This window comes from Drosophila albomicans, chromosome 2R (genome assembly GCF_009650485.2).
Source record: "Drosophila albomicans strain 15112-1751.03 chromosome 2R, ASM965048v2, whole genome shotgun sequence".
NCBI classification, from domain to species: domain Eukaryota; kingdom Metazoa; phylum Arthropoda; class Insecta; order Diptera; family Drosophilidae; genus Drosophila; species Drosophila albomicans.
Window position 1 is genome coordinate 23,722,360 of NC_047631.2, and position 121,896 is coordinate 23,844,255.

The 121,896-nt window shown below is 37.2% G+C and overlaps 5 protein-coding genes, 3 long non-coding RNA genes and 4 other non-coding genes across 13 annotated transcripts in view; 10 read left to right on the forward strand and 2 right to left on the reverse strand.

Annotated features, from left to right (window-relative positions):
* Window positions 1-5,513, reverse strand: part of LOC127566157 (uncharacterized) — a 10,264-nt gene extending 4,751 nt beyond the window's left edge. The window contains exon 1 of the long non-coding RNA XR_007955437.1: window positions 5,432-5,513. This is a non-coding gene — a long non-coding RNA (uncharacterized LOC127566157). The remainder of the gene's footprint in view (window positions 1-5,431) is intronic.
* Window positions 5,514-13,705: 8,192 nt separating this feature from the next.
* On the reverse strand, window positions 13,706-16,783 carry LOC117576892 (uncharacterized). The gene is made up of 3 exons (XR_004572984.2): window positions 16,573-16,783; window positions 13,952-14,120; window positions 13,706-13,889 (listed from the first exon to the last, which is right to left on the reverse strand). It is a non-coding gene; the product is annotated as an uncharacterized LOC117576892 (long non-coding RNA).
* Window positions 16,784-35,529: 18,746 nt separating this feature from the next.
* LOC117576890 (segmentation protein fushi tarazu) lies at window positions 35,530-37,467 on the forward strand. Its single transcript, XM_034262027.2, has 3 exons — window positions 35,530-35,742; window positions 35,806-36,373; window positions 36,478-37,467. The coding sequence occupies exons 1-3, from the start codon at window positions 35,530-35,532 to the stop codon at window positions 37,029-37,031; spliced, it is 1,335 nt and encodes a 444-aa protein (XP_034117918.1). The 3' UTR covers window positions 37,032-37,467.
* A 13,813-nt stretch (window positions 37,468-51,280) lies between these two features.
* LOC117576891 (homeotic protein Sex combs reduced) lies at window positions 51,281-82,038 on the forward strand. 2 transcript variants are annotated; one of them, XM_052007859.1, is made up of 3 exons: window positions 51,281-51,350; window positions 61,176-62,172; window positions 81,731-82,038. In XM_052007859.1, exons 2-3 carry the CDS (start codon window positions 61,191-61,193, stop codon window positions 82,036-82,038), a joined length of 1,290 nt encoding a protein of 429 aa, XP_051863819.1. In that variant the 5' UTR covers window positions 51,281-51,350; window positions 61,176-61,190. The 2 variants fall into 2 exon arrangements, with proteins under 2 accessions (XP_051863819.1, XP_034117919.2); XM_034262028.2 differs by lacking the exon at window positions 51,281-51,350 and adding an exon at window positions 52,337-53,182.
* Trnam-cau (transfer RNA methionine (anticodon CAU)) lies at window positions 71,947-72,018 on the forward strand. Its single transcript has one exon. It is a non-coding gene; the product is annotated as a tRNA-Met (tRNA).
* A 2,461-nt stretch (window positions 82,039-84,499) lies between the features above and the next one.
* Trnak-uuu (transfer RNA lysine (anticodon UUU)) lies at window positions 84,500-84,572 on the forward strand. Its single transcript has one exon. It is a non-coding gene; the product is annotated as a tRNA-Lys (tRNA).
* Window positions 84,573-86,451: 1,879 nt separating this feature from the next.
* LOC127566156 (uncharacterized) lies at window positions 86,452-87,176 on the forward strand. The gene is made up of 3 exons (XR_007955435.1): window positions 86,452-86,501; window positions 86,563-86,727; window positions 86,785-87,176. It is a non-coding gene; the product is annotated as an uncharacterized LOC127566156 (long non-coding RNA).
* Window positions 87,177-87,584: 408 nt separating this feature from the next.
* On the forward strand, window positions 87,585-95,804 carry LOC117574372 (uncharacterized). The gene is made up of 20 exons (XM_052006886.1): window positions 87,585-88,064; window positions 88,129-88,267; window positions 88,331-88,534; window positions 88,595-88,837; window positions 88,905-89,073; window positions 89,135-89,305; window positions 89,365-89,425; window positions 92,026-92,161; window positions 92,223-92,429; window positions 92,482-92,724; window positions 92,782-92,950; window positions 93,014-93,205; window positions 93,508-93,582; window positions 94,263-94,332; window positions 94,388-94,526; window positions 94,592-94,792; window positions 94,848-95,096; window positions 95,154-95,322; window positions 95,382-95,570; window positions 95,622-95,804. Exons 1-20 carry the CDS (start codon window positions 87,603-87,605, stop codon window positions 95,665-95,667), a joined length of 3,534 nt encoding a protein of 1,177 aa, XP_051862846.1. The 5' UTR covers window positions 87,585-87,602; the 3' UTR covers window positions 95,668-95,804.
* Window positions 95,805-95,952: 148 nt separating this feature from the next.
* Window positions 95,953-97,898, forward strand: LOC117576894 (probable G-protein coupled receptor Mth-like 11). Its single transcript, XM_034262037.2, has 7 exons — window positions 95,953-96,466; window positions 96,526-96,661; window positions 96,726-96,926; window positions 96,987-97,229; window positions 97,287-97,419; window positions 97,486-97,689; window positions 97,754-97,898. Exons 1-7 carry the CDS (start codon window positions 96,020-96,022, stop codon window positions 97,830-97,832), a joined length of 1,443 nt encoding a protein of 480 aa, XP_034117928.2. The 5' UTR covers window positions 95,953-96,019; the 3' UTR covers window positions 97,833-97,898.
* A 562-nt stretch (window positions 97,899-98,460) lies between these two features.
* Trnak-uuu (transfer RNA lysine (anticodon UUU)) lies at window positions 98,461-98,533 on the forward strand. Its single transcript has one exon. It is a non-coding gene; the product is annotated as a tRNA-Lys (tRNA).
* Window positions 98,534-100,443: 1,910 nt separating this feature from the next.
* Window positions 100,444-101,412, forward strand: LOC117576900 (probable G-protein coupled receptor Mth-like 11). The gene is made up of 4 exons (XM_052007865.1): window positions 100,444-100,572; window positions 100,633-100,801; window positions 100,863-101,033; window positions 101,093-101,412. Exons 1-4 carry the CDS (start codon window positions 100,494-100,496, stop codon window positions 101,157-101,159), a joined length of 486 nt encoding a protein of 161 aa, XP_051863825.1. The 5' UTR covers window positions 100,444-100,493; the 3' UTR covers window positions 101,160-101,412.
* Window positions 101,413-102,559: 1,147 nt separating this feature from the next.
* Window positions 102,560-102,632, forward strand: Trnak-uuu (transfer RNA lysine (anticodon UUU)). The gene has a single exon. It is a non-coding gene; the product is annotated as a tRNA-Lys (tRNA).
* The last annotated feature ends 19,264 nt before the right edge of the window (window positions 102,633-121,896 follow it).

Sequence of the window (121,896 nt, forward strand, 5' to 3'; positions counted from 1 at the left end):
GCTCCGCCAAGTTACTTTTGGCTGCGTAGGAGACATCAACAACGACGTCGACAATGGCGGAACCAGAAGGAGCCCAAAATACAAAAAAAAAAAGAAAAACTAAGAAAAACACCCAGTAGAAACAACAGGCGGGGCTGGAGCTGTCCTGAAAGGATTCAGCCATTATATTTGAAAGCATCAGGGTGAACAGGGGGGAATTGGGAGAGAGCTTGTCGCCAACGTGTGACACATTTCTGCTTTTAAGGAGGATTGCATTTGTTACGCGTGCGTTGCTCCGTTACGGTTCAACGGCAATCGATCAAGGGTAAACATTTCGGTTGCCAGTGAAAGGGCTCGAAATTTAGTCAGTTTGAGTGAGTGCACTCATATATTACGAGTAGCTGTCGCTGTCGCTGTGTCGCTGCGACGCTGTCTCTTGTCACTGCTGCTATTCGCTTTTTGCATTTGCTGCCGTGCCACATGCGTGAATGCGGCAGCACACGCATTCCAGCCTGTGTGAATGCAAATGGAGCGATCTCCAGCGGTGCCACGCAATGTTGCATGAAATTTGCCGAGTGACCCAGGCACACGCTTTCACTTTCACTTTTGTTTTCCCAGAAGCTGCCCTGTTTGGGTTTAGGTAGCTACCTCTGTTGCTGCTGCCGCTGTGGCATTAGGCTAATGTTATTAGGTCGACTCTGTTACGAGGCCATGCCTCATTTTGTTGCAGATGTGCTGACAGGCAGAGTTGTTCGCCTTTTGCGTGTATGCAACCGGAATATTACGTGTCGCACTTCAAATTTCCTTGCATCCTTTTAGCAAACGTTGAATTTGTAATGTACCATTTGCCTCTAACTCCGTCGTGTTCTCGTATCCTGGCCTCCTTGTTGTCCTTTTGCCTTTTGCCGAGCTGCTGTTGACACACAACACACATGCTAAACAGTGCCACACGCCCACACATGGATGCTGCTGCTGTTGCTGCCACAGTTACCACTTCTTCCTTGCACTCACAACATTTCAAATGACTTTGGCATGGCTCACCGCTCTCTGTGCATCGAAAGCGACGCGACGCCAAGCTAAAGCAAAAGCTAAGCTGAAGCTGGAGCTGAGCAACAGCTCAGGAAATTAAAAGCCATAAATCTTGGTCCCTCATAAGTTTACTACTGTGTCCTCGGGGTGCGCAACCGGCCGCGAGCTTTTTTTTTACACTCAGACGGAATTGAATCTCAGCTGGCGCAACAACAGCAAAAATAACGTCGTTTGCTTTTTAATATCATAAGTGAGTCGCTGGCATGCAACATGTGGTTAACTCCAGGTGAGATGGGAAATAAGTTTAAGTTACAGGAAATAGAAAAGTTCTCTATTTTGTTGTATTGGACATTCCCCTTTAATGGAGAGCTTTCTTTCCTAATGCATTAATAAAAAAGATACATTTCAAATTATAGAGAAATATCGGAAATAAGTTTAAGTCACATATAGAATAAGTTCCTTTTTATTCTATAATGGTGAGCTTACCATCTTAATTCTACAATGAAAAGATACATTATAAAAAAAGTATTTTTATGAGTTTCAAAATATTTTCTAAAAGATCTTTTAGAATTATGTTGCTTTATTTTTTACTTAACTAATTAATTAATTGATTTTAGAAATTCGTCTTTAAATGCGAGCTTGATTTTTAAATGTATTAAGCACAATATACATTAGAAAATATAAAGTAGTATATCTTTAAGTTTTAGAAATTACTCCAAATATTTTTTTTTTTCGTTTTTCTGATTTTTATTTAAGGTACAGTATTTAGTAAAGATTAATTTTATTTCAAATTAAATAAGTTTTTAAAGTTAATCTCACTTTCTAAACTTTTAAATTAAAAAATACGAGGATATCGAAATATATTTACTAGTTTGAAAATATTTTTATAAATGTAAAATTTTTTTTTAAATATGATTTATCTGAATTCCTTTTTCATTGTGTGTTTCTTCCTTTTTGTCTGCACTTAATTTACTCTCCTATATTATTTGCAATTTATCAACTCAATATTGAAATAATGTTCTTTATAATGTAACATCTCACTACTCAAAAATTCTAGTAGTTCGCTTTAATTAAATGACATTTATGCTAGCTTTACGTTTGTAACCTTGGGCAAAAACATTTTTAATAATGAATACTTACATTTTTACCCATATTTTATACCACTAAAATCGTATCTAATAACGCTATCTTTTAATTTTGCATTTGACCCCCTGCCACAGCAAGATTAAAGAAGAAGACACACAGCGGCAGCGGCAGAAGAGTTTGATGGAGTCCGCAATGGTGCCAGCAATTTGGTGCCAGCGGCCATCATCATCATTAGAAACTGCGAAAAATCCTCCAAATACGACAAACTCAAACTCTGCGTGGCCATCGGTGGCCTTAAGTCGTTTTTGATGTACGCTAGCAAAACGCCACGCAAAGGCAAAACTCTAAACGTCAGGCAAGGGGCAGAGGTGAGGGAAGACACGGGGAAGAAGACAGAGACTGAGGCAATCAACGAAACGCGCTGCGATCTACCGCATAAGGGGAGACGGGTTTATAGCGAAATCGAGAAAAGCAACAACATTTATTATACACGCACTTTTCCGGCATCATTCGATGATCTGCAGGTGCCGATTAAGGCACCGACTCCGACTTCGACTTGGACTCCGACACAAAGTTTTGTGGCAACGGCTGCGGCAGGTAATGCAACTTTAATTGTTGATCAGTCGTTAATTGTGGCAAATTACTTGTACGGGTGAAATTGCAAAACAGACACCAAACTGACCAAAAAAGGAATTCTTTAATTGGGGTAATTAATGGCGACGCTTTTGTGGCCTACACTTGAAAGATTTGCACTAATCTATCTGACAATCTGCTACAAACTGCAAAAGGGAAAAATATGTGCACACAAGGTATAGACTTAAAATTTATTAAGTATAAGATTGATCCTTTATGTTTCAGTCTTCAAAATTTTGCTGGTTTTTAAAACATACATTTATAATTGACACATCTATCTTGAAATGCAAATGTACAATAGAATTAAATGTTACTTAATGAGGCGTATGCAAAATAAGATGAAAATTTGCCAGCGAGTTTTTTAGTATCTGCAAGAGAGTAAACAATATTTCTGTTAAAACAAAATACAGCTCTTTTACAATTATTAAATTGAACGTTAAACTTTTAGCTTAATTCCAAATATACCTAAAATTGTGGTAATTGTTAAAGCTCTTCAGATGAAATTAGAAGTCTCATTATCTATAATTAAATTCAAGTAAAAATCCATGTGTGCTTGGCAAAATTGCAAAGACAATATTTAAAATTGTCAATAATTGCATTAATTGACATAACTATTGCACCTGTTTCTAAGAGATACTGTTAAAAACAAGTGTTTGCAAGATAGAAGCATCTCAGATGCTGCGGAGACTTCTGACAATATTTTTCTCAAGCGTCGATTAAAGTGAAATGCAGAAAGCGTTAAAATCGCAGCTATTTTTCGCCAATATCCTGGATCACAAAATATCGAAAATGCTATACAATTTACGAAAAACAATTTCATTTTATGTTGGGTTATCAAATTAATTCGCTTTTAGCATTAAATTATATGAGTGGCGAATCGTTTGACAGGCCATGTCCACTAGCCATATCAAAGCCATGCAAAAAGTGAGCGTATTCGTGACCATGCAACAACATGTTGCAAGTTGCCACAGAGGCACGGAGTCACTGTGCCATTCTGCCTTGCGCCACGGAACCTCAATTATGGATGCTCTCCAGGAGGAGTCAAGTTAAGTCGAGCTCCTTGCAACTGGGCGTTTGTCCGGCACTCTGAATTTTAAAAGCTCATTAATATTTCAACGCATATTTAGATGAGAGGCTACTGCACAGGTGTGTGTGCGTGTTAGTGTGTGTAAGTGTGTGTGTGTGTGATTAACAAGAATGGTTGCAATTACAGGAAATTGCTTCCTTGCGCCTTCCTTCCGCTTAAGTGTGTGCGAGTAAGTTTATTATGCGGCTGCACTTTTTATTTAATCACAAATTTGATGCATGCAAAATGAAGATATTGCTTGCCTCAATCAACGGCCCCTCTTACACCCCCCACCCCACCACTCTTCAGCACTCTCTGACTTTACAGGTGGGGGAAACTGCTGCTCATTTTGCAATCACTTTAAAAGCCATAATAAGGGTGAAATTTTAATGACTTCATTGCGAGCTGCCCAGCGCCCGAAGTATAGACAGCCGACGGCAACAAAGTTATACATATATGTAATATAATATACTCTATATATATATATATATTGTGGCTGTTGACATTGCCCCATTACTCTTCGATGGGCAGTGTCCCGGAGTCCATTTAGTGCGTGTTGCGCTTAATTCGCATGGAGTCGCGCTTGTTTTACAGTATAATTAAAAGAATTTTATTTTAAGTGGCTTACAATTTTCGTTGGCACAGAGCAACTGGTCAAGTGGCAGTTTGTGGCAGAGTGCTTCAGTTCACAGCGCCATCTTGTCATTCAACCAACAGACAACACACACACATCCAGAATGCTGTCGCACAATCAAAGAAAGAAATGCCTGCGCTTATCTTGGATGCCATTAAGGTAGCCTCATCTATTGACAGGTAGAAAATTTATCGACTGCATTCACGTTCGGCACCCATTGCAGAGCGGGACAGAGGTCAAAACTGGTTCTCAGCTGATCGCCCACTGTGAGGTCAATGGCTGACTTTTTACATTTTGTGATTTGGGTTTCGTTGTTTTGGTTTTTGTTCGAGTTTAATTACAAGCGCTTAGCAAGAATGTGCATCTGCATGATTTGAATAAAAGGTTTGCTTAATTTGTGTAACCTTCCGAAAAGGGAATTATTTAAATCAAAAGAACGTAATAGGTTGCTCATGTTCGAAACTAAATCAACATAAATGTTTTTTTAATTACAGAAATAATATAATTTAAAAATATATTTAAAAGTTTATAATATTAATAAATAAGAAGAAAATAAAATGAAAAATAAATTCAACGTCAACATAATAATAAGATAACAATCTCAAATGATGAGCTTTTAATACTTCAAAGAGTATCGTTCGATCATCAGTTATTCTCGTAATATTTCATACTTCTTCCTCTCACTAATTAATTAATTTCTATTATTATTTTTATTATATTATTTCCCACTCAATAAAAATAAATGTAAAACACTGAATCATCTAATGGAGCGCAGTTGCGTTTAATAAAATGTTCCCGAACTAATTGAGAGTAATTATTATCACCATAATTAAAAGCGAATTAAATTTAAGCACAAGACTCACACTAATGCATATTTATTGATAATTACAATAATTATGCAAATGTGCAACATTTTCACGCAACACATTGCCAGCTTTCAGCTTTCAGCTTCTCTCCATTCCCATTCCCCAAAAACCCCTTTTTATTTAACGATATATATTTACCTTTACACAAAGTGAATGCACTTGACGAACTGACTGACTGATTGACGAACTGAACGGGCTGACTGCTCATTGTGAGTTCCTCAGTCAAACTGTAGAAATTAGCAGAGGCAAAAGCAAAAGTCAAACTGCAAATTGGTTGGAAAGGGCATGCAAATTAAATTGTTCAATAACGAACCTTACAGACCTTGAGTTCATTTGCATAGAAATAAATAAAAATGTTGCTAGCTCGACGGTGAAAATACCCTGTAAATAAAATTATTAGAAATTCATCAAATTATTTAAAATACCTTATGAAAACAGTTAAAATTGCCTCCAAAGAATATAGGTTTATATTTTCTACGATAACTTATAATTAAATGACTTTAAATTCAAAAGATAGAGTTATTGATGGTATTATGACTATATTAATATTCGTGTATTTCGTTAGTGGAAATACATATTTCTAGATTTTTCTAGGCAAACTTTCAATTTAATAAATGTATTTTATATATATGAAAATTTTAGTTATATAATCAGAATACAATTACTATTATTCCCTGAAGTTCCAGCTCACCTTCTTTGCTCTACACTTTAGTACAGGGTATTTTAAAGCGTAAAATAAACGAGTTTAATTCGCAACAAGCTCTTACCTAAGACATATTGAGTCTCCAGGTAGTTAACTTTCTATACGAGAGTCCACAGTTAATCCAGTGAAGCGTAAACAACACGCAACATGTGCTTTAAACTCAATACTTTTGAGAAAAATATACTCTCTCTCTCTATCGTCTACTGCTCGTCCTTGACATTTTCCGGATGTGTTACGCGTATGCAAATATTTGCGCTACAATTGTTCGGCAATCCTTTGTAATCCTTGCCATGCCATCGTCCAGGGCAAGTCAATTGTCATCGATGACCGTCATAAAACTTCTCCGACCCCTCCCGAATGCACGGGGTGTCTGTTTGTTTTGTGTTTTGACTCCCGACTCTCTGACTTCCTGACTTTCTGACTTTTGAGCGTTTATCCTTTTTGCCGATTCTCGTTGCTCTTGATTTATGACATCCGACTTTGGCGGCCGGTTAACTCCGTTGGCCATGTGTATTGCATTTGCTGAACAAACAGTTTCAGTTTCGATTTCCATCTTGACACAATCAGTTCATCAACTGAAATGTGCTGCTGTCGAGTGAGTAAATATTTTTTAAGAACTTTGCGTAGTATTAGTTATTTTAGAAATAATATTTCTGTATTCATTCATATGATGAATGAGAACGCAGAGTAATTTGTCTGTGCGTGTGTGTGTTCATGGTAATCGATTTCAATTTCATTATAATACTCTTCAAATTGAATATGTGAGGTCAAAACAATCATCTGGCCACAAGTACGATTACAACTACACAACAACGGCCATTTAATTATTTTTCATAACCATAAACGAATTCTGCTAATGGAAGTTTCGTTCATTTTAATCGACTTTGAGTAGCGCGTGACGATGATCGATTTTCAGCGGCAGGAGCAGCCGAAGCAGCAGCAGAAAAGAAGAAACCACTGACAGGATGATCGTTTTGCCAATCGAGTTGGCCACTGCAAAAGTCCCCCTCTTCTCCACACTCCTCTATCTCTCCCCTATCTTGTGCAGCGTTCGACACACCTGTTTGCTCCACAAAAGCCGTAACTGCCCCATCGTTTCAATGGATTATTAATGATTGCCAATCGATCGTGCAGCGATCGCGCGAATGCGCCTATAAAAATAGCCACATACCATTTTGTCTGGTAGCCACCGTTCCGACCTCGTTCTCTGCACCTCCTCCCTCTCCTTCTCCACCTCCATCGCCTCGATCTCCGATCCACAATCTGACGGAGAGACGGCACGAGACGTTTAGCGTTAACGTTAACTCAATCGACCTGTCATTTGCGTTTCAGTTGGCTCCTCGCATAATTGCCACCGTCACTTGAAGCTGTTCCCTGGCACATCATTTATCAAACGTAGCAACCCAGCAGCCAAAATGCCGCGTTCTGGCTATTTTTAGTTAGACTTCTTAAATAGTTGAAGTTTGAAACTCCATCGCCTTAGTTCTAGTCCAAATTGTGCACTTAGAAAAAATTCGAAGCGTTTAGTCTGAATGTTTAGACAAAAAATGGATTTGAATTTTGTTGTATTTTATTAATATTGATTTACATTAGTACATTTAGTACATTACATAGTATATTACTATATTTTATAAATATTGAGCTTAAAAAATTTTTAGTCTTAAAAAAAAATTTCTGAAGCTAGACTTTTAGAGTGAAGAATTTCTCAATTAAGATCTCGATAATTTTTTAATTTGGAAATCATTTTAGAAGAACTTTCGGAAATGCCATATTATTTATTTATTTATTATATTAAATCTAGTATTTAATACTACATTTAAATAGAAAAGAGAGTATTGGCTGCTGGGGCCTTCGACTCGAAAAAAAAACTGTCGGTGTCATATTATTATTAGCTATACTTTGTCTAATTTAATATTCAACAAATATTTTCTTAAACTAAATTTTAATTTTCAAAAGCCTTTTCATTTTCTGTTTTAATTTTCAATTCGAATTATTTCTTGTCTTTAAATTGTAAGCAATCTAACTCAATTTAGAAAATATTATTAATTTGTTTTACCTTTCTAATACCTACAAACTTTTACCATAACCTTTTCAACGATTATTTTTGCGAGTGTGTTAACTGAATTTGCATTGACTGTTGTATTCGAAACCATTTATCAACATTTACTAGAAATTAATTACCACTCGTTCGGTTCTGTCTTTAATTCGATTTGTATGCGATATCTTTGGGTGTGAAACCACGTTTCGAGACGATTAATCATGTGCGCAGGCAGCACCATCGAAATCGAAATCGATCAAACAATCGCAACGTATTCTTCGTTTTAGTGCTGGGTATTAGTAATCGACTCACTCGGCTTGTCGACATGAAGTCTAGTAAAGCGCAGTGCTGGAAGGATGCGTGTTGTCTCTGGCATTGCAGACACGGCGGTTCCAACTACAACTCCAACTCCAACGCCCTCTTTTGGTTAGCCAAATGGGTGGCCTCTGCCCACGCCTCTGTCCCCTCTTCTGGTCCAATTCTTTGTGGCTCTGTCGTCGGCACACTTTTCAATTGTTTATGTTTTGGTTTTTTCGGGTTTGTTGTTTTTAATTTTCGGCCATGCGTTTCAAAAACAGAAACAGAACTTCATTAATTTCCCCTAACATGTTGGCCAGTTACCCAAACTTCGGACACAGTCCTCGAGCCTGGGCTGGACGCACGTTTAGCACATCTTTTCAAGGCATTCATAAGGCATTCATTAATTCAATTCCAGCAATTCCGTCTCTTCGCATTCTGTTATTAATGATGTTCAACAAAACGGCTCCTTGTTGTTTTTGTTTTGGTTAATTTTCTTTGCTGGATGGTTCCTTTTGGGCCCTGTGCCCATCGATGACACTCGCTGCCCGCGCTGTTGATTTGCGGTTGATTCCTGTTTATTTCACAGTTGTAATACATGCTCATTGGGCTCAGATACTTTCCTTTTTGCCTCCTGCTCTGTTATTTTCCAATTCAACCTCAGTTAATGCTGTCTTATCATTACGGAATGTTGAATGATGTCGAGTGTTTGTTTTGACATCGAATGTTCTTAGGTGCTTGTTATTATTAAACATTTAAGCAAGTGATTAATGATTTTCCAACTTCACTGCACCGCCCTCTCAACTGTATATTGACCTGTATAGTGTTTTGATGGGGAGTCTTAGGGATAATGGTATTTTTAAAGAGCGTAAACTGCACTTAAACAGTTTAGATTAATATAGAAATTAATGCAGAACGGTGTGCAGGGAGAATTGTACATTTATTTTCTATAGATTGAAAAATATGTTTTTTATTTAAAGCACTTCCAATATTAGCATATTGAGAAAAGCGTGCACACATTGCTCAGTCAGCTAATCAACTAAAGCCCAGCCAATAAACGCACCCCCCAAAAAAACAATGGAGGCGCTTGACATGAATGCAAATATGTTTGTGAATCGAAAACACTTAACGCAAACACATTTAGTGATTCCCTTCAACTCGATTCGCATATATGCGGGCGAGCTTGAGGGGAGCGCGAGAGCAAGTTCCCTTAGGGAAACGCCAGCCAGAAGCCAATTCTAATTCCGAGAAAATGCTTTTCATAAAAAAATGAGGGAAACAACGAAAATATTTGACATCAAATTCGTCAAACTCATGCGTTCTCAGCCGCCTTCCGTGTGTTGTGTGGGAGCTGTGGGCGTTGTAGTAGGCGAGGGCTGACTTTGCTGGCAAGTGACTTTAAGCATAGCCCACAGAAAAAAAAAAACAAGAAACAGAACAGAAACGCAGCCAGGACTTTCTTGTCCTTGCCTTGGCAAAGACAGGCAGACTGTCGGCTGGACGGATGGTCGGACAGGCGGCACACTCGCTCCTGCCATTTGAGGCTGAAATGGAAAACGAAAATGTCTGACATTGACAAATGTCATCCGTCATTGCGAACACAAGATTGATATAGATTGGAATGTGACACAAAAATACGCACAACTTCCACCACCACCATCGCTATCACCACCACCACCATCGTCATCGCCATGAGCCACCAGCCCCTGTAGCAAGCAAAGACACAATGGCGGCTTCCCATAGCCCCTGCGCTGCCTTGCCTTGCCCTTGCCGTTTCCCTTTGCCTTTCCTCTGTGATCCCATACGACGCACAATTGTGCGTAGCTGGCGATGGCACAAGATGACGACCGCTGATGAAAAACGTCGTCGACGTCGTCGTTGCCGTCGTCATCGTCGACGTCTGTCCGTCAAGTCACCCTTGTTTCACTTTCTGCCAAAAAAAAACAACACAAAAACCAACAATGGATTCCTTTTCAGGGATGAAAGCTGCATTTTTTCACGCTTTGTTTTTTGGGTTGCTTCAAGAGTTTCTTATTATCTTAACTACTGGGAATTTCTCATGAGCACGTAAAAAAAATAGTTTGAAGATCGGTAAATTAATAAAGAAATGTATTTGAAGAATGCAAAGTTGATTAACGTAAAGATAGTTCATAGAATATATAACATTGAAGCATTTAATTTGTGTGAAGCACCTGTTTTTTTTGGAATTTAAGAGCCTTGAAGCAATAACTGTGAAAGCAAAAGCGAAATACGGAATAAACTATAAAATAAACAAATATGAAATAAATAGAATTAAAAAAAGGCATCATGGAATAAAACTGGTTTCCAAAATAAAATAAATTCAAGAAATAATAGTATTATAGATTGTATTAGAGATGGAATAAAATAATATTTTTTATATATTAGTTTATTTATTTATTATAATTTAGGTATTCCATGTAATAGTCGAGAATATTACAAGGCTCTAATTAGTGTGCTGAGGAGTAATTGATTGAGGAGTAAATTTAATTATAGACAAAATATGGAATAATTTAAATATGAAATCGCAGCATGCAACAAAAAGTAAAATAAACACATTGTGACATTAAAAGTAAGTTAAATTTTAATAAAAAATTAGTTTTCAATTTAATAATAAATAATACCCAAATCACTTGCTCGCTTTAGATCAAATGCAGATCGATCCTTTCACAACTTTTCGAGCTTCCCCTCGATGAGAATAGCGGTTTTTGTGTGTGTGTTCGCGGGCGTGTGTGTGTGTGTGTGTGTGCGAGTATTTCCTTTTGTAGCTCAAAGTTTTATGTGCGTGGCACATAATAATGGTGGATTTTCTTTGTTTGACGTTAATTTTTTATTCTTGTTGCTTTTGTCTCAGCTTCTTGTGCTGTGTTGTTGCCCTGCTCGCGAGCTGCACTTAAGTTTATTAGAAAGAACAAAGCAAAGCTCTATAGGTGGGGATGATGGCAGGATGGGGTAGGAGGAGGGATAGGAGGCAAATGGAGGCATCCCGCTAAGAACGTTAAAATTTGATAAATTAATGCTTGCATTAATCTTGTGCTGCAACAATTTTTACAATTTGCATTCTGCTGCTGATGCTGATGCTGACAACGCGTAAGCATAAAAGTGGGGAAAAGGACAAAATCTACTTTTCCAGATTGCAACCGAAAATAGTTTGGGCAAATGAAAGCAATGTCTCCCTCGTTGCAAGTTACGAGTTCGTACTCGTATAGCAAAAGTTTGAATCAACTTTTTCGTCCGTGCTGAGCGCTCCCCGAATAATAATCAAGTGTTAATTATTTTATGGTTCTCAAAAGTTAAAGTTTCATCAAGCTCGCACCGCAAATCATCATTCGAGATACGCATCGATTTGCTGTTGTTGCTCTTCTCGTCTCTTTTCGTTGCTCTGTGTTGGCTGGCTGACTTGAAGCGTGGGAGCAACTGCTCATTTCCTTTTGGCAACTGTAATGAAACTTCCGCAACTCCTTGCCTCCACCGCTTGGCAACATGGCAGAGTCCAGGCAGCTGGAAAACTAATGCGCTGCCATCAGTTGACGATGGCATTCAGATTAAGCTGCTGGCAATGAATGAACTCGATGCGGTGATAAAAACATTTATCAAACAAAAAGACGAATAATCATTCGTGCCAAGCCACGCGGCACGATTGCTGCTACAGGCATTACCCTTTCCTATTCCTCAAGATGGAGCTTCGAACACGAGTAAGGGAGGAGAAATATCTTGGACTGGGTTCGAGGTAGAGTCTCAGAGACTGTGTCAATGACTTAAGCGCACGTGATTAAATAATTTGTATGCCACTTAAAAATCAATTACATTGCTATTTTAAGGATCGCATTAAGCATAGCAAAATAAATAAATAACAAAGAGAGCAAATGAAATTCTAATCGCCATATGTTCGAAATTAATAATAAATATTTTACTAGACTTAAACTAAATTAAATATATATTGAAAGTTACGTCAGTTCGATTATTAAATTGCACTTAAGGAATCGTAAACTAAGCGCTCCATAAAACAATTCCGAAAAGAAGACATTATTTTAAATATTATTAATGCTTTGTCTAGAGGATTATACGCCTCATGTTAACAAATCGTGTTGTCTCCAAACATGGATTACTCACGAACACATCGACATACCTAGCGTTAAGCAAAAACAACAATAAGAACGACTCACAATCAGACACATCCGAAACCGAAACCGAGACCTTTCACGAACAAGACAAAATACATAATTCGGAACAAGATCTTCGCTTTAGCTTGTCATTAGAGACGGCGAACGGGAACGGGAACGGGAACAGGAATGTTGGGGTCTTGAGAATGCGAGAGTCGAATATATATGCTGGGCTCCACTGACAATGGTTATTAATCAGTTTCCGATAATGCAGCTGAGCGAGACAAGAGTTTTGAATAAAAACACTCGCAGACTACTTGCCGCGCCCCCGCCACAACAAGAGCATCGCCTTCTTCACTGAGTGTCGTCTCGCCATTGCCGATGATCTCAGAGAATCAGACACGACGTCGAAGTATACGTAATACACATAAATGAGTGTGAGTACCGAGTATGAACGAGATGTGTCGCAGTCACACTTTTGTTGTTAATTAAACGTGGCGACTGCACGCCTGTGCCTCATGCCTCATACCTCATGCCCCACATCTATGTGGAGGTAAATGCTTAGGTAGTTGTTGCTGCAATCTTCCTTTAATGCCGGATTCATGATAAGTGGCATGCGGTATGTGTGAGAGACCGAGACCGTCGAACTATTCATAGAACGGCTGCCATTGGACCTTGCCATCGTTGCCGGCTCTTCCGGCAACTGATTAATTGCACCCAGCGACGCACTTTTGACGCCTAAGTGGCAAGAACTTGAACGATCTGGTTGCAAGTTGCAGCAGGTCCGAGAATCGAACTGAACACCAAACAACGTTCTAAAGACAATTCAATTGAATTCCTAAATAATACAGACAATTGATAGTTAACTCACTTCCTTAAATCTATCATAAAGTTTTAAAATAGAAATAAGGTTTGAAACTACTCATAAAAACAATAAAAATGTACTAATAAGATTATTTATTAATTACAAAAATTGTATACAAAGCTTATACTATTCGAAGATATTTCAAAATTCTTAAGTTTAAGATAGGAATCTTTAAACATTATTAGCATCACACAATTGTAGAAATAAGCAACGTATAACAAAGGTTAATTCATATTTTATAATACATTTAATTGGTCTCAGTCATTTCAGTAACTTCAGATCCACGAATTAATGTCTTTTTTCTTTGAAAGCTAAGAAAATATTTATTTTATATAATATTATTATTTATAATGAAATGAACATTTGCTCTTTACCTTAAACGAATAGATTTGATCACTTCTTTTCTCAAGATAGTTATAACAAATAGAAGCACTCCCTGTAGAGAAAGTATTGGCTCAGCACAGTATAAAGTTGTGTTATTAAAAATTCCGGTAATTATAAATATGGTAAACAATTTGTCGAGAATAGAAGAAGCACCTGTAAAAATAAATAATCGGAAGAAAAAGAGGAAGCTGAAAGAAGAAATGAGAGTATACTATTTGCAGAAAAAATAACACGTTATTAACATAATTACTTGGCTTTATTCCTTATCTGATCTTTAATATCGGTCCTATTGAATTCACGAGCATTCCGAGCATTTTCCAAATAAATATGTCTTCCCGTCATAATCGCTAGTATTACATTAATCAATATTAAAATTATTGCTGGCCCATGCACGAATATAATTGCACTCCAGTCATATGCTAGAGATAAAAACAAATCATTAGATATTGGTACAGATCGAAAGTATTAATACTTACTAATTAAATAGCAACTTAACAAATTGGTTTTTGTTTGCGATTGATTTGATCGACCAATTGAAAAAAGTCCATCAACTGTAAACGATATTATTACTAAGCCACTCGTAAATAACCAGACAAACTTATTGAGTTTCGGAAAGCCTGTATTCCACGTTCCATATGTACTAAGCAATTTCCATATGTTATAGTTTATGGTCAGGAGCCATACATACGTGGCAAGAACATAAAAGTAACTGAAGAAAACTAAGAAAAATGATTAAGTCGAGTAATTACTTTACTACAGATTAAGCATACATATTAAAACACATAAAAGTTCCGGTGGAATTATTCCTAAATGCAAATACAATACATCAATCGATCGCAATGTGAATGTGATTGTTTTACAAATCATATAACGACTGCAGCATTTGTTGTGAACCGAATCATTTCGTGGCAAGTACGAGAATAAATATATACCAACACTGAGCATCATAAAGAAAACCGATATACTCCGTGCTATGAGAAAATATATTTTTTATGTATATTAAATAATAGTGTAGTTAATAAAATACTTACTATAAACATTAACCACATTTGTCGATACTCCACAAATCTGAGGTTCAATGACATAATGTGACACATTCTTAACTCTCGTCAACTTAAGGCAGTAATCCGACTTATTCATAGTTACTCCTGGCACTAATATTACAAGCTCTTCATTCTATACAATTTTCCAATTAATAATTCTATTACATACAATAAAAGACTTAATAGTTATTCGCACTTACTTCCACTCCCCATTGAAAGGAATACACTGCATCTTTAAAGCTAAAATATCTTTCACAATGAGTTTCAAAGTTTTCTTTTATCACAAAATCAAAGTCCAAGTAATTATTTCTTTCATTTTCATCAATCATATTTATCACTGCAACAAACGTGGTATTGTTATCATTGCACATTTTCTCATTCACAGCTAATAACTTTTCTGGATTGAAGCAAATATCGTCAAGAGATAATCTTTCAAATTTACTTTTATTGATGGTATAAAAATATTCACAATCATCTTTGTTCGCAGCAAACGTAGTTCCAAAAATGTTAAGTATAATAAAAGCACAATTTAATTTTCTCATTTTTATATTAATGAAAAATAAATATGAAAAAAGTGTATCTTGACTTTCGCACGACAAATTAATCTTATTGTTCCGTGTTCTTTGAATATCCAACGAGAACTGAGAAGTCGAAGTTGAATAAAATTTGCAAGCATATACGAAACATATGTGTACAATAAGTTCTTATCAATTAAACTATAAGAGCTAATTATTAATAAAACTACTGCGGAAACTAAACCACAAACAAGTTGCATTGGTATTGTAATGCCCATTGGACCTTGCCATCGTTGCCGGCTCTTCCGGCAACTGATTAATTGCACCCAGCGACGCACTTTTGACGCCTAAGTGGCAAGAACTTGAACGATCTGGTTGCAAGTTGCAGCAGGTCCGAGAATCGAACTGAACACCAAACATCGTTTTAAAGACAATTCAATTGAATTTCTAAATAATACAGACAATTGATAGTTAACGGACTTCCTTAAATCTATCATAAAGATACTGAATAGAATCAAGGTTTTAAATTACTCATAAAAAGAATAAAAAAGTTATAGGAAATATGTATTTATTTAATATTAGTAAATACTTATACAAAGTTTACATGGGTATAAAATAGGATCTTTAAATATTATTAGCATCACACAATTGTAGAAATAAGCAACGTATAACAAAGGTTAATTCATATTTTATAATACATTTAATTGGTCTCAGTCATTTCAGAAACTTCAGATCCAGGAATTAATGTCTTTTTTCTTTGAAAGCTAAGAAAATATTTATTTTATATAATATTATTATTTATAATGAAATAGACATATGCACTTTACCTTAAACGAATAGATTTGATCACTTCTTTTCTCAAGATAGTTATAACAAATAGAAGCACACCCTGTAGAGAAAGTATTGGCTCAGCACAGTATAAAGTTGAGTTATTAAAAATTCCGGTAATTATAAAAATGGTAAACAATTTGTCGAGAATAGAAGAAGCACCTGTAAAAATAAATAATCGGAAGAAAAAGAGGAAGCTGAAAGAAGAAATGAGAGTTTACTATTTGCCGAAATCATAACACTTTATTAACATAGTTACTTGGCTTTATTCTTTATCTGATCTTTAATATCAGTCCTATTGAATTCACGAGCATTCCGAGCATTTTCCAAATAAATATGTCTTCCGGTCATAATCGCAAGTATTACATTAATTAATATTAAAAGTATTGTTGGCCCATGCACGTATATAATTGCAGTCCAGTCATATGCTTTAGATAAAATCAAATTATTAGATATTGGTACAGATCGAGAGTATTAATACTTACTAATTAAATAGCAACTTAGCAAATTGGTTTTTGTTTGCCATTGATTTGATCGACCAATTGAAAAAAGTCCATCAACTGTAAATGAAATTATTATTAAGCCACTCGTAAATAACCAGACAAACTTATTGAGTTTCGGAAAGCCTGCCTTCCACGTTCCGTATGTACTAAGCAATTTCCATATGTTATAGTTTATGGTCAGGAGCCATACATACGTGGCAAGAACAAAAAAGTAACTAAAGAAAACTAAGAAAAATGATTAAGTCGAGTAATTACTTTACTACTGATTTAACATACATATTAAAACACATAAAAGTTCCGGTGGAATTATTCCTAAATGCAAATACAATACATCAATCGATCGCAATGTGAATGTGATTGTTTTACAAATCATATAACGACTGCAGCATTTGTTGTGGACCGAATCATTTCGTGGCAAGTACGAGAATAAATATATACCAACACTTAGCAGCATAAAGAAAACCGATATACCCCGTGCTATAAAAATTATATAATTTAATTATAATAAATAATTGTGTAGTTAAAATAATACTTACTATAAACATTAACCACATTTGTCGATACTCCACAAATATGAGGTTCAATGACATAATGTGGCACATTCTCAACTCTCGTCAACTTAAGGCAGTAATCCGACTTGTTCATAGTTACTCCTGGTACTAATATTACAAGCTCTTCATTCTATAAAAAAAAAATACAATTCATAATTTAATTACCTACTAAAAAAAGACTTAATAATTATTTGCACTTACCTCCACTCTCCATTGAAAGGAACTCAATGTACCTTTAAAGCTAAAATATCTTTCACAATGAGTTTCAAAATTATCTTTTATTACAAAATCAGACTTCAAGTAATTATTTCTCTCATTTTCATCAATCATATTTATCACTGCAACAAACTTGTTATTGTTATCAATGCACATTTTCTCATTCACAAGTAATAACTTTTCTGGGTTGAAGCAAATATCGTCAAGAGATAATCTTTCAAATTGATTTTTATCGATGGTATAAAAATATTCACAATCATCTTTGCTCGCAGCAAACGTAGTTCCGAGAATGTGAAGTATAATAAAAGCACAATTTAATTTTCTCATTTTTACATTTATGGAAAATAAATATGATTAAAATTATATTTTGATCTTCGCAAGTAAAATTAATTTAAATGTTCCGTGTACTTTGAATATCCAATGAGAACTGAGAAGTCGAAGTTGAATAAAGTTTGCAAGCATATACGAAACATATGTGTACAATAAATTCTTATCAATTAAACTAATTATTAGAAACTAAACCACAACTAAGTGTCGTTGCTATTGTAATGAACGTTTAGCAACGATTGTTTATATTGTTTTACAACTTTTATTGTAATATGAAATAGAAAATATAAATACGGGTAAGTTGTATATTTAATTTCATGAATAACTTTAATATAATGAATAACTTTAATATAATTCATACAGAAATAGTTATAATTTTAACATTCTGATTAAGAGGTATAACAAAAAGCAACAAACTGAATCTACAAATAAATGTTCTAACGTACAGGGTAACAATAAAATGAAAATAAGAAGAAAAAAAAGAGATTCACAAAAATGTTCGCTCACTGGCGGCTTCTACAGAATTTTCGGTTGCTCGTCATGTCCATCGAGTGATTTGATGAATTGCTGTCATTAATCTATGACGTACGCAACTACCAAAGGAAATGCCATCATCATCAAAAGCAGCCCAGGCAGCATCAGCATCACCAGCATCAGCAGCCGGGCTCGAGCTCGGACTCAGTCTCCGGCTGAGATCCGGGCGCAAGCAGCAGAGGCCCGCAGGGAGCCAGAACCAGATCCAGGGTAAACAGAGAAAGGCAGTCGAGAGGTGGTTGGGGTCGCATAGCATTGGGAAAACAATGCGCAACCCAATCCGAGCGAGCGAGGCGCAGTTTTGGGGTGGTGGGTGAAATGTAACATTTGGGAATTTCAGATGGTTTCGCTTTCATTTTGCAATTTAAAGCTGTGGCCTCTGCTGAATACAATCCGAGAAAAAAAATGGTATAAATTGGAACGAGCTTCAAGCGAAAGCAAGCATTATAGATATGTTAAGGGAGTTCAAATTAAATTAAATAGTATCGCCAGAAACTTAACTTCGATTAACAAATGCTTGAAATACCTTTTGTTTTTATTGAAATACAATAAAATTGTATAAAAGAAAATTGTAAATATTCAATTCAATAAAAGTAAAGCAAATTCTTAAAAACTATTTATCATTTCAATAATTTATACAACTCTGTCACGCCCTCGGCATCAATTTGTTGATGCCACTTTTACCAGCGTGCGTGGGGGAGGAGGCGGAGGAGGAGGCGTCTACTATATGTGTTATGCATATATTTTTACATTTCTACATAAATGCATTTCATGTTTACATTTTACCAGTGACAAGTGTCTGAATCACGCTGCAACGGGATGACATATTGAGGCAGAGGAAGCCAGCGACACTCAGCCGACAATCGATTAATCAGCGAAAAATAATAAGAAACATCTTCCACTGGCAAAGAGATGCGGCACCAAGGCACCAAAAAGCCATCGGGAACTGGCTTCGACTGTGTCTCCGTCTCTGGATCTGAATCTGAATCTGAATGCGAGAGGATGAGAAGATGGAGATGCTGAACTAACTCTGCTCGAATGCGGAACTGGTGCTGGATACAAAAAATGAGCGACTTCAACGTTTTGGCAGCCAAATAAATACGAAACATCAGAGGACACACGACGACGACAAGACAGACAGAATTTCATATGCTTAGATGTGGGACCAAATGACAAAATTCTAAAATCGCGATCGTTTTGCTTCTCTCTCTCACTCTTCTTCTGTTATTTTCATTTACATAGATTCTCATTTTGATAATTAACACAATTCGACTGACTGAACGCCCAAGAGTGTATGGGAAAAGAACTAAAAGCGGAGAGGGAAAAGCTAAAAGATACCCTGCAAATGAGAATCCATTTATATAACAATTTAAATTTAAATAAAATAAAGTATAAACACAATTATTAACGATGCAAAATAAAATAAATAATTCATTTATATATAAATGTGTAAAGTGTTTAATCATGCCCCACTTTGCCCTCCATCGATTATACAGAGTATTCGAAATAAGCGTATATCAAAATGATTTGAAATGTCGCGCGGAATAAAGACAACAATGAAATGTCAAAGCCAAATGACTGACCAAACTCATTACAACGAAACTTCAAATTGCCCAATTAATCTAATTTTCAGTTTATTGTTGTTAATGTTGTTGCTGCTGTTGTTATTGTTATTGCTTGCTTGTTCTTTTTTCCATTTTTGTTTTTGTTTTGTTTTTTTTGTATTTCAATGTCAATGAGTTGAGCGCGTCGTCATCAGTTGTTTCATTCAAATCATTTCTTTCGTTTTTTTTTTTTTTTTGGATTTCGATGTTTCTCGTTGTGTTATTTCTCACACAATTCTCACATAATAGAAAATTGTGTACGTCATTTGTTAGCCTTTTCCTTTCATTCGGCTGAACAGCAAATGAAAATGTCAGAAATGCCTCAACTTGAGGCAATTCGTTAAAATCTAAGTTTTGGGATGGGCCATAGCATAAATATTAATTTCAAGAATGTTGATTTAAGTGGGAGAAATTAGTTAATTTACTTTGATTAACTTAAGATTTAAGTAGAAACCAAATATATTTAATACATTTATTTATAATAGATTGTCTAGTTAATTTTCTGTTTGATTTCTTCAAACATCAAAATCAAAATGGTTGCAGATGTTGCGCCATTGCCATTGCTGAGATGTCATTCAAAGCAGTAAATGGCAAAACGCAGCCACTGCTTCTTGGGTCTGCCTTTGATCTCAGCAACTGAATCTGCACACTGGGAGCACTTGTGTATCTGTATCTGTATCTGCAACTGTATCTGTATCTCTGTGTGTGTAGCTGTGCATTTGTATCTACGTCGCGTCGTCGGCATTATTAATTTGCGCCTGTTTGCGTTGCATTCAACATGGGGAGCTGTTTGGAATGAATTTTTATACGCCTTTGGCTGGCGCATGTGTTGCGGTTGCAACTGCTGCACCTCGTTCCCCGCGGTGATCTTCCACCCATGACGTTTCATTTCATTTTCATATACCCGGCAACCAAAGAGGAAGAGGGTATTACAAAGTAAGGGCAGGCAAAAATGTTTGTCAAATGTAAAAGATAACAGGGTTGAGTTTTTTACCTTACTTATTTTAACAACACTATTTTTAAGTTTATTCCTTCGCAGTGTACTTCGGGTATTTCATAGTCGGGTACACTCCTTCGTTGCGACTGCTGCTGTTTCATATATTTGACATATTGCCGACATTGATAGCAAGAGACGTTGCAATGAAATTTGTTGTGCTCGTCAACGAGAGCCGCGGCCATCACTCAAAAGCCCAGCCACTGCTTACGTGTGTGTTTGTTTGTTGCATGCTTTAAGATTACATTCAGACGTTGCCACCCTAAAACGTATGAGACTCCCCCATTCTGCCATTGCTGATTATCACGAGAAGTTAAGTGATCACGCCAACATTTATTGTATCTGAAGACTTCGTAATTGGCATCCAAACTAATGTGTGGGTTGAGTTGTGTCACATGAAGTCAAACTATATGATCCGGATATTAGTTGATTAAAATGTCAGTATAGTATAGAAACTGTTTAAATGAATATTATTCCTATAATGTCATATTTTTGGTAACATTTTATGACGATTTTTTTTTAATTTTTATACCCATATCGTAAAAGGGTTTTATAGGGTTGTACTACATCAATACACCAAATATAGCCTTTGGTACATTATAGTATTTTTGTGGTATATTAATTTAGTATAATTTAAAATTAAACAGCAATGTTTTGCTTATCTTCCTCGAACACACTCGACTGTAGCTTTTTTACTTGTTTTAATTTGCTGTGTATATTAGCTATATTATAGTATATATAGTATAAAAGAATTAGCTTAAAGACTATTACGATTTTAGTATCAATATTTTTGTTGTAAATAATATAAAACATATATATTTTATCGACCTCTACTTTTAGCTACTACTTCCTAAAAATTTGTTATATATTATGCCTTTTGCCAATCGACTTTCACTTCAAGGACCAACAAAACTTCTATGCTTGGCAGTCATTCTGTTAGATGTGAGGACTGGCTGTAATTACGTGTATTTTGGGCAAAGTCAAAGTCGGCATTTTCACTTTTCGATTACACAAATAACTAAGTAATTTCCTCGTTGAGGCAGCCACGCATAAAATGCAATTTTTCACTTTCCCTTTTTACACAGCGGCAACTTCAAACCATTCCAACAATTGACCAAAGGTTTCGCAACAACAGCGACTAAGGGAGTAAGGAAAGAGAGAGAGAGAGAGTTGGAGGTGGTGGCCCATCGAACACTAATTACAAAGCAACATCAAAATAATTATGGCCACTTCGGGCATAATAACTAAAGAATTTATACCTGCCAGTGACCGGTAGTTTGACGAGAGATTTGCTCAAATTGCTTTCACATTAAAAACACTCGCACACAAAACATTTCACCCACCATCGTCACCGTCACCGCCACCGCCACCGCCACCACCAACAGCAACAGCAACCTGTCTGGCCAGTGGTGATATGGTTCTATTCCCAAAGTCATCCGAGATCAGCCTACCTGGCTGCCGGCGTTTGCAATTAATACCTTTCACTCTGGCACGTTTGATGTGGCCCTGTCAGCCTACGAGAGCTCAGACTAAAGTCGATGGGCAACAGTGGCTGACCGGCGGTCATTTGTTTATGTCAACGCTCGGACGCTTTGATGCTGCACGGATTAGAAAGTAATCAGTGCCGATAAGAAGCGTCGAGTGTCTCTGGAGACTGCGTTGGTGCGACTGTGTCTCTCCATCATTGCAGCCATTCCTGCCCAGTCCAGAGGCTGTTCAGAGCTGGGCATTGGGCATTTTGCAGTTCGGTTACAAATGTCCATTGGGACTTTGCTAATCTGTCATTCGCCATGATGTGCTCCTGAAGGCGGCCTTTCGTTTTTGGGGGTTGTACACAGCCCAGCTGCCCACTGTTGCCCCGTCACACACATGTGCACACACACAGTGGCATAGAGTAGACACACCCAACAACACCCACACACCCTCCCCGCCCTGGCTTGCCGAGAGAGAGATACACCAACTGGCAATGAAAAAGGACGAGTGTTCATATAAATGACCAAAATGCCACGCATTGACCCACACAGTGCCCAAAAAACCTCATCCGACCCTTCCCCTTTTGTCGCTCCCCTTCGCCTTCGCGCCCCCTGGCATCGACGACATGCCAGATAAAATGTTTCAATGTCCAATCGAGCTATTTGTCAAAATACTCGCTTCGCACCGGATGGACATTGGCATCGCCATCGCCATCGACATGGACTTGGACTTGGACATGGACATGCACATTTTGTTTTTACCACCAGGATGAAATGTGTTGGACTTTGGCTCATTGTTGTTATCGGTTTGAGGCATGAAATTTGTGCAGATCCGATCGCAAGACTCGCATTAAATGAGTGAGAATAAGCAGCGGATAGTTTTGTTCACAAATGACATACTTTCTAGACTTTTAAAATTTAAAATAATATCTTAGAACTTATAAACAAATAAATAGAAAATTTTTAATTTTGTTGTCTTCTTTATTTTATTTTGTTATTTTTATTTAATATATGTATGAGAAATATAATTATGTAAATGTACTTTTGTGCTAAAATTGTTTCTATATTTCATGTAACATTTAATTCTATTGTAGCCGCCATTTAGCTGACCATGAAGTACATGAGAATTTTTGAGTAAAAACCCAGAGATACATGGCGTAATTTTCTATTGTCGAAATGTTGGGCAATTTAATATATGAATACATTTTAATTACACGCTTCGCTTGATAGGCTAGGCAAATTGTGGTGGCATTTTAGATTTGTTCCACGCATCGCTTCGTGAATAAAATATAATGAAAATTTCAACGCCAATGATGGCCAACGTCGCTCTGAAAGCACTGACGGAATGCTGTCTGTCAGACTGACTGACAATCCGACTATCCGACAGTCGAAATAGTCAGGGGGACAGGGCGTAAAGATGGCGGGATGGTAGAGAGGAGAAGAGAAGAGTGGAAGAGCAACTGACACAAGGCGCAGCCGGCTGTCAGGCAGTTGAACAGTTCGTCTGTTTCGTCTGTTGGTCTGGCTGCCTGCAGCGTGCACACTCCGAGTATCCTTTTCGCCTTGTTTCAGTGCCTCCCTTATGGGCGTACATGATAAATGGCGACAAATTCGTCAATGTCAAAATCAGACTGTTACAAACAGCGCTGCGACGGCAGCAGCGATGCGATGCCAGCGCCACTGCGCAATGTTGCGTAGAGGTATACGAGTCGAGAGAGAGAGCCCTGAAACTGGCTCCAGGACGCATCACAAGTTGTTTCACAATAATAACAGTTATAGCCAAAAAGAATACGCACAACACAAGCTCGACGAATTTCCATAAAAATTGCGCAAGCATTAATGCAAATTTCTAGCTCGACTTTTTCACAGTTTTCACTTATGCTAATTCGCATATTTAGTGTATTAATTTATACAAATGTATCGCACACCCATTGGCTTTATGGGAAATTATTGAGTGGAAATTATGTTGACTAATTGCTCGCCATTAATTAGTTTGGCCAGAAGAATACGCATAAGGTATGTTCAGCTACTGGCCAGAATTGAATTTGTTATGGTTCATTGCCACCTTTTCTATCACCAAATAATGAAACAAATTTTTGTATTTATCGGGAAATCGGATCGCAAAGAAAATAATACATGTTTCATTGGAAAATATTATAAACATATTTAAATTTCAAACATTTCGAACATCAGTTATTAAACTAAAATCAATATGCCTATTGAAAATGGAATTCTTCACGAGTTTTTTTTCCTGGAACTGAGCAACCTGTAAAACCAGTTAATTCTTAGGGACTTTCTTATGGGTTACATGCAAACGAGCCAAATATTAATTGTCTTGTCAACTTTAATTTTTCCCTTTCATTTTGTGGAGACTTACATTTAACAGCTCAATTAATTTGGGGCCAGTCGCGCTCTTCGGACGGCCTCATGTGAGCCCAGAGATCGAGCCCAGAGACTCTGATTTGAGTTATGCGATCCATTGACATTATCTGCGGCGCGCTCGCATGTGACAAGCGGCAACTGATTCATTTCACGATCCCAACCTGGCTGGGCACCGACTCTGCCATTGGGCCCAAAGTCGAGTGAGTGTAAGGAGAAGACTATCGGTTTTCGGTGCTGATAAAGATCTCAAAAGGATCTTGCTGACTGTTTTGGTTCGTTGTTTCGAATGGTTGGCAACAAATGGCCACCATTACAGGCCGACAACTTTTAGTTGTGGTGAAAACGACTTTAAGTCAGTTTTAAATTGAATAATATTAATTCGCCTGATACAGCGTGTGATCGCGGTCATAAATCAATTAATTAGTTTAGCTCTTGTATTAAATGCGATATCTCTCTGTGTGTGTTGTCGCCATTGCAATAAACGTCTGCCATACCTTGATTCGATTGCCAGACAGAGATGGATGGAGAGAGACAGAGAGAGACAACGAGTGCGACAAGTCGTCTAACAGAATTATAATTGTCTAAGGAAGGGCGTAGACATAAAATGCAAACACAAACAGCAAAACAACAGTAATTAATGATATAAAAAAGGCAGGAAACGTTGCTTTGCGGCACTTTTATTACATTTGTATACCCAGCAAAGCAACTTCAATCAAAACGGGTATGATGTACGCAATCGAAATCAAAAAATTATTAAATCTGCGCAGAAAATATGAATGCGGAGTTTAGTGTTTGAATCAAGGGTATATCCAAGCCTCATACTCTATGTTGTTTTGTACCTTTTTGTTGTGTTTTGTTTTTTTTAATGGCCAGAGAACAAATAAAAGAAAAATGTCGTTCTGATTGACGAATTGCGTGCGTATAATTGTATCTTCCAGATACTTTGTTTACTTGCGCCATATTCGTTCGCTCAAAGTGTGGCTTTCGTTTGGTTTCCTCCGCTGCCTCAAGCTTTAATTGAGCCACAACTGTAGATACGCGCACACAAGTTTTGTGGCTCACGCGAACCCAAACAAAATGTCGGATATCTTTGAAGCTATTCACAATGATAAACACAATGTTCATCATATTTGTATCTCTGTAAGTATACATTTCTGTGTGTATAGTGAGCAGAGCGTGTAGCTGAGAAAACTCATTCATGTGTTGTAATTGGGAGCAAACCCCAGAGAACTGATTGTTTGAAGACCATTGAATCATTCATTTCAATGGTTTCCTATATGTATGAATTGTATTTTTGTAGCAGTACCAAAAATATCTTGTGGCTTTTCCATAACTAAACATCAATAATTAAACTAGTTATTAAAAAACTGCTTTATATTAAGCTTCTGAAATTTATTTCCTTACACACATTTGGATAACATTCCAACATTTGAGAATATTTTAGATACATACGTTTATTTTAATATTTGAAAATCATTATTTAAAATATATTTTAAATCACTCACTTAACGACTATGTACATATTCCTGTTAAAGCAGTGCACAGCACTAGCAAGCAGTTGCCGAGAAGTTGAACTGCTTGCTGCTAAAAATGTTCTCTGCATTTCCTGTGGTTCTTGTCTTCGCTGAAATGGGAATATGCTTGTAAAAGTGGAAAAACAGTGAAAGCGGAAAATGTGTATTCCAACGGGAATCTGAAATCCAACTTGCAAATATTTTGCAAATTAGAATAAAAATTGTTTTCAATCTTTTCCGCTAGATGGCGTGCTTACGACACAATTTGAGTCTAAATCCAAAAAAGAAATGTCAAAAAAAGAAAACAGAATCAACAAAGAGTCGATGTGCTACTCAAAGTGGTCGGCACATGTTTTCGGCGGTCTCTTTGACGAGTTGCGGCATAAAGACTGCTACTGCTGCTGCTGTTGCCAGTGGATGGTGCTCCACTCTTGGTTCTGCCTCTGCCCTTAAATCATTTTATGCTGCGCTGATTTTAGGTACATATGTTTGATTAAAAATTAAAATTATCATTTACGGCCCATTTAAACTAAACCGACCAGAGATTTTTCGCATGTCGTTCTCATTTTCGAAATAACAAAATTTTTTGCAGTCACAGCTGTGTTTTTAATTAAATGCCGCTAGCGGGACCAAATCGCCCACTGTGCACAGCAACAAAATTCAAATATATATGTGACATTCTGTTGTTGAGCTACCTATTGTATAAATAATGTGTGTTGATGTGCACTTGTTTGTGGTTTTATTTATTTTTACATTTCGCAAACTAATTTTAATACTTTCATTTAATGAGAAAAAATCTGCGGAACGTGAATGAGTTTGTGTGTAAAGTGTTGCTCTGTTTCCGACATGTTTCATTTATAAATAATTTATATACATTTAAAGTAAAAAAAAACGAAACAATTTTTTTTTTAGAACTTCAACTACTTCTAATCATTTTTCCATTTCCATCCTCGACTGCCTTTGTTTCCTAATTTTCAAGTTATCCTCGCCGCTGGACCTCGTATCCTATTTCTTTTCGCAGAACCAGCGAAAAGTTTCACAAAAAAAGAAAAACACTGAGACAGTTTTCAAACTACATTCCATGGTCCAGACCTTGACTACCATAAAGTCAGTTTTCTACAAAAATCGTAGCAGCCCAAAAATATGAAACAAAAAAGAGCATACAAAAAAATGTTTCAGTTCTAGTTTAATTTTGAGAAAACCTCTGTGAGAGAAAGAAAAAAATGGTAATAGTGTAGCAGCAAATATGCGCACAATAAAAAATATATTCAAAAAAAAAAGAGAAAGAAAAAAATATGTATTTTAAAACGAATTTGCTTTGTGTCGCGCATTTTTGCTATTGTTAAAAAATCGAGCATTTTTTTCACTGGCGACTTAATTTTTTTTCCTCTGATTTTCCATTTAAAATGCACGGAAAACAAAAGTTTTTACGGATTTATGAGTTTATCGTTTTACGACCGTCTCAGTCCCAATAAAACTTTATTGAGCTGCCTGACGGTCGGCGACGTGCTCGAGTTTCCGACCGTCGACCTTATTTAGTAGCCGTGGAAACTGTAGCAGAGCACCCAGAGCGATGCATCTCGCGATCCTTGAGTATCCTTGGCACTGAACTCGGTGCAGATCTGCGAATCGTTGAGCTCAAGGACGTGCCCGGTTATGCAAGTCTATGCAACGGCTTGCATAATAAATGCAAATATTACGCTTAAGCCGCCCGCCGAACCCAAAATGCTCTAGTTCTCCATTGTTCCATTGTTATCGTCATATATTGTTGTAGTTCAACCAGCAACGCCCACAAGCCGAGTCAATAGATCGGCACTCGCAGGTCACTTCACTCTTCTTACACAATATTCGACAATATGCGCTCAAATCCGGGGATTAGCTCGAGTTAGCTCGAGTCTTCCGCTAAACAATTATGCCTGTCGCCGTTGCTCTAATTTAAATTGCCGGAGTGCGCGTTCGTCCCATTGGCTGCTTAAACATTTCCTAAAAACTTACCCAGTTTTTGCCACAAACTCCATTGTTTACATTTATATTGTTTATGACAGTGCAGAAAGTTCTGCGAATTTTTATTACCACTCATTTTGCTCTATATATTTAAATAGTTCTCATTTACTTTTACGAAATGTCAGTACGGGGTGTTCTGAAAAATAACCAAAAAGTGTGCAAGACTCTTGTGAGAAAATCATATTCTTGGAAAAAGAAAAAGGCTGAGATAATACAGTTAAATTTAGTGAAACTCAGCGAAGAAACAGTTTAACTTAATCTTTAACTTTATATTTTTATAATTATTTAAAGATCTGATGTGTCAAAAGTCTTTTGTATAAATATAATATAAATATTTACTGAGAAACATAAAAAAGACTAAGAGAATTAAGAGAAATTTGAAAAGATTTAGGAATGTAAATTTTAAGTATTGAAATAATATTATTTTGTATAAAAAAAAAAACGAAATATTTTGTCTATAAAACAAAAAAAAAGAGTTTTTTTATTATAAAAAACATAAATACTTGCCTTTAAAATACACTACTTCATTTTGTTTTTAAAGTTTTCATTAACAAAAAAACTAAACGACTACATTTTTTTATTTCGATTGTTATTCAAGAAATTAATATTTTAATATCTGTTAACGAATTTTACAAAAGTTTAATCTGAACAGTAAAAAGACATATACAAATGCTTAAAAAATGAATATTATGGAATAATGTGGGGTCAACGAAATTTGCATTAATTGCAAACTTTTTGTAATAATAATAATTAAAAATAAAAACAATATACATATATCTAATTTTTAATCATTTATATTTAAAGTAATATATATTTAAAGTAAATTTCTAAGCTGCATTAAATGATCAATTTATTGTGCTTAAATCTAAATTGTAATCCTTAAACAGAATGATTGGAACTTACTCCCTCAACTCGGAGGTGAGGCGGGAGCGGGCGTAAAATTTGTTTAGAGTAAACACAGAATCCCTTTCGCTGCCATCGACTGGTGAATCAAGGACTACCTGAAAGTGGCAAAGCGACGCGTGTGTCTCGCATTAAAATGATGTCTTGTTGACGGACTCTGAAGGACACAACTCGCGCGACTCGACTCGACTGTTTATGGAATGTAAATGCACCGTGTCATGGGTCCTTAAACGTCTTAATTGCGCACGTATCCTTCGCTAGAGACAAGCAATTGGTTTCCAAGGCGGAAATATTATTGCCACGTCATAAAACTATAAAACTGTCCGCAGGGGTCGCGACGCTATATATCGCCGTATTCTCAGCCTGAACTTCACTGAACTGAACTGAACTGTGTGCCGAGTAGAGTTCTGTAGGACATGGAATCTGCAAGGAGACTGAAACTTTCAATCGGCATCAACGAATTCGCTGAATTCCATCTTGCGCACGACTTCGATTCCCGGGCGCACGACTCCTTAAAGAAATAGCATTGAGAATTTACAGCGAACTCTTCGGTGGCCTATAGTTTCATCCTTCCATTGTTTGCGCGAACAATCCTTATTAGCTGTTGATAGAGAACCATTTAAGATACCCATAATGAGCAGCTATGGAAAGTCCCAGAGATGGAAAATTTTTAATGACATACATCAAGTATCAAACTCTACGTAATCGGAATCGTAATCCCAAGAAATGTAAAATATCTTCTATAATAAAACAACTCATTTTACTAATACTTTTTTTTTATAAATTTAAAAGAACACACACACTTACTATCAGTAATAATTCTAACCGAAAGCCACCTCATACATCAACATAATTTAACTTATAATGCAACTATTTATTTAATCTACAAATGTTACTTCAAGTAAAATTTGCATACATCAGCTCATTTTATGCTGCAAATTAAAGTAAAGTTTTATGACAAGAAATAAATTCAGTTCTTGAAAAATTTTTACGGAGGTAAAAACATAAATATTTAAATTTTAAATTGTTGGCATTTCCAAAACGAATGTATGATTTAAAAGTATATCTTTAATAAACATTTTATTACATTACTATTTTAAGAAATAATCATAATTATTTAAGGATTTATTTCATCAATATTTAAAGTAAAAGCATAAATATTTAATACTAGTGAGAAATTATATATTAAGATTATTAAATATATGATTTTAAACATATCCTTATATTACAGTTTAAATTAAATACCCATAATAAATTATTTACGAATTTATTTAATCAATATTTAAAGTAAAATGTTAGAAATTTCCTATCTAATAAAAGTTGAATTTAGTTTTTAAATATGGGTATCAAAAAATTTGTGATGAACGTTAAATTATAATTTTGTTAAATATAGTTTAACAACATTTTTGAAAAATAATAATATTTATAAAGTTACCAATCTTTTATATTCATTCAACCTAATTTTCGAACCTTAAAGTTTAAGATCATAGAGCTACCGCCCGAAGGTGTTAACGTCTTTGATCGTTTGTAGCATTATTAGCGCACTAGCTGTAAATGTATGATCATAATTCTCAATGCAATGACTTCAAAAAGGACCTCATTATGAAGAATGCGAAACAATGCGAATAAGTGTGACAGAAGCAATTAATGCGCTAAGGAAATGTCAACACGAGAACAAACACACACACACACACAACACTCGGGAGGTTGCAGGCAGGATGACATTGAGCAACGATGTCCTAACGACAGCCAAAGAATGAGAACAGAAGCCGACAAACGGCGACGACGACAACATTGATGGCCCAAGGACGAAGGCGACGCGTGACGCATTGAGATTTGTTTGTACACATCGTGAAAAGGAGCACAGCGAGTCGCTCAGAATTGCCTTGACTTCGATTGGTCCATGGTGTAGGATTATCCAAGGACATCCAGCTCACCCACGCTGGCTTCTCCTCCGACTGATCATTGAAATTCGATGTGACCTCGAGAAGACTTTTTGCAGCCAGCGCTACTACAATCAAGGACAGTGAAATTGGACTCTCTGCGAATGAGGCATGCCAAATGCGAAGTACAGCGACAAAGTCAGTCCAAGGCAAACGAGTAGCCAATGCAGCAAATTGCTTCATCTGAGCATGGAGCGTCTTGCCAAGTGGCAATTGCTAACACCTGGAGTGCCTGGATGCGAAGAGAGATTAATAATATCAGCAGCAAGGCAGCAAATGTCTTACTAAAGACGTCTGTGTTTTAATTGTTGAATCAAACAAATTTTGAATAATTGAGCACGATATTGTAGAGTGGAAGCAATGGAGAGTGTTCTCAATTCGTGGCACGATATGTAACAGATGAAGTATTATATTTTAAATGTAATTTAGAAATTGAAGTTTAAAATAGTTCAGAAATATATATATATATCTTACTCAAGTGAAGTATATTTTCAGAATAATTGAGAGAGCTGCTCACCAACAACTTCCATGTTTTCATCTACAGGGTATTTGAAGGTCGAGTCGACTACTCTTGGGATTGCCTCTTTTGTTTTTCCATTCATTTTGGCATTTTTCACAAATTAACCGTCGATTGAGGCCATCAATTTGATTGTATTTTATCGGGCTAGGATTGTTACAAGATTCGACTTCTCCAATCTCGCGTCTTCGCTATAGACTCATGCTGTGCCCGATGGGCTGTTCGTGTTAGACCTGCTGACGCTTCTGCTAGATACTATATATAAATCTGACTAAACTTTACATCGCACATACGCATACATCGACAAGTTGTTTGTTGTTTTCTTGTTGATAATTTTTCTCAGCTATTTTCATTTTATACGCAGCTTGAGACCTGTTGTTGAGGCCTGTTTCGGTCTGATAATGAGTGTCGATCCAAGCGATTGTTGTTGTTGCCGCACAATTAACATTTGGGGACGGCGTAATGAGCAATGCTATCTTCAACTCCCAGAGGAGATCACAACTTCAAAGACAAAGCAACCACAGCGTGTGACCCTCGGCCAAGTAAACGAACCCCAACAAAAACAACAAAAACAAACAAACAAACAACAAATCGACCATTCGAGAGAGTATCTTAAGTGATACTTATGTAACCAGGGAAACACACATTTCAAATGCCAATTTGTATCATCAAGTGCAATCCTTTGAAGTTTTAGAAATATTAATGCGAGAAATGTTCACCTAAGAATTTACAACTTTCGTTTGATTCCTGATATTAACTGAAAATTGTTGCACTCTTAGTGAATTCGAAATTAATTGAGCTATGGATGAGCATAATTATCAAGTTAAATTTTCAAATATTTCACTCTTCATTTTCTTGAGGAGCTTTACGATATGGTAAAGAGATATTTCTTTCGACATGATATTTCACTTTGTTTTCGTTGTGTAAAAATATTAATCATTCATATTCAACAGCTAAATTGTCACTTTTTCGTAATCCTCGACAGTTGACTATGTTTCTATCTTATTCCTCGGAGAGCAGCTGATAATAATTCGACTATATCGTTGGCTATTAACACACTCGCCTACTTCAGGCGCGTGCCTGTTTTACCTTCCGTCGCATTGATAAATACGTCTCGAGTTCGTCTGTCCAGTTGTGCATTTCGGATTTCGCATTGGAGGAAGAAAGAAGTCAAAGTCCTCTGGTGAGTTTACCCTCATGAAAGTGGCAAAAATGTGCAAAAGGAAAGGGGGATGTAGCGAGTATGTAGAATACAATGGGATGGTCCCGATTCGCTGTCAAGGTAATTTATTAATTCGGCAATAAAAACGTTGCACAAACATCCCCCCTCCCCGTTCTCCGTTCCCTGTCCCCTGTCCTGCCTTGCAACGGGGTGTGTTGTGGTCGAACACTCGCATGTGGGCCTTACAACTCAATTAAACTGCGACTCTCAGTCCGCTTCAGTATCACACTCGGGATCGGAATTGGGATCGGGATCAGATTCGGAAACAGCGACTGGCTACAACAAAATTTGGCTGGCTGCTTTTATTATCTGCGTGTTTATTCCGAGTATTTCGTTGGGATTATACAATAAGTTAAGTGATAAAAGTCAATTGCCCAGAAATGGAATGTTCAGCGACTGCGGTGGACGCAATTTAAACTCCACCTGATATATTGCATTAAATCATTTGTTATTTACGAGTATGTGGAATATGACTATTTGTACACTTTGTTTGATTGATTTGTCAGTGTTTTGTAAACGAAGAGGTACAATTATTTACATTAGTTTTTGTTGTTTAGTGCTGAAATTGTATTAATAAAACTTGGAGAAGTTTCACAATAACATATTACTGCATGAATGATGCAACTATGATATCAAGATTTCTTTATTTATTTTTCAGAATTGTATCATTACTTCGAAGATATTATTTTATCATTTAATTTCAATTGTAGAAACAAGTAAGAACGCTTTCTTGCTTCAAAAAATATACCGCAAAAATACTAAAATATTCCAAAGGCCGTATTTGATATATAGTTGAACTACTGCGTTCGAAATATACCAGATTCTCAGCCAAGGCATCTGAAACTCGATTGCAGTAGGCGATATTTTGCCATACAGATGTATTTTTTAAATAGCTTAAAATTTATTAATGAATTACATAGAAAAATTTATCTAATGATTCATTGCTTCTTTCTTCTCATTTTGGACTAAATCAATTTTTACATAGTAAAATATACATACACAAAATCGAAAGTTATAATTTTATTATCAAAATATGGATGAGTGTTCTTTTATTTTCTTAATAATATTGTAAAATGTTTATTGTAAATATAATTCTTATATATAAAAACCAAACAGCGATTATAAACAGCACTCACAAGCTGTTCGTTTGTTGTTTAATTCCTTAAAAAATCTAAAATATTGTTGAGATTTGAAAATCATTTAATTTATATGTAACAAAACAACTTAAATAAATTAAAAAGTATTGCCAAATTTGCTTCCTCCATATGCTTGAGACCAACTGTCGATTTCAAAGTGCAGTATATCGATATCCTCACATGAGTGTGTTTATAACAATGTCCTGTACGGCGAAAGTGGGTTGTCCTGGGTCGTGGGTCGCCGATGCCGACGCTCGGCAGCGGGCTGTCAAACTGAAAAACGCCATAAATTTTGTGTCGCCTGTCACCGAACGTGTGCCTTGCAACAGCAACAACAACAATGAACGGAAATGCTGGAGCAGCAGCAGCAGAAGGGAAAGGAGCAGGGGAGGTAGCCGGAGGTAGCCGCACAATTGGCACATGCACAAACTGAACACATATGCCAGGGTATCTATAGAAATCGAGGGTGTCTCTGAGTACACGTTGTTGTTATTGTTGCAGGGGATTCGGGGTGGGCAGCAGATCCAAATCGGGGGTGGCTAACGATTCACTATTGACTATTGACTCTCAGAGGTTGGCGATTCCGTTAAGCGGATAACTTAGAGAGTCGCGAGTTGTGCCTTTTGGCCAGTCAATTTAGTAGAGCGGCTTACGGGTCAGCTATGCAAATACAAAGTAGAGCACGACAACGGGAACGAGTGCCACTTGCCACATGCCACATGCCAGCAGCGAAAACCTTTCGCAAGCAAACAAAAAGCGCAACACGCGACGCAACAATGAGCCGAGCAAACGGAGCACGCGCAATATTATCCTTTCGCAGCCTTTACCAATATCCTCGCGTCCTATGTTGCAATAACTGCATCGATGCATAAGCCTTGTATCAAGCCCTTGCTTTGCTCCTTTCTGGGACTCTAGCGAATACGTCGGCGTTTCCTGGAAGAACTGGGAGAAATTTTTAAGGAATTTGCTGCTGCTGCTGTTGCAAAGGAAAAGCCTTTTGTGCCAAGCGTTTTAGCAAACAGTTTGCAGTTTACAGTTCTGTTTATGTCTTTATGATTATTGCAATTAGAGGAATGCAGCGATATGCAATCGCTCTCTCTCTCTCTAGCTGCAGCAAGGACTCGACTTAATTACGTGGCCAGTGGGACGTCCAGCCTACGCACGTCTCGAACGTCTTCAAGGCCTCAAGGACGCAGGGGAAATGTGCGGATAACTTGCAGCGCAAACTCGCGATGATAATTGGGCGCGATGGGTAGGTAATAAGCAGCACAGCAGGTAGGCCACATACGGATAACTTTCGCATATTTGAGGACGAAACGGATAAACTACCCCTGCGAGTCATAAATCTGGCCAAGGTCCTGTTTCGATTTGCAGGGGAAGTGCGAGGCACAGCATGTGTCAAAGCGTCATGCGCAGGGATATTTATGCGCTATAACGACGACGACGACGAGCGTGTGCCAAGCATCAGTGCAGCGCAGCAGAGAAGCGGACTGCGTCGAGGACTATATATTAGACAGGATCTGTGAGGAGAGCAGCTCATTCGCAAACGCAACAGCGTCGCGCACACAACTCGCAAAGTTTTGTCCTGAAAACTGAAAATAAACACATCAAGTTATAGAGATGGCAGCCACAAACAGTCATTACTACGCCGACAGCATGTACAACATGTATCCCGGCAGTCTGCCACCCAGCACATATTACGAGAACAGTCACAGCAACAACACTGGCTACTATCAGAGCAACTCGTATGCCAGCTATCAGACGAACAGCTATCCACAGTACAGCCAGGAGAGCTGCTACTATTCCAGCTACCAAGAGCTGATGCCACAGTCCGTTCCAGCTTCCGCTCCCGCTCCCGCTTCCATCGTGCCTCAGTATCAAGCTGCAGCAGTTGAGACACCATCAACGGTGATCAGCTCGGCTGCATCCTCGCCAGCTGCCAAGCCAGCTAAGCGCAAGGCCACCGAGATGGCTGCCGACATCATTTCCGCAGTCGAAGAACGTCCCAGCACATTGCGTGCTCTGCTCACGAATCCCGCCAAGAAGTTGAAGTACACACCCGACTATTTCTACACCACATTCGAGCAGGTGAAGAAGGAGTCCTCCTCGAAGAGCAACAGCAGCTCCTCCGGCGAGCTATCGCCCTGCTATGAGCAAGACTACGCGGCAGTGCCAACGCCATCCACACAGCAGACGCACATGTCGCCACAGCGCAGCAGCAGCGAACAGGATGTCGACTATCTGGACGTGTACTCGCCACCGCCAGCGCCTTGCAAGCAGGCCACACCCGCTGCACCCGCCACGCCCGCTTCGTTGGTTGGCATCAGCACGCCACCCCAATCGCCGGCCGAGAAGGCTGTCAATCAACAGCAGCAGCAAAATGAGATCAATCATCGCATTGTGACAGCTGGCGCAGTCAGCAATGAATTCAATTGGTCGCACATCGAGGAGACTCTCGCATCAGGTAGGCATCGCTTCCTCCCTCTCTCACTCTCTTTCCAACACTCTCTCTTGCTTCCTTTTGAACTTTAACTAATAATCTTTTTTATATTTCTTGTCATTCTTCAGATTGCAAAGACTCGAAACGCACTCGCCAAACTTACTCTCGCTACCAAACTTTGGAGTTGGAGAAAGAATTCCACTTCAATCGCTACATCACACGTCGTCGTCGTGTCGACATTGCTCATGCGCTCAGTCTGACCGAGCGTCAGATCAAAATTTGGTTCCAAAATCGTCGCATGAAGTCCAAGAAGGATCGCACTCTGGCCGCTTCCCCTGAGCACTGCACGAGTGCAGCTTACAGCTCGCTGTTGCCGCCACTGGATGCGAGCAGCACAAGCGTATCCTTGCCACAATTGCAAGCACAGACGCAGTCGAGCATGCCGTATGCAGCGTATCCCACGTATTTGGCCAGCTCACAGCAGAGCTATGATTACCCACAGCAGTCGTCGCCGACATCCCTAGCGCTGTCGCTGCCACCACCACCGCCACCGCCGCACTTTGGGCAGCAGTACGAGGCACACACACAGTACACACCGCAATATCATCAGCAGGCACAGCAGCCACAGCCGTGCAGCTACCAGCAGCAGGAGCATTCGCTCTATCATCTGCCTCTGCCTTAAACACGCACACACACCGAAGCGTAGCAAACTCGCAACACAGACACAAGCACACACACACACTGAGACTCACTCTCGACCATTTGCCGGTGACACGCAAATGGCTAACGAGATGCTGAGCAGCCGAAAAACTGTCGAGCAGTGCCGAGCAAAGTGCGTGCACTCCCTATGGTGCCCAACACACATGGGCAAAAGGACGAGTGCGCGTTTAGCTCAGAAGCAGGCGACTTCTTGCAGCGACAACTACAACAAAAACAGCAGAGGAAAAACTTATCTCTGGTGTTTAACCCAGTGGCTGGCCATCATGGGTTCTCCCCCGTTGCCTCAGTTGCCTGGAGAGCTCGATTATCACGAGCCTCGAATGTGGCCGGGCATCGATAATAGCCTCAAAACTCAACTTGGAGACTGAAAACATGTTTTTGTTAAACTGAAAGCGAATGTCTTTCTATTGTACTATATCATTTGTATCATTTGCATATCGATTATACTATATTAATAATATTTATTGAAATACATATATAGAGTTTTAGTTCTTTAATCAAAATTACAATGCTGTTGTTTTAATTATTGTCAAGAGAGTAAAACAAATTATTATAATGGGAAGCAAAAGACAAGAGATAAGATATTAAAGAAAACATATTTTGAATCAGTTTGAATATTGGAATTATGTCATAAAGGTCATGAAGGTTCTAAAATTGATAGCTGTGGAAAAGAAAAACAATGTATTTTAGATCGGAATGATTGTTATATTAAATTAAGCTGTCTAACCGATCGAAATAACTGGTATAATTGACTTAATGAGAATTTTAATTGAATATAATCGATTTTTATTTTTTTCTAAGACAACATCACATAATTTAAACAAATTATATTGACAATTTATCTTCAGGTACTTATTTTTTAGGCATCCGATGTATGATTATTAGAAAAAAGGTATCCAAGACTTGCATCCAAATAAATTCACATTAAAAATAATATATCACTTTATCACTTACTTTACTTGAATTTTGGATCATTAGGAATGCAACCACCCAAAAAATACTCGACTAAGCCAAAAGACAAACGTTTTGATATCAAACTCTAAATTCGAGCAGCTGCAACTCGTTGCTCCCCTCGATTCGATTTTCCCTCTTGATCTCGGCCCCTGACCGTTGAATTTTCTATAAAATGCACTATTTTCGCAATGGAAAAACGTCACATTTTGGTTGAGTTTTGGGTTCTCTACCCACCACCACCACCATCAACAAAAAGGAAAAAGGAACAGCAGCCTTGCCGCCTTTCGCTGTTTGCTCATCTATTCAACTGAGACATTGATTGGTCATTTTTCATTCGCTCTCCATGACAGTTATCGGTAACGCAACCGAGAAACCATGTGCCACGTACCATTTTGCCAGACGGCATTTATTCGACTCATTAGATCAAAGTGGACACTGGACAGCAGCCGGCAGACTATGAAGAAACCTTTGAGTTTTAATTGAACTTTCAAAATATAATGAATGTTTCACCAAGTTCATTCAAAAGATTTAAAGTTGTTTATTTCAGCTTAAATATTATGTGAAAAAAACTTATAACTTATTTTGTTTATCAATAAATAAATAGTTTTTGTATTTAACAGAACAATTTAGTTGCTTCTCTAATCACTTTGCTGAAAACTAAATCGAGTGTTGAAATCAGTGCAAAAATATTTTTTTCTAAGAAAAATATGAGAATGATTATTTTATTATTATAATTAGACATTATAAACTTAAATATTGATAGAATGTATATTTTTATTTGCTATGCTTTGTCAATTTACCAATCATATTAAAAAAGTGTTTAAATAGAAAATTTCTTAAATTCAATGTTCAATCTTTGCAATCATAATAAATGTAATAATATACAAAAATAAATTTTAAAATTTTTTAATTTAATTTTATATTTCTTCTAAAAGATTTACAAATTCTGACGTGATCATTTAGTTTCACCAAGATTTCGCAATAATGCCTAAGTAAGATTTTCTAGTTAAAAAGGTCAAAAAGGATTTAACAACCCAAATTTTTGGCTAACATTAGCGTTAACTCCTTTTTATGTATATATCGTTTTTTTAGCATTTTCTTAGAGTTATTTTTGTTGAGTTTTTGGTTTTTTACAACTTCTTGTTGAATGGTAAAAAATATGCGTGCAAGTTGCGAAAGAGTTACGTTAACTCGTCGAGGTCCTTCGAAGAATTTAAGCGGTTTTTATTATCGATTCGTTTTTAATGAAAACCCAAAGGTCGCTCTTAACTCATTCGCGAACCATAAAAACGTTCTCTCGAACGGATTGGCAAAGGATGCGAAGATGGAAAGTGATGGCTAATGGAAGATTCGCGGAAAAGTTCATTGTGGGCGTTAGCGTCTGAGGATGTTGAGGATGCGCGAGTCAAGGTTGGAAAGTCAATCCTTTAGCGTAATCCTTTAAATAGTCAAAATAAAGCCCGCCTTTGTCAACAACATTTGTGCAGAACTGTCTATTCACTCCTTTTGCACATCTCTCTCTCGATTCGCACTACGAATAGGCGTTCTATTGTGTCCACTTAGCCCAAACAAGGTACCTGCCCCTGTCTCGACCTCAGACTCAGTCTCAGTCACCGTTGCAGTCGCTGCCTGCGAATAACGATCGTAAAATTATCCTTTCGCAAACACGAGCAGCGAACAGTGAACAGAACCCTTGCAATTTCGCAAAAGGACATTCGTCTACCGGGCGAAGGAGTTACAAAGTCATAAAAACAAAACACCTTTGTCTCGGGCATTGTCGGTTGGCGAATTATCCTTTCTGCACCGCTGCCTCAGATGCATCCTTAATCCGCGCATCCGCAGCATGTTTACAACCAATCCGCCCACGACGACAGATTCGCAAATGACAACCGTCTGAAGTGTCATGATGAGCGAAAGAGAAAGCACGATAAAGATGGAAAGAGAGGGAATTAGTTTGAGAGGAGGAAAGGAAACTCTTAACTGGAAAGGATTAAATTACATTATCCTTATGTTTAAGATAAACACAAACAGCAGAACACTCCCCATTAACTTTCACGCTAATGCTGAAATTGGGTGGAACCAAGTCAACTTTAATATGTCAACACAACAAGCTTAAGGAGAAGTTAATCCTTGTACACAATTTGAAGGATTTTAAAGTAGAATGTAATTGTCATTTGTTTCTCAAGTAAATGGAATTGAAGACTTCCTTAAACGTAAAAGTTAACAATTTAAAAAAAAGGAATAGAATTTTGATTGAATGATAAATTTGTCAATAAAAGAATTACCTATTTTTTATAGACATTGTGTTTCGAAACTATTTTTATTGAATAAAAATAATGTTCCAAAATACTACGAAATTAAAGTATTAGGTACTTATGATTAATGATAAAACGTTTCATGAGTAAGGAGTTTTTCATACGACCATGAAAAGTAGTTTAAATAATATACATATGGGTAATTCTCTGAGGGATGTCGCGTGCGACCAGCTTTTCAGTTACAAAAAAAAAACATATTCTGAAACAATTTTAAAAATAAGTAAAGGTTATTTTTATAGCTCTATATTAGTACTTTTATTAGAGCTAAGAAAGGTTTTGGAATTTTTTTTCTGTTTTGTTTTCTGCTCTGATAATTGCAAAAATTAACAAATTCGTACGCAAAACCTAAAAATGAACGAATTTATATATTTTATCGTAAAACAGAATAAGTTACTAAAATCAATCTTAGCTCTAAAAATAGTGCTAACCCAAAGCTTTAAGAAAAACCTTCACTTAATTTTAAAATTGTTTTAGTTCATGTTTTTTTTTGTCACTGAAAAGCTGTTCGCACGCGACATTTACCAGAGAATTACCCATATATCGATTGAATTTTCAGTCTTTTTCTTATCTTTCTTTTTCACAAATACATTATTTTGAATGTTTTAAATCAAAGTTTTTTTTTTATTAATAAATTTACTGTTCAATTTTCACTTTCTTTTTATAAATCTATTTTTTTATGGATGTTCATCTGAAAACATAGTATCATGCTCAATATTTGCTGAATCCTTCTGTATTTATGGAATTTTTAAATAATAATTTAACTTTATTTTAAGTTGCTTGCTATAAAAACAATTTCTTTGCTTTATTTTAGCACAAAGTTGGGTGTGTCTCGAGGTATTATCAGTGATGATCTTTATTATTTGTGTCCAGTAGATTTCCCATTCCCACAGTCCATGCTAATTTTTAGTTAGATCAACAGCGCAACAGGTTTCTTTGCTGAAGCGCATAAGGCACAAGCAGCAACTGAGAAGCAGAGGCAGAGTTTGATTATCGGGAGAGATTGAGCCAAGCGTGTGCTTGGAGATCGCAGTGAGGTCACGGCTGCGGCCCTTTGTTGTGATTAGCTCTCTTTCGTCGCTATATTTATGGCGCTCCAAAAGCAATTAATTGTGACCCAAATCAACAATTTCCGAATGGTTGGCAACACTTTCGTGTCGCGCTCTCTGAGCCCGATCTAATGGCCCGGCAAATGCTTTCGATCGCCACAAGCAAAACGGCAACGCAGCCGAGCGACGACGATCGATGATCGAGGGAGCGAAGAGAGAGTGAAGAGAGTGGAGAACGTGTGAGCAGGCGGTGGTAATAGCGGTGGTGGCGCTGACTACACATGAGTTATGGCCACAACGGACAAATGTCGCTTTAAATGCTCCATTGGCATGCATAAATTTTGGGTTACAAGCCACAACGTCGTCGTTCCACAGAATCCCAGTCTCTCGCTCTCTGGCCAGAGATGAAATCAGCGCCAAAAGGCGGCTAGATCAGTGCGCCAAAGCCAAAAGCCGCCAACTACGATACGATACGACTAGATCCCCCAACTAGCCAAAATAAAAATAAAAAAAAAAACATTAATGTGTTAATGCGCAGATCAGGCTATGGAGGGAGTTATAGAGGGGGGGAATACTGGACGGTGGCTCCGACAACGACAACCGCCACCGTCTGCGGCGATTTATGAGTTCAGCAAATGCTTTATGGTGTGTCGCTTTGACTAATTTATCTGGCAAGGCGTCGACTTGAGGGCAAGAGGATGAGAGACACGAGGGAGCGGGAGACGGTGACTTTGCTGGGCCACAAATTTATTGTTAATTTATGATTAAGCTGATTGTGTTTGAGAAAAAAAAGGTTTCTATTCCTTCTATTTCATATCTTTTTCATCCTTCGCCAGGCATTGCACACAATATTCCACATAATTATTGCTTTGTTGCCTGTTTTTGCAAAACAATCTTGTATACTCGCAAATAAATCTTCTATTCATATATTATGACGGTTAGACAAATATTAAAAATATAAAAAGACTCCTAATTTGTTGTTTTGCTGAATGAACTATTTCATAAACCACAAAAAGTCACACAGTTAATTTCAGTCACCAAACTTGATGGCTTCAACAATGAACATTGATTAAGTAGTTTCTTTGAAGACCTAAAAATTAACTGACCTCCGCTCTGTTTATCAAGATTGTGCAGAATTTATTATGATTCTAAACATGTTTGCGCAATTATTATCTTTTCAAACATCCATGATATTATTATTATATTCTATATAAAATAAATGCTGACTTTTAGCAACGAATAGATAAGTGCAATATATTTAAATGGATGAGAAAATAGCAGTCTCTTCTTTTTGTATAATTTGTCAGAAATTGAGAAGTGTAGCTTAAATTCCTAAATAGTTTTTCTATATAAATTAAAGTTAAAAAAAATGTGTATATATATTCTTAATGATGTAATATATTGATATCAATTTCTTTTCTAAACTATTTGTATTTGACTCTCAAATATTTCACTTAAACAACATGAATCCCAATTCTTTCTAATAATACCTAATACCTCACTTAAAGCACATCAAAGCCAATTCCTTGTACTCTTCCAGAGTATCTCTTAGCTCATTATGCCCAACTGCACTGCAGTTCACTTGTTTTCTTTTACGAATTTCGGAATTGCCTGCAATATGCGTTTTGTGTTTTGCGTTTTGTTCGTGTAAAACATTTTGACCCGAGCTGGGGGTTATTAAAAGGCATAATTGAATTTCTTGCAAACAGTTGTTTGTTTGTGAAAGATGTGGCTTGAACATGCAAAATGCTTTAACGGGGTACGAGAACGAGGAATGAGGGGATAAGGGGAGCTAAGCCCATGGATCCGGCTGGCGCTGAAATTTTGAAAGTATGAAAAAAGCAATTAAAACTGAAATAATGAATTCTTTCTTTTGCAGTTTGCCATGTTTTCTGTCCGCGCAGTCAGTTGTCTGTCTCAGGGTTTGTGCTCGGCTTACGGTTGGAGCGTGCTCTGGTTGGCTGACTTGGGTGAAGGGATCAGCATTGGAGTTGGAATCAACCTCGTAGCGGAGCTGAGCTGAGCTGAGCTGCGCTGCTTGGGCTGATTAGCATGAGGCGTAACAGTTTTTAATTGCAGCCACATTTGACGGCGCGTCGCAATATGCCAAAAACGAGCACTTATCTTGCCATCAGAAAGTTGAAAAACTTTTACTCCCCCTCTCCCAACCACCACACGGAAACCCTACATTTTTTGTGGGTTTTTTGTTTTTGTTTTTAATAACAATCATCAAAGTTGTTGCACAAATGTTTTTTATTTTGTGTCTGTCGTGCGCAGTGAATAGCTGACGAAAGAAATGAATAAAAATGTTATACTACTAGATGTATTATAAATGTCAGTTGGAAAGGTTGAGGTTGAGGTTTGGTAATATAAAAAGTCAGGGCTAAACAAAACAATAAATCCTTTTAATATAATATAATATCATTCATACATTCTACACTCTTTCCAAGATACTCACATATCAACGATTTTTACACATTTCAAATTATATTTGACCTATTTTTGGGTGAGCATGTTTTTCCGTCAATTAGGCACACACACACATATGCATATGTGTATCTTTGTATCTCTTTGGGCATAGGTGTGTGTGAGCGTCGGGTCATTAATTTTGATCATGCCCAAATATGTGTCAGGCAGCAAGTTGCCACCCAGCCAGTACGTCGCCCAGCCACGTCAAAACTTCCATTTACAATCAACCCAGTCACAGCCTATGCCTTTTGCCGGCTGCATACAATATTCAAATTAGGCAAGGCGCCATTTCCCAACCCCCAAGCAGCAACCATACCAGAAATTCCCCCTTCCCTTTCGCATTTGCCTTTTGCCTTCCGGAAAGGAGAGTTGTGTCCGCCTCAGCTGGTTTTGGGGGGCTAAGCGGAGGGCTCGGCACATGTGCCAAAGTGTGTGTGTGGCGGAATTTTCTAATTTATTTTTTAGCAAATGGTTCAAGGCCCTTCATGTTTCACATTTCAAGTTCGAGTTTTGCCGGCGCCAAACAAATTGTTAATGGATATTCACGCGTTTCGAATTATTGATTTTCAGACACTTCAAGAACTTTCGGCTCGTTCCTTTCCCCTGCGTCTCTCCACACACAATTGACAGTTGAATTGCACAAATTGAGGCTGTGACGATTAATGGCCAAGGTCGCTGCCAAGTTTGACAGCTTGTTGTGTGGCACAAAGCCTGAAAGGTTTGGTTAACTTGAATTATTTTTAGAATTCTATTTAAATCCCACTCAGTTTTACTTTAACACGTTGTGAGAGGAAACTATCCTTAAAGTGTTGCTGCAGCGACATCTAGCAGAACGAAGTGGCAACCTGGAAAATGGTTTATTCAATTCCAGTTGGACTTTTCCGCATGCAATTTTTACGATTTTCCAATTAGTTGTGATTGCAAATGGAATTGTGCCATTTTCTCTGGACACAAACCAAGCTGAATGCAATGAATTTTCCAGCTGAATGGTAATGCAGTGCATCGTGCACTGCTTGCCAGGAGAGAGTACAATGCGTATACGTGTGCTATTTGCACTGCTTGCTTTAGATGGTTAGAGACAGCATTTGGATGCAAAGCAAGTTATCTTAAAATTTAACAAATAAATATTATTTCGAAATTAATATAAAAAAATTTATGATGTTTTAGAAAACCACTATAAATTTTTAAAAATGAAAAACACACTTAATGAAAAAATTTTTCTCGGATAACTGTGAAATGTTTACATGAACAAATTTGTATGGATAATTTAAAAAATATATAATATTTGCTATTGTTTGTAATTAGGAAAAATATAATTTATGAAGCAATTGGATTTTTATGGCAAACTAAAAAATAAGTAGCTGATTCATCATATCAAATTTGCAATACACTCATTTCTTTGTAGCCAATCATAAGTCAGCAATACTTCTATATTTATATTTGCTGATTTATGATTGGTTAGAGAGATATGTATATTGTTATATATATATTTTATTTCATTTTGAATTTTGAAATATGCATTTAATATTAATATTTTCAAATTGTCTGTTGCACTTTAATGTAAAGATGTTTATTGTACTCTACATTAAAGAAGAAACATTTATTCGATACAAAATTTATTCAAAAAGAAAAAGATATGAGTTCGAATCGCAAAATAACACTTTATTTGCTGTGATATTTCAAGACTTGAGCCTTTTACGGAAATTTCAATTTACAGCTGAACCTGTTCCCGAAATTGTCCTGTTGACCGTGACTAAAGTATTTTGCTGCAAATGTCCTTATTCAGATGAGAATTTAAAGGCAAAAGTCACAATCACATGCGTTTAATGCGGCCTTGATGAGGTGAACTAATTAAAGCGGCGCTGATTAGCAGCGGCAGAGCGGCAGAGCGGCAGAGCTACGACAAACACTAGCTGCAAAGGCAGTCGGAAATTGTCCAGAGCGAGGCACATGCAGAGTTAAACCATGTACAAGTGAATGCCACATTGTTCACACGCATAATGTGGGCAAAAGGATTTGGCGGCGCGCCGCAGGACGATAATGAACACAAATGAGCTGAGCGAAAGGAGTTTTTGCCAACGCTCACGAAATGGCAAACATTTGCCAAAAACCAAACATACTATTCCATACTATATAGAGAGTAGAACAATGCCAGAATTTGCCGGCGGACCTGTTGGTCCTGTTTTGCTTCGACTCATCTTGCAGCAGAAGGACACGACCTTGGCGCAATGGTTTCAAGAGCAAAGCCAGTCAGCCAGTCAGTCAGTCAGCCAGGCATTTATAGAATTTGGCTGTATATCTTTTGTTGCAATCTGATTGATTGCTGTCATGCGGATGCCAGGGTTCTTAGGGGATAAGAGTATGAGAGAAATTTTAGGGGCTGCAAAACAGCTGCCAAATGGCTTCCTTACACTGCACTCAGCGACGCCATTTTAAATTTCCTCATTTAATCTTTATTTTTGCTGTAGAATTTAATACTTTAAAGTGTCCCTTTTGCCAGCATCTGGAGGTGGAGCCACTTTCCTTTTTGCTCTTGCAAATTAATCAACAGCATAAGTACACAGCCTGCCTGTGGCCCAGGACATGCGCAACAGTCCTGCTTCGCATCGTAACAGCAGCCAAAGTGAGAAGGATATAGCCCAAGAGCTTTCGCAGCAAAAGCTTTGTTATCTGGCTGGCCACATGCTGCACACATAGAGTGTGTGTATATAACATAAGGAATTGTATGTGATGCCACAAGCAAATCAAAATGGCGTTTTCAAAGTACTTCGACTTCGACTCCAACTCCGATTCCGATTCTGACTTTGACTCAGACTCTGTTCAGACTCTAATGATGGAATCAGGCAGTGTGTCGCGTGTCGCTTTAGCTCAGCTGTTGTCCTTGCAACAACAACAACAAGAACAACAACAACTGCGCCTAATGACACCTCAACCAAACCGCGCTCCAACTGTCTCCGTTTCTCTTCCTCCAGCTCTGCTTTTGGTCGCCATCTTGACGGCTAAGTAGCTCATCGGCTGACAGCTGAGACGCGTTTATCATAATCAAATGTGGATGGACTCTTGGCTGCTGCCACAGACAGCGACGCTGATGCTGACACTGACACTGGGGCACTTGCAGCAAATAATAAAGCAACGAGGAAAAAAATCAGAAAATTAATTTAAATTGCCTTTTGATGTAAATGCATCGCCGACTGCAACCAGCAACAACTACACTTGGCAAAAGTAAAAGCATTCTTAGTTAAATCATTTTAAAAATGCAATTCCATTCCATTTACATTTGTAACAGACACAGCGAAATGATTTTGCTACGGGATAACAACAAGAAATAAATTGTAAAGTTAAGTGGAAATATTTTAAAATTTAAATATGTTTTCATGGAAAGCTTTTCGTTTTCAATGTTATGAAGCAAGTTGTTGTAAACATATGTTATATATATGTATATTATTTCAATGTTATGAATGAAGCTGTTGCATTTTAAATATATTTGCAATTAAACATTATATATTATATCAGGAACAGATTAACAAACAATCAGGTAATTTGCATTGATATACCATGTAATAATGAAAAGGTTTTTATGCTATAACAAAAACAAAAACGGCGAAGCATGTAACTAAAAAATATTTATCAGAAGGGGAAGAATAATGAGAAAGTCTTCTGCTGTAGCTGTAACTACAACATATAGGAATGCAGTCTTTTTTTTTAAATCTATATTTTATATGAAACTTTACAAATATATTCACAAAATTTATATTGAAAGACTTTGTAATAATAAAACGACTTTAATGGAGAATCTTCTGAACTAAATAGAACTATATTATATATTTATATTTTAGATTAAATTGCGATTCTCTACTCCCTAGACTCCTTGACTATTTTATTTCTATCGATTGTTTGAGTTTCGTTAAGTGTATTGCAGAGGACTGAGGAGAAAATTCTTCTACTGTATATGTAAATATAAGATATAGGATTCTAGTTGTTTTATTTAATTTATATATGAAATAAACTTTACAAAAAGATACACAAAATTTGTATTGAAAGACTTTGCAATAATGAAAAGTCTTTTATGGAGAGTCTTCTCATCTAAATAGAGTCATATAATATACTATACGACTGCAGTTGTATTTAACTTATATTTAAGAATGAATTGCCATTCTCTACTACCTAGACTCCTTGACTATTTTCTATCGATTTCTTGAGTTTCGTTAAGTGTATTGCAGAGGACTGGGGAGTATGTGCTCCAGATTTGTCTTTCAGTTATCGTTTGCTCTAAGTAGCTGCAACTTTAACGTTGTGTGTTTGTCCTAAATGGCGTACATTTATCAAATGCCACTAGTAGCTACCGCTCCCCTTCCTACTCCCCATCTACTGCTCTTACTCCTCCCTCTTCTGACAGTGTCTTGTTGCAGCCTGTCTTAGCTGGTCCAACGAGTGCGTGAAGAACTCAAATGGCAAGGTATTAACGAATTGTCGTGAGCTGCCGAGGATGTGGCATTGGAATTGACCATTTTTCTTGGGTCGATGGCACTCACTGGCACTGGGTTTAATTGAAAACTGCTACAGTTCCGTTGCACAGTTGTGAAGTTGCATGCTGCACGTTGCACACAGTTCTATGCCCACATTTAATTTGAAAATTCCTCTAGTTTTTTGTTGCCCATACAGCAGCGAAAACAAAACTACAAACGCTGCTGATTGTTTCATATTAAAAGCGTGTGTGCAACAACAAGAACAGCAGAAGCAACAGCAACAACATCAAAAACAACTGCAACAGCAACAGCAACAGCATCAATATTAACAACATGCGAGCGATGATGAAAAATCGCCTGCAACATGTTGGATGCTGCTGGGCAGAGGCTGCATCTCTCTTCTCTCCCTCCCTCCAGCCTCATCCCCATTCTCGTTCCCATTCCCATTTCCAATGCCATCCATATACACATCGCCTACTATGACTACGGCTTTGGCTCCGGCTCCGACTGCCCGCTGGCAGCTCCGACATCAACTCCAATTACAGAAGTACACGCAGGCGTCTCTCTTATGATTCCTAGTTTTTCTTTTAATTTTCTCTTTTTTTTACATTTTTAATATGGGCTCCCTCATGTCGTGCGGGCTGCATAAAAAACTTTAAAAAAAAACTAAATCAATGCTTGAGTGTTTGGCACCATCTTGGAAAATAAGAAAATTCAGCGACAATTTAGCTAAAGAATGTTTAATAAAAAATGTAAATATCCAAATATATGATTGGAAATATTATTTATATAAATTGTTATGAAAATTTATGAGTAACGATGTGAGACACAAAAATAGTTATATTGATTTGTTTTACATCAATATTTGACACAGAAAAATAATTTCAATGTACAAAGCAATTTTTCTGAAAAGTATTCATTTCACTTAATCTAATTATTCATTCAATAAAAATAGCTTACATATTCTTTGGATTCTATGAATCATGTAAGTATGCAAATCAAAAACTTATGCAAAGATATTAACTATTTTTACAGGCGCAGTTGTAAGTTAATAAAATAGATTGTATGTATTAGAAAACATGATTATTTTGACATTTATAATATTTATTATAATATATAAATACTGTGTTCTATTTACACTTTGAAGCCTAGAATAATAATAATAAATTATTTAGCTTGTCTTGCAATTAATTGTGTTTAACTTGAATTATTTCGTTAAAGTATTTTAAAGCAACACTTGCAACACACTTATTTGCTACGTGTTATAAAAAATGAATCTATTTAAACCCAAATGTGAATGTCTCAAGAAATGATTATTTATATTTGAGCGCCTTGTCTCTCGCTCGATTGGAATTTGGTAGCAAAAGCAAAATTGATTTTTAATTAAGGCATTTAGCCAAACAAGTGGAAACCGAGAGAGTCCAAGTCCGAGAGACCAAACCCAAAAGCCGTAACCTGAAACCGAATGAATCATAAGATGCCGGCGATGTCACCAGGCAATGTGATCAATAAATTTAAATTCACTTTGAGATTCAGATTGAGATTCCGATGTTGATAGCGATGATACCCCAATGGCGTTGAATCGATGCCGATTCAAAGCCGGAGTGCAAACGAGCTCATTTTAAAGAGATGCAAACAAAAACCGAATCGTGAAACTTTGGGGCAAGGTAAAATCCAGAATACAGAAATACAAAACCCATTTGTCGCTGGCTGGGCTGGGCTGACTTTCTGTTTACTACAGTGCATGCTGTAAAGTTTCGAACGCAGCCAATAAAAATGGAAATGATGGCGCACACAGAACGAAACGTTTATAAAATAATAATGCGAAATAATAATGTGACGGTGATTTAGCGGAACAGCGCCACGATTGAATACAAATAAAGTGCCTGCAAAACTGGGTGGCGCAGAGCGGAGCGGGGTGGTGGAAATAGGGCTGCTTGGGGAGGGAGATTGCGTGTCGGGGACTTGGGGGACGCACTAATCTAGGATGATTTCAGCCTAATCTGGAGCAAAAAACAACACAGCATCTGGGTCCAAAGGGAGCGGGAGCGCTTCTGCTGGCGCTGCTTCTGCTTCAGCTTCTGCTGTTGACGCTCACGCTCACGTTGAAGTTGACGTTGACGTTGAGTGGCAGGCAATCATCTGCCTCGTCCAGCGTCCAACTACCTGTTTCTCTGCTGTTGTTTCTCTTTGCCAGCTGAGGCAACTCCGTGTGGAGCCACCGCCGTTGTCGTGGTCGTCGTCGTCGTCGCCGCCATAGGCCGTTGGTCCAGGCCATGCGGCACCCCCTGAAGCATAAATCAAAGCTGGAGGCGTGGCCTAACTGAAGTGTGAGCGAGCACGAATGCTTTTCGAACATGCGCACACAGCGTGCGTCTCGCTTATGCGCACAGCGAGCAACCCGAATGATTTACAGTTTTCGAAGACATGCACACACACACACACACTCGCGACACACACTCACTTCGACTGGGACTCCACAACGAAAGGCTCGACGCTGTCAAACGTGAATCGAACGTGGCGCACTCAAGTACGCCAGCTGCGCGCTCGGTAACCGGTTGATTATTAAACTAACTGACTGCTGACTTTCCCACTGGAAATATTCGTGTAGTTCGTATATAGCGCGAGGTGTAACGTATAATATCCAACTGGGTACTGTATATATTGGGTGGGTTCCATCAATCAGACAGCCCCGACAGCAAAACGCAAAACAAAGCTCATAGTGTTATGGAAGTGTAATTGAAATTATATTATATATTTCACAAACAGGCCTGAGGATATATGCAATAAAAGAATATCTTAAAATTCGATTTGGCTTCATCTCGTCATGAAGCTGTGAAGCTTTAATAATGCCAATGCAATTGGTAAAAGTTACGACAATTGAGTAAAACTAATCAAATCAAAACAAGTGTTATAAAGTGCTTACAAATATATATTTCTTGTGTGCTGTTCAATACATAAAACAAATACAAAAAATCGCATTAGCAACAACATTTTGGATTGGATTTCAATACGAGTAGTAAAACTATAGGTAAGTTCGTCAAAGTATTTCTTAGAGCAACCACTAAATGGGGACTTGAAAAGTTACTGCAATTTATAAAGGCAATTAGCAAACGAGTTTCTAGCTAATCTCTTTTTAAATATCTTACACAAATAAATATTCGCTGAATCGCTCCATAAATCTCCAGAAATTTAGAATACTTTTTAGCAGATTGGTCTTTAAATATGTAGATTAAAACTAAAGTCTTAACACCTTGGGAAATTATTTTGTTTTTGTTTTGACTGTTTAAACTTTAAAACTAAAGTAAACTTTCTCGCTGTTATCAAACTTTTTCGACTACACACACACACACACATAAACACAGAGGAACATACTGATGTGCGAAGGCATGTAAGTTTTGGTCCCGTATTCGAAATTCGAATTCGTGTTGTGCTCGTATCGAGCGATCCCAGTTCATCGTGTAGGTGAGACACACGCATAGTGTACGTGTGATCAATAAGAATGTTTCGAAATAGAATGTGTTCGCACTCGAAGAGCGTAAGCGCGTATTCGAACTCGCTCTCTTTCGAACTCACACACACACACACACACGCGCGCGCACTCATGCTCACACGTATTTGCGGCTACACATTTCGGCGTCCGCAAAGGTAACAACAGAGCAGCGGAGCAATGGCAACGTGTGCGAGCGAGATAGCAGGCAACCGCATTAAATGCTGTCTGACTGCTCTAACTCGCATGGCCAGTTCGAATTTCTTTTTTTGTTTGGTGTTTTTTTTTTCTCCGTAGCGAGTGTTTAATGAATGCACTCGAATGAATGTGTGTTTGCCACTGCCATAGCACAGCTATACGTGTATGTGTGTGTGAGTGAATATTACAGTGTATGTATGTGTGTGTGTGCGTCTACTTGCTCGTACTCGCTGCTACAATTGGCGGCGCTGGCGCTGCGCGTAGCATGAGTTTTTTATTGATGCTCAGATATTTGAATTATGCCCGAGCAGTCAAAGTGAGACATTGGCGCTTCGAGCACGTATTCGCGGATACATTCATACAACAATATACGAACGAGAACAGAAACCGAGCCAAGCCAAAAGCAATCCATCAATCCGTCATAGCAGACGCGCTCGCTTCGTTCGCGAATCTCGCGCGGCTCTCACCATATCTATGAAGATATAGTACAATAATAATAACAAAAGCATCGCGCATCCGTCGGATACAGATACAACAACAACAATAGATACAACAGATACAATTGCAACATCTCAACATGCTCAGTGCTGCTGACTTTGAACGATAATAACGAAAGATGGATGGGCAGCTAAGTGTTTTCACTGCCAGTGTTTTCATCGATGACGTTTTAAACTACACTCCAACATTCGCGCTGATGGATACCACAAAAATAATAAATTCGTCGTAAATGCTCAACCGTCTCCAAAAATTAGATACAATCAATTGATCGTTTATAATCGATCCCAACCAGAACTGTGACAAATCGTGTGCCTGCCCGCTGCGGCTAATTGCGGCTATAAATTCGCCAAAAATTCAGTGAAACGACAGGTAAAACAGCGAATGCAACTGCGAACTCCACGTTAAACCTCAGGATATGCAAAACGGATTAACTTGACAATATGCGGGCTCGACTCGGTAATTAGCTAAAGGTCAACACAAAGTGCTCGAAAATCGTTTCCGCCGCATAACAAAAACATTGTGAATTTACAGCAACATTAATAAATTGTGAAGTGAAGCACATTCAAATCGGTTGCACTTGTTTAACAACAAATAACAATTACCGTCGGCTAAAATTTTGTTCAAGTGAATGCAGCTAAACTGCAAGACTTTAAAGCAATTTTAAACAGAGAGCAAAGGTAAAATGAAAGCAATTTTTTTTTATAAAAAAAAAAACATAAATAAATGAATGAAGAGGAGTTCAAAGTGCAGGCAGACCTTATAAACTATTTTCTACAAAAAATGTTGTAGAAAAATTGTTTATTTTACTAGTTTTTAAAATATATCGAAGTAGAATAGATAAATATATATAATATATATAATATTTTCGTATGATTTTAATATTTACTACAGATCAAAAATACCCCAAATTGTTTGAAAATTTGCCTTAAAATCTGAGCAACACAAAATACTTCAAATTATTTGAAATTAGAAAAAAAGTTGCCTTAAAATCTGAGAGACACAAAATTGAGTCATAACAAACAAAAACCAAAAATGAAAAGTATTTTAAACGCAAACTAACACTAATGCATTTAAATATATTTATACAAGCATAGCTGAAACAAATGAGAAAATTTATTTAAACAGAAAGTTTAGCAGTTTGTTGAGTAAACAATAATTACTCAGACCAAACAAAAATTTCTTCGAGGAAGAATAAATAATAATTGCAGCACTTTGAAATGAACTTTTCACTTCGGCCGAACTTAGTTTGCTTTCTAACTTGCATAGCAAAATTTACCATCAAACAGAGTTCTCAACTTAAAGACGTGAAAAATGAATTTGAACGGTTCTTAAAGAAATTGCCGTTGCATTATCGCATACTCCGATCAAATTGATATATTAAATTGAGTCCAGTTTCGAGGCTTCAATTAAATTATGCTGGGGTAAAGTTAAAGTTCTCTTCAGTGTTTGTTTCTGCTCAGCAGTCTTCTTGGGCGCTTCCAATTTGCTATTGTTGTGTTCCATTTTTGTTTTTGTTTTTGTTTTATTTTTTGGGTTGCGTGCGCGATACCAACGCAAAGAATTTTCACTTCATTAAAACGAATGCAGCCGTTTTTGAAATAATTAAGAGCCACAAAGGCGAAATGTCACCGCGAATGAAAAATGCCTAACAAGCAGCCAAACACACACATACACAGTGGTATAATCTACCTACTATACATTTACTCGATATATTATATATACAATACATTGTGTAATATCTAATACATATGTATCCGTGTGGAAAACCACGGCGTGGTACATAGAAATTTCGTGGTCTGCTTTGCCGTGCCCTTTCCTCTCCTCTACTCTCCTTTTGCTGCCTTGACTTGCCCCTGATCCGTCCACATGGAAGTCATGCTGACCCGCTCGCAGTGGGCGCAACGAAACTCAAGTTTTTTCCTCTTTTTTTTGTGACTAAGAAGACGCATTGATATGGAACAGTCACACAACCTCAAAGGGTCCAACTCTGAGTACTCCACATGGTCGTAGGGAGAGAAGAATATTGCCACTTGATGTAGGTCACTTTCATTTGCATTTGCATTTCCTTTGCTCTCTCGCAGGGTGGTCGAAGGCAGATCAAAGCGCTGTTGCATAATGTGTGGACACAAAGGCTGCTGCCCGGCGAGTTAATTGGTCTCTCACAAACACAAACACGCAGAGAAAGCGCCTCAGACACACAGACATTTAGTACTATTTACTTAGGTTCCAAGACGAAAGTCCTCTGTGTGTGGATTCTTCGGCCACTGCAGTTATTGTTTGGCGCTGTCAGCGCTTTTATTTATGCCATCATCATTCGCATTTGGCCTGCGCCTCGAGCACACATTCATCATTGGCATTTGGAGTGGTTAGAGAGCCGCCAGGCGAGCCTTCTTCTCTCCATAAGGGGCTGCAAATGTCATGATGATATTTTAGCTTTACTTATTTATATTTATAAATCAAAATACCAGAGTGCCCAAATAAAAAAAAAAATTATGAAACACGCAAAGTTTGCCGCGACAACAGCCATAATAACAACTGCAAATAACTTGTTGTAGTTGTTGTTCTTGTTGTTGTTGTTGTTGTTGTTGTTGCTGGGGAGTCGTTGATCTATTGAGGCGACGGCAGCCATTTGCTTAACTTGTTTTTTTTTTTTGTATTTTTTGATGTGTAGGTACAATAAGTGCCGGGACACATTTATTTTCGACGAAAGGAGGCGCTTACATTACTTTCTTGCGTTTTGCCAGTTGACGATTTGTTTGCTCCACACGCTGATAAATTCTGATTTATATTTGCAGTTCTAAATAATATTAGGTTCTAAGTCTCATTACAAACCAATGCTACAAGCAAATGTTTACATATATGTTAAGCAAAAATATGCGCTTATAAACAAATATCTAAGAAATTCTAAATTACAGCCTCATATAAAATTTCGTACGAAAAAAATGGTTTAAATGTATATTAAATTATGTTATATTATGTGAGGCGTTATTGACATAGAATTTTTTAATATTTATTACAATATTCACTAGTATCACATAAAAGTTTAACAATCACATTGATGAAGCTTTTACTGTATATATTTTTTTGTTCATAATTTAAAGTCTAACATCAATATTTTGTAAGAAAATTTACAAATACAGGAAGTTAGAAGTTTAAATAAGTGGTTTTTAAATAAAATTCATTATATAAAATATTTATATTTAAAATTGATAAGAGCATTGATAAATTGGAATACCAAAAATTCCCATATTGATTAAATGATTTTTAAATGTTGTATTAAAAAGTAAAGGAAAATACAATAGAAATTAAGCTGCTAAAATTAAAATAATACATCCAAGAGAGTTTCAGCTGTGTTGCCTTAACATCCTCTCTCATTCAGTTAATGTATTTTTAAATGACATTGAAAAAGCCGCAACAATTTATGAGAACAATCTCTCAGAGTATCTGCTGCTCGTAGCCACATGCATCAATTAGTCCTCACGGTAGCCTAGCGCAAAACATGTTGCACAATGTGGCGTTGTTGTGTTGCGTTGTCCTTGACCCTTGGTAAATATCATTATTATTGCTTGTGACAGCCACAACTATTACATAACAGATCATAAATTATGTGTTAAAGAGAGCACCACAGACAAAACCGCAAAAACTCGTACTACATGTATTTCGAGTACGTGTCAAAAGGTCAACAATGGCCGCTTGCAGTGAGAGAGAACAAGGAGGAGGAGGAGGATCGAGCTGAGCTGTGTTCAATGGACGCAAAACTCAAAAACCAAATCAAAAACTCATAAAAATTATGAGAGAGCCGCAACCACAAGAGAGATGACAGGCGACAGACGAGGGTTAAAGCGAGAAACTGTAACAATAACTAATGCGCTAGAGTGAGACAGCGTGAGTGAGAAAGACAAAGCAAAAAAAAAACAGAAACCAAATAATAATATTTATGACTACTTTTATGAGGTGCTTACAAATTTTTATGAGTTTTTAATGGGGCCCACTTGCAATCGTGTGTGTTTGTCGTTCCTTTTGGCTCATTGTTATACAGTATATCGCACACAAGTCAAACAGAGAGCGAAAGAGCGTGAGTGAGTGAGTGAGTGAGAAGGGGAGATGAGTGTGACTGCGCGTGCGCAAATACCTTTTAGAATTGTACCTCGCTCTTTGTCGTGGCTTGTCTTTGGGCCTGTGGCAGTTTTTAGAAGCGGCGTGTTTACATATACACGAGCTACGCCCATGTTGACAACAAATATTAAAAATTATGATTTATAGCCGGGCCCCGACAACAACAATAACAACGAAGGCGAGAGCTGGAAATCTGTAATGTCGGAGCGAGTCAGCGACTCAGCGACGATGGGCGACAACAAGAGGGCGACATTTGTTAAAGAAATAACTGCTTAGGGTTTCATAATTAAGAGATGGTTGCCGCATGATGATGAAGTGCTTAGAAATGGATGACTGTTTCAAGTTGCTGCTAGATTTGGGATTTAAATGAGAATGGGATTGATATAACATAGAAACGGGGCAAATGGGAGAATAAAAACAAACATAAGCATGCGATTCTCACAGATATATGTATTTAAGAAGAAATATGTATTTCTAAATATATTTTTAAGTTAATATTAATTCTATTATTTCATTTAAATTATGAAGATCTGAATTATCGACCTTATGAATGATAATAATAATTTTATTACATGTAAAGTGTAAACAGATTTGATACTCTCCAATATATTTATTTAGTTAATTCCTATTTTTTTAGAAAATGTATTTAGATATCTTACTCTGGAATTCTTGATTTAATTCATACTTAAATATATTCCATATGAAGATATATTTATATATTACAATCTAAAATTCTTATTTCAAGAAAGTTTACAAGATCAAAAATTCACAAAGTCAATATTTTAATTGTAAGTATTTTTTTCTCTCTGTGTTTAAATTGCATCTTTAAAAATGATTTACTGTTTCAGGCTTTTACAGCTAATAGCTGCAATTAGAATCGGAATTAGTACTAGAAAGTATATATAATAAGCAACCGGTTATTGTCTCTTAATAATCTTTAATAAGTAATACATTAAAACTGCATTAAAAATATAAACATTCCACAGTTCACGACTGCATTTAGCCTGAGTTAAATATCGATTATGCAAAAGTTAATCATCTTAATTACAATACGCTGAACCCTATGCTATATATGAGGTCGAGGTCGGTGCGTCTAGAAAGTCTGCCATTGTCTTGTGAGTTTTCGTGAAAAGTCAACGAAAGTCGAAGAGGGGGAAAAGGAGAAACCCTTTTCAGCTGTCGCATTGGGCCCAATTGATTTATGATGACATTACCCTGCTCCTAAAGAGGGATACATATACTTATAGAACTATATACTATACTAGAGAGCTGCGCATGTGCAACTCAATTGCTGTTTATTTACCTGTGCATCAAACAACAATTGGGAAACGAAATTCGTTATGCGGTTTAAGTTTCACTCCCGTTCGATGGGCATATTAAAACTGTTTATACAAAGATGCCCAAGGCAAAGCGATCAGAGACCAGAGAAAGAAAGGAAAAGAAAAGAAGTGAAGTGAAAAAAGGAAGAGAAAATAAAAATGAAAATGCGCAACCGCCACGCAGACGCCGAGAGACAAAGGAAACTCGCTCGATTTTAGAGCTGTGTTCGCTCCCTCGTCTCTTCTCTGCCCAAAAAGAATTGCCGTAATTTATGGCTTTCTTATGGGGCGACAATCAGCAGCCGACCAATCTATGGCAATATTTATATATATAAGCATTTTGTACATATATTTTGTATTCTCCCTCACTGTTGATATTTTTGTTGCTGTTGTTGTTGTTGAGAACGAGCCCGCAAATTCGGTTTGCGTTTTCATTATTCATGGATTTAATTAACACCAATTGAACCGCTTGTCGCGTCGACTCGACTCTTTGGAAAACAATTTTCAAATACGAAATTATTTATTGCCTCTATTTAGTTTTTGAATTTTTAATTTACCGTTAAGTGATCGAAACAAATAAACAACAGACCGAATTAATTGCAGTCTAAAAGATGCAACTGCTTCAGAGCAGAACATAGAAAATTACACTATGGAATTATTTATTTTACTCTCAATTATTGGGTTTTATCACTCTCATCATAGTTCTTGGCCATCGACAGGCAATTTAAGTTTGATCTTTCGACTTAATTCTTGTGTACAGAAAACATTTGCCAATATCCACAAAGAGTCAGGAAGGTCAATGTTGCTGTTGTTGTCTTGTCTATTTCGCTAAGCGTATAATTTCGATAATCGAACAGTTTGTATGTCAAGTTGGCCAGCAGTATATATTGCCAATGGGCTAATTCAAAAATCGAAAAGATTTAGCCAAAAACAAAAAAAAAAAAAAGAAATAAAAAAAAGAAACCGTTACAATTGCTTTAAACTGCATAATCGCCAATACCCAGGGCCGAATTCGAATTTACAGGAACGTTGCTCATCAAATAAATCTCTGTCGAGCGACGAGCTTTGCCTGCCCCATGCCCCATGCCCCAAATGCGCCGTGCACCGTGCACCATGCACCACGTAGCATGCTGCATGCCAATGCCTCGCGCCTCAATACTTGTTGGCCAAGCTAAAACCAAGGCAGGCCAGGGCCACATCCAAAGTCAGACTCAGAGACTAAGAGAGCCGATTTAATTTAAAGCTTCCACTCCTTTCATTTGGACAACATGCTAAAGGGTTAAATTGCCCACTGAATCAAAATTATTGGTTTCAAACGAAGCCAAAGCAGAGGAGCCGCAATAACAGAGCAACAACAAAAAAACTATATACTATAGATACTATATAGTATCTACTTTAAGGGACTCACTTCCAGAGGTCGTTGCATTGTTTTTTTCGGGCCAGTGCTGTTTTTTGTTTTGGTATTTCATCGTGGTGGGAATTGGCTTCCTACTGGTTGGACTTGGCCTGCTATTTGCCATTGCGTTTTACACATTTTTTCGGCTTTGAGGCAACGAAGCCAGTCAGTCGATGGCTTGCTGTTTTGCAATCGTGGCTTCTTTTGTGTGGCTATCTCCGCTGCAACGTAAGAAAAAAAAGAGGAAAAGAAATTCAAGTTTTTCTTAAACAACAAACACTGTCCGGCTTTTTGTTTGGTGTGGTGTGGCATGGCCACAAGTGCAGCACAAGTGTCCAGGCAACGAGAGTCACGAGTTAAGAGTCGAAAGCCGCGAGAGTCGAGAGTCGCAAGTCGAGAGTGGGCGGGTCAGGCATTCCATCCAGACAGCGAGTGCCCAATGCCAGGCCAGGCGAGTGTCGTGCTGTTGTTGCAACGCGTTTGCTGTTGCTGTTGCCGTGCCACACCAAAATTGCATGCACGTAATGCCAATGCTTAGGCATATCCGCGCCTGCCCATCGGCTCAAGTGAAATCCACTCTTTCACCCTCAAGTGTCCAGTGAACACACGGTTCCTGCTCCCGGAAACTGCCAACAACATCAGCAGCTCAGCAGCGACCAGCGACAGCCTGGACAACAAGTATGGCTGGCCAAATTGGGTTCTTAGCCGCTTCGCCCAAAAAATAATTGTAATAATACTGAACCCGAAAAATCACTTCAGGTGATTGGCCAATATTGCATAGGAATACTGGCCACACAATAATCATCTACTATATAACAATGGCTGCAAAGCTCACTCAAAACTTGGTATTAAATGTTGCCCAAAAAATGTGCAATCATTTCACAATATAATGCGCTTAATATTAAAGCAGCTTGGGTCAAGATGCTGCCTAACAATAGTTATTACATTTGTTTTTTGGGGAGTCATAATGAAACTGTGAAACTGTGTTAAAAAGCCCGTGTTCTTCTTGAAGTAAGATAAGGTTTTGATGATACAAAATTTTGTCTAAAGAACAATTCATGTCTTTTTAAATGAGCATAAGAAGAAAGTTAATATGATAGCAAACATTTCATCAATTATATTTGAACACCTTTAATTAATTATTGTAAAACGAATTCAAAATAATTATAATCAAATGCATAATGCAAAAAGGAATAAGCGTTATATATGTAGTTTTGTTTCTGTCGCACTGCTATTTTAAAGTTCATAGTTGTATATTACATTTTTAATAACAAACAACTATCGAATATGTCTTATTTTAAATATTAGACTTTCTACAACTTCAATTTGATAAGTTCAATGACTTCATGAATTTAAATTGAAGATGTTCAATAAATAGTTCTAAAAATACTTACAAATAATTCCAACAAAATAGATATTACAAGTTTCTTAAAATTTAAATGAAGAGTTGCAATGTTTATTTGAAATTTTCGATAACAATCCGTTAAAGCCGCGAACTATATCAAATGTTGCTCACAAATTTACATATCACACCGATTCGCCTTGAGCTTTTCTAATTTAAATATTAGACTCTCAGATTATGCAAAACTTGAGCCTGCATTTATATGTTAAGTTCAATGGCTCTTTGCGTGGAAGAACAGCGACTCAGCCTCCTTCGGAAGTGAGCTGTAGAGTGCTGTAGATCGAGTAATGGGATCTGCAGCTGGGCGGGGATTAGCAGACTACACCTAGAGCCAAAGTGCAATCTGTGGTTGCAGATCATGCTTAAAGCAAACCACTCAATACTACAACAACAAATATATAGTAAGCAAACTCTGTTGTGCTCTGTTTCATTTGCAGATATCGATCGCGAAAATGGATCCCGACTGCTTTGCCATGTCCTCGTACCAGTTTGTCAACTCGCTGGCCTCCTGCTATCCACAGCAGATGAATCCACAGCAGAGCCATCCGGGCGCCAATGCCAGCAATGCGGGCAACAGCAACGGCGGCGGTGCGGGCGGTGCAAACGGGGGGCAGGGCAACTCGGGGGCAGCGACGCCGGGCAGCAATGATTACTTCCCAGCAGCGGCCGCGTACACGCCCAATTTGTATCCGAACACACCGCAGGCACACTATGCCAACCAGGCTGCCTATGGATTGGGTGGCGGTGGAGGAGGAGGTGCGCCTGGCGGTGGCCAGGCTAATCCCGATATGGTCGACTATACACAGTTGCAGCCACAGCGATTGCTGCTGCAGCAGCAGCAACAGCAGCAGCACGCACATGCGACGGCTGCAGTTGTGGCCCAGCAGCAACAGCAGCAGCAGCAGCAACAGTTGCCACAGCAGCAGCAACAACACCCGCAGCAACAGCAACAACAGCAGCAGCAGCAACAACAGTCGAGCATCAGCTGTAAATATGCCAACGATCCGTCAACGCCCGGTGGTAACAACAACAACAACAATAACAACAACAACAGCGCCAACAGCAACAACAACAACAACCAATCGTTAGCCAGTCCACAGGATCTCTCCACCCGCGACATCTCGCCCAAACTCTCGCCCAGCTCCGTCGTGGAGAGCGTCGCCCGTTCCCTCAACAAAGGCGTCCTCGGAGGCAGCTTAGCCGCCGCTGCCGCCGCCGTCAGCCTGAACAACAACCACAGCGGCGGGGCAGGCAGCGGGGTGCCAGGACCCGGCAATGTCAACGTCAATGTGCCCATGCACAGTCCGGGCGGCGGCGACTCCGACTCCGAGAGCGACAGCGGCAACGAGGCGGGCAGCAGTCAGAACAGCGGCAATGGAAAGAAGAATCCACCACAGATCTATCCCTGGATGAAGCGAGTACATCTCGGACAGAGTAAGTTGACTTTTATTTAATATCATGTTTGAATATTGTTGCTAAAGTAGGGTATAATTACTGCGAAGCTATCTTAAAAGAGCAAACCTAAATAATGAACAATTGTACATTAATATATGCTTACATGAATCAAAAATACTTTAGCAATATTAACAAAATATATAAAATTGAATAATTTATAAATCAAAATACATACTTTCAAACCTAGTGTATAAACCTACCAAGAAAACAAGACTATGAGTTTGAGGATGTACAAATTAGAACAGAAGATACTCGTATAGACCTCTGAAGTTAGAATATTGAACTCTTCAGTGTATATAAAATTTAAACATTTTGATGTTTTTACTTCTTCCCAAAAATTTGGTGGTATTAAAGAAATAATAAGTGCGAAACTGTTTTAAGGAAACAATCCGACATTATAAACATAAATAGATATGGAAAATAAAATAGTCATCAATTCATCAAATATTCGAAATATTTTTTACTCACCTCTTAACCCTTTCGGGACTACTGGGACAATACGTCCCAAAAATTTTAATTGCATACTTGGACAATACGTCCCAAAATTTTTCATTGCATCGTATTTTCTATAATTTTAATGCTAGAGCACTTGTGAAATATCCCAAACACAGTTTTAAGTGTCTATTTCATAATGTAAACAAAAAAGTAACGGTGAATATCTTCGGATTGGGATTATAAGTCCCAGGATAAAAGGACGAATTCAGGATTTCCAAGTATGCAGTACATAATTATTTTTAGTCATCTTTCAGAATCTGAAAAAGGATTTTCTCTAACGATCTTGGTTTTCGAAATAAAACCCCGTCCCGAAAGGGTTAAATGTCACAAAAAGGTGGCAAATATTTTTAATGTTAATTTCAATTAGTTTCTCAAGTACTAACATCATCTTGTTTTCCTTACAAACATTGCTAACTCTCCGAGTTCAAACAAAAATATGTGATAATACTTAAGATTACTCCAGAGTTGTCCAAACACACTCTTACAATCAAGTTTGAAGTATGCGTTTGCTACTCTTCAGTTGCCAGCTGATAATTGTCCAAAAAAAAACTTGTTCAAGTGACTCGATAATCTGTGAACCGATTTAGAAAGAACGCTCTCGAGTGCTAGAAATCGAAATCTGGCAGAGAACTTTATGAGATATTTAAGTTAATCAGTCATTCATTCAATTGCGAGCACTTGCTCGCTACCATTCGGTAGTAATACGGGAATGTGGGAAGAGCGTGCGGGGAGGGGAGCGTGTTCCAGCACCAAATTGTCTGGCAAACTGAGCGCGCGGGGCATCTTGTCAAAATACATAAACAATAACAAAATTTCCCTCACACTTCGACTTTCCCATTTTTCTTGCGGCGCTGCGTGAAAACTCGACCGCGAAAATCGCAGCGCGTGAAATTGTAAACAAACGTGTTCCCCCTCAAGTACGGGGCATGCCCCGGGTATCCCAATCCCAGCAATCTAGCAATCCGGCAACTGACAACTGGCAACCGGCACCCGCGGCTAATGCCGACAGACTCCCACAATAACTCATAATACCTATATAGATACAGATACACTTTTAGCCACAGATACAGATACATTTTAAGATGCGGCTGCTGCTGCTCTATGCGTTTCGTCTTGATATGAATCTCGCACCTCTCGCTCCGTTTATATTTAAATTCTCCAAAATTGATGAAAAATTGTTGTGCCTGACGCTAGAATTCTATAGATACTAAGAAACAAAAAAAACTGAAAAAATTTGTGAACGAAAAATTGTTGAGCGATTTTTCATCATGTCAGTGATTTTTCTTTAGCAACCTCCCGCCCCCAGCTATCTACTCTCTCTCTCTCTCTCTCTCTCTCTCTTTCTCTCTCTCTCTCTCTCTCTCTCTCTCTCTTCTTTTGGAGACCAATTGACAGAGAAACTCACGACGAAGAAAGATTGACCCGAGTTATCAGGTGCCTAGGTCTTGCATAAGTCTTCAGCTTGACTGCAGCAGTTGGCATTTTTTTTCGAAATAAAAAAAACTGTTCATAAAAACAATTTATAGTTATTTTTATTAATTTCAATCGAACGCCTGGCTGTCATCGATCAAACGCCTGACTGACTCATTAGCGGGAATGGTTCACAGGCGATTTAGCATTCAGTTTTTAGCATTTCAGCTTTGCAATTGGCAGCGCTCAGTTGAGAGTTGGCAGGCCTGTTCAATTGCAGCAGCAAGTTGGCAGTCTTTACTTATTCGTATTGGAATTCGCAATAATTGCAGCTCACAAAAGCACTTGACAACCCAAAATCACAACATGTCAGCCAATTAAAGAGTCGTTGAAAAGTGCCATGAACTGCATTCGCATTTGCATTGTAAACAAGAACAAGATGGAATAAAAAAAGCGTTTTCCAATTGTGGAAAAACTCGTTTCGAATGGCAATCAATGGAGCGTATTTGTTATTATTATTTATGTATCTGTAACTCATGGCAGCCAATATAGCAACAACAAAACAAGCCAAGCAAGTGGAGAAAATAATTATAGAGAACTTGAAAGAGAAACAAAGCAAGAGAGAGAGAGAGAGAGAGAGACAGGGAGAATGGCCAAGATGCGTATTACATGTGCGCGTCTCTTCTGGGTAATTGAAGAACATGAATGGAACCCAATGATACACACACACATGCTTTCAGCCATTTTTAGCAGCGCGTTTCGCATTTGCATATTTTGCAGACCCCGAAAGATTGTGCTTGTATCTAATGTGCGAGCATGTGTAGATACTTTTCTGCATCGATGAGATTTAATTACATTCGCATTCACATTCGCATTCGCATACGCATTCGGATTCATGAATGACCACCGCCAATTTGAGGCCATCAGCAATGTTTGCCCATTTGAATAGGGTGCCATTGATGACCAATGTTAAATTATACGTTGAAGCTGAACATCGCAGTCAGTAAATTGTTAGTTGGCATAACATAATCATAGTCGGGTTGAATTAAGTGCGATGATTTGCAAGGGAATTACAAAAACAAACTCAGCGATAAAGATGACATGCTGTTGCATGTTTAACGAGAGATCCTTAACTTTCGATGCAAATCAAAATGTGATTGTGGAGTCAATAACCTCTTTTTTTCTTTGCACCACATGTCGAAATTGTTGACCAATTATAAGGCGATTTTCTATAGTTGTTTCTTATCGCTTAACGTGCACAACTTAATTTTCGCAGTGGCAAATGTCTTAATTAAACCGCAATGTACGATTACAATTTGGAGTGGCCCCCAAACTCGAGAGAGAATGAGAAGTATTTGAAAGAAAATGCTTGCTATCAAAATGGCTTCAGGTGCCAAGCAGCTCAAATAATAATAATAATAATAACAATGAAGCGAGCGGAGCAGCGGAAGATGAAATGGGTTCGGGGCAGGTAACAGCAAACAACAACAACAACACGACAATTACAACAACAGCATGTTAACAATTATGCAAATTTGAGTGCATGTTGCTGCGTCGACTGGAAGGTGCAACAACAGCAGCAACAGCAACAAGAATAACAACTACAACTGCAGCTACAACAACGTTGATTGCATATAATCACGTCAAGTTTTTCTTTCTTACTAATATTTTGTGGCCAGCATATTAAAATAAACTTAAACGCCATCTTCGCAATTACGAGTTGCGCCGCACGAGAGAATAAGATCGTCAGGCGAGAACGAGAGAATTCTGCGAAACACCTCCCCGAAGAGTGTTCTCTCTCTCTCTCTCTCTGCGCATTTGCATTTTGCATCTCGTTAAAAGATCTTTTGTCTTAAATGAGCTCATGCCAACAGTGGTCGTTGATACAACTATCGCGATGCAGATACATGACAAATAGAGCTGTAGATACATTTTAAATATACATATATGCATCTTAGTATACTTGGTAGCATGCAACCTTGTGAAGTTGACTGCATTTCTCTAATTGACAAGACCAAAGCTGGCGACGTTCCAAGCAATTTCGCAGCAGATCATCAAAAGATCTTTTTGCGCTTCATCATTCGCCCACAAATTGAAAGCTAAACGGAATGACAACTGTCAGAGAGGAAGAGAGAAAGACAGAAAGAGAGAGATATACTCTTTGTGAGCTTATGAGATTGTCAAATGCTCATTAGAAGCCACTGTCTTGCCTCTCGTTCGTTTGCCGCATACTCACTACAAATTGTCAATTTAATAAATTTGTGAATAGTCACGGAACAATCGCAATGGCAGCGGCATCCCGACTGTCCAAATACCCGAGTGCAGCCCAATTAGTGGGATTTTATTTTTAAATATGTAAATAACACAAATTCTTAGCCAACACAAAGCAAAGACGCATTGTCTGCTTCCCTTCAGTAGCTGATTTATGTTGTAAATTGCACAATTATTATGGCAATCAGTCTTTTAATTACAAATTGTATAAAGTAAATAAATTTCTTAAATGCCTAGACATTTTTAAAAAGAAAAGACACATTTGTATATCTCAACAACTCTTTCGCTTGTTTTGATTTGATACTTCATTAAAAAAGCTATAAATTGCAAATTTAGCATACAAATTTTGATTTAAGATCTGTTTAAAGATCGAAAAAATCTTTAATTAAGATTTGCAATCTACTTTCCAATCTAGTTTTTTGGAAAGTCTCTCTGTGTTGAAAGTACATTACATAAATTGAAAATATTTAAAAATAGTAGTGGCTGTTTCTATCGATTTAAAATTTGTTACTTGAAGCACAGAACAAAAAAAAATAGAATAAAGTTTCCCAATTGCAAATCGCGGCATATACGCTATAAACTTGAAAGTTAATAATGTTAAAGAAACTATTAAATAACAAAAATTAAAATAAGTCATGAAGCGTTTGATAAACAGTTGGATTTTTTCTTAAAGTGCATATTTATAATTTCATTTTAAGTTATTGAGAATATGCAATACACTGAATATTTAGACAAAGGACACTCGAAATTAATACCCAGACCTAAAGACATGAACACTCTAGAACTAGACTAAATGGCGTCAGAGCTGTAGGAACAGAAAAACTTTACTTTGCTTAGCTCAGTTTTAAAGGCACCTTCTGTTGTATGCTCAGCAAGAAGTTTGCTTTTATTTTGTTCTTTAGTTATTACAAAGCAGAGCTCCGAAAAGCTATTTGAAGTTTCAGTTCTCTGTGTTGTTTGTTGGGCTGCTACAAGCCGAAGGCCACATTGAGATGCAGGATGTTATACAAAATTAATAGTTCGCAAACGAGTTGAATGCCAGATATGTACAAGATATGGCAGCCATGGCTGCGAGGCGGCCACAGCATCAGCCACAGCAACAACAATAGTCTCTTCTGGCTCTGGGTCTCTGTCTGTGTCTGGTTCTGGTTCTAAAGTTGTGTCTGAGTGTTTTGCTGCTGTTTCTTTAGTGCAGTCTCCCCACTCTACAATTGCAGCTTCTGCTCTCGTGCAGCGTGCTGCATGCGGCATGCGGCATGTAACTTTTGCTCTAGCCACATGCAGCAACACCAGACTCGAAGTTATCCAAGAGACCCAGTTGCATTCGCTGGTCAATTACATTTTCATTAACTTGGGACACGACTTTTCAAATAGCTACGTTTAATCAAAATGATTGTTATTATTTCGGTGCCCCTTCCACAACAACAACAACAACAACTACTACTTTCTAAGACTAGTTTCGCCTCCCTCTCTCTCTCCCACTCGGGGTTTTTTAATAGACGCCCCACCCGGGCAATGCAAGGTGCTGAAAATCTGGTATGAGTCTATAAATTAATTCTAGATAGTTGCATGCAGCCGTCTCTTAACTGTTATTACGAAACAGACTCGATTATAAGACATTTTTTTTTTTAAATTTTTTTTATGGCCGCCGTCGCCATAGAGTCGCATTATTCTTCTGAGGCTGGCTAATGGGATCGCAACTCAAGTTGCCACTTCATTAAAATGTCGAATTATTACTAACAAAGCGTAACACTTTTGGCAGCAGACAATGAGTAGAAGATACTCAGATACGCGCAGATACAAATACATGTATTTTTGTATCTATCACTTGTGTAGATACAGATTCAGTCTTCTGGGTTGGGTTGAGTTAAGTTGAGTTGTGGTCGCATCTGATTGTTCTTAATGAATTCTGGTCTCATTCATTCCTGCGGCTCGCAGAGCATGAAGTAAATTGTGTCGGATGTGAAACTCATCACTTTGCTTGAATTAAAATTCATTTGCTACGAATGCAGCACATTAGGGGTATTCATGAGGCACATACTCATACTCATTACTGTTCATTCTGCTTATACAATATGCGTGCTTCGTTTCATTTTCTTTTTATAAATATGTAAGACGTATAATACATAATTTAATTAATCATTTATTATACATACACGTTGTTTTACTACCTTCATGATTCACTTCTGTGCAATGCACTATTTTAGTCTTCTAGATTATCTGGCCCTTTGTTTGTTTATAGGTCAGAGCTCGATTCATTTAATTTCACTTTGAGAAATATCACTCATCATATTGCCCAAATCAACTTGGCATCGACATTCACTTGCACCCATACTTATTATACAGAATGCAAAGCTTTCTACACAACGGAAAAAAAAGATGAATGATTACCCGAAGCGCAGCAACAGAATTGTTTACAGCAAGAAAACAAAAAAAATAAAGGCAGGCGGAGGCTGATGATGATGCCTTCAAGTGGCTGACCACATTTTGGCCAAAGTTAATAAAAGTGCATAAAAAGTGCGAGACACTAACAATGGGGGCTGTCCCGAAAGATACAAAGAACGAACGAACGAACGGACGAAGAAAGAAGTGAAGGAGCAAAAGCAAATTCATGAAATAAAGAAACAAAGACAGCAACAATGGCGCCACTAATGACTGATGATGTGCCAGCGCTGATAGATGCAAATACACAGTACAGCACATGCACAGGTATATACTAGAATATATATACTATATATGTATGTATATTTGTAGATACAATTGCAGATGCCGCCTGTAGATAGACAAATACGCAAAACTCTATTCTACATTGTGTGCATAGTATAGTTCATTAGTTCATTAGATGATACACTAATCGTCTAGCCGAGAATCGACGGGTTGTCCATATACGAATTTTGAATTTAAATTTGAATTTCTGTTGCTTTTGTTTAGAGAGCAAACAGCTCAAGCGGTGCAATATCTTGTAGATACATTTCGATTGCAGCAGCAACCGCAGCTACGATTGCGACTAGTTGGCGGGGGAAATTAAATTGCGAATAAAGCAAAGTAATTGCGATTTGAATGGTGAAAAAGTGCGAGCCATAAATTCAACTGAGTGTCACGCCAGCGCTGCATGCGAATTTATCAAATTCAGGCGCAAATTGGCGCACATCTGCAAATTGGCTCCTGATTCCCTGGCCATATTCCCTTGCTCCAAACTGATATCGTCGAGATACGCATAGAATATTAATCTGCAGGCGCATTAACTAAAACGAAATGACGCAATGCGCACTGGAGATAAACGCAAGTCGCACAGTGGGCAACCAACATTAGAAATAACATAAAAATGAATGCATAAATAAACAAAAAGTGATGCTTTAGCTGGAAAATAAATAAATAAACAAATTTTTAAGTTTTCATGAGAAAGTAAAAGAGTGAAGGGAAATGTTTGTATATATTTTTTAAGCCAAATCATCACAGATAATATAATTTATGTCATGGACCATGGAGGACATATTTTATTAATAAAAAGAAGAATTATAAATTTCAATTATAAAATACATGTTATTACTTAAAGTCTTCAGTCTTCATATACCAAAGAAATCTATATCGTGTATTAAATTATTCTTTTTTTGAAGAACCTTTCTGCTAACTACAGAAATCTTAATTTTAATGCATTTATTTTGTATAAAATTCTGTATTTTATGGAAGAATTGTGCAGCTAATACTTTTAGATATTTGTGTTAGATTATAACAACTACATATTCCACTGTAACGCAAGTTGCTTCTAAAAAAGTTGCAAGTAGAAAGCAAGCTTAAAAGGAAAAACCGAAAGCAGCAACAGGCGGCAGGCAGCAGGCAGCATCAACTCTCGGGGAGTCGAGTCTGAGGCAAGTGTGGCAAGCTAAGCGAAAAGCATCACAAATCGCATACAATTCCAGATGAAATTGTGAATTATTAATGCAGGCGGCAAACTATTTGACTGAGTAGACAAACCCACAGTCCGTTCCCCCCGTCTGTTTCTACCCTTTGGCAGCAGTACGTGAGCTGCCTTTGCAGCCCACCTCAAAAAAAAAAGTCGAAAACTTGCTTTCGAACACTGCTGCTGTCCACCATTGAAAATTGAGTTACACGCGTGGCCTCCAGTCGTTGTGTGAATGTGTGAGTGTGTGTTGGTGTCTGCCCCCGCTCGAATGTATCTGACAGATACTTTTGCAGGTATTTGTATTAGTACGTGCAGCACGGGCTTACAATTTGTAGATTAAAAGTGCACACTGCGAAGCAAAGCGAAGAAGAAGGTGAACACCTCCAGCCAATTCGATTTAAATGTCTGGCATTTCCACTTCGCTTTTCCGGGCCATATTTTCCTGTGTTGGTTTTGCCTATGAAATCCTAGGATTGTTATGCGCTAGTTGTCTGTTTATGGTGTGTTAAACGAGCCACAGTTCAGGGGGTCAAAAGCTAAAAAACACTGCAATGAAGATATGCCGCAAATAAAAACTAAGCCGCCAAACACACACACAAACACACACGAATGCAAATTCTGTATTTGTGTGGAACTTTTGACTTTTGCCTGGATCGTGGACTGTGTTGCGAGTCCGTGTCTGGCCGCAAAATGACAGCGCCAATGCAATGGCAACAATTGCAATTTGTTCGCAGCCTGCCCCCGGGGCCAGAGCAGGCAGCATGGCTCCAACTGGAGTCGCTTCGCGTCGTCGTGTACAGTGGGACGCATTTGGCTTACTTTACTTTCAATTTTTGCGCTCTTTCGCTCATTCGCTGCACTTCGCGCTTCATTAAAAGGCGGGCGGATGCAACCAGCAAAAAAAAAAAATGAAATAAAATGAGCAAAAGGCAACCAGCTACCTACCAACCACCTTCCCCCTTTTCCCCTCTCACCAAAAACAGTTTAGTTGCCCTTGCCTGACGACAGCAAATTTGCAGCTCGACAACAAAACGAAGCGATGCGAGTAAAAAGTCGAAATTAAAAGATTTTTAAAGACACCTTTGTAGCAAGTTTAAAACTTGTTCCGCGCTTGACTTCACCATCTTCATCTTCATCATCTACAGCTTCAGCTTCTCAGTCTCAGTCCCCAACCTCAGTTGCTGTTATTTCACCAAGTTTGGTTGTTGTTGCTTGTCCGCCATGTTGAATACTTTTTTGTTTCTGTTTTCAACAACAACAAAAAAAAAACAGTCGCTGCAAAGTTTTTTAAGTTAAAATTCAAGTTAATTTCGATTGCGCTGTTGTTTGGCTCCCAAGCAATTCTCCAAATGTATCCACAGCTCACCACAAATATCTATATTTAAATGCGAGTGGGTTGAGAGCACGCCTAACAATCACCAAATAAACCATACAAAATAAACCGGTAGACATTCAGCAGACTTTACCTCAAAGGCAAGATTAACATATTAAATACTTGACAATATTTTGCATACTTTAAATGCAAATCAATCAGCTTATAGTAAAAAGTATCTTTTATCTAGCTAAAATATTATGGCAAATCAAGCGTGCAAAACAATCCCTTAATCTCTAAATTGCTACCACACTTTGTTAGGCCAACTTCAAAATCGGTCTTAGACACAGGGTGTGTCAAGAGCAGAGTGGCGCAGTGGAAGCGTGCTGGGCCCATAACCCAGAGGTCCGAGGATCGAAACCTTGCTCTGCTATTGACTATCGATATTCGGGAATATCTTTTTATTGCTTTTTTAAATTTTATTATATTCATGCAAATAGTTTCTTTTCATATAAACATTTTTGCTGAATGAGAAAAGATTTATTGACTATATTTTTTTAATTGGCATAGGCATTCTTTAAATTAGTTTTCTACCTTTTAATTAAGCTGCGATTATAAAGCAATCGACAGGCCAATCATAACTGTTTTTTAATGTATACTCATTAATCTTTGATTCACATTGATTGCTGTCAACACAATTACGTAAGAGAAATGAGTTTGTGTTGTGCTAGGACAAGTTTAATTGGCCAAGATTATGTAATATATTTGCCTCATTGGCAGGCGAGATAATTGCACTTAAGTGCATCATCAGAATCATATCAAATGGCAAATTAAAGTCCATCGTTCAATGCAGCAAATTGAGCGAGAGCTGTGGCTGAAACTGTTTTTGATTGATCGCAAATGAATTGATTGTCGCTGGGAGTATCTGCGAGATACATAATTGAAGCTAACGCCATTGTGGCACAGTAGCTACCAGTAGTTATCTCTCTCTGCCTCTCTTTCTGTCTGTGTGTGTTTGTGCATTAATAAAGAATTCATCACAATTACAACAATTGCCACAGGATGCAATTTACAAAGGAAATTATTAATGGAAAGTCAATGAATTCTTTTTAAAAATTCTGTTTCGTGCCTTTGATTGATTACACGCTGGCTGCTTTGCGTTTTTCTTCGTTTCTGTTTTACTTTTATTTTTTGCGTGGCGCGCATTTTGTCCTGATGCAGCGCCAGTCAAAGACCTCAGCACTTAATCATGGGCATGGCGAAAATAAGTCCAGAAGCCAGAAACGAGCTGAGACGCGGTGCTTCGTTCATTCAACTGCAGACGACAGGACACTCATTAAAAATGGGTGCACACAGGTACTATCGAGTGCGGACCAGATCGAAGTTGACCAGAACAGAGCAGACGACTCTTTAACCGCTCTTTACATGGCACTGCCAAAGCAGACACAACCACAACCAAGAAGAGGGGCAGGCAAGAACAGGTTTATTTTTTAGCTGGCGCGTCAGCTAATTTATGTGCGCATGCGCGCCGCTCTTCGCTCCCTACTCGGGAGCCCCATAATTAACTGAGGTAGTCATTTTGAATTCGAACATGCACACAACTACACTCACACACCTATGTATACGAACAAAGACAGAGACAGCATCAGCGGACAACAGCGGACAACAAGAGAAACAATCTGCGAACGCGCTTCTGAGAGGTCCTCTCCTTAAATCAAAGATAAACGATAATTATCTGCGCGAAAATGCGCGCATAAATAATTTGCAAGAAGCCACATTAAAATTGTATCTAAAAGATACGCATCGCTTGATAAGTAACCATGATGACCATGTCCAACACATCCCCATCCTCATTCCCAGTTTCCCAACATCAACTTCGACTTCGTCTTCGACTTCAACTCCAGTTCGGCCAAGAATAACGATTACAAGAGTTAAACAAACTTTCGGCGGCATTTGCGTTGCGAAGCCTGCGTCGCGCCATTAAAAATTAAAAGCTCATTAATTAAGCAGATAATTCATTTATTATATTTTCAACACAGTGCCAACACAAACGAAAAGGAGCCTCTCCCGTAATTTGTTATCCAGCTCATTATGTGACCAGGATTGTTGCAGCTCACTGTGAGGTGGCAACTGTTTCCAATCGAAAACAATTATTGCGTCTGCTCCCACAGAATTCCATTTCATTTCGGGGTTGGTTTCACTTTACACTTGCTTCTCTTTCTTTTTTTGGGCACAACCCTCTTGACTTGTTTTTATGTGTGTGGCAGGGTTTGAGCCAACTCCGACACGTGTCTCCTGGGGGGCTGTCTTTGGTTTAATCCCCCAAAAAGCACTTAACTTTCAAGTGGCAAATCAACCTGTTGATTTCAAAATGTTGCGAATTGATTTATAATTGTGGCAAGAGTGGTGTGAATGTTCACTGCGTATTTGAGTTTATTAAATGCCGAGAATATTATGCAAATAAGTTAGGGAAAATTGTGTTTGAATTTTTGCAGTATTTTTCTGCATTTTTTATTGGCAGACTTTTAACTTGTAGCTTAGCCACTGAACAACATTCAATGCTGAAAATGTTTTCCAAATAATGAAATATTTTACTTACAATTTTATACATTTTTATTGGCAGACTTTTAACTTCTACCTTAGCTATTTAACAATCTAACTCAACAATTTTGTTTATATAAATAGCTTCAAACACAATACAAACAAAAGAACATTAATAATAGTAATAAGTTTGACTTAACATATGCTACTGACCTCCACAGCTTTAAGCCTTAAGGAAACCACAAAATAATTGCCTTTTGCTTTCGCCAACTTTAAAATGTATCCGAAGTTGAGCAGAAGGCAGCAAACATCTCATCGAATGCTCCTGCTGGCATCTTTTTGGGGGCAAGTGCTTGTGAACCGGAAACCATATGCTGCCTATTGGCTGACTGCTTTTTCTCTTTTGAGGGTTCAGATCGTTTAATTTGTTGTTGTTGTGGCATCAGCTGTTCAGAAGTTTGGAGCACATGATGTCATTTCAGTTGAATGGATTTTCAAAACAACACAAAAAAAAACACAATTCAAAAACATAATAACAAAAAAAAAAACCGAAAACGAAAACGAAATACATGCAAAAGCTAAAGCAACTATTGTTAATGTTTTTTGTAGCTGTGTGTGTGTTGGAGCTGACGAAACTGAATGTGTTCGTGTTGACAACGAACACGGAATATAAATTGAGAAATGCTTTAAAGCGAAATAATCAATTTACTTCTTGACATAATTTCCATTTTTCACGAAACCAAAGGCAGCCACGCGAACTAGAGAAAAATGCCAAAAAGACGCAGTCGAGCAGCCAACGACAAAAAAAAACAACCACGCACAATTCGCACACTCAAAAACATGGCCAAAGAGAACAATACATGTTGTGGCAAGTAGGCAAATGTAGGCTGTGTGGCAACAGCGCGGGGGCAGCTGCACGGGGCAAGTGCTGCACGGGGCAATTGCTACCGTTTGACCATTTTTTATGCCACTGCATTTGACCGTCTCTCTCTTTATTTGGGGCTGTGATTAATGATTGGCACACAGAGCCACAGATACTCCTCGCATAGATACAGCTTCAACTTCAACTTCAGCTTGCGCTGAAGATACAGATACAAAAATACAAATACAGATACAATTGCTAGAGCTGTGTCGTTCGTTTTGACAATTGGAGGTTGTAACTACGATTTAATAGCACTTTAATGGTGTGTGAACAACAAACGCCACAAAAAGCGATAAACCCAAACACCTGTTGTAGTTATCTCCCTCTCTCTTTGCTGCGCTCTCTCTCTCTCTGTCTCTTTCTCTCTTCATATATCATGCTCTTCATCTATTTGTAGCTCGTGCTGCTGCAACACTTTCATTATCACAAATGTCACATCATTTGTCGCATTGCACAAAACTGCCCGCTCATCATTTATCACTAAAGGAATGCGATGACTCCCTTACACACACTCGCACACACTCACACACACACACTCACTCGCACACACTCATGTGCTCCATAATAGCGGGCATATTTGATTAATTTTCCTTTTCCGAAAGAAATTAACCCGCTGCACATGTCGACCCCAGCGGCCCCTTTGACTCGCCCTCGCCCTCGATCGCTGCCTCAAGATTTATCTCTTCCAGCATTGCTCGAGCATGGCCAAGATGTCTCGATTGCGTCTGCTCCTGCTCCCGTTTCTCTCTCTCTGTCTTTAACAATTCCTTTTGCCCCTCTTATTTGGTTTTTATTGTCCGCTATCTTTGTCGCCGTCTCGCACGTTGCCAGTTGATTTATTTATAGAGCATTGCTTAAATCACAAATTTTTTAAATTTGTTTTTCACATCGTATTCATATTAAAATAAAATGCTGCTCAATAAATAATTTTGCAAGCTGATAAAAAACAATTTAAGACAAATTACGAAAAGCTATGATAAACAACTTGAAAATTATTAAAAAGTCATGAGTCATTTTTAGAGCAAAGATAAATAATAGTGTTGACCTTTATTAATAATTAGTGAACTCAAATATAACTAAATTGCTTAATGAAAATCATTGCTTTGAAATTTAATTTTGGCTTAAAACTTAAATTGAATTTTGATTGCACTTCGATTCTAGCTAACAAATAAAACAACTGTTTTATTATTTAAATTAAATTATGATTAATTTTTGATTTTTATAATACATAAAATTAGGTGGAATGTTTAATTTTGATTGATTTTTTGATTTCAGCAATAAATGTTTTCAGTTGTTTTTAAATGAATACATATATATATTTAATTGTATCCAAAAACTTAGTTTATTGTTCAGGTAAAACTTTTTAATAGTTGGAATTTTGGACTCTAATAAATTAATTTAACATTCCAATTCAAATTATTCCTCTGTAATAATAAATTTCACATATTTTGACAATATTTCTAACACCAACGAACAAATTTTTCCCTTTGCTCATCTTCCACTGTTTGAATGCCACACTTCGGTCGCTTGTTGTTGTTGCTGTTGTTGTCTCTTATGAGTAATGATCATTTGGCTGCATTTTGACACTGATAATGGTTTTTGGTAAACGACTCATTAGCCTGCCACTAAGTAGCAGGCACAGTTGTGGCCACTGACCACTTGCCACTTTGTGATCTTGCGCAATCGGAAGTGCGTTGATTTATGAACTTTTCGCTGCGATCTCGAGCGCAATTTGCTGATGTTGTTGCTGATGCTGTTGTTGATGCTCTTTCAGGTTGTTACGGCGAAATGCTACAACAACAACAAGGGCAACAAGTACGAGTTGTTTCTTCTGCCTCTTTCTGTGGCGATAAGATCAACTGCGTACCGGGCTGTGTTGCAAGACGAAGCGTCTGAACACTGCTGATGCTCACTGTGTCCCGGTGAGTTTCATGCCGCACACGTAGAGAGCGGGCTGATTACGATGACGATGTTCAGTTTTATTTTTACTTTTTTTTTCTTTTTGTTGTCTGTTGTTTTTTTTTTTCTTACCTCCTCCAGTTGAGGAGGCAGACGCCGTGCCGGCAGTTGACAAATGACCACTACAAGTGTTTGTGACAAGCCGCAAGCGTTTTTTACTTTATTTTTATTTCTATTTGCGAGCGCGGCGAGAAAACAATTAAACTTTGAACCGCATTGCAATGCGGCAACAACAATTTCCGATTACAGACTTATAGACTGACCTAGCCCAAGGGTTTTCAACTTAACTTTGAACCTGTGTTCGCTGTATGCTAATCTTGCGTCAATCACAACATGATCGGACATGCAACTCCCTCTTTCGCCTCTGTGGCGTATGCAAAGTGCGGCAAACAATGGCAATTTGAATTGCAGAAATGTGTTGTTGTTGATACAACAAGAAAAAACATTGACTGGTGACACTGAACACAGCAGGATCACTGCACTTAATAAATTCTGTTTTGCAGTTGGATTTTTGCATGCACCAAATTTCAAATTTCCAACTGATATGTTAAGCGACTGTCAGTGTTTGACTTTGACGTCATCTTACATGAAAATGAAATGCAAAAGATCAAAACAAAAGACGACAAACGCAACTCAACAGCAACAACAACAACCAACACAAACATTCCGCAATGCTCAAAAATTATTTCAAATATACTTATGTCGCATCTCGCTCTCTTTGTGTATCTGCAAAATCCAATATGTCTATATAGTATTTCGCTGCCTAGACAAACGAAATGGGCACAAAGTTGTAAAACGCTTCGAATGTTCGCTCATTGGCGCTGTCAAGAGTCGACATGCCCCATGCTCTATGCCATACCATGCCCCGACGATAAGTGATATGACATGCCAGGTGCCACTTGGCAGTCGCCGTCGCCGCAGTCGCCAGTTCCTCAGCCCTGTCAACTTATGGGGGCTTTGCGCCTGGCCATGACGACGACAGGCGACAACGATGCGCTACTTATGTAGTTATATAGTTAGTACCAATTCCATTCCCAGTCCCAGTTCGGATCCCATTCCGAGTACTCGAAGAAACACAGCCGCAGTGTTGACATTTGCTTGAGCCCTCAACGGGTTGCTCAGGCATCCAATCAGTTGAGTTCAGTTCCGTTTCGTTCTCTTATGGATTAAGCAGCATGTTCTCAACTTTAGCTAGAATTATGAACATATACATAAATGAGTCAGGGCTACAGAATAACTTTTCTTAGATATTGAAGTAATAAGTGACAAAACTACAGTTGAGTGTGCTCGACTGCGTGATACCTCTTGCCTATTTTGAATAAATGCAAAAAAGTACTGTTGGCGTAGTTGAGTTAATTGAAGAGAGTTTCAAAATAAATTATAAGAACTAGAGTGAAGCGAAAGTGACCTCAAAATACCAAAAATATACCAAAGTCTAATTTTGTATATTTATAAAGTATTCAAAATATACCATAGAGTGCAAAATAAACCAGATTTACAGTCAAAATAACAAGAAGTCCGAGAAAACGAAATTCAATCTCACATAGTAACTTTTTGTTGTCCCCTTTTCTTACAAGTTGAAATAAAAAGTTAAACATTTCTAATTCATATAATGAAATTTACTATTCACAACTTTAATGCTTCATTGGTTTCAGTGTAATTGTGCAACATTTTCCCACTAATTCCCATAAGCAACTCAACCTGCCGCCAATCCCCAGAGATACTTTAGCTGTAAGATACTTTTGCTCGCCGCTCTGCTGCTGCTGCTGCTTGTGTTGTGTTGTGTGTCGCATGTGTAAACAAATTGCAACATCATATGACAGCAGCATTTGACAATTGTAAATGGTTTGTTTTGCGGCAGACAAGTGCTGGCACAACCCAAGGCGTTGTCTGTGGCATGCACAATGACAATGTTCGCCAACTGGTCAGGCAAAGAATTCTCTGTGCTCTCATATTGATTTGGCAAAGAACCGGGCAAGGTCAGCGATATTAACAATAAGTGCAATCTGACACCTGTCTCTCTTTCTTGCTCGCTCTTTCTCTGTCTGCGTCTGCGTCTACACTTCATGCATCAACTGAATGTGGCAGCTAGTCTGCAACAAAGTTTTGACCGACAGTTTGGACTTGCTTTAGACGGCAGTCTAATGGCAGGCGAGAGTTATTGGATTCGGTATCAAATTTGATAGTTGAAAAGCTGACTGACAGCGCTGCTAACTGACCGAAATGGGTCAGAACTTGAGCTCGAAAAAGGATTACAACAAAGACTATCTGCTAGCTATCTTGCTATCACTCTTCCTCCTCTCTCTCTCTCTCTCTTTCTCGCTCTGTCGCTGCCACATGAGTGATGGAGCTGATGTCGTTGTCTGGTTACTGTCTGCTCGCTGTTTACGTGGTCATTAGTTTAAACCCCTTCAGGATGGCAATGGCCAATGGCACCCAGCGGCAAGAGTGCTTTTGATGTCGCACATACACATATGTGTGTGAGTGTGTGTGGGTGTGCTTTTGCAAGCGGCGCTTTGGCATTTGCCACAGCCAAATTCACTTTAATTAAATGAGTGGTAATTAATTTCAACTTTAATCAGAAATTCCATTTAGATTTCCTTCTGATTGATGTGACCCGACATCTTCCGACAGCCAAAAAACTAAACAAAATAAAAGTTTTGTGTCGCGCATCCTCAACAGTGACAACCACAGAATGGGAGGGAAATTTGTGTTATTCAAAATTTAAAATAGATACAAAACTATTTGAATTTTGCTGGAGAAAAGTTCACTTGAAAACGTGAAAATTTAGCCAGTGAAAAATGTTGCCAAAAGTTACTAATTCAATGTGTTTAAAGTCGTAATAAATTTGGTAAATTAATTACACTTATAATAAAAATAAATTAAGTCACTTCTTAATACAAAACTATTTGAATTTTTCTGAAGAAAAGTTCGCTTGAAAACGTGAAAATTTAGCCAGTGAAAAATATTGCCTAAAGTTGCCTAATTCAATGTGTTTAAAGTCGTAATAAATTTGGTAAATTAATTACACTATAATAAAAATAAATTAAGTCACTTCTTAATAAGTATATATATACTTGTAATTGAAACTAACAACATTCATTTAATTAAAGAAAAACTCCACAAAAACCACTTGAAAGCGCTCACATTTTACCATTCAAAAAATGTGGCTGCAAATTACAAATTCACAGTTTTTCAAATTGCAAAAAAATAAGTAAATTCTTCGTACTTGTAATTGAAAATAAAAACTATAATTTTAATTAAATCCATTGCTCATTTTATGCTGCTTATTTTGGGGCATTTGCAGCATTAAGATACAGATACAAATGCAGATAGAATTCCAACTTATGCGGCATCAAGTTTTGTAGAGCCAATTGCCATTTAGCAATGGGCCATGACCCATATAAGCTCAATGGTGCGCTGAGAAATGTGGCGAGCGAAGAACATTTGTCGAATTTCCCAAAAGTGCCGAAAGCGGCGCTGCCTCAGTCTCTGTCTCTGCCTCTGCCTCAGTCGCAGTCGCAGCTCGGCCCGTCTATCACATTGACTGACTGCCACACATTTTGTGTATGCAAGTGTGTGTGCGTGTGTGTGTGTGTGTGGCATTGTCTCAACCTCTTTGTAGCTGAAAACCGGGCGGGCCAATTGACTTGGCCATAATAACACGCCACGGTAAATGGCTTTTAAAAGTCTACTTTGCCACAGACCGCCCCCTCATTACGAACGACGCGTTTCGAACGCCCTCGCGCCAGTCCAAAAGATGACAAAAGTTTCGGTGGGAATCGAAGAGAGAGCAGCGAGTAGAAAGCGGAGAGTGGAGAGCGGGCAGCTTGGCACGTGGAATGGGGAAATTGTCATTATCTTTTGTGGGAGAAATATTCAGGCAAGACAGCCAGCTGTCTACAATGATACTTCAGCTAGTACGAGACGAATACAAACACCACAACCACATCTCTCTAACCATATCTTGTTGATTTTCTTTCTATATTTCTTTGTTCTTTCATTTTTTGTTTTCGGCTAACAACAAAAATAAAGCATTTTGGCCAAAAAAGCAAATTGCAGTTTGACACGTCATATTTATGAAATGCGCAACGTTGCAGAAAATCACAAAATAAACAAGAAAATTAACTCTGTATAGACGAAATCAACTTAACGGTGCCTTGGCCACTTCAGTGTTTGTCGATTGCCTAGAAACGCCTTCTAGAAACATGAATAAATGTCTCTAGTTCATAATAGTTCAATATGCTTAAAGCATATTGTGTTAAGTTATTAACTTGGAATTCGATTTGAAATTTTCAATAATTTCTAATTTAAAAATGAGTGCATAAATACACTCGTCTATATATTTTTAAGTTAGGGTCAATTTTTGGCGCATAGAATTAAAACTTTATTCATTATGATTCCTGAACATTTGGTTGCAATTAGGATTTTTAGAAGTTATTTAAGAAAGACTTTTGTATGGGCGAAAAAGGCCTACTTACTACACAGGTCTTAGTTCCTTTGGCTGACAATCTGGTATATTTTAAACTTCATGGTATATTTTGAATGGCACTATATCAATGGCCTTTTGCATGTTTTACTATTTATGCGGTAAATTCATTAGGCCTATTTTTGGAATAATACCGTACTGTTTTGCATACCCGTCTGTAGTTTTTTTACTTGATCTGAAATCATTTGATGAATTCGCAACTAATTAAGTACTCATGTTAATCACTCATTGCAGGTACTGTGAATGCCAATGGCGAGACGAAACGACAACGGACCTCATACACCCGCTATCAGACCCTCGAGCTGGAGAAGGAATTCCACTTCAATCGCTACCTGACACGCCGGCGACGCATCGAGATCGCACACGCGCTCTGTTTGACGGAGCGACAGATCAAGATCTGGTTCCAGAATCGTCGCATGAAGTGGAAGAAGGAGCACAAGATGGCGTCAATGAACATTGTGCCCTATCATATGGGTCCATACGGCCATCCATATCACCAGTTCGATATCCATCCGTCACAGTTTGCGCATCTGAGCGCATAGGACGCGTGGCACTTTTCGGGTACTGGTTAGAGACTCAATCAGTTGTATCAGGAACCATATCAGGCGGCGGCAGCGGCAAGCGTGGCCGGCGGCTATCAGTCACAGGGCTCTCAGGATGCCACATCGGTGGCCTCGGTGCTCGGCAGTGGCAGCGGCAGCGGTGGCGGCGGTGGAGTTGGAGTTGGGATTGGGGCTGTTGGGGGCAATGTCGGTGCCGGCAACGGTCCCAACTCGTTGTTCAGCTCCGCCGCGGCGGTGGCCAATGCCGGCAATGCCAATGCCGAGTGCATTAAATATCCGCAAGAGTTCTGATCTCAGGTTATCCTCAGGCCACAGCAGCAGCAGCAGCGGCAGCCTGACTCGGACTGTGAGCCCGAGCTTGGGCTGGAGTCAGAGCCAGAGGCAGAACCAAAGCTAAAGCCAGAACCAGAACCGGAGGCGGAACTAGAATTGGAGCTAGGGCTGCAGCTGGAGCTGGAATATAAAGCGGATATTGTTGGCTGCAATTTGTTCTGCTGCTGAGCCGGTGACACATTGCCACTGCCACTGTTCCATATCTGCATCTGCACTCGCATTCGCATCCGCCGCCGCCGTCGATCAACCAACATCAAAGATGATGCTTCTTGTTTGCAACTGATTCGTGTTAAGCTGAGAAACGAGCCGTTGCTGGAGCTCGGCTCGTTTGGGTTTATGATACTGGAGGTGGAACTGTCACATCAAAAGTTCTCCCAGAGCCATCCTGCACACCACCCCACCTAGACACACACACACAAAAACACAGACAACCACACACTCACAAACAAACACTTGGGCATGGATCTGAAGAGATTACTTCGCATATAATCAATATATACTTCAGCACTATCGGAGTTGTTGCCGTTGGACGTCCAGTATGATAAACCTCTTTCTCTAAGCAGTATTCGAAAAGCTATTAGATCCTAAGTCTAGCATAAATTTTAGTCCTAAGCAGCACACACACGATGAACAAAACCGTAATATAATATATTTGCAATAATTTCAAAGTGATTTCTATTAAACTTAGTTCTCGTTTTATACATAATTCTAATTCTAATTCTAATCCCTCCCTGACACACACACAACTGTATCCTCTGAAATGTGTACTTAAAAATCGATCTATCATATTTCTCCATATAACTATCCATATAAGGCTTTGTTTAGTTTGTAAATAGCAGAGCGTCCATCACTCAGATGGCGCCTTATTATGTTTGTGTTTCTCATTTTTGTCTATTGATTGAAAAATTTAATTTGTGTTGTTGAAAGTGCTTGAACAGCTTTTGGAGATGCTTTAATAATTTGTATCAAAAATTAACTTAATACTATTTAATCTGTAATTCGTTTTATTTGCAAACCAATGATGAACAAACAAATTCGGAAGACAAACAGGGAAATTTGGCAAGACGATCGAACTGTTTCGAAATTGCGAATTTTTAGCATAATTTCAATAGCAACAAAATGCAAAGCTATCTTCCTCCACATCAGACTCTAGTTCTCTACTTCTATCGCACCTTCAAATTTCCATCTCGATTAATTATTATTTCGAGTTGAATTAAAAGCTTTCATCTCTGTACAACGATATACAAATCCTATAAATATTGTCTCTTAGTGTAAGTGGAATTATTGAATAATGCGCAAATTGTTAAACTCTAATGCTATACAAATTATACCTAAATGTAATGTAATTATTTATGCTGTACTTTTCGCTAAGCTAAGGTTAGTGCATTCTAGAACCTATCGGTAGTCTATGTGAACCTAGCAAGTAAGTCTAAATTATATGTATCGAATTAGCAAGACAAATTTTAGTGAAAGGTAAAATAAAAATATAATATGTATGAAGAAAATTATAATAAACAACCGCGCATTGCAATATTAAGAAAGGAAAGAACATTAAGAAAACTTGAAAAACAAACACTTAGCACAAATTAATTAACTGTTTTTTTCTTTTAATTATTAGTTTATGTTTCTGGCAAATTGTCCAAAATACATGATTTTGTTAATATAAATGCAATACAGAAAGTATTCCTTTGGACTTAGTATCAGTGCACAGAGAGCGCAAAATGTTTAACTGCATTCCATGTAAAAAGAAATTACATAACTAATTTTTAATAATATGTAATAATATGGGTTCGATTGCATACGTAATGTTTATGAAATGAATCTTTCATCTATTCAACCACAAAACAATACAAATATGAATAAATCAAAAACAAACAAAGCATATGTAAACTTGTATGAATATGGAATAAAATAAAAACTATTTTAAAATGTATCACAAAGTATTTTCAATATTTTAAGAATTTATTCCTATATACTACTAACAACAAAAGGATGAAGGAATATTATAGCATGGGAAAAAAATAATTGCAGAACATTCAAATGCCCTCACCGAGGATCCTGTACTTTTTCATTATCAGAATAGTTCCAGAACGCTTCAAATTTATATGCCCGGGTAGCTCAGTCGGTAGAGCATTGGACTTTTAATCCAAGGGTCCAGGGTTCAAGTCCCTGCTCGGGCGACCATTGTTTTTTATTAATTTTTACCAAATAAATACATTTTAAAACCATAAATGTGATTTTTATTTTTAATTTAAGTGTAATATATATATATATTTAATTTATTTTGTAATTTCATAAAACAAATAATGCAGGTGTTGTGGAAAGCAGTTCCACAAGTAGCTCACAAACTAAGCAGTGCTTGTTCGAAGCAAGAAGCGTATAAGCAAGCAGTCCACAAAGTAAGCAGTATGAGGAGCAACATATTCCAACAAAGAAGTACGCTGCAAGCAGTTGCTGCAAACTGCTTACAAAATGACACTTAAGGCCGACTTTTAGAATCAATGTTTTCGACTGGAAGGTTGGCAGCTTCTGTAATCACGCTTCTGTGAGGTCTGATTGTGGGATGACCTGAGGCTGGGGATCACTGTGTAGTGGACCAGCCATGTTGACGGAACGTCCGCACTAAGCTTGCCATCAATATGGGTGCCGAGGAGGAGTCCACGGCATTCAGGTTGGCTAAGGAGGGATGAACCGGGCCAGGGGTGAAAACCAGCAGCCAAGAGTTCCCGTGGTAGGCAGTAGTGGGATAGCGTACCGGAGTGGACTGCCATTATCAGCCTTGCCAATTGTTGGACCGCAATCTTTTTGTAACAGAAAATTTTTCTATTTTAATTTCGGATTAATCATTAATTATGTTTATTTATTTTTATTTATACAAAGAAATGAGAACAAAAATAAGAAATTTTGATTTTACCACAAACAAACCACAATATATTTTTATAAAATGTTTCCGACACATAACTTCACATCTACAATGCGCTGTCGCGGATTTCGTCAGTTAACATTGCAATTTCCTGAGAAACAGAACTAAGCGCACGGTTAAATAATATGTTTATAATAAGAAGTGCCTTTTTGTTTATACTGAGTATTATCCTGGCTGCAGAAGCAGAGGATAATCAGAAATGTGAATATTTTGAATCTGTCGATCTCGAGAATAGTCAGAAATGTGACTATGGATCTTATTTGTACAGGAGTATTTTAATTCCAAACGAAAAAGAAAAGAATGAAAGAAAAGAATGCCTCATACCACATAAAGTTTCAGAGGAAAATTATTATCTAGTACCTACAACCATTAAGCCGGATAGCAAAATTCATATCGAACGTAAGTTGCAACGTATGAATTCCAAGAATAAACTATTATCGTATTATATTGCGTTTTCAGTTCACGGAACCAATATTATAAGAGTAATAACGGTTTTTTGCATAGCTATAATCATTGGTGCGTATTGTTATTCGCCCAAGTTAAATGCAGGATGCAACCGATGTTATATATATCACTTTGTTTGCCTCGCTAGTTGCTATATACTGCAGTGTGTAGACTTGGTCGGAGCCGCTAAGAATGTGTGCTATTTGTTAGGTAATTTTAAATTGATAATAGATGACACCTTAACAACGACATAAATTATTCAAAATGCAGGATATTCTCGATATTTCATCATCATGTCGACATTCCTTTGGCTTCTGGTAATTAATTATAATTTGTGGAATACAATTACCCGATATAAGGTAAGTGTACACATGCTGAGATACCATATTTTCGTGTGGGGAACTGCTGCGATTTTGACCGCGATCACTGCATATATGGATATGCAAGAGATGTCCGACTCTGACAGGGATATATGGCAGCCTGGTGTGATTCGTTACGGATGCTGGATCGATAGTACGTTACAGAATTCAATAAAAAATATGAGAAAGTAACTATTAATAATATTTTATATAGCAAAAAATTGGTCAGCTATGATTTACTTGTATGGTCCTATATTGCTTTCAATCCTTATCAACTCAACACTCGCCATTATAACCGCAAGGCATTTGTATGTGATGGATAGGGAAATGAATCGAGCCTGGAACAATGTGGAGCGTAAAAACAATTCAAAGAATATTTCTGAGTATATTGCTGAATAACATACAAATAGAAAACTATAATAAATCGAATTAAATTTATTTCAGTACCATTTGCAGGCTATTTCTCATATCAGGAGTGTTTTGGCTAATGGAAATATTTGCATATTTATTTAACATAGAATTGTTTGCCTTAATTAAAGCTGGACAAGGATTAATACTGCCTTTCGTAACTATCTGTAACAAAAAAGTTATTCGTGACTTAAATCAAAGGTAATATCGTTAATAACTCAAAATTAAATTATTCAATTTAAGGTTTTATTTGCATAGGTTGAACCCAAAAAGAAAGAAAGATTGCGAACCGGTCACAACCATGGAATAGCGAGCAAGATATCTTATCAAATCAACTACATATATCTACATTAACTTTCATTATATATCTTAATAGAAATAACTAAAACAACGATGACAAAATGTATATACGAAATGCAAGTTATCCGATAACGATAAAATAAAATCATAATTACATTTAAATAACAAGTACACTAGTGCACTTACCGCAGTAACAATAAATACTTCGAGGAAAGCACCTCTCATTTCTCTGTCTATTCACTATGTTCAAAATAATAAACGCTCTTTTCATACTGAGGGTTATCCTTGTTGCCGTAGCAGAGATGCCTTGCAAATTGTTAAACCACAATCTTTTTGCTACCGAAAATTTCTTTTTTAATTTCGGAAAACAAAAAGTTTAATTCACTGATGCATTTTTTATATTAATAAACATTTATATAAATTTGTAAATAGGTCGAACCACAATTCTGAATACATTTGTGTATTTTTATATAATGATTCCGACAACCCCCATTTTCTCATTCTCAACTCTACAAAGAAAAGAGAATAAAATTATGAAATTGTGATTTTACCGCTTACGGTTTTGCATGGATACTTCAGTAAGTGAGTTCAAACCACAAACAAACCACAATTCTGAATACATTTGTATATTTTTATATAATTTTTCCGACAACCCTCATTTTCTCATTCTCAATAATTTATAATATATAACTCACATCTACAATGCACTGTCGCGGATTTCATCAGTTAACATTGCAATTTCCTGACAAATAGAACTAAGCGCACGGTTAAATAATATGTTTATAATACGAAGATATAGTGCCTTTTTGTTTATACTGAGTATTATCCTGGCTGCAGAAGCAGAGGATAATCAGAAATGTGAATATTTTGATTCTGTCGATCTCGAGGATAGTCAGAAATATGACAATGGATCCTATTTGTACAGGGGTATTTTAATTCCAAGCGAAAAAGTTCAGCAATACACATATCGTGAAACAGTTTTCCAGCATAATAAGAAGACAGTCGAACCCTATATGAGAGGTTGTCTCTGTCAGATAAAATCGTGCGTGCTGCTGTGTTGTGAACCAGAAAAGTCAATGAGAAATTTTGTTGTCAATATGACTCTTGACAATGGTACGGAGACGCAAGTAAACGTGATAAATGAATTCGAAGTGCAAGTTAAATACGAAATGTCGTGCGATTTATTAGAGAATCCAAATTATGATGAACAGGCCCAACCCAACTGGAAACTTTTTCAAGTTTGTAGCCTATATATATATAATATAATAACTAATTTTTTAATAATAAATTTCTATAAATAAGGATGGAAAACTTAAATATCTGTCTGATGATAATGTACTAGAAAAAAATGAGTATTGCCTCATGCCACATAAAGTTTCAGAGGAAAAGTATTATCTAGTACCTACAACCATTAATCCGGATAGCGAAATTCATATCGAAAGTAAGTTGCAACGTATGAATTCCAAGAATAAAATAATAATATTGTATTATATTGCGTTTTCAGTTAACGAAACAAATATAATAAGAGTAATAACGGTTTTTTGCATAGCTATAATCATTGCTGCGTATTGTTATTCGCCCAAGTTAAATGCAGGAAGTAACCGATGTTATATATATTACTTTGTTTGCCTCGCTAATAGCTATATACTGCTGTGGGTAGACTTGGAAGTAAGGGTCGAGGCCGTTAAGAATGACTGCTATTTGTTAGGTAATTTTAAATTGAAAATAGATGACACCTTAACAGCGACAAAAATTAATTAAAATGCAGGATATTCTGGATATTTCACCATCATGTCGACATTCCTTTGGCTTCTGGTAATTAATTTTAATTTGTGGAATACAATTACTCGATATAAGGTAAGTGTTCACATGCTGAGATACCATATTTTCGTGTGGGGAACTGCTTCGATTTTGACCGCGATCACAGCATATATGGATATGCAAGAGATGTCCGACTCTGACAGGGATATATGGCAGCCTGGTGTGACTCGTTACGGATGCTGGATCGATAGTACGTAAAGAATTCAATAAAAAATATGAGCAAGCAACTACTACCATATTAATAACATTTTATATAGTTAAAAATTGGTCAGCTATGATTTACTTGTATGGTCCTATATTGCTTTCAATCCTTATCAACTCAACACTCGCCATTGTAACCGCAAAGCATTTGTATGTGCACCATATGAAAACCAATCAAGTCTGGAACAATTCGGAGAGTAAAAAGAATTTAAAGAATAAATCTGAGTATATTGCTGAATAACATACAAATAGAAAACAATAATAAGTCGAATTAAATTTATTTCAGTTTCATCCACTTTTTCCGGATTTTTCTCATATCAGGAGTGTTTTGGATAATGGAAATATTTGCATATTTATTGAACATAGAATTGTTTACCTTAATTATAGCTGGACAAGGATTAATACTGCCTTTCGTAACTATCTGTAACAAAAATGTTATTCGTGACTTAAATAAAAGGTAATATCGTTAATAGCACAAAATTAAATAATTTAATTTAGGGTTTTATTTGTTTTTAGGTTGAACCCAAATAGGAAGAAAGATTACGAACCTGTGACAAGCGTGGAAACATCAACTACATAACTATATCTACATTAACTTTCATTATATATCTTAATAGAAATAAAATATTTACATATATTGTACATTATACGTGAGGTCATTGTCCGAACCAAAACAACGACAATAAATTGTACATAAGAAAAACAAGTTAAGCAACGATAGTTGTAGTCATAAACAAGTAAGTCGAGTGTGCTCGACTGTGAGATACCCGGTACCCATTTTGAATAAAAGCAAAATATTGCGGTATTTTTTCAAAATATGCCAAAAATCAAAAATACTAAAAATATACCATAATGTATATTTGGTATATCGATATAGTACCACATTTAAAATATACCACAGACGACACAATATACCAGATTGAAAGACAAAGCAACTAAGACCCATAGTAAGTAAGCGTTTTTGCCCATACAAAAGTATTTCTTTAATAACTTCCATAATTTTTATCTAATCGCAACCAAATTTTCAGGAATCACAATTACTATAGTGTTTATTGTATATACCAAAATTCGCTCTAGCTCTAGCTTTAAAGTTACGCTTGTTATTTTGATTTGCGGGCGGAAGGGGACGTGGCAAAAATTTGAAACAAACTTGATCTGCGTGCAAACATAACAAATGCTGTCGAAAAAAAATTATAGCTCTATCTCTTATAGTCTCTGAGATCCAGTGTTTCACACGGACAGACGGACAGACAGACAGACGGACAGACACACAGACGGACAGATGGACATAGCTAGATCGTCTCGGCTGTTGACGCAGATCAATAATATACATATATACTTTATAGGGTCGGAGGTGCCTCCTTCTAACTGTTACATACATTTCATGCCGGCACAAAGTTATAATACCCTTCTACCCTATGGATTTAATAATAAAATCATAATTACATTTAAATAACAAGTACACTAGTGCACTTACCGCAGTAACAACAAATACTTCAAGGAAAGCAACTCTCACTATTCACTATGCTCAAATAATATAATAAAAGTGTATATCTAAATAAAAATGTTCACAATAATAAACGTGCTGCTGTGCACTTTATAAGAGTAATAACGGTGTTTTGCTTAGCTATAATCATTGCTGTGTATTGTTATTCGCTCAAGTTACATGCAGGATATAAACGATGTTATATATATTACAATACACATGCTGAGATACAATACTTTTGTGTGGGGACTGCTGCGATTTTGACCGCGATCACAGCATATATGGATATGCAAGAGATGTCTGACTCTGACAGGGATATATGGCAGCCTGGTGTGACTCGTTACGGATGCTGGATCGAAAGTACGTTGAAGAATTCAATAAAATATATGAGCAAGCAACTATTAATAATATTTTATATAGCAAAAAATTGGTCAGCTATGATTTACTTGTATGGCCCTTATCAATCCTTATCAACTCAACAATCGCCATTATAACCGCAAGGCATTTGTATGTGATGGATAGGGAAATGAATCGAGCCTGGAACAATGTGGAGCGTAAAAAGAATTTAATGAATAAATCTGAGTATATAGCTGAATAATATACAAATAGAAAACTATAATAAATCAGATTAAATTTATTTCAGTTTCATCAACTTTTTTCAGATATTTCTCATATCAGGAGTGTTTTGGATAATATAGAATATATATTATATATTTATTTAATATAGAATTGTTTACCTTAATTATAGCTGGACAAGGATTAATACTGCCTTTCGTTACTATATTTGACAAAAAAGTTGTTTGTGACTTAAATAAAAGGTAATATCGTCAATAACGCAAAACTAAATTATTTAATTTAAGGTTTTATTTTTTTTTAGGTTGAACCCAAATAGAAAGGGAGATTACGAACCGGTGACAACCATGGAATCCGATATCTCTACTTTCGTGATGTTTCTTATTAGAAATGAAATATTTACATATATTGTACATTATACGTGACGTCACTGTCCGAAGTAAAATAATGACGATAAATTGTATAGTCATAAAAAAAATGTATAATTATATTTAAATAACAAGTACACTAGTACACTTACCGCAGTAACAATAAATACTTCGAGGAAAGCAAATCGCACTATTCAGTGCATAAATAATATAATAAAAGTGTATCTCTAAATAAATATGTTTACAATAATCAACGCTCTCTTCATACTGAGGGTTATCCTTGTTGCCGTAGCTGAGGACAGTCAAGAATGTGGATATTTTGACACTGTGGATCTCAGGGATAGCCGAAGACTTGACAATGGATCATATTTGTACAAGGATATTTTAATCCCAAGTGAGAAAGTTCAAGAATACAGTTATCGTATAACAGTGTTCAATTCTAATAAGACAGTCGATCCTTATTTAAGAGGTTGTCTCTGTCACATCAAATCGTGTGTGCTTTTGTGTTGTGAACCAACAAAGCTAATGGAAAACAAAATTTCCTTAAATATGACGCTTATAAACGGAACTGAGTCCCAAGTTAATGTAAGAAATGAATTCGTAGTGCAAGTAAAATATGAAATACCATGCGATGTGTTGGGTGATCCAAATTATAATGAGCAGACCCAACCTGACTGGAAACTATTTAAGGTTTGCCAATAAACGAATCATTTTGTTATACTATTCTTAATTATATAAATCCATCTTAAGGATGGAACGCTTCATAATCTGACCAGTAATAGCGCTCTAGAAAAGCAAGACTATTGCCTGCTGCCACATAAATTAGATGAAAATTATTATCTTTTACCTCAGATCATAAAGAAGGATAGCGAAACTGTTATAGAGCGTAAGTTCATATGAATCTTACCTTAAATTTTAAGGACAATAATATACTTTTGTATTTACAGTGGACTTTATTAGTGCCATAAGAGTTATCTCTGTGTTCTGCATAGTTATAATTATTGCTGTCTATTTGTATTTGCCTCATTTGCGATCCAGAGCCTACAGTCAATGTTGTTTATATTACTTTATTTGCATCGTCATATGTTTTATATTACTGTGGGTAGAATCACTAACAAGGAGCAACAAACAGCGGCTGGCATGCTATTTCATGGGTAATTATAACATGATTGCGAAAGTCAACTTATTAAATTAATAAAAATTCAGCATGCTGTGGGTATTACATCGTCATGTCTGCATTCCTTTGGCTTCTGGTTATTAACTATAATGTTTGGAAATTACTCACCAAATACCAGCAGCAAACAAAGATGAAGAAGAAATATCATATTTTTGTTTGGGGGACTGCGGGGATATTACTTACGATCACTGTATGCGCTGATAACTTGAGTCAAGGCATGGAAGACACTTGGTGGCAACCTGGTATAGCTGTGTACTACTGCTGGATCAATAGTATTTTGCGCAATTCGAAATAGGAATATGAACAACTATTAATATATTTTTTTACAGCTAACGATTGGTCAGCCCTGATTTACTATTTTGGACCTATATTGCTCATAATTGTTATCAATCTAACACTCTCCACCGTTACCGTAAGGCATATATATGTAGAAACCAGAAAGAACGCCAAAGAGTGGAACAATTCGGAGAGTAAAACGACTTTAAGGAATAAATCTGAGTATATTACTAAAGAAAATCCTATCTAAAAATAAAATACAATAACAAAATTATATTCTTTCAGTTTTGTCATGTTTCTCCGAATGTTTGTCATCGCGGGAGTAGTCTGGGGACTTGAAGTTGTTTCCTATTTATTTGATTTAAACTCTGAACTCGTTATACGTATTGTCTTTGATATAGTAACAACTGGACAAGGATTAATACTGTTTTTCGTTACCATCTGGAAGAAAGACATTATAAAGGCTCTATATAAGAGGTAATATTCTTATTCTTATACCCGCTACCTATAAAGTAAAAGGATATTATAACTTTGGAGAAGACTTCTTCGACCATATAAAGTATACATATATATTTGACCGAGTAGCCATGTCTTGTTATATCAATATACCAAAAATAAGTTTCGGTTTAATTCATTATTAATTTAGTATATTTAGAAGATAATTCAGAAATGGTTTGATATTATTTCTAACAAGTAGCGGGTATCCCACAGTCGAGCTCACTCGACTGTAGCTTTTGTCTTTGTTTTAAATTCATCATTACTATGATTTAATTTTTTAGATTGGAGTCAAAAACAAGTCATACTAAAAGTAAAAGCAACATCAGTGAAAACAACGCCACATCAACTTCCACATAGTTTGGAAACTATTATTTAATTTTACAAAAATGTTTCTGAAATTATTTTTGCACTTGTAGATTCATATATTAAAATGTGTATGAGGTCACCGCCCATACGAATTATGAGTTTCTAAAACCATATCGCTGAAGTTTCTATAAATGCTTTATTCGTCATAGTTTTTTTTTTATAGTCAATAATTTAATGAACACTAATACCTATATTACAAAATACACAGTTTCTTTACCTACTTCGAGTAAAACAGTACTTAGTGTTCAATTATACCCGAATATAATGAAAGTGTATTTCTTAATAAAATGTTGAAAATAAAATGTGCAATCTTCATACTGCGAGTTCTCTCATTCGTAGTTGCTGATGATAGCCATAAATGTCAATATTTTGATTCTGTGGATCTTGAGGATAGTCAGAGATTTGACAATGGATCTTATTTATACAATGATATTTTAATTCCAAAGGAAAAAGTTCATCAATACACATATCGTGAAACAGTTTTCAAGCATAATAAGAAGATAGTCGAACCCTATATGAGAGGTTGTTTATGTCAAATAAAATCGTGTGTACTTTTGTGCTGTGAACCAGAAAAGTCAATGCGAAATTTGATCGTAAATATGACTCTTAATAATGGTACGAGGGCTCAAGTAAATGTGAGAAATGAATTCGCAGTGCAAGTTAAATATAGTATGTCTTGTGATGTATTGGACGATCCACATTATGATGCTCAGGCTCGACCCAAATGGAGACTCTTTCAGGTTTGTCAGAGTTTATAGTAAAGTGAATTATTACTAACTAGTTCCTTTTAATAAGAATGGAACACTTTATAATCCGGCCGATGACGTTGAGCTAGACGAGAAGGATTATTGTTTCCTACCTTATAAAGTTTCAGACGGAAATTATTATCTGTTGCCTCAAACCATTAAGCCGAATATCCAATATCAGAGAGAGTGTAAGTTTCGACGTATGTATCTTGGCTTAAATTCATACCATAAAAATATAGTTTTGTATTTTCAGTGGACATGAGTTGTGCTATACGAATTCCCTCTTTGTTCTGCATAGTTATAATCATTGTAGTGTATTTGTATTTGCCTCATTTGCACAACGGAGTCTTTAATCAATGTTGCATGTATTACTTTATCTGCCTTGGCCTTACATTTATATGGCTATGGGTGGAGTCACACTTTCACAATATATACGAAATATGTTATTTCATAGGTAATTATAAATTTATCATCGAATACATCTTATTACCAATCAATTTACAATTCAGCTTACTGTGGATATTACACCGTCATGTCTACATTCCTCTGGCTTCTTATTATCAATTATACTTTGTGGCAATCACTCACTAACTACCAGATGACACCTGTGAAAAACATGCTGATATATCATATTTTTGTATGGGGCTCAGCGGCAATTTTGACTTCTATCACCGGATACATGGACTCCCAAGACATAGATGAGGAAATAAAACATATCTGGTATCCTGGTTTAGGGAAGTATGCCTGTTGGATAACAAGTACGTTAGACAATTGACCATTGTAATATGATAAACGATAAATAGAATTTTATTTAGCAAACGCTTGGTCAGCAATGATTTATTATTATGGTCCTATAATGCTCATAATTGTTATCAACCTAACACTCTCAATTATAACCGCAAGGCATTTGTATGTGCACAATAGGAAAACCAATCAAGCCTGGAACAATTCAGAGAGTAAAAAGAATTTAAAGAATTCGTCTGAGTATATAACTGAATAAATATTTCATGAAGTAATAATATATCAAATGTAATTATTTTCAGTTTCATGATGTTTACCCGGATGTTTGCAATATCTGGTGTTTGCTGGATTCTTGAAATTCTTAGCTATTTAGCGAAACAATCTTTTGAATACAATATGTGGTCTTTCCAAATAGTTATGAGCGGCCAAGGGATCATATTATTTTTCTCCACTGTTTGGAAGAAAGACGTTATAAAGGCTCTAATCAAAAGGTAATATCCTTAGTATTTTCTATCTTTTGTTTTAACGATTTCGTACTGTAGATTGGAGAAAACACACGACTGCACAACGTCAACATCTCATGATTAACAAAGCGACATCAAGAGTAAATTTCTTTTTCCAATTACAAATACCAATAAGCAAAAAATTTAAATATTTTTGTTATACAAAATAAATTCTAAAATGACTTTCAAGATGACACATGTGTTTCATATAGTATGTGAGGTCACCACCCATACCATTTACGAATTCTGAAAAAAAATAATATAGCTATGGTTTCTATAAATGATTTCTTTATTCGTCATCGTCGCAATAAATATTAACTCTTATATTATAAGTGCGCAGCACAAATGACCACAGTTTCTTTAACTTCATCGACTGAAACAGTGCTCACTGTGCGGAAAACGTATAATATATAAATAAAGTGTATTTCTTAATAAATATGTTGATAATAAGATATGCTCTGCTTATACTGGGAGTTCTTCTAGTTGCAGTAGCAGAGGACAGTCAAGAATGTGGATATTTTGACACTGTGGATCTCAGGGATAGCCAAAGACTTGACAATGGATCTTATTTGTACAAGCATATTTCAATTCCAAGTGACAAAGTTCATGAATACCACGATCAAATAACCATTACAAATCGTATGAAGTTAGTCGAACCCTATATGAGAGGTTGTCTCTGTCACATAAAACCGTGTGTGCTCTTGTGTTGTGAACCAAAAAAGTACATTCGAAATTTGTCCGTGAATGTGACTCTTCTCAACGGTAAGGAGTCGCAAATAGATGTGATAAATGATTTAGAGTTCGTAATGCAAATAAGATATAAGATGTCTTGCGATATATTTGAAGATCCTGAATATTATGATACCAACTGGAAATTATTTCAGGTTTGATAGTTCATGAAACTTTCCTCAACTATTAATAATAAATTTCTTACAATATTAAGGACGGAACACTTCACAATCAGACCGATGACAGTGTAATACTTAAAGAAAACTATTGCCTGATGCCGCATAAAGTGGACAAAAATTATTATCTTGTACCCAAAATCATAATGCCGCAAATCCAAATCTTCCTAGAGCGTATGTTTTTATGTATATTAACTTAAATTATCGCAAGTTTGAAGATAATGTATTGTATTTTCAGTGGATGTGATGAGTGCTATGAAAGTTATCTCCGTGTTCTGCTTAGGTATAATCACTGTTGTGCATTTGTATTTGCCTGATTTGCGGACCAGAGTTTATAGTCAAACTTCTTTATGTTACATTATCTGCATAACCATTACCATGCTATTGCTATGGTCTAGATCTCTATTTCATGACAAAGTTATACTGTGTCACTTGACAGGTAACTTCACGTTATTCATATAATACATCTTTATATCATGATGAATTTCTAAAAATGCAGCTTACTGTGGATATTACATGGTCATGTCTTCACTCCTTTGGCTCCTGGCTATTAATTACATTTTGTGGAATTTAATAAGGAACGACCAGAATAATCAAATAAATAACATGCTAAAATATCACATTATTGTCTGGGGCTCTGCGGCGATTTTGCTTACGATCGTTGGATCTATGAACTTGCAAAATATGGACGATATGAAAAAAGAAATATGGCAACCTTATACAGTTGGCTGCTGGATAAATAGTAAGATGCACAGTTCAAAACTTAAATATGAGTAACCATTAATATAATTTTAAATAGAACAAAGTTGGTCAGCAATGATTTACTATTATGGACCAATATTTGTTGGTATTGTTGTCAATCTAATATTTTCCATCATAACCTTAAGATGTATATATGTGGAGAAGCCAGAGGATGCAATCACTAAATCTGAGTATATTGCTGGATAAATATCTATATATTTATTATATCTATGATAAATTGTTTAAATTCCTTTCAGTTTTAAGACGTTTTTCCAAATGATTATCATAACTGGAGTGATTTGGTTACTTGAAATAACTTCCTTCATCTTAACGTTATTTCATATAGACAAAGCTAAGACTTGGGTTGACTATTCTAAAAATCTGATTCTAAATAATTTCGGACTAATATTACTTTTTGTTACCATCTGGAAGAAGGATGTTCTATACCAACTAAATTCACGGTAATATATTTAATGAAATCAAAATACAGTTTTTATTCTATTTCTTATCTTCTAATTTGCTTAGCCTGGAAAGAAAACACAACGAAATCTCAATACCAAATCTATCTTCTAATCATACAGCATCTACTACAGTCTTAAATTGATATTCACATTTTCTTTAAACTTTTTTTTACATTCCTAATTTATCAAAGTTGTAGATACATATTTAAAAATTGCTTGTTATATGATGAACTTATAAGAAATAAACTTATACATATGAAATCTGTTATTATTGGTCTTGTTTTATTTATTTCTATAATGTAATCGGCATTTCTACTATTCCCCATCCTCAGTAAGATTTCTTCACCACAATTCCGTTAATATAGATATGCTTACAGAAAATAACAATTCTATATAATATTCTATAGATGTACAATTTAAAATAAACAAATGCGTTTATATAAACAAATATTGTAGTTGAGTGTCAGATGAATATGGAATTGTGACAATTCCATCCGTGCACAGGTCCAACTTCATTAAAAGGACTACTTGAACGATTTAAAAATAGATTAAAAACCAGAACAATGGCTGACATATTATCTACAAAAATAATACATTAAATCTATACCCAAACTTCTTATTCTGTTCGCATACTCTTGGCATTAAAAATCGCATATTAATAATATACATATTTTTTTGATTTTTAAATGTGAATTTTAATTCTAATATATTCCATTTTTGAAAGGAATTTGAAAAGGCTTTTGACTGCGTTTTGGCAGAAATTATGTACATGCCCGGGTAGCTCAGTCGGTAGAGCATTGGACTTTTAATCCAAGGGTCCAGGGTTCAAGTCCCTGCTCGGGCGATCCATTTTTTTATATATTTAAATATTTTTAATTATTTATTTTTATTATTTATTTATTTTTAATAATTTTAATATAAACTTTGTTTATTCCATAATTGCGTAAAACGAATATTTGTAGTATAAACAGAGTACCTGCACAATGTGAAACAAGCAGTGCATGGTGCAAGCAGTTCATATATACAAGCTGAACGAAAACAAGCAGTTAATTTAAGCAGTTTGATTAGAGACTGAAAACATTGCTTGTGTTCAACGTTAACTAGACATTTTTCGACTGGAAGGTTGGCAGCTTCTGTAATCACGCTTCTGTGAGGTCTGATTGTGGGATGACCTGAGGCTGGGGATCACTGTGTAGTGGACCAGCCATGTTGACGGAACGTCCGCACTAAGCTTGCCATCAATATGGGTGCCGAGGAGGAGTCCACGGCATTCAGGTTGGCTAAGGAGGGATGAACCGGGCCAGGGGTGAAAACCAGCAGCCAAGAGTTCCCGTGGTAGGCAGTAGTGGGATAGCGTACCGGAGTGGACTGCCATTATCAGCCTTGCCAATTGTTGGACCGCAATCTTTTTGTAACAGAAAATTTTTCTATTTTAATTTCGGATTAATCATTAATTATATTTATTTATTTTTATTTATACAAAGAAATGAGAACAAAAATAAGAAATTTTGATTTTACCACAAACAAACCACAATATATTTTTATAAAATGTTTCCGACACATAACTTCACATCTACAATGCGCTGTCGCGGATTTCGTCAGTTAACATTGCAATTTCCTGAGAAACAGAACTAAGCGCACGGTTAAATAATATGTTTATAATAAGAAGTGCCTTTTTGTTTATACTGAGAATTATCCTGGCTGCAGAAGCAGAGGATAATCAGAAATGTGAATATTTTGATTCTGTCGATCTCGAGGATAGTCAGAAATATGACAATGGATCCTATTTGTACAGGGGTATTTTAATTCCAAGCGAAAAAGTTCATCAATACACATATCGTGAAACAGTTTTCCAGCATAATAAGACAGTCGAACCCTATATGAGAGGTTGTCTCTGTCAGATCAAATCGTGTGTGCTGCTGTGCTGTGAACCAGAAAAGTCAATGAGAAATTTTGTTGTCAATATGACTCTTGACAATGGTACGGAGACGCAAGTAAACGTGATAAATGAATTCGAAGTGCAAGTTAAATACGAAATGTCGTGCGATTTATTGGAGAATCCAAATTATGATGAACAGGCCCAACCCAACTGGAAACTTTTTCAAGTTTGTAGCTTAATATATATAATATAATAACTCTATTATAAATAATAAATTTGTATAAATTAGGATGGAAAACTTAAAAATCTGTCTGATGATAATGTACTAGAAAAGAATAAGTATTGTCTCATACCACATAAAGTTTCAGAAGAAAAGTATTATCTAATACCTACAACCATTAAGCCGGATAGCGAAATTCATACCAAAAGTAAGTTGCAACGTATGAATTCCAAGAATAAAATAATAATATTGTATTATATTGCGTTTTCAGTTAACGAAATAAATATTATAAGAGTAATAACGGTTTTTTGCATAGCTATAATCATTGCTGCGTATTGTTATTCGCCCAAGTTAAATGCAGGAAGTAACCGATGTTATATATATTACTTTGTTTGCCTCGCTAATAGCTATATACTGCTGTGGGTAGACTTGGAAGTAAGGGTCGGAGCCGCTACGAAAGACTGCTATGTGTTAGGTAATTTTAAATTGACAATAGATGACACCTTAACAGCGACAAAAATTAATTAAAATGCAGGATATTCTGGATATTTCACCACCATGTCGACATTCCTTTGGCTTCTGGTAATTAATTATAATTTGTGGAATACAATTACCCGATGGAAGGTTTCGAAAACAATACACATGCTGAGATACCATATTTTTGTGTGGGGGACTGCTGCGATTTTGACCGCGATCACAGCATATATGGATATGCAAGAGATGTCCGACTCTGACAGGGATATATGGCAGCCTGGTGTGACTATCAACGGATGCTGGATCGAAAGTACGTTAAAGAATTCAATAAAATATATGAGCAAGCAACTATTAATAATATTTTATATAGCAAAAAATTGGTCAGCTATGATTTATTTGTATGGTCCTATATTGCTTTCAATCCTTATCAACTCAACACTCGCCATTGTAACCGCAAAGCATTTGTATGTGCACCATATGAAAACCAATCAAGTCTGGAACAATTCGGAGAGTATAAAGAATTTAAAGAATAAATCTGAGTATATAGCTGAATAACATACAAATAGAAAACTATAATAAGTCGAATTAAATTTATTTCAGTTTCATCCACTTTTTCCGGATATTTCTCATATCAGGAGTGTTTTGGATAATGGAAATATTTGCATATTTATTTAACATAGAATGGTTTGCCTTTATTGTAGCTGGACAAGGATTAATACTGCCTTTCGTTACTATCTGTAACAAAAAAGTTATTCGTGACTTAAATAAAAGGTAATATCGTTAATAGCGTAAAATTAAATTATGTAATTTAAGGTTTTATTTGTTTTTAGGTTGAACCCAAATAGAAAGAAAGATTACGAACCGGTGACAACCATGGAAACATTAATAGAACATTAATAGAAATAAAATATTTACATACATATATTGTACATCATACGTGAGGTCATTGTCCGAACTAAAACAACGACAATAAATTGTATATTCGAAAAGCAAGTTATCCGATAACGATAGTTGTAGTCATAAAAAATAAAATCATAATTACAGTTAACAAGTCCACTAGTACACTTACCGCAGTAACAATAAATACTTCGAGGAAAGCAACTCTCACTATTCACTATGCACAAATAATATAATAAAACTGTACTCGTATCTCTAAATAATAATATAATAAATAATAATATAATAAATATGTACTCGTATCTCTAAATAAATATGTTCACTATTATAATAATACCCGGTACCCATAGGGTAGAAGGGTATTATAACTTTATGCCGGCAGGAAATGTATGTAACAGGCATCTCCGACCCTATAAAGTATATATATTCTTGATCAGCGCCAACAGCCGAGACGATCTGTCATGTCCGTCTGTCCGTCTGTCTATCTGTCAGAAACTATATGTTATGTTATGAATTTGTTATGTTTGTACTCAGATCAAGTTTGTTTCAAATTATTGCCACGCCCTCTCCCGCCCGTGCAAATCAATAAAAAAAGGAATAACAATTTTACAGTTATACTAACAACTATAGTAATTGTGATTCCTGAAAATTTGGTTGCGATCAGATAAAAATTGTGGAAGTTATTAAAGAAATATTTTTGTATGGGCAAAATCGCCTGCTATGCTTTCGTTTGTATGTATCTACATGTTCGCCTATATTAGTGTGGGTATGATGCATGTGTAGTTTAGCAACGAAGATGAACACTACAACAATTGCTCGTGTCTTAGATGTTTAGAGATAAATAGCGGCTGTGTAAAGACTATGATGGCTGTGCTGGTAGTGCGAAAGCTCAACACATAGTGGGTGCGTCGGTTCGAGTCAGGGTCGGGACTGACTTTATATAAATATTTATGCGGTTCATATTTTTTCTATTTTTTAATATTTTGTGGTTTGAGAATATTATGGGTAGCGGGTATCTCACAGTCGAGCAAACTCGCCTGTAGCTATCTACTTGTTTTTAATTCAATTTCTTAAATTTAGTTGACAATTTTATTTTTCCAATATTAACTTATAAAATAAATTAATTTATTAAATTCATTTGACAGTTTAATTTAATGAACCTATTCCATTATCACGGTAATTAACATTTTTATATAACAAATATATTATAATAACAAATCCGCATTCGCAAAGAGACAATTTAAATTCAGTGAAAAAACTCGTGTGCCCACAAAATGTATAATTATAACAACAGAGCTTTTTATAGAACTTCGTTCAAAGCTTTATAGAATAAATAAACTTTTAAAGCTTGCCGTTTCACCATATTGTCGTATAGGCATTTTGACCACACAGAGGCAAGTGCCCGGGTAGCTCAGTCGGTAGAGCATTGGACTTTTAATCCAAGGGTCCAGGGTTCAAGTCCCTGCTCGGGCGAATTTTTATTTTAATTTTTTATTTAATGTTCTTCATTTATTTTTGTTTGAAAATTGTGTTTTCGTTTTAACTCGATGTGCAACCGGCCGGCTAACACAATAAAAGCTGAAAAGAAATCGTACAGCAGCTAAACGTCTAATTGAACCCTCATGAAATTAGCACCTTTTATTTGCCTTTCCATTTACGCTAACTTTGTGGATATACCCAAATTGTGTGAAACATACTGATACATTGCTATCTGTATCTGGGCGAACACGACGACGCTATCTGTGGCTGTGGCTGCAGTTGTAAATGTGTTTTGTATATACTCAGCTAGCTAAGCGTGAGTGTGAGTGTGTGCATACCATGTGAGCACAAGGTTTTATTCATGGATACGCCTAAGAATTTTGACACACTTTGTTACCCTGCCATATAGCTAGACGTTAAAGTTGAACGAATACATACAAACACACGAACTAAGAGATAGCAGGATGAGATTGATGCTATGAACAACGAGTTGCTGGCTGTTGGCTGTTGGCTGCCAAGTGAACTAGAAAACGAATGCGTTTAATTAGCATTCATTACGACAAATCATCAAATTGCCACTGCGAGCGAGCTAAGAAACGGCTACAATAAGTTTGTGTTAATCTACAAAATAAACGCAAATATTTATCTGATCAAGATTTTCGAAACAGTTCCATGACGTTGCCACAAACATGAAAAAGAGAAATCGCCCCGTTGCATTTTCTTGTAATAACTGAAGTTCAAGAAAATTCCTTTCACGGCAATAACTGCTCAGCAGGACTTCAGAAAATTGCGAAACTACATAGGAGTTCAGGTAGAATTACGAAATAAAATTAAACTGCAGGAAATATGGGTCATAAATTAAAAACATGCTTTAAACAATACATATTGATTGTGATTTTTTTTGTTTAGCTCTGTCTACCTAGAATATCTACCTAGAATAACAGACTACATGGCATATTTGCCAAGGTTAGACATCATACTAAGGTTACTTTATATTTGTTTTATTTGTATTTATAAAATGTTAGAGATGTATTAGGAATGCAATTTATTTGAAAGTTAACGTTCTGTGCTTCCTTAAACATCGACTAATTATCAATGAAACAAATTTGAGCTTAATGAGCGCATTAACGCTCTCACGTTAAGAGCCTCTCGTGTCGTGGGGCACTCAACACCTTAAGGGAGCCGCAGGATCAAGGATGTAAGGGGAAGGATGGCAAGCCATCCATGAGGGAGTCAGGCTGATTAATGAGGCTTTAAATATACCACTTTGATTTTATTTTGAGAGTCGCAGAGCGTGCAACAAAGAAGTTTCATTGACTCCAGCTTGGCGAGCGTGCAGCAAAGGATACGCAGCAGCAAGGATACGCAGTCTCGTAAATAGCTCGCTCCTGTTGGCTTTGTGCGGAACGCGAATCCTTGCTGAGCACGCAACACCGAAATGTACGAGCATTGGACAATTCAATTTGTGGAAACACAATCCACAAAGTCTACACCTCTCCAATTCTCTGCTCTGGGTGCTGCTCTCCCTGGTACACACTCTGTACAGATATACAGATACATTCATGTACATATGTATTTTCATACACACACATCTGCACTAGAATATGTGTGCATGTGTACATGTTGAAAGAGGTATGTCCTGGAAAATGAATGAATTTCAAATACACTGATCTAAATGTGAGAGCAACCTATGGGGGAATATAACGAATATAAAAAGTATGAGATCAAAAATATAAATATTAGAGATATAACTTTATTTAAATGTTTTAAAAGTAAAAAAAGTAAAAAGTGTTGAAAATAATGTATGGCAAAGTAACTAATATAACGAATATACAAAGTATGAGATCAAACATATATATATATATAACTTTATTTAAATGTTTTAAAAGCAAAAAGTGATAAAAATAATGCATTGCAAAGACCTAATGATAGTTGCCTTTTAAGACCTAATGATAGTTTGCTTGTAGTATACAATTTGATATTTATTATTAGAATTTCTTACTCCAAAAATTGTGAACTTTAATTAAATTAAGGGAATAAATTGTAATTGTAGAATGTATATTTATTGTCAGTTAAATAAGTTAAACATTTTTTTTATTTTTTCTTGTTTAAATGATGTATTTATTAATGAAAATATTAATTGTTTCATGTTTTTGTTTGATTCTTTAAAATAAAACTGTTTCGAAAATTTTATATTGATGTATTTCTTGCAAATGCGTTTTTTCAGTGTATTAACATTTTCGCTCTCGCTCTCTTGTGCTCGCTCTTTGGCGCTAGGTGCTAGGTGGTTGTAGTACCAACACACGCGCATATACGCACACACACATATCACCTCACCAGCTCGCACACACACATCGACAGCAACATGGCTGTTATCAAATTTAGCAAAAAGCACCGTTTGCCTGCGCGACTATCGGTGTTGTTGTTGCTGTTGCTGCTGCGGCCGAATCTTGCATGACCCAGTGGGAAAATCCAGCATGAAATGAAACTTCATAAAAATATCAGATTTATTTTTTAAAATTTTAAATAAAGACTAATACATTTTTTGGTATTTTTTTTCCTAAGCATGTGATATCATTATTTATTATTCTGAAAATAAGCCTTATGTAGATCTTAAGGTTTTAATTATACTATTAACGCTCTTCAAAAATATTTAATGCATGTGACTAAATTTGAGAATTATTTTCAAAATTATATAATAATAATAAATCCCACTATTTTAAAAGACATTTTATATGGTAACATGAAAACAGAGCAGAAATTTTTTAAAGATTGTGATATTTTTATAAAATCTATGTATAATTTCAATTCTAAATACAACTCATAATATTATCTTATTATTTTCAAAACAATATAATTATAAACCTTAATTAGAAATTATTATATATATAAAGAAAAGGAAAAAATAAATATAAAGATAAGTAATTACAAATATTTCTTTAAATTATTTCGATTCCAAGCGCAACGTTAAATTGAATACGCATTTTAAAATTAAATTCTACATTTATCAACATTATCGACAGATTAGAAATACAAAAAATAGAAGAAGAATTGAAAGTTGAATTGAAAAAACTAGAATTCGAGTGGCTTTGGAATGATTTCTATTTCGTACTCTACCCATGGTATCTACTCTACTCTACTCTCTCTAAAGCACACACGCTGCTCTGCTACTCTCTGTTCACATAACAACACAACACAATGTGCAGCTGGGTAACGCTGGCTTGGAGGGTCGCACTCGAACTGGGTTTTAGCTGCGGCCATGCCGGGCTAACTGACTTTAGTTTGAAATTTGACGCCGAGCGCAGCAGTTCGTCGACAAACGAGAGCGCGGCCATTGCCCAGAGACAAAGTCAACTTGAACGTCGCTGTTGCCGTCACCGTCACAGTCACAGTCAACGTCAGCGTTGGCGTCGCCGTCCATTGATATCCTGCAGCCTGCGGCTGCCCTGGATGCTGACTCCCAGTTAAAGTTCCCCCCCTCGCTGTTTTATTAAAGAGAGAGATAGAGAGAGAAAGAGCGAGAGCGAGAAAAACAACAACTTGAAAAGTGTACAAAGTGTTAACATTAAGTTATTGAGCAGCAATTTCAATGAGCAGCAAAAGATACGCAACACGATGGTCATCAGCTGGCATTGCGTTTCGTTTTTGGAATTTTGCGGGTACGATCAGGTAGAAGGTAAAGCGATTTATTGCCGCAGGTGAGTTCTTAGTACGCACTTTCATAAATTGCTCAACTGCAGCAGCTAAACAACTAAATGGGAGCCGCAAATTTGTTCGGTTTTTGTGGGCCCCCCAAAAATTCAATGCTGGCTTTTTGGTTTGTACGCATGTGCCAGAATAAATACCACGCTTTTTCCCCGTCGCAATTCACAACTTTTGCTAGTATCCCGTCCTCGTTTTGACTCGTCGATGGTGTGTGCTAGTGTGTGTGTGTGTGTGTGTGTGTGTGTGGTGTGCGCGCCCGGAAATGTGCAGGCAGGCAACGCCAACGCCAAAGCTAGCGCCAACGGCAATGGCAATGGCAGCGCCTTTCATCCACTTTTCATTTGCGCAGAAAGAGCAGTAGCAGCAGCAATTTCACCCACTTTGCCACCCCACGCAGCCCAGCTCACAGCTCACAGCTCTCAGCACCCAACCACGCAGCATTGTCGCGCTATTATCAACAGCAACAACAACAACGATAACAGCAGCAAGAGGCAGCAAACACTTGAGCAGCAATCCCCACCTCTAACCCCAAAATCTTCCAGCGTTTTTTTTTTGCTACTTCGCGTTCGCGCTATAAAACACTTGTCCCGCCATTTAATGCATGGGTTAAGTAGTATACCGAAATATTGCTGGCAATAGCCAAAGCGGCGGCAGCTGCCAACACCACACACACGCACACACACACACACAGCAGCAGCACCACCAAGTGCTAAGCTTCGTAGTCAGAGCGGAGATGACAATGACCCAACCCGAAATTGCAACCCTGGCGATGGCAACGGCTGCAGTTAATGTGAGTGTATGAATGCTGTCTATGTGTATATGTGTGTGTGCGTAAGGTGCACATGTATGTGTATGTGTGTGTGTGCACAATATGGCGCGACGAACGCCTGAAACCCACATTTGGCTAAGGTCAAAGCGGGCCACAACGCCTAGAAGAGTCACCGTTAATGCAGCTGCCAAGCCAAGCCAAGGACTCTAAACTCTCCAACTCTACCTAAATCTGAGAGTGTGCTAGTCTATGCTATGAGTGTGCGTCTGTGTGTGTGTGGTGTGTGCATCTATACCAATTACGCGACACTTGGTTAAACTGCGACTCACAATTTCCCAGCTATCAATTTTATGTGTGGAAAATGATTCCATTTAGAGCGCTGTCCACTCCGTTGTCGCGGCATGCCAACCTAATTTTGGAGCCTTCAAAAAAGAAAGCATCCAATTACGCGACACTTGGTTAAACTGCGACTCACAATTTCCCAGCTATCAATTTTATGTGTGGAAAATGATTCCATTTAGAGCGCTGTCCACTCCGTTGTCGCGGCATGCCAACCTAATTTTTGGAGCCTTCAAAAAAGGAAGCATCTATACCAATTACACGACACTTGATTAAACTGCGTCTCACAATTTCCCAGCTATCAATTTTATGTGTGGAAAATGATTCCATTTAGAGCGCTGTCCACTCCGTTGTCGCGGCATGCCAACCTAATTTTGGAGCCTTCAAAAAAGAAAGCCCTAACAAAAGTGAATTCGCCAAAAGTGAACTGGCCCAATCTTGCTTTATTTTTTATGGTTATTTTATGCATTTGCTCATCGAATTATTAAACTCGAACTTTATGTCTTCTCTCGTATTTTATGACAAATTTTTTTTTTTTTTTTTTTTGGTATCGAGGCTGAACAGTTGCCGGCTCTTGTCGTCGCTCTCTGACCTGAATTTGACTTAGTTTGAAATTGTGTTTTTTTTTTGTTATCTTTGTCTGGTTTTTCAAATATTAACACAGACCACAACACAGTGCATGCAATTCCTATGTATGTTGAGTTGCTCTGAATTCCTTCTGCTTATTATAAATACTCGTACTCTCGTATCTGCAAACATACGACACAACATGTGTGCTATGTACAATATTTTGTGCCCCTTTTATACATTTTTTTGTTTATTGAAGTACCACATGCAAAGCACTTATGAGAAATTTCTAAAATGCTCCGTGACTCATACGATAAGTACAACAAAAAACTACAACTACTACAACGACTTAATCAAGGGAACATACTTTTCAATTGATTTGTTTTTTTTATTTTCGATGACTACTAATTTATTGCTATGGCATTATATTTATTTTTTTGGAAAGGGTAATCAAATAATATATGATAATTAACACATTAGAATTTCAATTAGCAAATATAAGAGAAATCATCTAACGACAAAACAAGTTATACAATTTTGGCAAGCTTTGCAAAAAGAAATTTCGTTCGCGAATATTTTATTATATTTTTTATGGTATGACTTAAGGTTAACAACGTTTGTATAGCATCCCATTAGTTGTTGTTTTTTCTTCTTCTTTATAGTTTCAGCATTTTATTTGTTATCAGTATGGGAAAGCTCTAAATGAGAATAATGTCGACTCATCACTCATATAGTGAATGAGTTTTATTTTAATTCTGCGGTTTATAAGAACAACTATGTATGTTCTGATTTAATAATTATATTTTGTTCATTAAGTAAAAACTATTTGCAACAATACTATTAAATATTATAAAAGATTTCTTTAATCAGCAAAGAGCGTTAAATTTTTGAATCAGTAAATCAGGGTGGGCCAAGCACAAAAACAAACTTCTCCGCAGATGCACTTTGAGATAAAGTATCTAGAGCTGACTGCAGTGACATATTTATTTGAATTTCATGCAAATTGCATAGTTTGTTGCCGTGCAATTGCAGCTGCCGGAATAAAGCGGGACTTCAGCCCTCCAGTAGCGGTCTTAGCAATTACTCGCGATCATTTTCATTTAGACCAAGAGCGATAAAAGAAAGAGAGAAATATAAAAAAAAGCATAAAGATAATACTAAACATAAAACGAAGGCGCGTATTTTGTAAACAACAAACAGGAACAAGAGCAAAGACACCGACAGCAGCAACCGGTATGAGGCAACGGATACAGATACTAAACGAACAAAAAAACACTACATACATAGATACAGATACAGTGTGTGTGTGTGTATGGAGTACGCGGATACCGATACAGATACAAAATGCCGCAACTTGCAGGTTCTTAATAAAGACACGCTAAAGGTGAGGCCGAACTGTTTCTGAAATTCTTTCATAGTATTTCTCTTTAGTCTCTCTTCTACCTGCACTCCCGAGTTCTCGAGTTCCCGCGAACAAACAGCAAACTCGCGAACGATATAAAGACGATATATGCTGTATATATTTCACATACTGAAAACCGAAACTGTTCTCAAATCGATGTCGATGTCGATGTCGATTGTGATGTCGTAAAAGCAACAACCTTGGCCTCAAGTTCTCCGCTTCGATCCAATCGCACACAGATGCAAACAAACAAATGTGGTAGAAAGGCCGCACTCGCTGCTAAGCACAGTGTGGCAAAACCCATTGAAAATGTGCATTAGATATTACACTGTATCGCTCTCTCACAGTCAGTCAGCACTTCTCAATCCCCGTTTCTCTCGCTTCCCCCTTTTTGCCCATTCCAGTTTTGTGTGATTTATGTGCGAAGTTGTCTTCTCGGTCTCGTAAAATTCGCCAGTCATTGCCCCGTTTTTTTTTTTCTGTTTTTTTTTTTTATTGCAAGGGGTCGCGCGCATTTTTGACTTACCTTTTGTGTACTCGGCGGAACTTCCGCTCAGCGTTTCGTTCAAAGCGATTTCAGGGTTTTAGCGTGAATGCATTGAGTAGCTGTGACTCCACAATGCGAAGCATGATAAACACTCGTTATCATTCAATTAGAATACACTCAAAAACACTGGGAGAGCTTTGTTGTTGTACATGTGATTGCAGTAGCCCCGCCCACAAAGTGAATGACAACAATTATCGTTGAGGCAACACACATTCGCTTTAATGACTCTTCAAAAAAAAATAATTCCACAACTATTCATCATGTTTATCACACGATTGTGAATATAACTCATATCTGAGTGGAGACTTTTACGAGGTATACGATTCGATTGCAAGTTGAAATCATTTATTCTATATACAATTCCGATTCGCACTCAATCACTAGTTGTCAACATTCATTAGCCTAATTTGATCAGAAAATATCAATTGCAAGTAAACTAAATTTAAGCCACTAGCAACATTTTGACACCTAGTATCAAAACTTTTCTATTATTAAAATTTGTCTAATTTCTCACTTTAATAAAGTGAGATTTTGCAATGCGGAACACGGCAGCTAAAAATACTAAAGCGATTAGATTGAAGTGTAAAATAGAAATGAATTATCCATCAGCAGATCAACTAATTGTTTATCTACAATTTATTACAAATTACTCACAAAGTTGTTGTTGAATTGAAATTCAGTTTGTTAGTTGCTGTCAGCAGATTTATCTACCTTCACCCCTCCCTTTCAATCTATGTCTCACTCGCTAAGCGAGGCGAATGATGAGAAGTGGGAATCGCAATTGTTTGGTATTAGCCGGAGTCAAATGGTGCTAACTGTATAGACAACTAGTTTCAGTTCCACGTGAAATCAATTAGCATATATGAAGTCTGTGCGGTTTTAGCTATTTGGAATGATGTAATGCATATTTTATTTCGCAAATTTCATCCATTTTTTGGCGAGGATGCGTTAATTTCCCAAGGTTAGTTAATTATTAGTATTTAGAGCAGTTTGCAAATAGCCACTGGCCAGCAATTTGACTCATTCCCCAGTCCTCACATCCACCACCAGACGAGAATAGCACAGAGTGGAGCAAAAGTCGAAGCAGAAGCAAAAGCAGATCAGAGCTGGGCAATGATGGCAGCCCCTGTTAACACTCTGTGGCAGCTGCCTCTCACACTGCTCTCTCTCTCTCTCTCTCTCTCTGTCTCTTTGGCCTGCTTTTGTGGATTGTGTGTATACATTTGGAGAGTCAGAGAGCGAGAGAAAGAGAGAGCGAGAGTGAGGGAGAAAGCAAGCGAGCGCAGCCATTGAGGCTGCAAAAAGGACAAATACCAAATACAACCACCAAAGCAGAATCACACCAACAAAAAGTGAAGGCAGCCAGAAAGAGAGAGCGTGTGTGAGAGTGAGAGAGCGCTTGAGCTCGTAGGGGTGCGAAGAGTCAGCAGCGTTTGACTTGCCTTTGTTTACGCAAGATTTGTTGCCATTATAGGACCTTAATCCGGGGTCTCAGTTTCTGTTTCTATTGCTCTGTTTCTGTTTCGGTTTCTGTTTCTGCCTACCGTCGAGCTGTCGAGCTGCAGCCTGGCCTGAAAAAGGTTTTTGACTTTGCTGGCTTGACTTTACCGGGGCAACGCGGGGCGCGCCCATTTAGGCAGCTTAGGGGCGGCTTATTTAAGTTTAGTCCTAGGCGATTAGTGCTAATGAATAACGCTAAAAAGTCATTAATTAATTGACTTGAATTCGCTTTGCTTGCAGGACACCAACGCAAACACACACACACACGCACACCACACAGCACACACGCAGAGAGACAAAAGAGCGACAGATAGGATCTTTGTATTACAATTCGCAACGACCTTGCACAATGGCAATGATTTGTGCCATATTTCAAACTCATCCTGCTGACTGACTCTCTGGCGTCTGGCATCTGGCATCCTCCCTGCTGCTGCTGCCTTTGCTGCCCTAGTCATGTGTGCGCTCTGTACATTATTCAGCAAGAATTGCGAATGCTTATGCTGAATCATCACTGACAGTGAGCAGAAGATGGGCCAGTTAAGAACGGGAGTGGGGGAGAGCCAAGAAGCCAAGCCAAGTGGCGCTGTGTGTGAGGGGGCTTATGGAAGGCTTTAGCCACATGGCGCCAACAATATTTGCTGCCTAATCGAGCCAAGCGTCTTAAACGCAATGCAAACAAATTTGGCTGAGTGCGCTGCAATGGACATCAAAACTTAAAATCACCTCCTCATTAAGCCTATGTAAACGACACTGGGTGAGAAATGAACTGATTGATTCGTGGCCTTAATAACAAACAAAACACCAGGCAAAAATCAACAAAAAAAAAACAACAATCCATCGAACTATCTATCATTCATTAAATGTGATTTCATTTTTGTTTTGTATTTTATCGCAGGCAAAGACGACTCCGATATCGATGTGAAGAAATGCCTCTAATCCGTGTGCAATCAATTAGATACATGGGTAAATGTTAAGAACATGCACAAGACACCGGACGATCGAGTGGAGTCGACAGACAGGCTGAAGACATGGGAAGCGTTCTATCGATTCGCAGTCTTATCTTATCTAGTCGATAAGAAATAGATTTTCGGTGCCAACTGCCTAATCTTGTGCCTCGACCTGGACGACAGCGGCCACAAGCGGTCTTCAGTTGGTGTTTCGATATGGCACCGAAGACAACATGCTGCCACCATGCTGAAGGAATCGCTGTTGCAAGGACTCAAGGATATCGTGACTGTGACGATGGCGTTGACGGTGGAACGTGTTCCAATACAATTACATATATAGACGTGTACAAAAACACACACATCGTGAGCATTGTAATCATTTTTATGGGTCATTTCATAATTTCGCATCACGTGTGGCACGACACAAATTATTTGACTATGTGCCTGTAATTTTAGTGGCCCCAAACAACGACGACGACAACGACAGGAACAGGAACCACAGCGAGGGAAAATTACAACTTACTTCAGCACACTTTTTGTTTTACAGCAGTGATTTTCCAAGTACTTTATTCAATTTCACTCTGTTCCACGTCTACCCTGTAGATCCGAATTTGTTGTACACTAGCCTTAAGGACAAATTCGGTTCTAGAGAGGTTTGTGTGGCTCATTGTCCAGCGATATAGAAAAAGTGATTACTCAAAAGTGAAAACCAACTAAATATAAGTTTTGTTTAATGTATGTAGATGATACTCTGTAAAAAATGTAGATTTTAATTTCGTCACAATGTTTATAAATTTTGTACGATATCTTATCAAAACTCACAAAATGTATGACGACTTTTTTACAACTATCTTTTAATGATGTTATAAACGAATTAAGATAACTCTTTTTTAATTTTCCATACACTGATTGCATTTCTATGTCATAAGTAAATGTCTTTGGTAATATCTAGATTCTAGAACTATTTCAAATAGAGACAACAAAAAGTTGACTTTGTTCACTTCAAGTGTGATTGATTTTAAACTACTTCAGCAATCTGTAGTTAGCTACAGATATCGCCTTATTCACCGGATTTTCCACACATGCAAAGCGAAGAATTTCGAAGGAAACGAGCGTCCTTCAGTGTTGCATTGAAAACACATTTGAAATGTTGAAATGTTGCAACTTTTTGTTTCTGCCTGACTTCAATTTATTCGCCGTTCCACTTGAATTTCCATAAATATAATTTAGCATACAAATTGCCATTAGAATTCAGTTAGAACGTTGCGAGGTGAAGATGGAGGAGGAGGAGGCGAAGGAGTAAGGAATGTGCATGCTCAGCATTTGGGTCAATCGTCTGCCGATTTCTTGTACGATTTTTTTGGATTCTTGCCGAGCTTCATGCACTCATCGCAATTTGCAATTTGCATATGCAACCTCGAAGCACATCCGGAGAGCGACGTGAAACATCTGGAATGACAACTGCAACTGTCATATTGTGTGGGTGGGTGGATGGTTAAATGGCCAAATGTGTGGGCTCCAGTGACTGTACCTTCTTCTTCTTCTATCTGGCCATTTGCTTGTCAAGTACTCAGCTTTTGATATTAAAAGTACTAGTAGTTGTTTTATTTGCAGATAGCGCAACTTAAATGATGGGCCTCCATTCTGTGCTGGTGACACACAAATGGTTTATAATTATCTGATATGGAATTGATAAAATATTCCTCTATTTGCCCAGTTAAAAACCTGATAAAGTTCAACATGATAAATTAATTGTTGAAATTCGTATAATAAAAACACATAGCAACTGATATCAAGTTGCTGAATTAGGAACAGCTTGTCCAAGGTTTAAATTGTTATTAACTTTTGTACTTACTATTTAGCTCTTAGCTTTGTGAAATTGTGACTCATTTTTAAGTTAACTAATTGATACAGATTTTTCATCACTAATTAAATGTACAAATATTTTGTGATTTCTAATTTGGCAAATATTTGAGAAGCCTTGTCTCATGTATATTATCAAATAAATAAAACTATATTAATTAGTAGTCAAGTGCTAATTTCAATTTCCTGCAAGATAATTAGCTTGCTTCGCATCGCAAATCGAAATTAGTTCTATTTCAGCTTCTGATGTTTTCATAACAATGCACATATATGATATGATACATACATGTATATTAAGAATATTTGTATTATTAATAACCGCAAATTTACATTTTTATTTATTGGCAGATCCGCTCGTAAATAAAATGGATGGATCTCTATAATAAGTTATGATCTAAATTCTTTTGAAAATATGATAAATTAATATACAATATAAAATAATATATGTTTGCAACTAAAAACTATTTCAAGTGATATTTGACTTGCATCATTGTATTCTATGTTTTAATAAGTTATATTAAATTATAAAATTAAATATATAAATACTATAACTAAATATATACATTTCCCCAAAGTCAATTCATTGTCTTGTGCTCTGTAATAGCATTTTTATAAAATACCAATGATTTCTGTCTCGCAAGAATCAGAACAGTTATTGATAGCTCTTTCAGATCTCTGATATTGCCATTTGAAATACTCACTGAACTTAATTAAATATTCCACAAGCGTTGTACAATAATATTATCATAAATTTACTAAGAACGCAACGTTTGAGAACACTTCACTAAGAGATACGCAAAGTATCTTATAGTATAATATATTTCTCAGATAAACAGAAATAAAAGTGTTGAGGCAAAGATGTGTTTGACGGACATTGTTCTCCTGTCTCTGTTCGTTATTCCCCTTTAAAATCAAGTAAATAGATAAGCAGCAATTGTTTATTTTATTTTGATATCACAATACAAATATTTTGCATGGCACCAGTTTGTATAATCAGCTTATCGATAACAACACACTGTCTTTTATCGATGTGCGAAAGAGATGCATATATGAGCTGAAACAGTGCAGCTAGCTGAGCTAGTGGTTCTTGTCCAAGCTAAGCGAAGTTTGGTATTGTGGATTTCGTAGCTACCCGACCATAGATGGCGCCAGCATATGTTTGCTTCACATACACAGATCTGTTGTGCATTTGTAACCAAATTGTATAGTAGTGAAATAAATAAATGTTTATTATTATCGAATTAAATAAATTATTACAGTAAATGATGTGCATTAATTCAACATGCTCCGATTTCGTAGTTCATTGAGAATATAATTGTAGCTTACATAAGTTTTAATGAATTCCAAAAACAGGTTAATATAAACCATAATATTGTGTTGTGCTGGAAGATGTTGCTCGTGACGTTAGCCATTTTAACACGTAACAGCCGAAAAGAAATGGAGTAGGAAGAAAAAACATTTGGTTGGTAGTGCGAACATCTTGAAAACCTGTCAGTCAAATTTGATGAAGGTTTCTTACGCATTTCGCCTTTTAAATGTTTTTGGCTCATTGCATGTTGTTGTTTTCGTTGCCACAGTCGATGTTGCCCTCGTTGTCCATTTCGGGCCATCCTACGTTTCACGGGCTTAAACGCATTTTAAAATGGGCAACCAGCGAAACGCGGCAGTAGGTAGAGTTGATAGAGCGCAATCATTTTTCTAGTTCTAAGACGCAAAACTCGACACTTTAAACACCAGGTTCCACCCTCATCGTGTGTATCCTGTGGTGTGAGTTTGATGAGCCTGAGAGACAGAGAGAGAGAGAGAGAGGGAGACTATGAGTGGGGTACTGGTCACTTCTGGCTTGTGGAATGTGAATGTGATTTGCGCTTTGTCCAGTGCCCAGCTCCACTGTTGACAAACACATGTCACGTCTTAAGTCCCCCCGCCTTAGAAAATGCTTTTGGGGTTTGCGTGCTCTCAGCAACTGCTTAAGCGCTAATAAACGAATGGACATTGGTCAAAACTCAACTTGTGTCGAAATTAGTCAGTTCTGTATCCAGTTTAATTACTTCGCAACATCAACACTTTGTCAAAGTGCTCGTTTCATCAAGGTGTCCGTAGTAAGGGGAAAACCTCTTCGTTTTCTGTCCCAGTGCGTGTCGCGCCCACTTCGTCCACTTTCTTCTTTTAATTGTCATTGCCCAGGACATGTGGGTGAGCGGGGTAGAGGAGAGGAGATTTGTGGGGGAGGCAGAGAGGTGTGCTGAGCTATGGGCTCAATGAATGCCTCGTGTGAAATGGCCAATGATAATTACTTTCATGCTGTTCTTTTATTCATGAGTTGTACTCTTCACTAAGCATTTGTTTGCGTTTAATGGATTCCATTTGATAAGTCAAAGTGCATTTGTTCAAGTAGTCTCATATTAAACATAGCTCTTCTAATTATCCAGAGCTTTTCTTGGAAGAGATACAATGAATTTCATACATATTAATTAGTTTCTATTTATATAAAACACACTGAACTTAATATGCTCATGTATTTAAATATTTGATGTGATGAAATTGGTCTTTAAATTTTAATGTTTTCATAAACTACTAACATAAAAAGAACGTGTTAAGGATATTTTGGCATCTGTGAAAAAAATGGGCTCAATATATGAACACAATTTCATGTTACAAATAGTTTGATCGGTAATATCACTGCACTTCTTTCACTGGTATATAGAATTATTAAATTGAAAAGCTTTTAAGCTCACTCATTGTAAATTTATAAGACTGAAATTCTTATAAAACTTATTTGAAAACTTTAAAGAGAAAAGAAAGTTAGTTTTGCTGAATTTTGTTGGTAAAATGTGTTACATTTTTTTGTGCAGTTTATATTAATTATTAATAATATTAATAATAATTATATTCAGACTTCTCCAGCGATTACTGAAATAAAAGTTGACGTATCTTTTGGTATTTGTCAAATTTTCGAACTTCATATAAATCGATAAAACTTTTACTCATAGCTTATTATGCTGATGCTTCTCAATATATAGTATATACTTTGTATTCTAGAAAGCCTTGGGGCTTAGGGAAATCTTACGAATTACTTAATGGAATGTGCACATAAAAAAAGAAGGAAAGAAACAATTTTTTGGTCAAAACTTTCCATGAAACGGTGTGGCATTGTTCTGTCACTTGAAAACTTGGTTAACTTTACGCAAAAATTCGAATGAGGCAAAGTCGTTGTCGGGTCTATGGGGAAGATGACAGAGCAGGGAAGAGGAGAAGGGAAGAGAATGGAAGAGCATTTGGAGACGAGGCGGATTATGTGCCCAAGTGTAACTAAAGAGAATAAGGGCGAAAATCAACGAATCATTAATCAATCCTTTCATGATGTGACGCGGTGCGTGTCCTTTTATGTGTCAAAAAAGAAAAACCCCGAGAAAAACAACAGAAAGAAAAAAAAAGAACGTGGGGAAAACGAAAACACGCTCGCAACTCGCAACTCGCATTCGCACTCACACTTTCAGTTCACTCGCAAACGCGAAGAAAGCGAAAAGCAACAGAAAAACAAAAAAAAAAAGTAGAACAAAATAAAATGCCAGCGAAGAAAAGAAAGAAAAGTATCTTTTATTTTCTCCTGCTCTTTTCTTTTGCATGAGTTTGACAGACAACGCGACAGATACGCAGGAGGATGGGAGGGGGATGAAGTGTGTGGCACGGGGATGAGAACGTGTGGCAAGTAGAAAATGGCGACAATATTTGCTGAAGGATGCGCCTATTTACATTTTGAGGCCGTGTTGATTAGCTGAGTGCGATGGGGGAGAGAGCAACCAGCCTCAGTCTATCTGTTCCCAGCCTATTTCCACTCCCATTTGCCAACATGCCCCAAGCCGCAGCCGCAGCATCTCAGCGGACAACGCCACACGCAGCAGTGTCAGCGCGGGCGGTCGATAAGAAATGGTATTATGTCGCTGGCTGATGGCGAGCAAGATGGAAGCTGGGGGCAAAACGTGGGCTGTCAACTTGCTGTCTGTCAACTTGGTGGCTTAAGGTGGTGCCCAAGATGCGCCAGATGAGTGGGGCAAGAGATGAGTTATGGAGTTTGTCGTGCCACGTTATTCCAGCTAAGCAGCTAACCAGATGCAGCAAGGCCAAAGGCAGATGCAACTGTTTTTCCTGAACTCACAGCTCACAGCTCACATCTCACATCTCACATATCCGTAAAAGCAACTCTGTTGAAAAAGTCTTTCTTTATTTGCTGCATTCTTTGCTGCTTGCTTTCTATCATTCAGTTGCGTTGCACGCACATCACGTGGCCGAAGAGATAGAAAAGTGACAGTTGCCGGAACATAAGAAATGGTAAATCTGAAATCTAAACTCTGGCAGCCCACGGATATGCAGACATGCAGGCGTAGGAACATTGCAACTGCTGCCGGACTCACAATCAGAGAGAGAGAGAGAGAGAGTGAGAGACAACTGCGACAGAGACGAAGACCTACACCAATGCGTGAATATGGAGCAGATCATTAATTATGCGCAAGACGAGAAGACAGCCCAAAACAGCCTGGCCTGGTATCGTCTCGTCTCGACTCGTCTCGTCTGTCCAGGCCAAGAAAGTTGAACCGAAACCGAGGGCGAACCGATTTATCTGACAGTTTGTATTGAAAAGTTTTTCTCTTTTTTTCTCGTATAGTATTTTTTGCTCTTCCTGTGGATTTCTTGAAAAGTGAAAGAAATGCCCGCTAGTCTCATTTCCATCATTTCTTTCTTTTCGTTTTCGATTCCCTCGAATTGATCATTTGTTTTCCACGCTGCAGTCCAGTTCAGTACCCTGATTTCATATGCCGGTGACATGTTCAACACCTCCCATTACGAGAAGAGCAACAATTCGATTTGCCATTACGACTTTGTCTTGTAATTGTAACGATCTTTGGTAATTGAGTTGTTGCAGCCACTGGAAAGTGACCACCGAAGATGACTTAATTCAGACTGGACTGGAGATTGAAAGTTATAAACTACTATGACAAAACAATCTCTTTTATAATAATATTGTTTTTGATGTTTTCAAAAATTGATTCGATATCAAAATATATTTATTTGTAGTACTATTTATATTGTTAAAGGATATACAATACAGTAATGATAAGAATTACTTAAAGATGTTATGTAAAAATGTAATATTATTACCATAATACTTTATTGAATTGTAAATATTTAAGTAATAAAAATAGTACTGCATAAAACATAAAACACCTTTTTTATTATCAAGCAAAAAAATTATTATTTACAGCTCTCGTAGATAAATGAGAATATTTATTTTGGACATCATATTTCCTAATAAATTTGACATCAAAAGGGGGCTTGAATTTAAATAATGATTTCAAAGATAATTTACTAAAATTATTTTTCTAAAATTCCACAATACTATTTCAGACAAATTGCTGATCACTTCAAGAGAAGAACAATATATTGCAGTTGTAGTCCGGCAATTAGCAAACATCATTAGTTAGATTCTTTTGTGATTTACATGTTTATTTTGTTTTTTTTTTTGTTTTGTCGTTGTTTGGATTACATAAAATGTCGATTACTTGTCGACTTCTATTTGTGTTTCGTTTTGGCGGCACTTGAATTGATTTAATTGATTCAACTGATGACTCAAAACGCGTTGCAAAAACTGAAAATCATGAAAACTGTTCAAGTTCGTGACTTGTGGAAGCGCAAAATGTGCAACTTGGGCTTAAAGCGATTAGGTTTTTATTTTGTACTATGCATCGGGCAAAATGTATTCATTAATTAAGTGGCAAGTCGCAAGTTTGCGGGATTCGCGGCGATCTACACGACGAACTTATCATTATGACAAAAGAGCGAAAGCACAGAGCAAACTAATTGCTCAATTGGCGAGGAAAATAGCAAACAGCTTAATGATAATTACAGGGAAGTGGTGCTAAACTAAGCGGCTTACGCAAACTGCAGAAAGTCTGAACTTGGTGCTAGGTTCGAGTACCCATTCAATGTGAGTGTAACTGTGAGTGTGAGTGTTTGAATGTGTGTATGGTGGGCAGCACATGCAGTCAATTAAAAGAACATTTATTAACCGAGCCACTGCACAAAGCTGTTAACAAAGCCATTTGGCCAAAATGGAAACATTTTTCGTTTACGTTCTCGTGCTCGAAAGGTGTCTAGGCTCAGTTCAGTTCAGTTGAGTAAAGCTATAATTGATGGTAGTACCAGGACACACACACAGATACTCACACACACACACACACACTTGAGAAAGAGAGAGAGAGAGTGCAGCTTGCTGGACAGCATGGAGCCCACATGCAACTCTGTTGCTGTATCTCTTTTTTAGGTTCTGTTGTTGATTTCACGCATGGAACTCAGTCGGCGGCCAGTCTGCCAGAGAGACCGAGTCCCAATCCCAATCCCAATCCCAGTTCCACTCCCGAGTCCCTCCTTACATACATACGTACGGAGACTCGTAGTAAATTCGAATTGAATTTTGGCGCTGCGTTCATTAATCATTATTTCAATCATGATCATGAAACAAATGTGCTCTTGGTGCTGATGCTTGTTGTTGCTGCTTGCTGTTCGTTCTCTGGCTTTGTTTTGTGTTTTTCTGTGTCTTGTGAAATGTTGTGTCGAAGCGTATCGATACTCTTGCCCCGCCTCCCTCCCTCTCTCACTGTCTCTCTCTCTTTCGGTCACCCTCAACGCCTCTTCGCAAGCTGAAACTCTGCTGGCGATTGCGATGGCGATGCGCTTCAAAGATTGATAATCTCTTGGATATCTTTAAATTTAATTAGTCACATTCATAACAGACCGCCAGCAAGCTACATGGGTGCTTCATCTGCTCGGTGCTGGTTGCCATTGGGAGCGAGGGAGCGCGGGATGGAGGGAGCTGAAGGGAACGCAGCGCATCCGATGCCATCCCAAATTACATGTTACAACAAACTGTGCCTCGCTCTTGGCCATGCTCCTCCTCCTTCTTCAGCTCCATGTGTAGCATCTCTTTCTTTCGCTCACTTGGCTAACTTAACTGTGGCTTTAGCTCTAAATCTAGCTTGTTACAAGACTCTAAGCCATATACTCTTATATTGAGCTGGGCATTGTGAACTAGTCATAAGATTAGCAATTATAGAGATTTCCATGCTGAATCCATTATTCTTTGTTGAAAGTGCTTTCTTTATTGTAAGAAGAAATTGCAGTTTACTTAAAAATTTTAACTAGATTCCTTGAGATCAGAAAAATAAACTAATAAATAACGAATTGAAAATATATTTAAAATATTTATTTTACAATATAATAACAGAAAGCAAATTTAGTACTAAAATTTATTTAAAATTGAATTTATTAATGCATATCTTACTCTTTAAAAGCTCAATTTTATTTTCATTATTCTAAACCCGCATTGCTGTAACACCTTTTGGTTAGGGTATTCAAATTTAGACTATTACTCTTCTATATTTCTCATGTTTTTTTTTGTATAGTTTCGAAAGAAAACCTTGTTGTTGCTTGTTGTTTGTTGTAGCTCCAAGTGAGGCTCCCGAGCCACGCACATGTGTGAGAAAGTCGGTTCTGTGGGCACTTGGATGCTGTGCTCTCTGCAGTTGTTTTTATTGTTGTTGTTCTTGTTGTTGTTTGTCGTT

Coding starts and splice junctions, on each gene's coding strand:
- LOC117576890 (XM_034262027.2), top strand. CDS start 35,530: ATGGCAGCCACAAACAGTCATTACTACGCCGACAGCATGTACAACATG. Junction 35,743..35,805: donor AAGAGCTGATGCCACAGTCC/GTTCCAGCTTCC, acceptor GCAGCAGTTGAG/ACACCATCAACGGTGATCAG. Junction 36,374..36,477: donor CGAGGAGACTCTCGCATCAG/GTAGGCATCGCT, acceptor GTCATTCTTCAG/ATTGCAAAGACTCGAAACGC.
- LOC117576900 (XM_052007865.1), top strand. CDS start 100,494: ATGGATATGCAAGAGATGTCCGACTCTGACAGGGATATATGGCAGCCT. Junction 100,573..100,632: donor CAACGGATGCTGGATCGAAA/GTACGTTAAAGA, acceptor TATTTTATATAG/CAAAAAATTGGTCAGCTATG. Junction 101,034..101,092: donor ATTCGTGACTTAAATAAAAG/GTAATATCGTTA, acceptor ATTTGTTTTTAG/GTTGAACCCAAATAGAAAGA.
- LOC117576894 (XM_034262037.2), top strand. CDS start 96,020: ATGTTGATAATAAGATATGCTCTGCTTATACTGGGAGTTCTTCTAGTT. Junction 96,662..96,725: donor AATCCAAATCTTCCTAGAGC/GTATGTTTTTAT, acceptor TTGTATTTTCAG/TGGATGTGATGAGTGCTATG. Junction 97,420..97,485: donor GATGCAATCACTAAATCTGA/GTATATTGCTGG, acceptor AATTCCTTTCAG/TTTTAAGACGTTTTTCCAAA.
- LOC117574372 (XM_052006886.1), top strand. CDS start 87,603: ATGTTTATAATACGAAGATATAGTGCCTTTTTGTTTATACTGAGTATT. Junction 88,268..88,330: donor TAGCGAAATTCATATCGAAA/GTAAGTTGCAAC, acceptor TTGCGTTTTCAG/TTAACGAAACAAATATAATA. Junction 89,306..89,364: donor ATTCGTGACTTAAATAAAAG/GTAATATCGTTA, acceptor ATTTGTTTTTAG/GTTGAACCCAAATAGGAAGA.
- LOC117576891 (XM_052007859.1), top strand. CDS start 61,191: ATGGATCCCGACTGCTTTGCCATGTCCTCGTACCAGTTTGTCAACTCG. Junction 62,173..81,730: donor GCGAGTACATCTCGGACAGA/GTAAGTTGACTT, acceptor CACTCATTGCAG/GTACTGTGAATGCCAATGGC.